At 45.8% G+C, this 134,812-nt stretch overlaps 5 protein-coding genes across 19 annotated transcripts; 2 read left to right on the forward strand and 3 right to left on the reverse strand.

Moving 5' to 3' along the window:
- Positions 1 to 4,914: 4,914 nt before the first annotated feature.
- AQP10 (aquaporin 10) lies at positions 4,915 to 21,180 on the reverse strand. The gene is made up of 6 exons (XM_066605891.1): positions 21,048 to 21,180; positions 17,131 to 17,257; positions 16,238 to 16,375; positions 7,313 to 7,431; positions 6,916 to 7,133; positions 4,915 to 6,778 (listed from the first exon to the last, which is right to left on the reverse strand). Exons 1-6 carry the CDS (start codon positions 21,150 to 21,152, stop codon positions 6,568 to 6,570), a joined length of 918 nt encoding a protein of 305 aa, XP_066461988.1. The 5' UTR covers positions 21,153 to 21,180; the 3' UTR covers positions 4,915 to 6,567.
- Positions 21,181 to 50,058: 28,878 nt separating this feature from the next.
- HAX1 (HCLS1 associated protein X-1) lies at positions 50,059 to 52,474 on the reverse strand. 2 transcript variants are annotated; one of them, XM_066608786.1, is made up of 7 exons: positions 52,248 to 52,474; positions 51,758 to 51,969; positions 51,352 to 51,506; positions 51,230 to 51,278; positions 50,973 to 51,091; positions 50,798 to 50,894; positions 50,059 to 50,681 (listed from the first exon to the last, which is right to left on the reverse strand). In XM_066608786.1, the coding sequence occupies exons 1-7, from the start codon at positions 52,295 to 52,297 to the stop codon at positions 50,587 to 50,589; spliced, it is 777 nt and encodes a 258-aa protein (XP_066464883.1). In that variant the 5' UTR covers positions 52,298 to 52,474; the 3' UTR covers positions 50,059 to 50,586. The 2 variants fall into 2 exon arrangements, with proteins under 2 accessions (XP_066464883.1, XP_066464882.1); XM_066608785.1 differs by having other exon boundaries at positions 51,230 to 51,281; positions 52,248 to 52,472.
- Positions 52,475 to 55,256: 2,782 nt separating this feature from the next.
- Positions 55,257 to 92,065, reverse strand: UBAP2L (ubiquitin associated protein 2 like). Of its 13 annotated transcripts, none has more exons than XM_066608795.1 (30): positions 92,013 to 92,065; positions 86,490 to 86,619; positions 86,324 to 86,401; positions 83,510 to 83,620; positions 82,815 to 82,983; positions 82,329 to 82,424; positions 82,198 to 82,243; positions 81,484 to 81,590; positions 81,103 to 81,120; positions 79,156 to 79,208; positions 78,719 to 78,804; positions 77,551 to 77,722; positions 74,913 to 75,102; positions 74,381 to 74,661; positions 71,269 to 71,441; positions 70,902 to 71,091; positions 69,721 to 69,775; positions 68,888 to 69,065; positions 68,743 to 68,809; positions 68,359 to 68,539; positions 68,152 to 68,240; positions 66,406 to 66,459; positions 66,245 to 66,326; positions 65,148 to 65,365; positions 62,676 to 62,781; positions 62,092 to 62,208; positions 60,374 to 60,441; positions 60,058 to 60,255; positions 57,738 to 57,770; positions 55,257 to 55,791 (listed from the first exon to the last, which is right to left on the reverse strand). In XM_066608795.1, exons 2-30 carry the CDS (start codon positions 86,577 to 86,579, stop codon positions 55,696 to 55,698), a joined length of 3,402 nt encoding a protein of 1,133 aa, XP_066464892.1. In that variant the 5' UTR covers positions 86,580 to 86,619; positions 92,013 to 92,065; the 3' UTR covers positions 55,257 to 55,695. The 13 variants fall into 13 exon arrangements, with proteins under 13 accessions (XP_066464892.1, XP_066464889.1, XP_066464887.1 ...); XM_066608792.1 differs by having other exon boundaries at positions 74,381 to 74,643; positions 81,061 to 81,120; XM_066608790.1 differs by having other exon boundaries at positions 81,061 to 81,120.
- A 64-nt stretch (positions 92,066 to 92,129) lies between these two features.
- Positions 92,130 to 99,465, forward strand: C6H1orf43 (chromosome 6 C1orf43 homolog). 2 transcript variants are annotated; one of them, XM_066608803.1, is made up of 7 exons: positions 92,132 to 92,303; positions 94,168 to 94,269; positions 94,346 to 94,454; positions 94,531 to 94,584; positions 96,887 to 97,053; positions 98,749 to 98,807; positions 98,888 to 99,229. In XM_066608803.1, the coding sequence occupies exons 1-7, from the start codon at positions 92,226 to 92,228 to the stop codon at positions 99,084 to 99,086; spliced, it is 768 nt and encodes a 255-aa protein (XP_066464900.1). In that variant the 5' UTR covers positions 92,132 to 92,225; the 3' UTR covers positions 99,087 to 99,229. The 2 variants fall into 2 exon arrangements, with proteins under 2 accessions (XP_066464899.1, XP_066464900.1); XM_066608802.1 differs by lacking the exon at positions 98,749 to 98,807 and having other exon boundaries at positions 92,130 to 92,303; positions 98,888 to 99,465.
- A 934-nt stretch (positions 99,466 to 100,399) lies between these two features.
- Positions 100,400 to 104,214, forward strand: CFAP141 (cilia and flagella associated protein 141). The gene is made up of 3 exons (XM_066605892.1): positions 100,400 to 100,648; positions 100,867 to 100,996; positions 104,029 to 104,214. Exons 1-3 carry the CDS (start codon positions 100,599 to 100,601, stop codon positions 104,128 to 104,130), a joined length of 282 nt encoding a protein of 93 aa, XP_066461989.1. The 5' UTR covers positions 100,400 to 100,598; the 3' UTR covers positions 104,131 to 104,214.
- The last annotated feature ends 30,598 nt before the right edge of the window (positions 104,215 to 134,812 follow it).

Here is a 134,812-nt window from a genome sequence, read left to right on the forward strand (position 1 = left end):
GTCAATAAAAGTGATTTTTTTAAAAATGGAGCATGAAAAAATCTGGACCATGCTCCATTTTCGTGCGGGTCTCCCGCGGGCTTCTATTGAAGCCTATGGAAGCCGTCCGGATCCGCGGGAGACCAAAATCGGTATTTACTCACCTGCTCCGGATCTTCCCTTCGCCGCGGCTTCATCTTCTCTCCGTGGCGGCCGGATCTTTTTTCTTCGGGCCGGCGCATGCGCGGGGCACGCAACTGACGTGCCCTGCGCATCCGCTGAGCAGAAGAAAGAAGATCCGGCCGCGACTGAAAGAAGATGAAGCCGCGGCGAAGGGAAGATCCGGAGTGGGCGAGAGGTAAGTTTATTCTTATTTTTATGCCTCATGTCCGCGGGGCAGGAGGGACCCGCTACGGATTCTCTATGGAGAATCCGTAGCGGGCCTGATTTTCCCCGTGGACATGAGGCCTAAGGCCTCATGTCCACTGGCAAAATCGAATTGCGGATTCCGCTGCGGATCTGCCGGGCACAGAGAAAGAAGATCTGGCCGTGACGGACAGGAACCCGCAGCGTCCGGACAGGTAAGAAAATTCTATTTTCAGGCCTCATGTTCCCAGGAAAGGAGGGTCCCGCTGCGGGATTCTGCATGGAGAATCCACACGGGCCCGAATTTCCTAGTGGACACGAGGCCTAAGGGCTCAGTCAGATGGGCGTTTTTTACATGCATTTATTCACGTGTGAAAAAAAAAAATCGCACTGTGCACGTAAAAGAAAAGCGTGACCACGTCCATTGCCACTCATATGTTCTATCTTTTGTAGGTGCAAATTTTATGCGCATGTAACAATTGGACATATGACCGCTACCATTGAAAAGCATTGGTTCTATATAGATGCGAATCGCAAAAAACATGCACAGCAAAAAAACGCCCGTCTGACTAAGCCCTAAAGGAGAGATCTATCTACTGGGAGGGTTATTGACTGCCAAGAAGAGCTGAGAGAGGGACGAAGACACACATATGTAAGAGAGGGATGAGTCTCTAAATGGGTCTGATTGCCAGGAAGAGCTGAAAGCGGCATGGAGATGCACATATGAAAGAGAAGGCTGAATCTTGAAATGGTCAGATTGCCAGGAAAAGCAGTGAGAGGGATAAAGATGCACATATGTGAGAGATGGTTGAATCTTGAAATGGACATTGCCAGGGAGAGCTGAAAAAGGGATCATTACACCTATAGATAACATAGTGAGGAGTCTAAAAATAGGAATGATTGCCAGGAAGAGTTGAATGAGATATGAAGATGCAGATATGCAAGAGAGGGATGATTCTTTAAATGGGACTGATTACCAGGACGAGCTGAGAGGGATGAGTCTCAAAATAGGACCGACTGCCAAGAAGAGCTGTAAGAGGGATAAAAATGCAAATATGTAGTAGAGATGGAAGAGTCTTGAAATGGAACTGTCTTGCCAGGAAGAGCAAAGCGATGGCTAATTATCTAAATGGGACAGATTGTCCGGAAAAGCTGAGAAAAGGATAAAGACACACATATGTTAGAGAAGATAAGTCTCTAAATGGGACAGACTGCCAGGAAGAGCTGAGAGAGGGACATAGACGCAGATGTGTAAGATAATATATAAGCCTCTAAATGGGACTGGCTGGCAGTAAAAGCTAAGAGAGGGATGAGGATGCATATATGTAAGAGAGGGATAAGTCTTTGAATGCGACTAATTGCCTAGAAGAGCTGAAAGAGGTATGAAGACATACATATGTAAGAAAGGGATGAGTCTCTAAATAGGAAAGATTGCCAGGAAGAAGGGAATGCAGCACAATGAGTAATGTAGATGCATAGGGACTGTGGGCAGAAAGGGGTTAAGGGTGGAGAGAGCCTGGAGTTAAGGTGGAGCTGAAACAGGAAGAGGAGGAGCTTAGAAGAAGACGAAGAAGAAGCGTGAAGACGTGGGAAGAAGAGGGAGGAAGAAAGAAGTGGTAAAGAAGAGAGAAAACCCGCCCGCCCAGCCCAGTTAGAAGGGAAGGGAGGAAAGGGCGTTCGTATCAAGGAAGGTTAGGAGTTAGGAAGTCGTCACAGCTGGAATGGCGTAAAGCTTCCATGCCTGAGGTGTTTTATCGAGGATGGTTGGCAAGCACGTAACGAGTACGGGGCTTTCAAACACCTCAGGATGGATTGTTTTTTTCCTACTAAAAGAAAGTGTTTTCAAGCATGGAAGAATTGGGGATATTAATCCTTTGCAATCCAATTTTTGATTCAGGGTTTCCTAGGGGGCTTTCTCTTTCTGCCATTATACAATGGCGCCATCTGCTGGCTAGAGCCAGTACTGCGGTGTGGGACATGATGGAGAGGCCCCCGACAATAGAGCAGCCAGTAATCTACAGTAAGAATACCCTGCCGGACGTTTTCTGACATTGGAGCTGTACAGCCTTAAATTAGAATGTCTTTAGACGTCAGACAGTGGATTGGAAAGGGTTAAATTTAATAAGTTGGAAGTTAAAGTTTATTATAGTTAATAAAGCTGTGGCCTACCCACAAAATTTAGCAAAAAGGAGTAAGAGTTTTTCTTGGAATAAGATAACGAGCTCATTAGGAGGTAAGATAGTGGGTGCACACAGTCCTGAGAGCGATGAGTTTCTAAATGAGACCGTCTGCCAAGAGAAGTGGAGAACAGGATGAAGACACACATATATAAAAGAGATGAGTCTCTAAATGAGACTGATTGCCAGGAAGAGCTGAGAGAGGGATGTATATATGTAAGAGAATTGTGAGTTCTGAAATGGACAGGAATAGCTGAGAGAGGAATGAAGACACACATATGTAAGACAGGAATGAGTCTTAACCCTATTGTATCCTATATGTAAGACAGGACAATATTTCCACATCTTTCTTAAGGGAATGGTTCAACCTCTCTACTGCATGGTGTAACAGATGTGAGACATTCCAAGGTATTACCTAGTGGTTCTCAGAGCAGCCACTAAATGGCATAGTTGGTCAGTTGCAGATTATATAGTATATGATTTTTGTCATGTTTTTGAAAGTTTATGCAGTGAAGGGTTAAAATGAGATTAATTGCCAGGAAGAGAAGAGAGAGGGGGGTGTAGACACACATATATAAAACAGGTATGATTCTCTAAATGGGACTGATTGTCAAGAACAGCTGAGAGAGGAATGAAAAGGCCTATCTGTATGAGATGGATGAGTTTTGAAATGAGACTAATTGCCAGGAAGAGCTGACAGAGGCATGAAGACACAAACACGTAGACATTACAGGTAAGTCATTTTATTGAACAGCGGTATAACCTTCTTGAGCAGTCCTCCAACCGGGGTCGGGGATCCCACGCTCCACTGAAGGTCCCAGCATGTTGGGTTTCACCAAAGTGACTGTTGTTGTTTCCCAGCCAGTCCCATTGTGTCGCTCCTACATGTGATTTGCGTGGGACCTCATTGAATCCCAATTACTCTCAGCTGTGAGTATGCACCTCACATAGCACTGTGCACAACACCGGAGTACAGCCCCGGGCACAGGGTGGCAAATACTGTCCGAGTCCAGGAAAGGAGCGCTCAATATAAACTGCAGGATGATGGTATCTGGCAGTGAAGGGTACAGGATTTCTACATGTTCTTGGCAACTGGCAGTGTGGCATCTAGGAGATCTGCAGAATAACAGTTACTGGAAGTATGGGATCCTGGATATCTGCACGGTAACTGGCAGCATAGGATACCTGATATCTGCAGGGTAATGGTAATTGGCAGCATGACATCCCTGATACCTACAGGAAGAGGGTAACTGGCAGCATGGGATACCGGATATCTGCAGGGTAAGAGTAACTGACAGTGTGGCATCCCGGATATCTGCAGAATAACAGTAACTAGCAACATGGGATACCGGATATCTGCAGGGTAACAGTACTTGGCAATGTGGCATCCCTGGTATCAGCAGGATGACGGTAACTGGCAGCATAGGATACCAGATATCCGTAGGGTAACAGTAACTGGCAACGTGGAATACCGGATATCTGCAAGGTAACAGTAACTGGCAATGTGGCATCCCTGGTATCTGCAGGGTGACGGTAACTGGCAATGAGGCATCCCTGGTATCTGCAGGATGACGGTAACTGGCAGCATGAGATACCGGGTATCCGCAGGGTAACAGTAACTGACAGTGTGGCATCCTGGATATCTGCAGGGTAACGCTAACTGGCAACGAGGAATCCCTGATATCTGCAAGATGATGGTAACTGGCAACGTGGCATCCCTGGTATCTGCAAGATGATGGTAACTGGCAACGTGGCATCCCTGGTATCTGCAAGATGATGGTAACTGGCAACGTGGCATCCCTGGTATCTGCAGAATGGCGTTAACCGGCAGCATGGGATACCAGATATCCGCAGGGTAACAGTAACTGGCAGCGTGATACCAGATATCCGCAGGGTAACAGTAACTGGCAGCGTGATATCCCGGATATCTGCAAAATAATGCTAACTGGCAACGAGGCATCCGTGATATCTGCAAGATGACGGCAACTGGCAGTGTGGCATCCTGGATATCTGCAGGGTAACGGTAACTGGAAATGTGGTAACCCTGGTATCTGCAGGATGACGAAAACTGGCAGCATGGGATACTGGATAGCTGCAGGATAATGGCAACTGGCACTCCAAGGGGCTACTCCCACTAATTGACTCCCTTCCTCCAACTGGTCCCTTTGTACAGAGCAATGCCACATTCTGTGCCATCAAACCGCCCCGACGTTGGCATCAAGCCCTACCTGGGAACTCGCTGATGCCAGACTCATCCTCCGGCAAGCTGGTAGGCAAGAATAATGGTAGGTGCCGCCACACGTGTCCGGCTGCCAGTCATTATCAACTAAAGGAGCAAAATGTGATAAAAATCACAAATTAATGGCACAAGCAGTGAAACAAGTCACCTGTTGTCTCGCTGCGCAGCGTTGGGTTGTGCTCATACGGCGCAGCTCTGCCGTGTTTTTTACCGAATAGTTGAGAACAGCAAAAAGCTGGTGGATTCACTGCGAGACGTCTCCTATACAAACGTATGGCTCATAGTAAAACCACATGTAGTCTAAGCTGTATGATAAAAGCGCTGTGTAGTCATGCAGCCACACTCCCATGTCATTCACTACCTTGAACGTATGTGAACCCTGCCATCATGGATTACAATTTTAGGCATTCCTATGTAACATGAGGCCCCAAAACCCGCACAGATATCCCCTGTGAAGTCCTCAGTGTGATCTTCACCATCAATCCTGCAGTAACGACCCTTTTACACAGAACCATTATCGATAAAAAGGTGTTTAAACAAGCAGAAGTGAACGATAACTGTTCAGTGCAAACGCAGCCAACGATGAATGATATTCATTCACCTATCATTCATTTCATGCAAGCATGAAAATTATTCTCGGCTCTTTCGCTAATTGCTCAGTCGTTCTCATTCGTCGGTGCAGACAACTGAACGATGCTGTAAAAATTTAAATATGTACATTAATGATTTACATTTGTCTCTGACTGCCAGAAACGAACAAGCAAATTGTAACATCATTTGCTCAGGTGAATGGTAGTCATTCCGTGTAAACGCACCCTAAGTAGCCTTATCACAGGAGTGATGTTAGGGGTGGCTGACTGGGCACTTTCACAGGGCACTCATCCCCACTATATAAGACACCGTGGAGCAACATAAATTCACCACTGACCTGTTCACTATCCCAGACCACCAGGGAATTTACAATGCTCCCTTTCAATACCCCAAGAACACCAGGGAATTTACAATTAATTCTTTCACTACTCTCAGACCATAAGGAATTTGAACTGTTATCTTTCACTACACAGAGCACCAGGAGATTTACAAAGCTTTCTTTCACTATCCCTAGACCACCATGGAATTTACTGTGAGTTCTTTGACTGCCCACAGACCCCAAGGGAATTTACAATGATCACTTTCAATACCCCAAGATCAGCAGGGAATTTACAATAAATTCTTTCACTACTCCCAGACCATAAGGAATTTGTACTGCTCCCTTTCACTATCAAGACCACCAGGAGATTTACAATGCTGTCTTTCAATACCCCCAGATCACCAGGGAATTTACAATAAATTTTTTCACTACTCCCAGACCATAAGGAATTTGCACTGCTCCCTTTCACTATCCAGACCACCAGGACATTTACAATGCTCCCTTTAACTACCCCTAGACAACCAGGGAATTTACAATGAATCCTTTCACTACCCCCAGACCACAGGAAATTTACATTGCTCCCTTTCACTACTCCCAGACTACCAGGAAATTTACAACTTTCCAATTCTTTGACTGCCCCAGGCTCCCAGGGAATTTAAAATGATCCCTTACACTACCCCCACACCAAGGAATTTACAATGAATCCTATCCCTATTCCTAGACCACTAGGGAATTTACAATGCTTCTTTTCACTACTGCCAGACCACTAGGGAATTTACTGTGAGTCCTTTGACTGCCCCCAGGTCCCCCGATAATTTACAATGATCCCTCTGACTGCTCCCAGACCAACATAGAATTTACAATGAACTCTTTGATTGTCCTAGACCACCACTGATTTATAAGCGGTGTGACAGGGAACTGTCCATATTGATGGTGAAAATTGGAATTTCTTTCCACTTTTCTGGTGGGACGTTCTTCACAACCTCCTCGCTCTTGATATCTTCCATGGGATGATGGAGCTCTACTAAAGCCTGGTAGATTAGAGATCCAAGAACTGCCCCAACACATGGCGCCACCACAGGGACCCACCACCAGTTGTTACCAGCTCTAAAGGAAAGCAGAGACATGACCCGATTACTGCTCTGAATGACAAAATTCTGAACCGGTGAGAGATGGAGGTGACAATCATCATGTTCTCCAGGACTTGAACATATACTACACCAGAACATCCATCAGTAACTCACCTGAATACATCCGCCCCCCATCCAGCCACATAAGTGAAGATCCGTGGCCCCAGGTCTCGGCTTGGGTTGATCGGGTATCCGCAGTTAGCACCCATTGACAGACCAATGGAAAACACCAACATGCCAACGGCAATTGGTTCTAGTCCTTTAGGGACAGGTTTGTTTTTAGAGTCACAGATGGCCAGGATCCCGATCATTAACATCGCCGTCCCCATCACCTGTAAAGAAGGCAATGTTCACTTTCCTAGAGATAAACGAAAGTCAAAGTGGGGAACACAGAGATCAAGTGGAGGGCGGCAAAGATCATGTGTAGTATCAGTGGTCAAAAAGCCATTGTGTGCAAGGGATTGACACAAGATGGTCAGATCCCACAAAGTATACCATAGTTGAGCAATACCTGATCCAAAAAGCCGTTCCGTATGCTTAGGTATGGCGCCGGGTAAGTAGAAAATATAGAAGCCGTCTCTCGGGGTCCATACACAGTGAGGTTACCGTTCGTGTAATGCTGAATGGCGTCTACATGAAAGAAACGGAAATGGAAAGTGTAGTAGATATCATGGGCTCAATAGTGTGGGGGGGGGGAGTGTTGCTTATCAGAAGTAGAGGGGGCCAGAAACTCTTTCTTTTCTCCTCAGGGAGAGCACCTAGACAGTGAGTGAGGAGACTCAAAAGGCCATTCATGCTCTTGTGTATAACATGCAAATAAGGGAGATGCAAATAATACCTCTACAGCGCCACCTATTGGAAGGCAGCATTCCTCCAAGCCAAAGTTAGACTCTTTATACGGGCCTTGTGATAATGACTGGGAATTAAAAGCAAAGCCAGACTCCATGCACAGACAGCTGTTTCGGGGTATTTGCCTCTCATCAGTATACAGCAGAAGTCTGGCCATGCTAGTGAGAGGCGCGGGATGGGGGACAGAAACGCTATCTTTTCTCCTTAGAGAGAGCACTTAGACGTTGAGTAAGGAGACTCATAAGGCCATTTATGCTCCTCTGGGTAACATGCAAATAAGGGAGATGGTTCGTCCCAGGCCTCTCACTAGCAAGGCCAGACTTCATGCACAGACAGCTGTTTCAGGGTATTTGCCCCTCATCAGTATGCAGCAGGAGTCTGGCTTTGCTTTTAATTCCCAGTCATTGTTACAAGGCTTGTATAAAGAGTCGAACATTGGCTTGGAGAAATGCTGCCTTCCAATTGCTTGCACTGTGGAAGTACTATACCATCTCCCTTATTATCAGAAGTAAAAATGCACTGGATCAATGGATTTGAGGAATCCGAAAAAGCTATGTGACATAAATCAAGTCTCATCTAAGGCATAAAGTCAGAGGAATCTAAAGAGGAAGAAATCCAGTGAATGGAGAAGTTTTAGATACCACTGAACAGCAAAACCACTTCCTGTTTTTACATCACTTCTTCAAAATCATCTTAATTCATAACGGTACAGACATCAAAAGAAACTGGACAGGACAACCAATTTATATAATACACAGATGGTCCCTCAACCAAAATAATTGTGCAGGAATTATAAAAAATACTGTAATACTGCCCTCTATGCACAAAAATATAACTGCAAAAATACTGCCCCCTATGTACAAGAATATAACTACTATAACACTGCTCCTATGTACAAGAATATAACTAGTATAATACTGCCCCCTGTGTACAAGAATATAACTACTATAATACTGCCCCCATGTGCAAGAATATAACTACTATAATACTGTTCCTATGTACAAGAATATAACTACTATAACACTGCTCCTATGTACAAGAATATAACTAGTATAATACTGCCCCCTGTGTACAAGAATATAACTACAATAATACTGCCCCAATGTACAAGAATATAACTACTATAATACTGTTCCTATGTACAAGAATATAACTACTATAATACTGTTCCTATGTACAAGAATATAACTACTATAATACTGTTCCTATGTACAATAATATAACTACTATAATACTGCCCCCTATGTAGAAAAATATAACTACTATAATACTGCTACCTATGTACAAGACTATAATACTGCCTCCTATGCACAAGAATATAACTAGTATAATACTGCTCCCTATGTACAAAAATATAACTACTATAATACTGCTCCCTATGTACAAAAATATAACTACTATAATACTGCCTCTGTGTACAAGAATATAACTACTATAATACTGCCCCCGAAGTACAAGAATATAATTACTATAATACTACCCCTATGTACAAGAATATAACTACTATAATATTGTCCCCTATGTACAAGAATATAACTACTATAATACTGCTCCTATGTACAAGAATATAAGCACTATAATACTGCTCCTATATACAAGAATATACCTACTATAATAATGCCCCCTATGTACAAGAATATAACTACTATAATATTGTCCCCTATGTACAAGAATATAACTACTATAATATTGTCCCCTATGTACAAGAATATAACTACTATAATACTGCCCCCTATGTACAAGAATATAACTACTATAATACTGCCTCCTATGGACACGAATATAACTACTATAATATTGTCCCCTATGTACAAGAATATAACTACTATAATACTGCCTCCTATGGACAAGAATATAACTACTATAATACTGCCTCCTATGTACAAGAATATAACTACTATAATACTGCCCCCTATGTACAAGAATATAACTACTATAATATTGTCCCCTATGTACAAGAATATACACTACCGTTCAAAAGTTTGGGGTCACCCAAACAATTTTGTGTTTTCCATGAAAAGTCACACTTATTCACCACCATGCGTTGTGAAATGAATAGAAAATAGAGCCAAGACATTGACAAGGTTAGAAATAATGATTTGTATTTGAAATAACATTGTTTTACATCAAACTTTGCTTTTGTCAAAGAATCCTCCTTTTGCAGAAATTACAGCATTGCACACCTTTGACATTCTAGCTGTTAATTTGTTGAGGTAAGCTTGTGAAATTGCACCCCACGCTTCTAGAAGCATCTCCCACAAGTTGGATTGGTTGGATGGGCACTTCTGGCGTACCATACGGTCAAGCTGCTCCCACAACAGCTCAATGGGGTCAGATCTGGTGACTGCGCTGGCCACTCCATTACCGATAGAATACCAGCTGCCTGCTTCTGCTGTAAATAGTTCTTGCACAATTTGGAGGTGTGTTTAGGGTCATTGTCCTGTTGTAGGATGAAATTGGTTCCAATCAAGCGCTGTCCACTGGGTATGGCATGGCGTTGCAAAATGGAGTGATAGCCTTCCTTATTCAGAATCCCTTTTACCCTGTACAAATCTCCCACCTTACCAGCACCAAAGCAACCCCAGACCATCACATTACCTCCACCATGCTTAACAGATGGCGTCAGGCATTCTTCCAGCATCTTTTCATTTGTTCTGCGTCTCACAAACGTTCTTCTTTGTGATCCAAACACCTCAAACGTGGATTCATCCGTCCACAACACTTTTTTCCAGTCTTCCTCTGTCCAATGTCTGTGTTCTTTTGCCCATCTTAATCTTTTTCTTTTATTGGCCAGTCTCAGATATGGCTTTTTCTTTGCCACTCTGCCCTGAAGCCCAAAATCCCGCAGCCGCCTCTTCACTGTAGATGTTGACACTGGTGTTTTGCGGGTACTATTTAATGAAGATGCCAGTTGGGTACCTGTGAGGCGTCTGTTTCTCAAACTAGAGACTCTAATGTGCTTATCTTCTTGCTTAGTTGTGCAACGCGGCCTCCCACTTCTTTTTCTACTCTGGTTAGAGCCTGTTTGTGCTGTCCTCTGAAGGGAGTAGTACACACCGTTGTAGGAAATCTTCAATTTCTTAGCAATTTCTCGCATGGAATAGCCTTCATTTCTAAGAACAAGAATAGACTGTCGAGTTTCAGATGAAAGTTCTCTTTTTCTGGCCATTTTGAGCGTTTAATTGACCCCACAAATGTGATGCTCCAGAAACTCAATCTGCTCACAGGAAGGTCAGTTTTGTAGCTTCTGTAACGAGCTAGACTGTTTTCAGATGTGTGAACATGATTGCACAAGGGTTTTCTAATCATCAATTAGCCTTCTGAGCCAATGAGCAAACACATTGTACCATTAGAACACTGGAGTGATAGTTGCTGGAAATGGGCCTCTATTCACCTTTGTAGATATTGCACAAAAAAACAGGCATTTGCAGCTAGAATAGTCATTTACCACATTAGCAATGTATAGAGTGCATTTGTTTAAAGTTAGGACTAGTTTAAAGTTATCTTCATTGAAAAGTACAGTGCTTTTCCTTCAAAAATAAGGACATTTTTAATGTGACCCCAAGCTTTTGAACGGTAGTGTAACTACTATAATACTGCTCCTATGTACAAGAATGTAACCACTATAATACTGCTCCTATATACAAGAATATACCTACTATAATACTGCCCCCTATGTACAAGAATATACCTACTATAATACTCCCTCCATATGTACAAGAATATAACTGCTAAAATACTGCCCCCTAGGTACAAGAATATAAGTACTACAATACTGCCTCCTATGTACAACAATTCTGAGAGTGCCTTGGACCGCATGAAGATCAAACCAGTCCATACTCTAGGAAATAAAGCCAGATGGCTCACTGGAGGGAGAGATATATTTAAGGCAAAACTAGAGTACTTTGGCCACATAATGAGAAGACAGGAGAACGTAGAGAAGATGCTGATGTTGGGGAAAGTGGAAGAAAAAAAGAAAAGGGGCCGGCCAAGGGCAAGATGGAAGATATCCTTCAGGTGACGGACTGGACCTTGGTGAAGATAGGGGTGTCGACAGCCGACAGGAAACTCCGGCGTGGGCCGGTCCACGAGCTCACGAGGAGTCGAAAACGACTGAACGAATAAATAACAACATGTACAAAAATATAACTACTATAATACTGCCCTCTATGTACAAGAATATAACTACTATAATACTGCCCTCTATGTACAAGAAAATAACTACAATAATACTGCTCCTCTGTACAAGAATATAACTACTATAATACTGCTCCTCTGTACAAAAGTATAACTACTATAATACAGCCTGTTATGTATAAGAATATAACTACCATAATACTGCCCCCTATGTACAAAAATGTAGCTACTATAATACTGCTTCTCTGTACAAGAATATAATTACTATAATACTGCTCCCAATGTACAAGAATATAGCTTCTATACTGCTTCCTATGTACAATAATATAACTACGCTAATACTTCCACCTATGTACAAGAATATAACTACTATAATATTGCCACCTGCATAAAAGAATACAACCACTATAATACTGCTCCTATGTACAAGAATATACCTACTATAATACTGTCCTCTATGTTCAAGGTTACTTCTACTATAATACTGCTTCTGTGTACAAGAATATAACTACTATAATACTGCTCCTATGTACAAGAATATAACTACTATAATACTGCTCCCTATGTACAAGAATATAACTACTATAATACTGTCCCTATGTACAAGAATATAACCACTATAATACTGCTCCTATATACAAGAATTTAACTACTATAATACTGCCCCTATGTACAAGAATATAACTGCTATAATAATGCTCCTAATATACACAAATATAGCTACTATAATACTGTCCCTATGCACAAGAACATAACTAATATAATACTGCCCCATAAGTACAAGAATATAACTAATATAATACTGCTTCCTATATACAAGACTATAACTACTATAATATTGCCCCCTATGTACAAGAATATAACTACTATAATACTGCTCCTATGTAAAAGAATATAACCACTATAATACTGCCCTATATGTACAAGAATATAACTACTATAATACTGCCTCCAATGTAGAAGAATATAACTACTATAATACTGCTCCTATGTAAAAGAATATAACCACTATAATACTGCCCTATATGTACAAGAATATAACTACTATAATAGTGCCTCCAATGTAGAAGAATATAACTACTATAATACTGCCTTTTATGTAGAAGAATATAACTACTACAATACTGCTCCTATGCACAAGAGAATAACTATTATATTACTGCCGCTATGTACAAGAATATAACTACTATAATACTGCCTACTATGTACAAGAATATAACTACTATAATACTGCCTCCTATGTACAAGAATATAACTACTATAATACTGCCTCCTATGTACAAGAATATAACTACTATAATACTGCTTCCTATGTACAAGAATATAACTACTATAACACTATAAAACTGCCCCATATGTACAAGAATATAACTACTATAATACTGCTTCCTATGTACAAGAATATAACTACTATAATACTGCCCTCTATGTACAAGAATATAACTACAATAATACTGCTCCGCTGTACAAGAATATAAGTACTATAATACTGTTCCTATGTACAAGAATATAACCACTATAATACTGCTCCTATATACAAGAATATAACTACTATAATACTGCCCCTATGTAAAAGAATATAATTACTATAATACTGCTCCCTATGTACAAGAATATAACTACTATAATACTGTCCCATAAGTACAAGAATTTAACTAATATAATACTGCTTCCTATATACAAGACTATAACTACTATAATATTGCCCCCTATGTACAAGAATATAACTACTATAATACTGCTCCTATGTAAAATATAACCACTATAATACTGCCCTATATGTACAAGAATATAACTACTATAATACTGCTCCTCTGTACAAAAGTATAACTACTATAATACAGCCTGTTATGTATAAGAATATAACTACTATAATACTGCTTCCTATGTACAAGAATATAACTACTATAATACTGCCCTCTATGTACAAGAATATAACTACTATAATACTGCTTTCTATGTACAAGAATATAACTACAATAATACTGCTCCGCTGTACAAGAATATAAGTACTATAATACTGTTCCTATGTACAAGAATATAACTACTATAATACTGCCCCCTATGTACAAGAATATAACTACTATAATACTGCTACTATGTACAAGAATATAACTACTATAATACTGCTCCTATGTACAAGAATATAACTACTATAATACTGCTCCTCTGTACAAAAGTATACCTACTATAATACTGCTCCTCTGTACAAAAGTATACCTACTATAATACTGCCTCCTATGTATAAGAATATAACTACCATAATACTGCCCCCTATGTACAAGAATATAGCTACTATAATACTGCTCATATGTAGAAGAATATAAGTACTATAATACTGTCTGCTATGTACAAGAATAAAACTACTTTAATACTGCTCCTATGTACAAGAATATACCTATTATAATACTGCCTCCTATGTACAAGAATATAGCTACTATAATTCTGCCCCATATGTTCAAGTTTATATCTACTATAATACTGCCTCCCATGTACAAGAATATAACTACTATAATACTGCTCATATGTACAAGAATATAACTACTATAATACTGCTTCATGTACGAGAATATAACTACTATAATACTGCCTTATATGTACAAGAATATAACTACTATAATACTGCCTCCTATGTACAAGAATATAACTACTATAATACTGCCTCCTATGTTCAAGAATATAACTACTATAATACTGTCCCTATGTACAAGAATATAACTACTATACTGCCTCTTATGTACAAGAATATAACTACTATACTACTGCCCCTATGTAAAAGAATATAACTACTAAAATACTGCTCCCTATGTACAAGAACATAACTACTATAATACTGCCCCATAAGTACAAGAATATAACTACTATAATACTGCTTCCTATATACAAGACTATAACTACTATAATACTTCTACCTATGTTCAAGAATATAACTACTATAATACTGCCTCCTATGTACAAGAATATAACTATTATAATACTGCCCTATGTACAAGAATATAACTACTATAATACTGCTCCTATATACAAGACTATAACTACTATAATACTGCCTGCTATGTACAAGAATATAACTAATATAATACTGCCCCTATGTACAAGAATATAATTACTATAATACTGCCTCCTATGTACAAGAATATAACTACTATAATACTGCTCCCCTATGTACAAGAATATAACTACTATAATACTGCCTCCTATGTACAAGAATATAACTACTATAATACTGCTTCCTATGTACAAGAATATAACTACTATAATACTGCCTCCTATGTACAAGAATATAACTACTATAATACTGCTTCCTATGTACAAGAATATAACTACTATAACACTATAATACTGCCCCGTATGTACAAGAATATAACTACTATAATACTGCTTCCTATGTACAAAAATATAATTACTATAATACTGCCCCCTATGTACAAGAATATAACTACTATAATACTGCCTCCTATGTACAAGAATATAACTACTATAATACTGCCCCTATGTAAAAGAATATAACTACTATAATACTGCTCTTATATACAAGAATATAACTACTATAATACTGCCCCCTATGTACAAGAATGTAACTACTATGATACTGCCCCCTATGTACAAGAATATAACTACTATAATACTGCTCCTATGTACAAGAATATAACTACTATAATACTGCCCCCTATGTACAAGAATATAACTACTATAATACTGCTCCTATGTACAAGAATATAACTACTATAATACTGCCCCTATGTAAAAGAATATAACTACTATAATACTGCTCTTATATACAAGAATATAACTACTATAATACTGCCCCCTATGTACAAGAATGTAACTACTATGATACTGCCCCCTATGTACAAGAATATAACTACTATAATACTGCTCCTATGTACAAGAATATAACTACTATAATACTGCCCCCTATGTACAAGAATATAACTACTATAATACTGCTCCTATGTACAAGAATATAACTACTATAATACTGCCCCCTATGTACAAGAATATAACTACTATAATACTGCCCCCCATGTACAAGAATATAACTACTATAATAGTGCCCCCTATGTACAGGAATATAATCACTATAATACTGCCCCCTATGTACAAGAATATAACTACTATAATACTGCCTCCCTATGTACAAGAATATAACTACTATAATACTGCCCCCTATGTACAAGAATATAACTACTATAATACTGCCCCCTATGTACAAGAATATAACTACTATAATACTGCCCCCTATGTACAAGAATACAACTACTATAATACTGCTCCTATGTACAAGAATATAACTACTATAATACTGTCCCCTATGTACAAGAATATAACTACTATAATACTGCCCCCTATGTACAAGAATATAACTACTATAATACTGTCCCCTATGTACAAGAATATAATAAAAAATTGAGACTTTAGAACAGAGAGGGGAAGAAGTACTTCTTACCATAATATAGAGCATAGGTCGCGGCTGCTCCAATGAATGACGCCAGCATCTGAATTAGAATATAAAGGGGTAATTTCCACCAGGGGAAGCGGCCCAGTACGCACATGCTGAGTGAATACGCCGGGTTCAGATGCCCACCTACAATATGCAAAATTATGGTTAGATGAACGGTGAGGTTGTAAGAAGCTCCTAGATGGCGGTAATGGGCCATCCAGTGGTCGATGAAACCTGACAATACCCAACATACCATACAAATAAACGAGACAGTCGCATCACAGGAAGTAGGATATGTGATATTTTATAATACTGTGTTCCCCCGTAAATAAGACACTGTCTTTTATTAATTTTTGTCTCAAAAGAGGCACAGTGTCTTATTTTCAGCACGGGGGGGCTTATACTCGGCTGGTCCGTGGCGTCCTGATACCTCACGATGGTCTCCAGCAGCGCTACCGCAAACTGCAGTGTCCTCCCCGTCTGCCATCTCAGCTTCTTCTGGTGACGGAACTTCGAATACCCCGCCTCCAGCAAAGCGAGCGCTGTGATTGGCTAATCGAGCGCCAGCAGCCAATTACACCCTGGACTCGATGAGCCAATCACAGCCATTCAGTGATATCAGTGCTGCCGGAGACCATCGGGACACCGTGGACCAGGTGAGTACTTTTTTTTTTTTTTTTTAATGGAGGTTAGCTAGGTCTTATTTTCGGGGAAGGCCTTATATTTCAAGCCTCCCCTGAAAACCAGGGTAGGTCTTATTATCAGGGTAGAAACTATTTTCAGGGAAACGTGGTAGAATCTAAACAGGAAGTCAGGTGTGCACTGGCAAAATATTCCCCACATAAGCCTGAAGGTTTAGAGTGATGGCCTCGCTGTATATATACCGCACGGTCACTCACCTGACACTCCTCCGGATACATATATGGCAATGACGACAGCGATGGCCCCAGCCAAGTACATGCAGAAGAAGTTTCCTTTGGTTTCGGAACTGGTGACACCTTGAGCCACAGCGGCGGTGGTGATGAACTAGGAGATGAGACAACAGGACCATAATCATGAAGCAGTCCAGGAAAAGATGGACAAGGCCAAAAATTGTGGAGACGTCAATTCCTTGGTCAATAGTCGCACTACAACCCCAGAACCTTATGTTTAGCATGCCGTGGGAATGTTTACACTTTCTGTGTTCTTAAGGTAGCATACCCAATTTCTGCTGAGTGCGCTGCTTTAAGAATGCCGGCTTGGCATGCGGTCAAGGCATTGGGCAATCTTTCGACAGATCGCTTGGTGTTATGCTATCTGGGACTTTTTTTAGGAATTGAAAATTGCAAAAGTGTTGAAAAAAGAGGATCTGAAAGCCATCAGCCGGGACCTCAAGAACAGAACCTGTGGGCAGGAGGGGTTGTGCAATCAACACACAACAGAGGAGAATCTGCAGCTAGAGGACTGTAGTAATATTATACTCCAGGTAGGAGCAGCCTCTTCTCTCATGGGCCCGAAAAATGCTCCCCACTCCCCTCAATCAACTACCCCCATCTCACCTGTAACATAGGAGGAGCGTGACTGCATGTAAATCTCCAATAGATATTGCACTGCTAGACACTAAACTAGTGGATCACCAAAGGAAGGGCACAGACTAGGGTATGACCCAGCCCACTGGACCACCAGGAATATGCCACAGACCACAAGACATGAGACTGCACCACCAAATGATAGTCTCTATATACTAATTAATTAAATCCCCAGGGCTAGTCGGCAGTAATACTGAATCCCCTGAAATAGAAGACAGCACCACTGGATAACCAGGGAAGGACACAAGACCACTAGATCACTAAGCATTAGGCAACGACACTGTACTACAACCCCACAAGGAAAAGAGGACTGCAACACAGGACCAAAAATAAAGTACATTAATTGGTCACCAGGGGGTAACAAAAAGACTACTAGATCACCAAGCAGATGAGATAGCACTACTGGATCACCAGGGAAAATGAGATAAAGGATATGAGACTATCAGGGAAGACACCTAAAGTGTACACCAAGGAACAGCAGAAAGATTACCACTGGGACACCATGGAAAAGCAGGGAGATTACACCGCTCGGTCATCAGGGAATAACAGGGAGATTGCACCACTGGGACACCAGGGAAAAAGATGGGAGATTATACTGCTGGGACATCAGGAAAAGGCAGGGAGATTACACCACTGGGGCACCAGGGAAAAAGATGGGAGATTATACTGCGGGGACATCAGGGAAGAGCAGAGAGATTACACCACTGGGATACCAGGGAAAAACTGGGAGATTACACCACTGGGACATCAGGTAAAAAAGTTAGGAGATTACACCACTGGGACATCAGGGAAGAGCAGGGAGATTACACCACTGGGACATCAGGGAAAAGCAGGGAGATTACACCACTGGGACATTAGGGAAAAGCAGGAATAATTACACCACTGGGACATTAGGGAAAAACTGGGAAATTACACCACTGGGACATCAAGGAAGAGCAGGGAGATTACACCACTGGGACACCAGGGAAAAACTGGGAGATTACACCACTGAGACATTAGGGAAGAGTAGGGAGATTACACCACTGGGACACCAGGGAAAAAACTGGGAGATTACACCGCTAGGACATCAGGAAAAAGCATTAGGCAAAAGACACTGTACTACAACCCCACAAGGAAAAGAGGACTGCAACACAGGAGCACCACGAAAAATAAAGTACATTAATTGGTCACCAGGGGGTAACAAAAAGACTGCTAGATCACCAAGCAGATGAGACAGCACTACTGGATCACCAGGAAAAAGGAGATAAAGGAGATGAGACTACCAGGGAAGACACCTAAAGTGTACACCAAGGAACAGCAGAAAGATTACCACTGCGACACCATGGAAAAGCAGGGAGATTACACTGCTCGGTCATCAGGGAATAACAGGGAGATTGCACCACTGGGACACCAGGTAAAAAGCTGGGAGATTACACCGCTCAGTCATCAGGAAAAAGCAGGGAGATTACACCACTGGGACACCAGGGAAAAATATGGGAGATTATACTGCTGGGACATCAGGGAAGATCAGGGAGATTACACCACTGGGATACCAGGGAAAAACTGGGAGATTACACCACTAGGACATCAGGTAAAAAAGTTAGGAGATTACACCACTGGGACATCAGGGAAGAGCAGGGGGATTACACCACTGGGACATCAGGGAAAAGCAGGGAGATTACACCGCTGAGACATTAGGGAAGAGTAGGGAGATTACACCACTGGGACACCAGGGAAAAAAACTGGGAGATTACACCGCTAGGACATCAGGAAAAAGCATTAGGCAAAGACACTGTACTACAACCCCACTGGGACACCAGGGAAAAAGATGGGAGATTATACTGCTGGGACATCAGGGAAGAGCAGGGAGATTACACCACTGGGATACCAGGGAAAAACTGGGAGATTACACCACTGGGACATCAGGTAAAAAAGTTAGGAGATTACACCACTGGGACATCAGGGAAGAGCAGGGAGATTATACCACTGGGACATCAGGGAAAAGCAGGGACATTACACCACTGGGACATAAGGGAAAAGCAGGGAGATTACACCACTGGGACACCAGTAAAAAAGCTGGGAGATTACACCGCTCAGTCATCAGGGAAAAGTAGAGAGATTACACCACTGGGACACCAGGGGAAAAGATGGGAGATTACACTGCTGGATCATCAGGAAAAAGCAGGGAGATTACACCACTGAGACATCAGGGAAAAACTGGGAAATTACACCACTGGGACATGAGGGAAGAGTAGGGAAATTACACCACTGGGACACCAGGGAAAAACTGGGAGATTACACCGCTGGGACATTAGGGAAGAGTAGGGAGATTACACCACTGGAACACCAGGGAAAAAAACTGGGAGATTACACTGCTAGGACATGAGGTAAAAAACTGGGAGATTACACCACTGGGACATGAGGGAAGAGTACACCACCACTGGGACATCAGGGAAAAACTGGGAGATTATACCGCTGGGACATCAGGGAACAGCAGGGAGATTACACCGCTAGGACATTAGGGAAAAAACTGGGAGATTACACTACTGGGACATCAGGGAAGAGCACAGAGATTACACCACTGGGAGACCTGGAAGCGCATGGGACCCATACCTAAAGCCAGTCATCAAGAGGACATAACCCATAGAAAGTAATGGCAGAGTGCCGCAGATAAATATATATTCATATTTGGTATTGTGGGTAATTCATCCTCTATAAGAATATAACAGTCTGCTGAGAAGATGACGTGTGGGCTGGACTCAAGGCCACCCTCACACATGGCGTCGGCAAAACGCTGCGATTTTACCACAGCTTTCGGATGCCAGCGGGTGACAGCAGGTTTTCGCGCAGCCCGTCATTGTGCTGGGTGATGAGGTGTGCTAAATGTAACAAAATAGTGTAGACAGCGCTAGAAGGTGCTGCGTTCAAGCCCATGTCTACGAGGCCCCCCATTAAAATCAATGAGAGCATTACACCACGATTACCATAGCGTTCAAAATGCCGCGGTGGCCTTAGTATCTGCTGTGTGAGTTATCAGGCCTTTACTAGACTCAGTGGTTATAAAGTGATAAGAATGATGTGATTATAACGACACCTTCACCAGCAGCATGAGTTCCATCCGTTATTACAGCTACTCCATATATATCACTCCAAACCGCTCCGGTATCTCTACTATTCCTGCACATATCTAGCACTACATATCTCTCTGCTATTCCTGTCCTGACCCCACACACACAGCTCTGCTCCATATTGTCATTTTAGTAACTTACAAGCAGCACAAAGACCCCCAGAAATTCGGCCAGACATTCCCGGAGGACGGTGCTTCTGAGTCTTAGGCGTTTCTGCGCCCATTCCCGGAGATGCCATGATGTCATTGGGAATAGATGAAAGGAGAAAGTGGCTGGAAAGGAAGACTTCTCCTTATAAAGGTTCCTATCACAGGGAGAGATAAGAGGGTCACCCAACAGCTAGTAGTTCCATTATCTGCTTCCCCTCCCCATCAGGTGCATGGACACTTCCCGAGAATGAGCTTGAACTTCTATAGACCTCATGTATCTGGAGATGTAGCAGAGCTGAGCTCATAATTCATACATAGTAACATAGTATTTTGGGGCTGAAAGAGTACTATGTCCATCTAGTTCAGCCTGTTTCCACCCACTTTTCTTGACCTAGAGGAATGATGTCACGATATGTTGCCTGTGCTGTCAGGTGACTTTAGCGTTGAAGTGACAAACCCAGCTCAACTACATTTATATTTGTGATGTGACCCCACTAAGATCATAAGCTTTAGAAAGGAAAGATTAGGATTTATCTATTAAAACTAGACTTATCCAATCAGAGGGCAGCGTACATCACTTAAACTGTTCTGGAAAACTGAGGGCTGCGTTGTGATTGGCCACTATGAAAATCAGGCTGCAACCCCAGTCTGAGGCCTTAAATACATTTTTTTAAATGTATTCAATTTTTAATTTATTTTCCTTTTTTCTTTGCGGGTAATAAAATCCGTTATATTTTTCTTTATGACAAAATTATTTCACGGCTTGGTCCTTATCAGTATTACATCTTCACATTTTCCTAAAATTTGTTTTTCAAAATTAGGCTTTTTATTTTCATACAATTTATTGTATTTTCTATCAATAATTTATTCACCTATTGATTTACATTTAGTGTTTTTAATTGGGTCAAGAAGAGAATTGGTTCTTCTTAGGGAGAGCACCATGCTCCTCTGGGAAATATGCAAATGAGAAGATGGAACACTACCTCTAAAGCGTCACCTATTGGAAGGCAACATTCTTGCATGCCTTGTAACAATGATTGGGAATTATGAGCCAAAGCCGGAGTCTTCTCCAGGAGGAAAAGATAAACCATACACAGACAGCTGTTCTAGATTGATTGTAAAAGGTCTGACACTGACTTGCAGGAATACTGCCTTCCAACAGGTGGCACTGTAGAGGCATTGTTCCATCTTCCATTTGCATATATTTCCCAGAGGACCAGCATGACTTTATAAGTCTTCTCACTCACCTTCTAGATGTCTCCTTAAGGAGTGATGATTCCCTTCCTGACCCACATCTATAGGCCTCTCACTAGCCAAGCCAGAACCTTACTGCACACTGATGAGGGGCAAACACCCCGGAATGGCTGTCTGTACATGGTCATCCTCTCCTGGAGAAGGCTCTGGCTTTGGCTCATATTCCCAGTCATTGTTACAAGGCTTGTTAAAAGGTCTGACACTGACTTGCAGGAAAGCTGCCTTCCAATAGGTGGCGCTGTAGAGGCATTGTTCCCCTTTGCATGTTATCTATTGGCTTAGAATCATGATTCCACGTCGGCCAATAAGGACACAGTAGCGTGTTTTGCTTTCTGTATGGCAGTTCGGTTGGGGAAGCAGCAAAATGGAAAGAAACTATTTGACTTTTCTTGGATACTGAAGTCACTTTCAGTCCGTTTCTCAGTTTTCCGTCACGACTTCGTCTTTTTACAGGACGAAGTGGCGGCCCCCTGTTGCTTCCAGCTCAAAATATGGAACAAACGCGAGTGTTTTTTTTTTAGATTGTAGTCAGTGGGAGGCTGAAAAACATGAAAGCAATCCGGTTTCATCCGTATTCCCTTTCCATTTTTATATCAGGTTTAATTTGCACAGAGCAGGTTTTATTTTGCGCAGAACAAAGGAGACAACAGGAGGAAAGGGAAGATAAACAGGCTAAGCGTCTGAAGAGCCCGCCCCAACCTAGGAGGGTATTATTGTATCTTGACGCCACCAGAAAGTCTTGGTGGAGGCAAAATTGACAGGAGGGTGACTCCCCCTGTACCTGATTCGCTGGACAGCTGCCTTGCCTGCAGGGCCTGGCAGGCCACTAACCTAATGCTGCAGCTGCAAGTTCTTGTAATGCACGCCGGCCTGCAGCTATGTTTCTTCAAGGCCCCGGCTGCAGCTGAGGATTGGGCCAGCTGAAAACACCTTACCAGCCGATGGACCACAAGGCAGCACCCCGCTGTGTTGAAGCGCAGGGCCCCCATGACTGAGGACACTGTGCCGTGAAATGGCTTTGCCGGCAGCGCCGTTCACCCCCCCCCCCCCCAGATATGTGTGCCATAGCGGTGGACAGCAGGAAAGACACAGCGCCAGGGCTCCAGGCGTCCACACGGCATTCACACATAGAGCACCACAGCAGCAGGAAGGTGGCAGCGGCGCGCTACACTCCCTTACATGCATCCACTGCACACTGCATGAGGAGAGCAGGGAGCCAACAGCACTTGGGGACTGTGAGTTAGAGGCTGCGGGCGCATAGAGCAGCAGGGGGAGGGCAGCTGGCAGGCCACAGCAGGGAGCCTACAGCACTGGGAGAATGTTAGTTACAGCCTGCGGATGCATTGAGCTGCAGGAGGAGGACAGCTGGGAGGCCACAGCGCTGGGGCCGGGGGACAGCCATTTACCTGTAGAGGGTGGTTCAGTCACATACCACATAGTACACCTCACATTTAAACACTTTAGCACCTTCCAGGACCTTAAACTATTGACTCTATCGGGAGCTAGGGATGTGAGAGCGGCGTTCCTCCTGTCAAACCCCTAGCTTCCGGTGGCGTCAAGGTACAATAATACCGCCTAGGAGACAGCAAGGCAGAGCTTGGGCCCTGTCATGGTGACTCCACCGTCTCCCACCCGGAGGGTAACCGGTGACACATACAAGGGGCCGAGGACAGGCTATCAAACAGGGGAACCCAATGATGGATTACCTTAGTCCTTTGTGTCACGAGTGATGCCACCGTTCCATCCTCTGCGGTTAATCCAGTTGTTGGTAATAAAGAGTCCACACACAGGGATTTAACTTTCTGAGCCAAACCGGGAACGGTCAGTGAAGCTCGTTTACTTGTAAGCAACTTGATTACAATCCAAGAATTCACGCCAGCAGTAAAACAGTGCAAAACTCAAGACGGTGTGACAGGGAGGATTCACGGGTGGACAGGAGAAACCACAGTCCTGTTATCTGTAGGTCCTGATCCCGGCAACACTCTTTCTTCTCTTCAACTCTCTACTGGTCATCACTCACATTTAAGGAAAGGTGCGCTGCATGGTGGCTCTTAATTCTCTTGCTCTCTCTCTCTCCATGTTCAAGGGCGACGCTGGCATCTCCTGGGTGAAGTCGGCCCAGGGCAGATTTTGGTTATCTCTTAGCATCTTCCATTCTGGGCCACACAGGGATGAAGGTGCCTGTGTGGCTCCCTTGCAGAACTCCCAAGGCGCCTCTAACTTGGATACAAGATGTGATACAGTGGGAAAAGAAGCTCTAGTACCCTGTTAAGCTGTCTGTAGCTTGGATACAAGATGTGATACAGGCAGGTATGAAGGCTCCAGTACCCTGTTGGACCGTCTCTAGCTTGAATACAAGATGTGATATGGGTGGGCATAGAGGCTTTAATACCCTGTTAGGCTTCCTTTAGCTTGGATACAAGATGTGATATGAGTGGGCATGGAGGTGTAGTGGCCCAGAGTTAACAGGGCCCTTCCATAATGTTAAATGTGTGTCTTGTGCAATGGTATTGTCAATGTCTTCTATGTTGTACGCATTTGATGTGTATTTCACCTCTGCAGCACTGAATGGATTAACGCCTGGGTTATGTCTGGGAAATGTATCTTGTTATATGTCACGTGACTGTGTTTTATATATATGTTGGTGAGGATGCTAGAGAGAGACACTTCAGTTTGGAGTCTGTTGGAAGCCGAGAGATGGTCTGAAGCTTGTCCTGGGCCCACACTACCCAGGATGTGCCACTGCCACTATCTGCACTGAGAGTGAGAGAGAGAGAAGCAGGACACCAGAAGAGTGACTGATGACCAGTAGAGAGTAAGATAGTATGCCGGAAGCGGGATAACACAGATAACTGAGACTGTGGATTATCTGGATTACTCCGAGAAATCCTCCCTGTCACACCATCTTCTGAGAGTGTAAAGTGTTTTCGAACTGTTACTGTACTCTGTTGGAACTTTGTTGGAATGAAGTAAATGGACATTACCGACTGTTCCAGGTTTGTCCAGAAAGTTATCCCTGTGTATGGATTACTTTATTTTCATTACAATATTCACCCCAGAGGAACGGTGGCGTCACAAGTGACCACGGACTGTAAGGTAACCGCTAGTTACCCTTTCCCCGTAAGCTCCCGCAGCAGTAACTTGGATGGGTCGCGAGCTACCCACTGGGGAGGAGATGGTAGAGCCACCGTAACAGAAATCCTTTCTCTAGCCTGCCATCTCCTCAGCTGTGGGCTCACTCCTCAGATTCTGCAGAGGCTCTAGTATCCTTTTATACCACCTCTAGTTTGGATACAAGATTTGATATGGGTGGCATGGAGGCTCTAGTACCCTGTTGTACCACCTCTAGCTTGAATACAAGTTGTGATACGGGCGGATGGAGGCATACAGGTTCCGTATGGTATTCTGCAGCATATCGCTCCACATTTGCTGTAACTGAGCCTCTAGATCATGTAAAATCGTAGCTGTGGAAGTTGGTGTCCCAGATGGTCCCATACATGTTCTATTGGTAATACATCTGGTGACCAGGCAGCCACAGAAGTGTGACAATGTTGTGGGGGCTCCTGTGACCCCTTTTTGTGTGCGTCCGAGCATTATCCTGCTGCCTCTTGGAAGTTGCCATGAGAGGAACACATGTGACTGCAGGACATCCTGAACATATCGCTGAGCTGTCATTGTCCCTCATACCACGACTAGGGGTGACCGACTGTCATATGTGATGGACCCCCAGAGCATCACACCAGCAGTGGGGGCAGTGTGCGGCTTCACAGCAAAGCCAGGATTTAGACGCTCACCCAGAGGTCTCCAGACACGAACACGGATGTCGTCAGGGCCCAAACTAAACCTGGATTCATCTCTGAAGACAACAGGTTCCATTCTGCAGCGCCCAGTTTCATCGGTCACAAAACCACTGCAAACGGAGGTGACGGTGGGGGTAAGAGGTTGTACATGTAATAGGGGCCATGAGACCAAATGCCCTCCAGCTAAGTCCCTTGAAATGCTTCCTACAGACACAGCGGTGTAATGATGGCACCGCCTCTCTCTGGATGGTAGAAAACGAAACAGTTGTAGCTGCTATTGCTTGTTGGACTATTAGACGCTCTCTACTGGTGGTCTGTAGGGGGCGTCCTGAGACCAGTCACCTTGTGTGCCCCCATCCACTGGTCCCAACACCACCTAACAGTCTGGTCAGACAGTCCTCTCTACTCGTAGTCTGTCGAGAGCGTCTTGAGTCTGGTCACCTTGTGTGCCCCCACCCACTGATCCCAACACTTTCTAACAGTCTGGTCAAATGTGTCTCTACTGGTGGACTGTAGGGGGCGTCCTGAGCCCGGTCACCTTGTGTGCCCCATCCACTGATCCCAACACCTCCTAACAGTCTGGTCAGGCGCTTCTCTCTACTGGTGGTCTGTAGTGGGCGACCTGAGCCTAGTCACCTTGTGTGCCCTCACACATCCACTGGTCCCAATACCTCCTAACAGTCTGGTCAGACGGTCCTCTCTACTGGTGGTCTGTGGAGGGCGCCCAGAGCCCGGTCACCTTGTGTGCCCCCACCCTCTGATCCCAACCCCTCTTAACAGTCTGGTCAGATGCTTCTCTCTACTGGTGGTCTGTAGGGAATGTTCTGAGCCGGTCACCTTGTGTGCCCCCACACACTGATCCCCACACCTCCTAACAGTCTGGTCAGGCGCTTCTCTCTACTAGTGGTCTGTAGTGGGCGACCTGAGCCTAGTCACCTTGTGTGCCCTCACACATCCACTGGTCCCAATACCTCCTAACAGTTTGGTCAGAAGGTCCTCTCTACTGGTGGTCTGTCGAGGGCACCCAGAGCCCGGTCACCTTGTGTGCCCCCACCCACTGATACCAACACCTCCTAACAGTCTGGTCAGGTCCTTCTCTCTACTAGTGGTCTGTAGTGGGCGACCTGAGCCTAGTCACCTTGTGTGCCCTCACACATCCACTGGTCCCAACACCTCCTAACAGTTTGGTGAGATGCTTCTCTCTACTGGTGGTCTGTCGGGGGCGTCCTGAGCCTGGTCACCTTGTGTGCCCCCACCCACTGATCCCAACACCTCCTAACAGTCAGAACAGTCAGATGGGGGACAATTCGTCGATACGACCTTCCAGTTTCTTACATCCCAATAATGCGCTTCCTCTCAAACTCTGGTCACTGAGTGAAATCTGTTCTCTGTGTCGTAGAAACGTCTAGTGGTCAACAAGCTCTACACAAGAGAGCCTTTTATAGCCCAAGGGGGGAACCACTTATTAGGGTCTCCGGTGACAAGACCGTTCATCTAATCCCACCACAACTTCCATCATTTACATATCTGCCTGAGATGCAACTGCATGCCGAGTTTTAATACAAAATGACAACTTCTTCTGGGGGCGGAGTGATTTTGTCAAAGACCGTATCTTATATCCAAATCTATGAACTATTTTGGTGGTATATAGTGGAATAGGTCACCACATCTTTCTCCACCCATCCCCATTTTTCTCAGCTTGGAACTGGCATATAGCTGTGTTACGAATGCCGTACTTAGTTAATAACACAACCATACAGCTAAAAAAAAGTGAAAAAGCAGGCCTAAACTATGATCATGACTACAACCGGTAATGCTACAGGAAAAAAATCAAAATCAACAATGAAGAACTCAAAGCAGTTCAAGACTTCATCTTCCTCTGATCCAAAATCAACCATAATGGTTGATTAAAGACATAAGCATTACAATGAAATGCTGGATAGTCAACGCAATCATCTTCCCAATCACAACTTACAGCTGCGAAAGTTGGACACTGAAGAAAATGGACTGGAGGAAGATCGATGCCTTGTGCTGCAGGAAACGCCTATGAATTTTTTTGGACCACCATAACATGATGAAAAGTTCATGTCCCCCTTCCCTGGGATAGACAGGAGAATCACAGGTGTTTCTCTGCTGCCCCCTCTACTCTGGATAAAGACATGACCGCTGTAATTCAATATTCAATTCCACTTCAAACTGCTGCAGCTCTGATTCTCTAAGGTTACAGACATGCTTTTGATGTTTTTTTTAAAGAATCCTGGCTTTAAAATGATACCAAAAACAGTTACTTTCATACAACCAGAGCTACAGCTGTTTGAATTAGAACAAGCTAAGGGCTTATTCAGACGACCGTATATCGGACGGGTATTCACGCCCTGACGATATACAGAGTCCCTCTCTGCAGGGGGAGGAGGCTGGAAGAGTCGGGAGCAGTGCATTGAGCACCCGCCCCTTCTCCGTCCCTCTGGACTTTTTGCAATGGGTTGGGGCGGGGCTAAGTCCCTGAACTTAGCTCCGCCCTCTCTCATTGCAAAAAGTTCAGAGGGGCGGAGAGGGGGTGGAGAGGAGACGGAGAGGGGGCAGGAGCTCAGTGCACTGCTGCCGACTCTTCCAGCCTCCTCCCCCTGCAGAGAGGGGAATACCCGGCCGATATACGGTCGTCTGAATAAGCCCTAAGTTTGTTCAAAACTGTAATATCATTTTCCAGCAGCGGCAGCTTTGTTCCAGCAAAACTGTACTTGTGGCATATGCCCCGCCTGCCCCCGAACTATATCCATAATTTACTTGTATTTTGTATAGTTCCATTTTTTGTAAAACGGAATCTGCCAAAAAAACACTAGCATGAACTCGGCCTAATTCACTAAAATAATTAGGATCAGGTTTTAGGTGCTTATTTAATCAATACATTTTTATTGAATTCACTTTCCATTATATATATATATATATATATATATATATATATATATATATATATATATATATATATATATATATACACCGGTATATATATAATAAAAAGTGAATTAAAAAAAGGTATTTATATTACTATATTTTTTTTTTACATTTTAGAACAATTTCTATTTCATTTTTTTAAACTTTCTGTTATTTTAATGAATAAGTCTTCAGAGGTTTGGTCCTCTTTATGTGCGATTGTTTTATATTGTCGCCCCCACTTTGGGGGTTGTTGAAAAAAAACTGGAAAACTCAATAAAAATTGTACATTCTAAAAACTTTCTTTTATTTTCATTACCTGTTCATTTTTATGTTTTTTTTGAACATTTTTTACTTTGTGGTATCTTTCATCTTTTTAACTTTTATTTTTTATTTTTTTTTATATTAAAAAAAATGTCAATATATTTTATTTCATGTTTTTGTATGGTGCTCATAATCTAAGCTGACTGCTAGCTAAATGAATGCATTATTGTAACAAAGTTTGTTTTTCAAATCCCATAAACTAATTAGCTTTTATTTTCTACATAGTGGGTTATTGAGCCAAATGCACAATGGCCCAATAGTCATCAATGATCAAAGAAAATGTATAAACAAGTCCGGCATTTCATGATGGGATCTGATTGTACTATCGCTGTGGACACAGGGGATATTGTATAGAACAATGGTGGAATTAGTCCTACAGCAGCGTCCGACTATAAAGTCCGTGTGTGATGTACGTAGCTCCGGCTCCCAGCTCATTATATGCGGCTGATGAAAAGAGAAATCAATAAAATATTGGGCAGAGATAAGCAGCAATCAGCGGTGTCACTCAGATCTACGAATCTTATCGCCCTCACATTAATAGTTACCTCCAGAATCTAATGAACTTACCGGGAAACTGATATCAGCAGAACACCATGAATTAATCCGGATCATTAGCCTCAGCATCGGTCTGATAAGAGAACTACAAACCTCAGCATTGTCTCCCATCACTCCCCACGGTGTATCCGCACCGCTCGCTCGTCACCCTCTCCTCTGTCCTACTGTGGCCTGGTTAATTTTCACACCTGCATGCACCTTGTCCCCCTTCCAGATCAATCATTCACCCCAATTCCTGGGCACAACTTCCAAGAACAACCTGGCCCAGATAGTTGTAATACTCCGTAGCTGCTCTTATTCTGTACATACTGCATGTATACCGTACGGTACCACTTCTCCAGTAGGTGCGTATATACACACATACTGCACTGTAGCACTTTGCACCTCCCATAATACATATACACACTACACAAAATCCATACGAGGGATCCGCAGCTCTCACCGCCCATAGGGATGCATTAGCATCTGCAAAACAAATTACAGCATGCTCCATTTTTCTGCAGATCCCGTGGGACGGTTTCCATTGAAGTCAATGGAAGCTATCCGATCCGCGGCACAGCCACAGCTGTCACAGTGGACGAGCCACAGATCCGCGGGAAAGCAGGAGATTTAAAAAAAAAAAATGGCACTGTGCATGCGTTCATTTTTCCCAAACCAAAACACAAGGCTTCATGGTGCACGAGTACTCTTTGCTTGGGATGATAAGCCAGCACAGATATGACAATGTTCTTTCCCTTTCTTTTAAAAAAGGGTCTCCCTATTCTTTCCCCTTAATCTAAAAGACAATTTAGACGCCAACAATTATCACTCAAAATTCGCTTAAAAGCCGTCTTTTGAGCGATAACCGTTGCGTCTAAACGCCTGCCCATCGTGCACTGTTCGTTCATCAACCACTTCTAGTTTTCTAGAAATGAGTGATGACTCCTATCAGCAGTGGAGGCTGATATCTCAGCCAGCAGCGCTGATAAGATTCTGTCAGCTGGTATTCCGCAGGCAGTTCACAGCGGGACACCAGCTGAAAGCGCGGAGAAGAAAGGAGCTATATACAGAAGACAGCTGTCTTCTGCTTATCCCGCTCGGCGCACTCAGCTGTATACCAGCTGAGCGCTCCGACAACACAGCAGCTGCATACAGAAGACAGCACTCCCGCTGTCTCCCGTATACAGCGGGAGCCTTCATTTACACACTAATAAGCTCTTAAGTAGCTAATTAGCTACTTAATAGCATATTCAAAGTGAACGCTCAAAACTGTCACTCAAACTGACGTTTGAGTGAATTTTGAGCAATCATCTTGCCGTGTAAATGCACACAGCGATTATCGCTCAAAAGCTGGCTTTTGATCGAATTTTGAGCGATAATCATTGTGTCTAAATGAGCCTTCTCTCAGAAAGTGGCCCTTTCCTATCCTCCCCCCTTCGCATCCTGTCCCTCTTGCCCAGCCTCTCATACTCCACAGAATGTACTCGCACCAGGTCACCCAAGATGTTCCTACACACCATATCCACAGGGAGGATTTTATGCTTCGTCTAGATTAACCCTTTAGTGACCAGGCCTGTTTGCGCCTAAATGACCAGGCCAAATTTTGGAAATCTGACATGTGTCACTTTAACATAGAATGATCCGTGAGGGGAGATGAAACTTAAACTTTTTAAACGTTTTTTTTTACACTTTTTTAAAAACTTTACATAGCTAATGGCAATCCTGCGACCAGAAACTGCACATGACATCTCCCTGCTCTCAGCTACTCATACTAGCTGGAAGCAAGGAGATTTGAAATCTCTTGGGCTCCCAGGCCTTCTGTGCACGCATCCGGTGTTTACGACTGGCGCGCATGCGCAGAAGACGACGTAAGGTCCTGGAAGGGCCAGAATGTCATGGTACATCGCGGAGGACGTAAGTTTGAGCTCCCGTCATGGATCCTATCATTGAGAGGAGCTGAAACTTTAACTTTATTTCACTTTTTGTCTATTTTCATGCAATCATCGTTATCCATTGAATAACGGCGATCATGTGACCGAGGGTCGCATTTCGGCCCCCCCCCCCCCCCCCCTCATGACAGCTCCAGGTTGTTGGCTACCTCTGGTAGCTTACAGCAGGGAGCTGTCACATCCACAGCCCCCGCAGCTTTAATCCACAGGGTGAGTATGTTTTTACGGCCCTGGGGATTAAAGCCCAGCAATCAGGGCATAAAAACACTATGGGGCGGTCACTAAGGGGTTAAGCACTGTGCACTCCAGATGTGGAACCTAACCACTAGGCTACCTAGAAATAAGGTGTAGTAGTCCCTGCCACCAAAGGCTCTGAAGGCTCCATAAGCCCACTCCGCATAGGAGAGGTTTTCCAGCCAAGGCCAGCCTACGGAGACCCCTACCCTTTGGCATACCTCTGCATTAAAGGGGCACTGAAGCAGGAAATGCTCAATGCTTTCCAGCACATTGCTGCACTCCTGACAAGGGCAATCCCTGTCAATGAGAGGTGTGCACTTTAGATTAAGCCCCATTTACATGCAAAGATTGTCACGAGCGATAGGGTAGTATGGGCAGGTGCTAAGGGCTATAGCATCTGTTTATATATGTTAATATCCTCAGTATATATCAATGTGGAATGGATGCAATAGAGACAATGGGTCTAACTCAGTTTACTCCTCCCCTCCAGACACTTAAACAGCATCACGCAGGGAGGGAGACTATGTGCTCCCCTGGTGCATTCCATCCACCGTAATTAGGCGCTGTGAAGCGTGATGACGTCATCGCGCTATGACAATATGCCGTTTAGTCAGGTGTGGCAGTAAGCAAGGAGAACTCTTTCTCCTGCGCGTTCCACCGGCCGTAACGTAGCGCCGCGAGCGTAATGACGTCATCGCGCTACGTCAGCACACGTGATACGTCACGTGAGCGACCCGGACCAGGACGCCGGCACAACAGCAGACTGACCCGCATGTTAGGAGGGAGGAGTAATAAGGTAAATGACATAAGGAGATATGATTATATGTGTGTATATATATGTTAAAGGAGTGTGCTTTTTAAAACTGTGCTTGAGAAAGTCGCTATCTTTGCGTTGGCAACTCCATTCCCTGGTGAAATTGGATTCAAAAAGGAGCGCAGGAACTTTTTTATTTTACTATATAGTGCTTGTAGGTCTTATAATACTCACATGTTAAGCCATTTGGACCTTGCGACTTTTTTTGAGCCGGAGCCTATCAATCGCTAGTCCAACTTTTTCTTCTCTGATCTCTTCTGTCAAAACATCAAGAGAATGTCTACCCCTGGCTAAGGAAGTTTTAGCTTAGAAAGCCGACCTTCAGAATCCCTGATCTGGATCGATTCAGGGACTTTGTACTATCAATCAGTCTAGAGACCACTTTACTATTCACTGACATCCTACAGTTTCTGTATTCCCGAAATCCCTTTTAAAAACCAAGGATGTGTGTCCATCGTACTGGCACTTCTTGAGCAAAGACTTCGCTCTGGAGATCTACTCGCAGCTACCTCCAGTCAAAACGAGATGTTCAAGTTTCCTCCTCAGGCCGTTACAGAGGCGGTACCTGTCCAGGCATCAGAGGTTGGAGAGCTCTTGGAAAAACCTCTCCGCCCTCCTCTTGAACATCTCCCACCACTCTGACATACTAATACAGAGATCCAGTAATGGACCATCTTATCTCTGCTTTCACCAGGAGCAATGAATTCACTCTGCATAGGCCTCTGTCCATCCAGGGGTCTCTGTAACATTCAGAGAAAACAATATTAGATAGTGGTCAGAGAATTCTACCTCAATGACGGACACTGTCAAAGAGATTGCTTCTTCCTTCAAATAAAACCTGTATATTCTAGACCATTCTGCTGCCTCTATGAAAGGTGAATCCCTCGTGGCCTGGGGTGTGGCGGATGTGGTCACCCACCAGGTGAGCTTTGCTAACTACTCTATTAAGTGAGGCACTGCCAAACGTCTGCCTCTGAAGCCTCCTCTATCGCAGGCTCTGGTGACTGTATTAAAGTCACCTCTAAAGACAACTTGACGACTGGTAAAAAGGTAGGGCTTGATCCTCATGAAGAGACTCTTCCTGTCCTTTTTTTGACTGGGAACTATAGATGTTGACGAGTCTTAATTCTTGTCCCTTCATGAGGACATCTAAGATCAGGCACCTTCTCATTTTTAATTCAATAACTCATCAGCATTCAACCGCTGTGGTAAAAAGGAGCGCCACTCTGCTATACGGTTCGACCGCAAGAGACCAGTAGGAAAGGCCTGACCTCCACTCCCTTTTTGCTTTAAAAATCAGACAGCCTGGTCTCCTGCAAAAACGAAATGTCATCATCAATATAGCTGATAAAATCAAAAGCTGCAAATCTAGCCGTATCTGACTTAATGCTGGCAACGTTAATTGATGCCAGCGTCAGCCGAGCTAGTGCTTCCATCACGAGTGATTAAATTAGATGGCTTTCTTCCTCACACCCCCTTCCTCAGGGTCAGAGGAAAGCCCCTTGTTTCTCTTTTTGGACATGGATGTGCCCATAGCAAGAGATCCCCTGACCCCATTGTCCTTGTCTCCAGGCCCCAGAGTAGTCACTTCCCGGAGATAACTATGCCTCCGTGAGGAGCTTAGTGCCCCCTGTTGACCCTTTCTTTGCCCTACAAACCTTGTCATCTGCGTCCCCCTCAGATGGGGAGGAGGAAATGTCTTGAAGGGCCTGGAGCCTATTGTTGAGTCCGACTAGAGGCGAGAAGACTTTTCCTTCCAGCACTAGTGTCTGTTTTGCTGGCTCTACCACCCCCCCTACTCCTCTTTCCCTGGCTGTTGGGGTCCCCCAGGGCTCAGTCCTCGGCCACCTCCTCTTCTCCATCTACACAGACCCCATTGGATGGACCATCAGGAGATTTGGTTTCCAGTACCATCTTTATGCAGATGATGCCCGCTGTCTTGGGGTCATATTCGACTCTGATCTCTCCTTCACCCCCTACATCCAATCTCTCGCCCAAACATGTCAGCTGCACTTCAAAAACATTGCTAGAATACGCCCTTTTTTCACCATGGACACGCTAAAAATGCTCACTGTTGCCCTCATCCACTCTCAGCTCGATTATTGCAACTCGCTGCTGATAGGCCTCCCCAGACTCTACCCTCTCCAATCCATCCTGAATGTGGCAGCTAGGCTCATCTTCCTGTTCAGACGCTACTCGGGCACCTCTGCCCTGTGCCAGTCACTGCACTGGCTGCCTGTCAAATACAGAATACAATTTAAACTCACTACCTTCATCCACAAAGCCCTCCATAGCACCACCCCACCCTACATTGCTTCTCTCATCTCAATTCACCACCCAGCCCGCGCCCTCCGCTCTGCTAATGAAATCAGACTGAGTGCCCTTTTAATTCAAACCTCTCATTCCCGACTCCAAGACTTCTCCAGAGCAGCACCAGTCCTCTGGAACGCACTACCAAAAAATATCCGGGCAATCACTGACGCACCTCTTCAGGGAGGCATACCATATCCCCTAAACCAAACCCCTCTGTACGCCGCCTGATAACATGCGCCCTGTCTCACAGATTGCAATCCCTGCTAGCCGTAATCAACCGGCACCTGCAGTCATCCCAATTCCGCCACTATATAGCCTGACCATTGTCTGTGTGTATAGCACCCCTCACTCCCCACCTCGCCATATCATGCACATCTCCAGCCCCTTTACCTTCTGTATCACCCCATTATCTGTAGTATGTAAGCTCGTTGGAGCAGGACCCTCACCCCTACTGTTTCCACCACTTGATTACTTCATGTAACTGTTGTCTTGTTTTATTTCACCTGTATTGCAATGGCTGCAGAATATGTTGGCGCTATATAAATAAAGATTATTATTATTATATTATTACTTGGCCCCGGGGTGGGAGAAGATCTTGAATCCCCCTTTCATTTCCTCCTTGCGGCACCTAGCTTACGCCATTTCTCTAACCATCCCTTGCTTTTCTCATCCACACTTTCATAGCGGGAGGAATATGCAGAGTTGGTCTCATCTTCCTCCCTCTGGACCCTCCTGTCTTCTTTATCTAACTTGCTGTTCCTCAAAGCCTCAACTGTGAGATTCGCTTTTGGAACAGGGGCCACCATTGACCCACCTGTTAGCTCCCTGCTCCATCTGTGGTTCTCCAGACGCCTCTGCTGAGCAGCTGTCTTTTGCTGCTTTTCCCTAGCTCCTGAGCTTCCCCACCTGTGCTGGTCCCCACCCCCTGAAGGCCACATCACGACCCCCATCTGTAGGGGCTGAGACCGCATTGGCAAAGGATCGTGAATAGCTGCTGAATGGGTGACCGAGATCACTGCACTGGTTACACCTAATCTCTGCACAGGAGGCAGCAAGATGACCGACACTCCCACACGGAGCGCACTTCAAGATCTTACAAACAGTGCTCAAGTGTGAGGGCTCGACTGCCCCTGTAAAAGGCCAGGATACGATCCCTGCCAAGGAAGGCTGCAGATGGTATATTTCACCGGCTTGTAATTCCCCTAAGAGAATTCCCCTACACCCTCCGGGCAAACAGGGCTGATGTCAAACTCAGATGCCCGGTAGGGATGGATCAGGGCAAAGATGTCAACCTCCCTAAAGCCCATCTTCAGCTCAAGCCCCACTACCCTCACCCTTGGGGGGCATGCATCATTGCTTCTCCACTGAAGACAGACCACGTTCCCACGAGCTATGTCTTGCCTGGGTGTGGGTAGGGAGCATATGGTCTCCCCCCTTTTGCTCTTTGAAGGCACCTAAGCCATGTCTTTCAGTCCAGAGAAATAGGTCCACCTCTCTTCCTCCAACTGTGATTGTACTTTCCCCCCCATAAAGACCCCAGGAGGCACTGTTGCAAAATACCCTCCCCAGAGTATGGAGACAAGGACGACCCCCTCCCTCCAACAATGACACTGGCATAACTCCTGTAATGGCCCAGAACACCATCCTGGTCCCCTCCATAAATGTCATACATGTTTTGTCCTATGTAGGTGCACTGTGCAAGGCTTGTTCTGTCATATCCAGTGTGTGTGTTGCACCCATGTCACCACAACCATGACCCAAGCCTGTGTCACCGCAACCATGACCTGAGCCCATGTCACCACAACCATGACCTGCACCTGTGTCACTGCAACCACGACCTGCACCCGTGTCACCACAACCATGGCTCCTTCCACATTTGAATGCAATCTTTACACTCTTGTATGGCCTTACAGTCTTTAGGTTGTCTTTTCTTCTAGCAGCTTCTCCCTCTGCAGGACGATCTGCTTTTCTGCAATTTCATAGTCATTATTTTTTTTTTTGCCAAACAGGTGGCCATCTTTACTTGTGATGCTCCCTACTACCTGCCACTCAACTTTTCCAATCTTCACAGTGTCTGCAGCTTACCATCTTGTTTGTGGGCTCGTGTCACCGCAACCATGACCTGAGCCCGTGTCACCGCAACCAGGACCTGCACCCGTGTCACCACAACCATGACCTGCAGCCATGTCACCACGACCATGACCTAGGCCTGTGTCACCGCGACCATAACCTGAGCCCGTATCACCGCGACTGTGACCTGCACCTGTGTCATCTCAGCCATGACCCAAGCCTAGGTCACTGCAAACATGACCTGAGCCCATGTCACCACAACCATGACCTGCACCTGTGTCACGGCAACCACGACCTGCACCAGTGTCACTGCAACCACGACCTGCACCCGTGTCACTGCAACCACGACCTGCACCCGTGTCACCGCAACCATGACTCCTTCCACATTTGAATGCAGTCTTTACACTTTTGTTTGGCCTTACAGACTTTAGGTTATCTGGTCTTCTAGCAGCTTCTCCCTCTGCAGGACAATCTGCTTTCCTGCAATCTTATAGTCATTAATGTTTTTTGCCAAACGGGTGGCCATCTTTACTTCTGGTGCTTGCTACTGCCTGCCACTCAACTTTTCCAATCTTCACAGTGTCTGTAGCTTACCATCTTTTTTGTGGGCTCGTGTCACCGCAACTATGACCTGCACCCGTCTCACCGTAACCATGACCTTCACCCATGTCACCGCAATCATGACCTGCACCCGTGTCACCTAAACCATGACCAAAGCCTGTGTCACCGCAACCATGACCTGAGCCCATGTCACCACAACCATGACCTGCACCTGAGTCACGGCAACCACGACCTGCACCAGTGTCACTGCAACCACGACCTGCACCCGTGTCCCCGCAACCATGACCCAAGCCAGTGTCACCATAACCATGACCTGAGCCAGTGTCATTACAACCGTGACCTGCATCCGTGTCACTGCAACCATGACCTGCACCTCTGTCAGCGCAACCATGACCTGAGCCTGTGTCACCGCAACCATGAACCGAGCCCGTGTCACCGCAACCATTACCTGCACCCATGTCACTGCAACCATGACCTGCACCCTTGTAAATGCAACCTTGACCCAAGCCAGTGTCACTGCAACCATGTCCTGCACCCGTGTCACCGCAACTATGGCCTGCACCCGTGTCACTGCAACCATTACCTGCATCCATGTCACTGCAACCATGACCTGCATCCATGTCACTGCAACCATGACCTGCACCCGTGTCACTGCAACTATGACCCGAGCCAGTGTCACTGCAACCATGACCTGCACCTGTGTCACTGCAACAATTACCTACACCTGTGTCACTGCAACCATGAAACCCATGGATTCTAAGGGAACTAAGTGACGTGATAGCTAGACCGCTATTTCTTATATTTATGGACACTATTGAGACTAGAATTGTACCGCTGGATTGGCGCATTGCCAATGTGGTTCCAATATATAAAAAGGGGTCCAAAAGAGAGCCTGGTAACTACAGGCCGGTAAGTCTCACTTCAATAACTGGAAAAATATTTGAGGGGTTTATGAGAGACGCCATCCTAGAATACCTCAAGGAGAACAACGGAATAACTCCTCACCAGCATGGGTTCATGAAGGGTCGATCATGTCAGACCAATCTGATCAGCTTCTACAATGAAATAAGTTCTAGGCTGGACCTGGGAGAGTCTATTGATCTCGTATATCTGGATTTCTCTAAAGCCTTTGACACTGTGGCGCACAATAGGCTAATATACAAAATGCGACAGCTCGGTCGGGGCGAAAACGTGTGTATCTGGGTAAAGAACTGGCTCAGAGATAGAAAGCAGAGGGTGGTAATAAATGGATCGTACTCTGATTGGGCCACCGTTGCTAGTGGGGGCCACAGGCTTCAGTATGAGGGCGCGGTCACACGAGCGTAGGCGTATTTACGTTCGCACGTGCGCAGCGTTTAATCGCCGGAAAGAACGTTTTTCGGCGATCATGACCAGAGCTAGAAAGCGTGTTATCATTTGTTCCTACTTTGCAAACTATCTTTTCGGCCATCGAATATGCGTTGGCGCGTATTTCGGTCGCATATGTTCCGGGTTTTTTTCGGGTTGCCGTTTTTACGCGCCGTAAAATCGCCCGTGCGAACGAATACATTGGAAACCAATGCCTCAGATGGTCACGTTTATACGACTGGGCGCAAAAACGCGCCGTTTATGCGCTCGTGTGAACGCACCCTTAGGCCCCACTCTGTTCAATATATTTATCAATGACCTGATAGAGGGGCTGCACAGCAAAATATCAATATTTGCAGATGATACAAAATTATACAAGACAATTAATACAACGGCGGACAAGGTACGGCTACAAAAGGACCTAGATAAGATGGGGGCTTGGGTAGAAGAATGGCAAATGAAGTTCAATGTTGATAAATGTAAGGTTATGCCCATGGGCAGGAGAAACGGATGTCACCGATATACACTTAATGGGGTACTGCTAGGGAAAAGTGATATGAAAAAAGACCTGGGGGTATTAGTGGATTGTAAATTAAACTGGAGTAAGGCCTCCCTCACACAGGGCGTTTGCAGAAACGCAGCGTTTTTCAATGCTGTGTTTACTGCAGATTCCGCCCCGTTTCAGCAGCGCTGGCATACTTTATGCCAGCGTTTTGGCTGCGTTTTCAGCTCGGCTGAAAACGCAGCCAAGAATGCTGAAAAGAAAAAAAAAGCAATACTCACCTAGCCGCTGCAGTCCGGGTCGCGGCCGCTGATCTCTGCCGCTGATCCGGGCTTCCTCGGCACTCCCAAGTCTATTGCCGGAGGCCAGGTTTGAGAACCCCGCCTCCGGCAATAGAGTGCTGTGATTGGTTGTCGGTGCATGCTTGATGCCCAATCACAGCCCTTCATTGACTGTCCCAGCCAATCAGAGCTTGCTGGCGCTGATTGGCTGAAACAGTCAATGAAGGGCTGTGATTGGGCATCGAGCGCACCGACAACCAATCACAGCACTCTATTGCCGGAGGCGGGGTTCTCAAACCTGGCCTACGCCAATAGACTTGTGAATGCAGGGGAAGCCCGAATCAGCGGCAGAGACCAGCAGCCGCGACCCGGACTGCAGCGGCTAGGTGAGTATTGGTTTCTTTTTTTCCTCTACCTAGCTGGGACTGATTTTCGGGGTAGGGCTTCTATTGCAAGCCCTTACCCCGAAAATCGGCGAGCGGTTAACGCTGCCAAAAACGCGGCACCAAGTGTTGCCGCGTTTTCAGCAGTGCTAAAACCGCTGCCCATTCATTTCAATGGGCGACGTAGGGCTGAAAGCGCCCCAAAATAGAACTTGCATCGCTGTCAAAGCGCAGCGTTGGAAGTCGCTGTGTGAGCAGCCCCATTGAAATGAATGGGAGTGTTGTACAGCGTTTGGCGCTGGGCTGAAAAGGCAGCACTAAACGCTGTATAAAACGCCCTGTGTGAGGGAGGCCTTACCAATGCCAGTCAGCTGCTGCAAATAGCAAATGAAGTCTTGGGGTGCATTAAAAGAGGTATAGGGGCGAGGGACGAGAACATTATTCTTCCACTATATAAGGCACTTGTCAGGCCTCACATGGAATACTGCGTACAGTTCTGGTCACCGGTGCTCAGGAAAGATGTTGTAGTGCTGGAGGGGGTTCAAAGAAGGGCAACTAAATTTATAAATGGAATGAGAGGACTGGAATACCCAGAGAGGGTATCAAAACTCGGATTATTTACCCTGGAAAAAAGACGGTTAAGGGGCGATCAAATAACTCTGTATAAATACATTAGGGGACGATACAAGGATCTCTCCCACGATCTGTTTATACCCAGGACTGCGACGGTAACAAGAGGGCATCCGCACACAGAAGGGGGTTCTTTATAGTAAGAGCTGTGAGATTGTGGAACTCTCTGCCTGAGGACGTGGTGATGGTAAAATCCATAGAGGAGTTTCAGAGGGGACTAGATATCTTTCTAGAACGCTATGATATTACAGGATATAGATATTAGGTGACCAGCGGGGTTAATGATCTCAAATGTTGATCCAGGGATTACTGCCATTATGGAGTCAGGAAGGAATTGTCTTCCTCTGGACCAACAAGGAAGGGGTTGAAACAGGCTGAACTAGATGGACATGGTCTTCATTCAGCCTAACATACTATGTTACTATGACCTGCACCCGTGTCACTGCAACCATGATCTGCACACACTCTATTCACTACTTCACCCACAGCTCCTGGTTTCTTGCATTTTGCTGCTTCTGAACCCCTTGAGACCACAGAAGCAGCTGACACCCCAACAGTGCGGGACTCCATTCCAAAGGAAACCCCAGAAACCGCTGATGGGAAGACTGATGTGGAGTCAGTTTTTCGGTTAATTCCGGTGCATCCTGATAGTGTTCATTTATTGAGGTGTTTCTGGGAATGTTATTTTATGTGGATCATGGCCTTCCGATGGGTTCTTCTATTTCTTGCACGTATTTTGAATTTTCAGTTAGTTCCTGGAGTGGGTAGTACGGGATGTGTCGGGATTAAGGTGAGATATACATTATTTGGATGACTTTTTACGTGTTGGCTCTGTGGAGTCCGGGGTGTGGGCCTCACTCTTAGCCACGGTCCGGTGGGTGGCAAGGCGTTTTGGAGTTCCATGGGCCCTGAAAAGATGTAGGGCCCAGTTACGTGCATTAGTTATCTGGGTATCACGATGGATATGGTGAAAATGGAATGTCGGCTGCGAATTACAAAATTGGATTTGTTGTGGCAGAACTTCCAAGGAGTACGGCGAGCCGGGAAGGTTATCCTTAAGAGCTTGCAGCCGTTGTTGGGGAAGCTGAATTCTGTGTGCCGGAGCAATGCCGATGGGTCAGGTTTTTTGTCACACAATGGCGGGGAACGGCAGGGGTCTAATCAGGACGTCATTTTGTTTGGGTGACAGCAGGAAGGAAGGCTGACCTACAGGAGTGGTCTAGTTTCGTAGAGGAATATAATGGTCAATCCTTGTTGGGGAAACCCCCTGGGCACTTTTGATTACGAGTTGTTCATGTAGACAGCTGGGGTGGTTGGTTTTGGAGCCCCTTTTAGGGGGCAGTGGTGTGCAGCCCATGGCCAGAGCAGTGGGTGCAAGCCGGGCTGGTAAAAAGTTTTTGGTTTGTTGGTGCGGTTTCCAATAGGGGTTGCGGAGTCTCTGTGGGGAAAATGATTTAGGAATAAAAAGGTCATTTTTTCGGTGTGAGAACTTGGGAATGGTACAAGTCATTGACACAGTGTCTCCGGGCTTGGCACCCGTGGTTGACTTGCTGCGACACTTGGTGCTATCCTGTTTTTTGTTGAAGGCATGGGTGGTGGCTGAACATGTCCGGGGGTTGAAAACTCTATAGCAAATTCTTTTTCTTGATTTCTGTGGTATCAGTTCCGTTCACTGTTACTGGACATGGAAGAAATAAAGGGTGGCCCATGTCCCCCGGAAATTTGGAAGTTGGCCGACATGCAGCGGAGGACCTGATTTGGGGGGGGTCGCTGGCACGGGGTACGTGGACGACTTCTGAGTTAGCTTGGCGTAAGTGGGAGGAATGGGAGGGGGACATGGATGGTGCGCAGTCAGAAGCTGATTCGGTCAGTGTTAATACAGTGGTTGGGAGAAGCTTCGGTGGATGGGTGGTCTGTGGCTAAGGTTAACTGATTGGTGTTTGGTTAGGGTTTGGTTTTCAGTTCCAGGGGGTTGCGTGATATTACAAAGAATTTTTCTAGTACGGCAAGCCTCGATGGGGGTTTTTTGGAGGAAAAAAAATGGTTATGGATGGTAGACGACTGGTTGTGGTTGCACTTTTGGATTGCAGAGGTGGTATTTTGGAGAAAATTTGTAGGGATAGTTTGAGAAATGTTTGTTTCGCTTTCGCTGTTTTTGGGGCGTTTAAGTTGGGTGAATTGGTTTCTTCCAGTAAGCGGGCTGGGGAGGCTTGGGGTTGCTGATGTTAGGGAGTGGAAATTTGGTTGCCGAGGTCGAAAATGGACCAGGTGGGTAGGGGGGAAAAAAAAGTGTCCTTGTCATGGGAGCAGGGGTGGTGATGTATCCGGTTAGTTGTTTTGTGGAAGAAAATTGGTAGATGGGAGTCTTGTCAGTATAGGTCGTATGTTCGGCCTGAGGGGTGCGGGAGTGGGTCAGTAGAGATATACTTTATATTTAATTTTTTTTAAAAAGTGGGTTGTTACGCATTTAACAGTTGGTAACTTGCTGATATGGGAGAAATTATGTAATGACAGTTGTGCATATTTTTGATTGTATGCCTGACTACATTCCCCAGCTTTGGTGTGGCTATTAGGCCAGTTGTACGTGTTTTGGGCAGCCGAAGGAGCAGGAGTGTGGTCGCAGTCAGTTGGGTTTTAAAAATAATAATTAAAAAAAAAAAAGATGGCAGTGATTAGGTGGTTGGGTCGAAGGGGTATGTTGTTGAGTCAGGTCTTTACAGGATGGTAGCTGTTTCGGAGGGATGTCGGGAATGATCTCAGGAGTCGCCCTGCCCTCGAGCTCCTGAGGGATATACAGTACGATTTTGCGCCTCCCCTGTTTTTTCCTAAGATGGTAGTGGTGGGGTCCGAGATCATTCCGCGGGGAATGTGGCAGATGGCGAGGATGGTAGAGGGGCTTAACAAGGCGAGAAGTCAACTGGATGGGCATATCTCGGCCTTTGTTGCAAAGAATTGGGGGGATAAGTGTAAAGCATTTGGATCTGGGAAAGGGGATGGTAATTTTGGTTAGCAGATGGAGTGTACCTTAAAGACGTAGAGATAGACACGTGGGTTTTGGCGATACAAGACGGAATCGAAAGGGTATTTTTGTTGGTGGGGGCTGCGCAGGCTTAGCTGGTAAGCCGTGGTGGGTGGGGGGCCCTTGGAGTCGGTTTTAACTTGATTGGGGGGAGGGGGGGAGTTTGGTGGGTACAGCCTCATGGGATAATACTCCCTCCCTTCTTTAATTTCAATGGTATCTGGTACTTTGGGATTGGCTAACAGCGGGGGGGGGGGGGTCAGTAAATCCCTCCTGGCCTCAGTTTACATATATTAGCCACTTAAGGGCGGCTAGTGGTGCCCACGAGCTGGTTGGCACGGCTTTGGGCAAGGTTCGTTTTGATTATTAAGTGTTTTAAGCCCCAGATTTTGTGGCTCCAGGGATCTTCCCCTCCTTTTTCTATATCATACTGTATGTTAATAAAATGGCTGCTGTGGCCAACTTATCCAAGTTTCATGTCGGTTGTTTATTTAGAGGGCTGTGGGGGTGTGATTACAGGAGCGGCTGCTCTAACCTACCCGAGTCCTGTATATATATGTACACTGCACAGTACCACTTCTCCAGGATTAAGGATCTAACAACTTCCAGGAATCATTAACCCCGTCAGTTTTGTGCCCTCACTTGGTAAAAGGTTTCTTTATAAATTTGGCAGAAGATGAGGAATTTGCAGCGAGTGGAAATAAACTGAAGGGAAGAACAGTTCACAGAATTGTGTCCAAGGGATCGGACTCAACCCCAGAAGTGTCAGCAGGATTGTATAGAACGCATCCTGGTAGTTGGAGCGGAGTCGGCGCCCTATAGAGCACATACACGAGTCATAGTGCCACCTGCTGACCGGCAGCAGGAACTGCACCAAACATTATATTCAGCACTATTACTCAGAGCTCATCCCCTTATCCTGTCCTCCAAGTATCAGTGTGTTATTATCCTCTCCCCCAAGTGTCAGCGTGTCATTATCCTGTCCCCCAAGTATCAGTGTGTCATTATCCTGTCCCCCAAGTGTCAGTGTGTCATTATCCCGTCCCCCAAGTATCAGCGTGTCATTATCCTGCCCCCCCCCCAAGTGTCAGCGTGTCATTATCCTGTCCCCCAAGTATCAGCGTCTCATTATCCCATCCCCCAAGTATCAGCGTGTTATTAACCTGTCCCCCAAGTGTCAGCGTGTCATTATCCCGTGCCCCAAGTATCAGCGTGTCATTATCCTGTCCCCCAAGTATCAGCGTGTCATTATCCTGTCCCCCAAGTATCAGCGTGTCATTATCCCATCCCCCAAGTATCAGCGTGTTATTAACCTGTCCCCCAAGTGTCAGCGTGTCATTATCCCGTGCCCCAAGTATCAGCGTGTCATTATCCTGTCCCCCAAGTGTCAGCGTGTCATTATCCCGTGCCCCAAGTGTCAGCGTGTCATTTTCGTGTCCCCCAAGTATCTGCGTGTCATTATCCCGCCCATCATGTATCAGCGTGTCATCAGCCCATCCCCCAAGTATCAGCGTGTCATTAGCCCACCCATCATGCATCAGCATGTCATTATCCCGTCCCTCAAGTATCAGCATGTCAGCTAATGATGGGCTGTATCCGCCCACTGTTCGTCCACCAGCTCCTGATTGGCTGCCTACAGCAAGGTCCTAGCAGCGTGTGTCCTGAGGTTTGGCTTGGAGGGAGGGTTAGCTAGCACTGAAAGTATCCCTAACTGTAGCCCTCCCTCCAAGGCAAACCTCAATGGGCTTGCTGCTAGCACAATGCTGCAGAGAGGCAAGCGGGGTCGCTGTTCGGCCACCAAGAAATACATTAATTGCCCCGTAGCGCCTGGCTGTCGCTGCTAGCTTCGCCGCTGTGACAGTGGTCGTGCTATGGATGGCTGCGCCCACTGTTCCCCAGCGTGCCATAGCTGCCTGCGTGCAGTGTCATCGGCGGTCTCTGTGCACTCCCCTCAGCGTCGGCCTCCATGCAAGGTACGGCGCTATCACTGCCACCCTGCTATGGACACTTGCGGCCACTGTCACCGCCGCTCGGCTTGGGCTCCCCTCCACGGCGCCCGGTAATCCCTCCAGCCGGGTACTCTCACACCAGGGATCACAGGTATGCAGTCCTGGGGGAGCCTAGCCCAGGGAAAGGCCACAACTAAAGGGGGAGGCAAGCGCTAGGAAAGGGGACAAGGCTGCACTGCGCAGTCAGGGGTACAGCATACACATACCTGGCCGGTGTCCGCTACACGCTCTGGAGGCTGGTTGCAGTGAGAAGGTCCTGCTGCCAATCACCAACTGGGGGCGTGACTGGGCTGTCAAACAGCTTCAGCCTTGTCTACACCCATCACGTTCGATGGCGCCAAGATAAAAAAAAATACCCAATGTGTCATTGTCCTGTCCCCCAAGTATCAGCGTGTCATTGTCCCGTACCCCCAAGTGTCAGTGCAGAGTCCGAGGAGCGGGCCCACAACTGAGGAGAAAGCGGGGTACAGAAAGGCCTTGTCACGGGGCTCTACCATTTCCTCCCATGGGGGCACCTCAGAACCCGACCATGTTACTGCAGGGGGAGGTCACAAGGGGTTACCTTGAGTCCATCTGTCACATGTGACGCCACCCTTCCGTCCTCTGCGGTGAAACTTGACAAAATAAAGTAGTCCACTCACAGGGAATCTTTCTGAACAAAACTGGGAACGGTCGGTAATGTCCGTTTACTGTAAGTTGAGAAAGTCCAAACCACATCAACAATTCTGGCACAGATACTAGAAATCAGAGTGGTGTAACAGGGAGGATTCTCGGGGTATCTCGGATGATCCACAGTCCCAGTTATCTGTGCGATCCCGCTCCCAGCCACTCTTTCTTTCTCACTACTAGGTCACACTCACGTTAATTGTGTCCTCCTCGCTCTGAAGCAGCTTGTCTCACTCTTAGAACCCAACAGCTGCACCGAGGTTCCCTGGGCAGGCTAGGCCCAGGCTGTGCATCAGACCATCACTCGGCCTCCTCCATGCTCCACACATGGACCGATCTCTGTAGTCTCAGACGCTCACTCGCTAACTAACTCAACTTCTCCCTCAGTCTGTCAGACTCCGGCTCCCCTGTACTGTGTTCACGCAAACACATATAACAAGCAACATCACATGACTCACAAAACGATACATTAGCCCACTCAGTAATGAAGAAGTGCAATACACATAAATCCAAGGCATACTACACATAAAACGCTGATATGAGATACACAAAACATTATGGAGGGGCCCCACTAACTCTGTGCCTCTACATCAGTGTGTTATTGTCCCGTCCTTCAAGTGGCGGTGTGTCATCATTCCGTCCCCCCCCCAGTGTCAGCGCGTCATTATCCTGTCCCCAAGTATCAGCGTGTCATTTTCCTGTCCCCCAAGTATCAGCCTGTCATTATCCTGTCCCCCAAGTGTCAGCGTGTCATTATCCCATCCCCCAAGTATCAGTGTGTCATTATCCTGTCCCCCAAGTATCAGTGTGTCATTATCCCGTCCCCCAAGTATCAGCGTGTCATTATCCCATCCCCCAAGTATCAGTGTGTCATTATCCTGTCCCCCAAGTATCAGTGTGTCATTATCCCATCCCCCAAGTATCAGCGTGTCATTATCCTGTCCCCCAAGTATCAGCGTGTCATTATCCCGTCCCCCAAGTATCAGTGTGTCATTATCCCATCCCCCAAGTATCAGCGTGTCATTATCCCATCCCCCAAGTATCAGTGTCTCATTATCATGTCCCCCAAGTATCATTGTGTTATTATCCTGTCCCCCAAGTATCAGTGTCTCATTATCCTGTCCCCCAAGTATCATTGTGTCATTATCCTGTCCCCCAAGTATCAGCGTGTCATTATCCTGTCCCCCAAGTGTCATTGTGTTATTATCCTGTCCCCCAAGTATCATTGTGTCATTATCCTGTCCCCCAAGTATCAGCGTGTCATTATCCTGTCCCCCAAGTATCATTGTGTTATTATCCTGTCCCCCAAGTATCATTGTGTCATTATCCTGTCCCCCAAGTATCAGCGTGTCATTATCCCGTCCCCCAAGTATCAGTGTGTCATTATCCTGTCCCCCAAGCATCAGTGTGTCATTATCCTGTCCCCCAAGTGTCAGCGTGTCATTATCCTGTTCCCCAAGTATCAGCGTGTCATTATCCTGTCCCCCAAGCATCAGTGTGTCATTTTCCTGTCCCCCAAGTATCAGTGTGTCATTATCCCATCCCCCAAGTATCAGCGTGTCATTATCCTGTCCCCCAAGTATCAGCGTGTCATTATCCTGTCCCCCAAGTGTCAGCGTGTCATTATTCTGTCCCCCAAGTATCAGCGTGTCATTATCCTGTCCCCCAAGTATCAGTGTGTCATTATCCCGTCCCCCAAGTATCAGCGTGTCATTATCCCATCCCCCAAGTATCAGTGTGTCATTATCCTGTCCCCCAAGTATCAGTGTGTCATTATCCCATCCCCCAAGTATCAGCGTGTCATTATCCTGTCCCCCAAGTGTCAGCGTGTCATTATCCTGTCCCCAAGTATTAGTGTGTCATTATCCCATCCCCCAAGTATCAGTGTGTCATTATCCTGTCCCCCAAGTATCAGCGTGTCATTATCCCGTCCCCCAAGTATCAGCGTGTCATTATCCCATCCCCCAAGTATCAGTGTGTCATTATCCCGTCCCCCAAGTATCAGTGTGTCATTATCCCATCCCCCAAGTATCAGCGTGTCATTATCCCGTCCCCCAAGTATCAGCGTGTCATTATCCTGTCCCCCAAGTATCAGCGTGTCATTATCCCGTCCCCCAAGTATCAGTGTGTCATTATCCCATCCCCCAAGTATCAGCGTGTCATTATCCCATCCCCCAAGTATCAGTGTCTCATTATCCTGTCCCCCAAGTATCAGTGTGTCATTATCCTGTCCCCCAAGTATCAGCCTGTCATTATCCTGTCCCCCAAGTATCATTGTGTTATTATCCTGTCCCCCAAGTATCAGTGTCTCATTATCCTGTCCCCCAAGTATCATTGTGTTATTATCCTGTCCCCCAAGTATCAGTGTCTCATTATCCTGTCCCCCAAGTATCATTGTGTCATTATCCTGTCCCCCAAGTATCAGCGTGTCATTATCCTGTCCCCCAAGTATCAGCGTGTCATTATCCTGTCCCCCAAGTATCAGTGTGTCATTATCCTGTCCCCCAAGTATCATTGTGTCATTATCCTGTCCCCCAAGTATCAGCGTGTCATTATCCCGTCCCCCAAGTATCATTGTGTCATTATCCTGTCCCCCAAGTATCAGCGTGTCATTATCCCGTCCCCCAAGTATCAGCGTGTCATTATCCTGTCCCCCAAGCATCAGTGTGTCATTATCCTGTCCCCCAAGTGTCAGCGTGTCATTATCCTGTTCCCCAAGTATCAGCGTGTCATTATCCTGTCCCCCAAGCATCAGTGTGTCATTTTCCTGTCCCCCAAGTATCAGTGTGTCATTATCCTGTCCCCCAAGTATCAGCGTGTCATTATCCTGTCCCCCAAGCATCAGTGTGTCATTATCCTGTCCCCCAAGTATCAGCGTGTCATTATCCTGTTCCCCAAGTATCAGCGTGTCATTATCCTGTCCCCCAAGCATCAGTGTGTCATTTTCCTGTCCCCCAAGTATCAGTGTGTCATTATCCTGTCCCCCAAGTATCAGCGTGTCATTATCCTGTCCCCCAAGTATCAGCGTGTCATTATCCTGTCCCCCAAGTGTCAGCGTGTCATTATTCTGTCCCCCAAGTATCAGCATGTCATTATCCTGTCCCCCAAGTATCAGTGTGTCATTATCCTGTCCCCCAAGTATCAGCGTGTCATTATCCTGTCCCCCAAGTATCAGTGTGTCATTATCCTGTCCCCCAACTATCAGCGTGTCATTATCCCGTCCCCCAAGTATTAGCGTGTCATTATCCTGTCCCCCAAGTGTCAGCGTGTCATTATCCCGTCCCCCAAGTATCAGCGTGTCATTATTCCGTCCCCCAAGTATCAGCGTATCATTATTCTGTCCCCCAAGTGCGGTGCTGATAAATGTAATAACTGCAAGTTCCATGACTTATGTTCTTTATTTACACACATTTCTCTTGCCCCAAAATTGCTTGTTATCACTAGATATTCTGCATGTGACAGTGGTAACTTCAGGATGTAACGGTGGCGAAGCCCCAGAAAATGGCATCCAGGTGGCAGTGAGAGCTGCAGCTTCTTCTCTTCATTCCTTGCTGCCATCTACTATTGGGCCTGAGGCTGCACTACGGAGGCTGCCGCCTGCTGCTTTGTGGCGGGTGCAGTCTAAGCGCCCCATCACCGCTAGCAGCAGGCCGGGTGTGGCGATTCCTGGTGATGGTCTTCGGAGGACGTGTCTCGCTGGTGCAGCCGCAGGGTTCGGGCCTGTAACCTCCAGCACTCAGCTGTCTGCACAGAAGGAAAAACTACACCGCATTCTTCATGTTATTAACACTAAAGGGTTAATCTTACACCCACTTGTATATGGCTGGCCCCCAACCCCACACCCTGAAGTAGCACAGGTCCCTCAGTACATGAAGAGCGACCCCTTCTGGTCACACCCCATATAACACTATCGTTCTGAGAACCACCGCTGCAGGAGTCGGCTGAGGATCGTCCGGGAATCAGAGAGATCTGGTGGGAAGCGGAGGGGGGCAGAGTCCTCATCTAGAGGAGAGAACAAGAGGAGTGTAAAGCAGTGGGGACAGAGAATGATCAGTTCTTTCCTGTCACTAGAGGGCGATGTCTGTATATACTGAACTAACATGAGGTGCTGGACTTACTGGTGGGCGCTCCGCCGGACTGATCACCGCTAGTCACCGTCACTGTGGTCGTTACGTTCCCTTCGCTGTCCTTTACTGTTCGTCTCTCCTCCACCGTCTACCGGATAATTACAGACAGTGTGACAATGGCGCCACCCATAATGGCGGCGAAGTCTTGTATGATTAGAGAACTCACCCCATCAGGTCTCGCCACTCTGGAGACGGAGACGCTCCGGAAATACGCTGATGGTGGCGCCGGATCTGCGGGTCTCAGGACAGAATCCAAACCGCGAGAAGAGACCTCGGAGTCCAAGACTGCGCAGACAGAACGTGCAGTGAGCGAGACCCTCCGAAATACCATCCCGCGCAGCACCACGGGCTGCCAGCAGGGGGCCTGCTGTAATGTCACTCAGTACTGGGCAGATATGGCACGCAGGATACGGAGGCACTTACTTTTATCTTCCCTGCCGCCCCCCGGAGGGACCGCGACACCATCGTCGTCCTGCTGTGAAGAAACATAAGCTGTGGTAAATAGCGCCACCTAGTGCTGAACCCATCATAGCCACAGTACACACCTGTCTCGGGAGCCATCTTGGCAGCTCGGGTCCTGCGCTGCGCTCCACCGACTCTCGGGGCAGGTGGGAATCTGGATACTTCAGCATGAAATCTCGCAATGACCCCGTCCTGGACCCTCCTGGACTGCGAGCGGGGGGCTCAACACCAGGAAGACCTACACAAGGGAATACACGAGATTACACCGCAGCTTTACTCCAGTCACAGCCAGAGCTGCAATCAGTCTTGCTGATAGAGTCCCCTGCAGCCGGGACGCTCCGGGGTGCGCTGCACATTGTGCCTGAGGATGCTTCACCTCCTGCAGGAAGAACTAAGGGCAGAACTAATAGGAGCAGAACTGAGCATGCAGCTTTGGGTGTGACTGGAGACCCTTCTCACCTACACCCGTTCCTGCCGCCTGTTACTTACGGGGGACGTCGCGAATCACCGACCCAAAATCTGCAAAGAGTTCATTGAAATCCCTGAAAACGTCTTCAAAGCCGAAAGGGTCGTGAAACGGAGGCCGAGGGCGCCAAGATGGCGGCTCCGGACCAAAGCCGGACTGATTGTGGAAGAAGGAATCGTCGTCCCCCTCCTCATCGTCGTCATCGTCCTCGGTCATCCCGCTGAAGAACGGATCCCTGGAAGATCACATGATGCGATTAAAAGGGAACTCCAGCCTGCTCTACTCCAGTCACTGCCAAAGCTGTATTCTATAAAAAGCCCTCCTGCGGGTCGCCGACTGCGCGGTCGCGTCGCTCCGCTGCGGAATAGAGTCGCCTTATTCCTGCGGCTGACACTACAATAGCCAGAGAGCAAAGGAGAAGGGGGACTGCAGAGCAAGAGCAGAGGGGACCCTGATGAGTGCAGCTCCTCTGCTAGCGGAGTAATATAGAATAACACTATTATCCCAGCTCACCTGCTCCCCGGGGGGTGGAAGAACCTCCGGAACAGCTCGAACATGCTCATGTCCACGAGTGGGACCTGGACAGTCGCACACCAACACTTCCGCCAGTCACACGTCCAAAACGGCCTCACAACATCCGCCAGTCTCTGACGTCACTTCCAGGTGATGGTCGATTCTGTCTGCCAGTAAGCATATTAGCAGTTTACGCTTAGGTTAAGCAGCGCTGCTGATTAGAGCCACCTGATTGGCTCTTCGGCACCACGTGACTACACAGCGTGCACGCGCATTGCCTTCAGCAGCCGTGTGCACTACACACTACACTTAAGCAGCACGGGGTTGGGGTTTAGGGTTAGGTATAGGTTTAGGGTTGGGGTTAGGTAACCCTAAACCCTAACCCCGTCTGCTTAACTGTAGTGTGTAGTGCACACGGCTGCTGAAGGCAATCCGCCTGCACGCTGTGTAGTCACTTGGTGCCGAAGAGCCAATCAGGTGGCTCTAATTAGCAGCGCTGCTTAAGTGCGGCTGAAATCTTACACAACGCCGCGGCTAGAGTGGAGCTGAGGAGAAGAGGTCTGGCGGCGGAAGTCACGTGCATGCTGCGGTCACATGACTCTCCAGCAGAAGCGCTTGAGCTGCGAGCAGCTGGCACGGATGGAGGCGGATGCAGGAAAAACCCGGTATCATCATCTCCGGCACTGGCGCGGCGCTGTAGACGCGGCCTAGAAGACAGTGCAGCTGTTGCTACGGCGAACCTGCAGCATTGCCGCCCCGTGTGACCGCGGCCCTGAGAGCCGGCACTGCTGCATCGTGTTCTTCTTACTGTAGCCGCCTTTACACCTGCGGTACAGCTGGTAGGCGGCGGCGGCGGCCTACGAGCAGCCGGGAGGGGTGAGAGGAGACCTCAGATGCCGGCAGTGTAACCCCTTACATGCCGCAACCACTAGTAGCTGCAGCAGGGGAAGGGGCTCCTATCATGCATCAGCACCAACAGTGAATTGCTATGGTTGCTGGCACAGGCTGAGTCTCTGTATTACTTAGGTAGTGCATTCTACTAAGAATGTATTTTTAAAAAAGTTCAATAAAGCTTAATTGAAAAAAAAAAAAAAACACTTAAAATTTTTTTTTTAAGTCTGAACTGTCATATTAACCCATCATTTACCTTGCAGTTGAACACCCTAAAAAAAATGGCAGCATTGCATCACCCCAATCACCACGAAAAAAAAAATGTACTCAAGAGTGGTGAAAAGGTGGTATGAACCCCGCTACGTGTGGTGCGGTAATAATCATACTGACTCACAGAATACAGTGGTCAGGCGATTTGTGTTGCCCCGTGCGGCCGCGTCCAGCAGTGTCTGCCTGTTCCCTCAGCACCCTGTGTCTTACTGTAAACACCCGGCCTGTAAGCCTCTTCACATTGTGACATCTGTGCATTGTTGTACGCCGGCCGGCGCTGTAATGTCGCGCCACTTCCTGCCGCACGCGTTTAGGATTGTAGAACAGACCCGTGTCCAATCACACCCAGGTACGGCCGTCTGCTCCTCCATGGAGGTTAACAGCGTTACTGCTGGGAATATACTTTAACCCCTTAGTGACACCCCATGTTGGTTTTAAGGACGTTACAATTTTTTTTTTTGGGGGGGGGATTTTCATCTCCAGTCTTCCAAAGCCATAAGTGCCCCTGACACAGCGGTATGAGGGCTTGTTGTTTGCGGGGTGAGCGGTAGTCTTTATTGGTCCCAGTTACCGCTACAGACAATGTATTGTAGAACGTAATTGCTTTCTTGGAGAGTCAGGAGGAAAAAAAAAATAATCTTTTTTTTCCCTCTCCTTTTTGACATTTTTTTCCCCCATCACTGAATGTAAAGTCCCATAACCTTTATTTTTCCATGGACAGAGCAATGAGGTCTTGTGGTTTACATGGCACTATTTTGGGGTACATAACGGCTTTTTGGATTACTTTTATTGCTTTGGGAGGTGAAGTAAACAAAAAAGCAATTGAATAAATAAATAAAAAAATAGCCATGGAGGATGAAGGGTTCAGTTTACTGTCCGGGTCTTTACTGATCTGACGATACCAAACATGGGGTTTTAAATTTGGAAAAGTTTTTTTTTAATCAAACAAAGAAGGGAAAAGGGTATCAAAGTTTTTTTTCTCCTTTATCTCTTAATTTCTTTTTCAGATTGTGTGTGTCCCCCTGTAGGAGACTTCAACCTGTGATCACTGATAATACACTGTAGCATACTACTGTTCTGCAGTGCCTTATCACATCTCACAGAGATGACAGACCTGAATGCCATGGTTTCATTTAGTTGCCATGGCAACTGATCAGTCCTCCGTGTTTACATGGCAGAGGGTGGATGTGACTGAGGGCACACACGTTTCCCCATTGAATCCTTTACATACCACGATTAACATTGATTGCTGCATGTAAGGGGTTAACAGCAGTGAGCAGTGTTTACAGACTCCTGCTGTTGCAGCGGGAGGCCGGCTGTCAATCACAGCCGGCAGCTGCAGCAGATGGCGCCGGCGCTGCTTCTGAGCCTGTGCAATGCATAGGCTGTACGTTTACGTGCATTCATGGGATCCCCTTTCTAGCCAGGGCATAAAACGTCTGCCCTGGGGCAAGAAGGGGTAAAAAGACCCTGCTACTTTGGTCACGGCCATGCTGCAACTGGTGACCCGAGGGCGCAAGTCACTGCGTCATACAAGTAGCACACACCAAAAACACTATTGAAAATTCACAGGAAATTGCAACTTCAGCCCTTACTATAATCAGAGCATCAGAGACGCTATGTCTGGCGTTGGCCTTCGGCTGTGCAGCAGCTACCTGACCTTAATGTTCTTGTGATGAACCAACAAAGTCACAGGCTTTAGAGAAAAAAAGCTGGCAGATCGGCGCATGCGCTAGAAGCATCCATGTGTTCCAGCGCTCCGAGGGCAGATAGGGGCTTGCGCTAGATACATCCACGTGTTCCAGCGCTCCGAGCCCACCATGTGCAATAAACGAGTGGAGGCGGCCGTGCAGCTGTGTTTTCCTTTTATATATACAAGACACATTATTCCATTAAATTTAGAACACAGTACAAAAAAACACATCAACTAATGATTCATACGATGCAGAATTCATAGCGATCCTTCCTAGGGTACAGAGGCGGCAGCGCTGGTTCCCCTCACTCACCTCTGCATGAAGAGGTTAAAAAGAAGAGAAAAAAAAAACAAACAGGAGGGGAGGGAAAAAAATAAGACCAGCCTCTCCCCGTAAAATAGCAAACGTTTTATAATCCGACTGCAGAAAAGTGGAAGGAAAATACAAATTCTATGTTACATACAAGGAGGGGAGGGGGAGGGGAGAGGCCAGGCGGAGGCTCAGCATGGAGGGGCTACGGAGGGCACGATGTTTTGTGCGCTGATCCTGTGGTTCGGTTGGGGGGGGGGGGGTGTTGTTGTAATAGCTGCAGCTCAGTTCGACCCCCAACTATAACTGCTGTATGCGGACTTGCTGGCCTGAGACTTCTGCGGCATGGAGGCGCCTTGGTTTCGCTGCCCGGAGCCAGTCTGTGGAGGAGAACAGAGAAGACGTGAGTCCAGTCGCTGACCGCCCTTGTTGGTGGATAGGATGACTGACCGTCTGCTGGAGGCCGTGAGGTGCAAGCAGCAAGGAGGGGACCCAGAAATAAAGCCTCTGACCAAAAGATCACTATAGATACTGAGAAGCTGTCTACGTACATTACTTATCCCGTATTATACTCCAGAGCTGCACTCACTATTCTGCCGGAGGAGTCAATGTGGACATACATTACTTATCCTGTACTGATCCTGAGTTACATCCAATATCATACTCCAGAGCTGCACTCCCTACTCTACTGGTAGAGTCACTGTGTACATAAATTACTTATCCTGTACTGATTCTGAGTAACAACCTGTATTATACTCCACAGCTGCACTCACTATTCTGCTGGTGGAGTCACTGTGTACGTACATTACTTATCCTGTACTGATCCTGAGTAACATCCTGTATTATACTCCAGAGCTGCACTCACTATTCTGCCGGAGGAGTCAATGTGGACATACATTACTTATCCTGTACTGATCCTGAGTTACATCCAATATACTCCAGAGCTGCACTCCCTACTCTGCTGGTAGAGTCACTGTGTACATAAATTACATTACTTATCCTGTACTGATCCCGAGTTACATCCTGTATTATACTCCACAGCTGCACTCACTATTCTGCTGGTGGAGTCACTGTGTACATACATTACTGATCCTGTACTGATCCTGAGTTACATCCAATATACTCCAGAGCTGCACTCCCTATTCTGCTGGTGGAGCCACTGTGTACATACATTACTTATCGTGTACTGATCCTGAGTTACATCCTGTATGATACACCAGAGCTGCACTCACTATTCTGCCGGAGGAGTCAATGTGGACATACATTACTTATCCTGTACTGATCCTGAGTTACATCCAATATCATACTCCAGAGCTGCACTCCCTACTCTGCTGGTAGAGTCACTGTGTACATAAATTACATTACTTATCCTGTACTGATCCTGAGTTACATCCTGTATTCTACTCCACAGCTGCACTCCCTATTCTGCTGGTGGAGTCACTGTGTACGTACATTACTTATCCTGTACTGATCCTGAGTTACATCCTGTATGATACACCAGAGCTGCACTCACTATTCTGCCGGAGGAGTCAATGTGGACATACATTACTTATCCTGTACTGATCCTGAGTTACATCCAATATACTCCAGAGCTGCACTCCCTACTCTGCTGGTAGAGTCACTGTGTACATAAATTACATTACTTATCCTGTACTGATCCCGAGTTACATCCTGTATTATACTCCACAGCTGCATTCACTATTCTGCTGGTGGAGTCACTGTGTACATACATTACTGATCCTGTACTGATCCTGAGTTACATCCAATATACTCCAGAGCTGCACTCCCTATTCTGCTGGTGGAGTCACTGTGTACATACATTACTTATTCTGTACTGATCCCGAGTTACATCCTGTATTATTCTCCAGAGCTGCACTCACTATTCTGCTGGTGGAGTCACTGTGTACATACATTACTGATCCTGTACTGACCCTGATCTGGTAGAATTGTGAGTGCAGCTCTTGAGGACAATACAGGACACATTATGCAAGGTCAGAAAATATCCAAGATTCCCTGTTCTGCTTGCACCCCTCAGCATGGATGACAAGACAGACACCATCAGCCAGCACGCCCAGATATGACCTAGAAGGGTGAATCAGTACAGTGGGAGGAGAGGTAAGTATCTGAATACAGAGCTATTTAGAGGCCTCATGCACCTTAATATCCTTCACCAGCCTGTGGCACACTAGAGGCAATGGGAGGGTGCACAGTGGAGGGGTTGTCTGTAGGGGACGTGCACGTTACATGCTCCCACCACATTGATGGAAGCAGAGCCTGTCTCCCCCCACCACCCATGTGCAGGGATACAGAGTCCAGGCACATTTACCTGTTCATCGTGCAGCAGCTGGTAACACAAAATCTGCAAATAGGACAGCAGGTGCATAGTGGCCGGATATGCAAAATAAAGGGACAGACTTTTAGAGCAAAGAAAGGGGTTAAATGGAAACAACCCCGCGATGGTGGACGGGATAGTGTGACATACGTGTCCTGCTGACTGCAGAGCTACAAAATAATATGTTGTTAACTGTACCACATGAATGCATGGTATTACCGATAGGCACAACCAGTGATGTATATACGGTGATATCTAGATTTCCTGGTGACCTGGGTTTACTACTGATCACTATAGTCTATTGCGTTCTCACCAGTGATGTACATACAGTGATATCACTGCTCTATGTCCTGGTGATCTGGTGTGTAGTACTGATCACTATAGTGACCCCTCACCAGTGATGTATATACAGTGATATCACTGATCTATGTCCTGGTGATCCAGTGTATAGTACTGATCACTATAGTGACCTCTCACCAGTGATGTACATACAGTGATATCACTGCTCTATTGTCCTGGTGATCCGGTGTGTAGTACTGATCACTATAGTGACCTCTAACCAGTGATGTATATACAGTAATATCACTGATCTATGTCCTGGTGATCCAGTGTATAGTACTGATCACTATAGTGACCTCTCACCAGTGATGTATATACAGTGATATCACTCTATGATCTGGTGTATAGTACTGATCACTATAGTGACCCCTCACCAGTGATGTATATACAGTGATATCACTGCTCTATGTCCTGGTGATCTGGTGTATAGTACTGATCACTATAGTGACCCCTCACCAGTGATGTATATACAGTGATATCACTGATCTATGTCCTGGTGATCCAGTGTATAGTACTGATCACTATAGTGACCTCTCACCAGTGATGTATATACAGTGATATCACTGCTCTATGTCCTGGTGATCTGGTGTGTAGTACTGATCACTATAGTAACCCCTCACCAGTGATGTATATACAGTGATATCACTGCTCTATGTCCTGGTGATCCGGTGTGTAGTACTGATCACTATAGTGACCCCTCACCAGTGATGTATATGCAGCGATATCACTGCTCTATGTCCTGGTGATCCGGTATGTAGTACTGATCACTATAGTGACCTCTAACCAGTGATGTATATACAGTGATATGACTGCTCTATGTCCTGGTGATCTGGTGTGTAGTACCAATCAGTATAGTGACCCCTCACCAGTGATGTATATACAGTGATATCACTGCTCTAGCTCCTGGTGATCCAGTGTGTAGTACTGATCACTATAGTGACCCCCTCACCAGTGATGTATATACAGTGATATCACTGCTCTAGCTCCTGGTGATCCGGTGTGTAGTATTGATCACTATAGTGACCGCTCACCAGTGATGTATATGCAGCAATATCACTGCTCTATGTCCTGGTGATCTGGTGTGTAGTACTGATCACTATAGTGACCCCTCACCAGTGATGTATATACAGTGAAATCACTGCTCTATGTCCTGGTGATCCGGTATGTAGTACTGATCACTATAGTGACCTCTAACCAGTGATGTATATACAGTAATATCACTGCTCTATGTCCTGGTGATCTGGTGTGTAGTACTAATCATTGTATTGTAGGTGGCCCCTCACCAGTGATGTATATATAGTAATATCTCTGTCCTGGTGTTCTAGTATGTAGCACTGATCACTAAACTGTGGTGACTGCTCACTATTGATCACTGTTCTCTCTGTCCTGGTGATCTGGGTGTAGTGCTGAACACTCTAGTCTTTGCTCTTCTAACCAGTGATGTACATACAGTGATATTACTGTGTCCTGGTGATCCAGTGTGAAGTACTGATCACTATAGTAACCCCTCACCAGTGATGTATACAGTGATGTCACTGCTCTATGTCCTGGTGATCTGGTGTGAAGTACTGATCACCATATTGACCTCTAACCAGTGATGTACATACAATGATATTACTATGTCCTGGTGATCCGGTGTGAAGTACTGATCACTACAACGACATCTCACCAGTGATGTACATACAGTGATATTACTATGTCCTGGTGATCCGCTGTGCAGTACTGATCACTATGGTGACCCCTCACCAGTAATGTATACAGTGATATCACTGATCTATGTCCTGGTGATCCGGTATGTAGTACTGATCACTATAGTGACCTCTAACCAGTGATGTACATACAGTGATATTACTATGTCCTGGTGATCCGGTGTGTACTACTGATCACTATACTCTTCTCACCAGTAAAGTACATTCGTGCAGGGGATGATTCATCGCAGCAGGGTATCATGAAGAACGGGGGTTTCACTTGTTACCTGAGCATCCTGCTGGAGGTGATGGTGCAGAATCTGGGAGTGCGGCTGCTGATGAGGAGCCAGGATGTGCATGAATGGAGCCGGTGGGTAAGCAGCTGCTGTGGCTGGGTTCATGGGGCCACCGCTGCCCAGCGCCGAGGGCAAACTAAAAGAGGTGGCCGGGGTCCCGGTGTGGAAACCCTGCTTCTCAAAAGATTGCTGAAATAAGACGACAAGCTGTGAGCATTCAAGCCCGGTGTAAGAACGCGCCCCCCCCCATTAGTGCTGACCTCTGGTGGAGGACAATCATATAGCTGACGCACATCTAAGGACCTACCTGCGTCTTAGAATAGACAGAGCCTGAAATATCCGGAACGCCGGTGTTACTGGAGGTGACGGACACACCTGTGGAAACAGGACGACGATTTACACCAGCACAAGACATCCTGAGCTCGGACATTCACACTGATCTATCGACGCTGACCCCCGAATTGTGTCATGCACGGCTGTTAAACCTTTCTAAAACCTGGCCCAAGATAAACAGACTCAGAGCTGCTCATGAAATCCAGGGGCCTAGATATTTGGGAAATGTAGTCATATCAAAAGAAAGACAAAACCAAGGGTGACTGTACGAGGAGAGATCGGAAAAGGTGTCCTGTTATACATTATATGGTTATATCGCATATGAACAAGGTGAAAATGGCACAAAAAAAAAAAAAAAAAAGGGGCAAAGCGCGAGTGAGGAAGGCGGGCCGCAAGAGGCAAAGCGCGAGTCGAGGAAGGCGGGCCGCAAGAGGCAAAGCGCGAGTCGAGGAAGGCGGGCCGCAAGAGGCAAAGCGCGAGTCAGGAAGGCGGGCCGCAAGAGGCAAAGCGCGAGTCGAGGAAGGCGGTCCGCAAGAGGCAAAGCGCGAGTCAGGAAGGCGGTCCGCAAGAGGCAAAGCGCGAGTCAGGAAGGCGGGCCGCAAGAGGCAAAGCGCGAGTCAGGAAGGCGGGCCGCAAGAGGCAAAGCGCGAGTCAGGAAGGCGGGCCGCAAGAGGCAAAGCGCGAGTCAGGAAGGCGGGCCGCAAGAGGCAAAGCGCGAGTCAGGAAGGCGGGCCGCAAGAGGCAAAGCGCGAGTCAGGAAGGCGGGCCGCAAGAGGCAAAGCGCGAGTCAGGAAGGCGGGCCGCAAGAGGCAAAGCGCGAGTCAGGAAGGCGGGCCGCAAGAGGCAAAGCGCGAGTCAGGAAGGCGGGCCGCAAGAGGCAAAGCGCGAGTCAGGAAGGCGGGCCGCAAGAGGCAAAGCGCGAGTCAGGAAGGCGGGCCGCAAGAGGCAAAGCGCGAGTCAGGAAGGCGGGCCGCAAGAGGCAAAGCGCGAGTCAGGAAGGCGGGCCGCAAGAGGCAAAGCGCGAGTCAGGAAGGCGGGCCGCAAGAGGCAAAGCGCGAGTCAGGAAGGCGGGCCGCAAGAGGCAAAGCGCGAGTCAGGAAGGCGGGCCGCAAGAGGCAAAGCGCGAGTCAGGAAGGCGGGCCGCAAGAGGCAAAGCGCGAGTCAGGAAGGCGGGCCGCAAGAGGCAAAGCTATCAGCACTCCCCATGGAGAATGACTGATAAGAGTGAACAACGATTTTTAGGTTGGACTGAATTTAACGATCAGCCAGCAGTGCCCGAAGGAAAAAAAAAAAAACGCACGATGGGCGCACATTTACACACACCGATTATCACTAAAACGATCGCCGATGAGCGATTTTTCAGCGATCATCGGCTGGTGTACATGGGCCTTAAGGAAGGTGGGCCGCAAGAGGCCAGAGGCAAAGCGCGAGTAAGGTAGGCCACTAACCAGGCAGAGGACAAAAGGGAGGGTAGTGGTGTCAGGAGCTCAAGCAAAAGGACAAGAAAGGACTGGGATGGGTGTCATAGCAAAAAAGAGGAAGAGATGAGGGGGCCAAAAGCAAGAGGATGTGAAATATGAAGGGGTGGGGGTTAGAGACAGGCAAGGCAGGGCAGGTGAGGATCAGCCAAAGGACGGGACTAGCAGAAGGGATGAACAGGGAGATGAAGCCAAAAGCAGAGAGAGCACTTACCAGCGCCTGGTCCATTGGTGCAAGCAGCAGCAGGTTTGCTTTGAGCAGCAGAAGCCCCACTAAATGCACCCTTACAGAAATCCCCCACGCTGGAAACCTGGCCCAAGTCCTCAAAGCCTGTGAACAGACACAGCCCTCAGCATCGGAATGGACCCGGAGTATCCACCGACATCACAACCCAAGCATAACCCACAACAAGACCTCCACAGTACAGTGCGCTCGCATGGGGAGGGGGGCCCCACGAGTCAGGGCCCAGGCCCCACAGACATTGTTCCTGCATCATACATTATCAGGGTTTGGTGTCCATACTTTGGTCTCCCGTCTTCTACCAGCTCCCCTCAATGAGACCACACACAGCTCGGCACCTGCTGCTGCTCGGACCACCAGCGGGGGCAGACGCTCTGCTGCAGGGATAAGTTAGGACAGAGGCACAAAAGAGCAGGAAGGGGGTGAGGAAGGGGTGGAAAGGGGGTAATAGGGGACACTATGGCATTCACGGCTACACCTGGATCCATCCCTGCCCCTATGACAACTCCTTTGGGTCAATCATTGCAATGAGAACCATCAGGAAAGCATTCCCTTACCGGTGTTGTAGGCGTGGGACCCGTAACTAGCCGCTTGCTGGAAGGCGCCCGCGGACGTGTTGACTCCGACATTGACTCCATGCTGTTTTGATGTGGTAGGCGCCACCTGAAGGGAAGACAAGAGGGGTACAGAGCCTGTAACGCACACACTGATAGGGATTTGTCTAACTGAAAGACAATGGCGACACCTAGGGACAGATCAGACACGCTGCAGGCAGGATATCCGATTAGGCATTTAGCAAGCAGGCAAATCAAACTTTCACTGTTCTGTACACTTCATTCCAGCCGCAAGTTGTCTACAGCAAAACCCCAACGGCCTCGGTAGCCTCTATATAAAAAAAAAAAGCTCACAGCTGGGGCCTCTCTCTAGAGATGGCTTCTCCACGTTACACATCACCCTGTCCAATGTGCCAAAGGTGCTATTTCCATGTTCACACTATGCATAGTAGAGGGGGTGAAGCGGTAATTCTTGCCCGCGTGTCATCATGCCCGCTGTACAAAAGGAAATTGTTAATTGGGAAGAGGGAAGGGGGGGTGAGGTGGAGACCCCTAAGGAGATGACATGACTGCAAGGAGAGCGCTCAGACAAACTAAAGCAGAGACACAACCTACACCAGGGTGGCCAGACAACCAGTGAGCGCCCCAGACCCGTGGCAGACACACAGAAGGCAGGCGGAGTATGCTAGGACGTACCTGGAGCGGCTCTCCATCATATAGGAGAAGGGTCTGCAGCGGTTACAGGTAAGTCACCACTAAGACATCCAAGAAGGGTTCAAAGACACAGCAGCCTCCTAGCGCTCTACATAAGATATACCGGATATGTCGATTGCAAGAATTTCCCACCACGTCTACTGGAACATGTAACCTCAGCCGAGCTGCAACCTTGTGGTCAACCCCCCCCACCCCATCCCCAAAAATGTAGGTGCATGCAAACCAGCAATAAGGGACGGCTCGGAAAGAGCAGATTTGGCACAGTTTATTGAAAATCCTTTTATTAAGAATCGAGATATTTACAGATCAGCAAAAAAGGAAAAATCATAAATTTATCAAAACATTTAACAAAAAACAGCGCAAATGTCAAGACGAAGAGACGAGGCGGCGGCTCAGGGTATATAATATATAACAGGCAGCAGCAGAGGTCTGAGAAGTAAATCATGTCCCTAACACAGCCTGGAAAGACTAAATTATATGGGGGAGCAGACACCCATTTCCCACACAGCTCTTTGGGGCGTCCCATGACTGCTATGCCAAACAAAAAACACAAAAAACTAAGGGGTTGGACATCAAACATAAAAAAAATTAAGAGGGAGATAACTTTGGCTGGCCCCTAATGATCCCAGAAGTCCCAGCATGAATGGAGCAGTAATTGAGTGTATGAGCCACCATTCCAGTCATCGAGGGACCTTTGGGACCCCCCTTGTCAAGATCCCATAGGTCTTATCACTAAAGTTATCCCTTGGGCAAGGACTACCCACGTCATACAACACAAAGAACGGAGAGGCAGTGTTTGCCTCACAGATTGCTAGTGGTGCCGTACTGCGATCTAACATTACAAGTCACAGAGGTTCCAACTCGCACGTGACTTCCACCATGGACATCAATGGAAGTCACACGCGATTTGTCTGCAATATGAATGTTAACACCCAAACTGCAGCTCGGAAACAGTTGCGTGACAGAACTGAGTTGGTTGGTGGCGCGACAATGTAGCCCTAACCTTATCCGGTGCATAGGGATATAACATGATGTTGGCACAACCCTTTAAAAGGGATGGATATCCAGTCATCTACACAGAAACTAGGAATTTCCCCCTAAAATCCTGGGTAAATATTAATCCTCGAGTCGTCCTCTTCTTATATTAGGCTCTTGGAGGTCACCACTAAAGCTCCCATCCACTTTTTATGGCAAGTTTTTGGAATTATTAAAAGGTTATCCCTAAATAGGCAGGTTTGCCATTCTGAAGTCTGGGAAAGTTGAGTGACAACTCCCGTGACCACCCATCTGTCTGTAATACCGATAAAGTGGCAGAATATATTTTTTTTGCTGGATGTTGTCGGCAAGGACTGGCAATATGACAAGAACTTTAAGGCTGTGTTTTAAGACTCCAACTTCCAAAGTTTCCAGACCCGCAGAAAAACAAACAAAATAGTCCTCGGTTATTGCGAAACTAAAAAATAGATGTCTTTAAATCTAGAGGTGCAGAACTCCAATTGTCAGGACCTGGGGGAGTCAGTATTTCCATCCATTCCAAATCCAAGGCTGAAAAATCGTGCGATGTCCGACAGTTCAACGACTGCCCTTACAGAGCGGCTTGTTGTCCAAAAGAGAGGGGCAGGGTGGGGGTGGACAGATGATATCTACTATGGGGCTGGTTGTGGAGGTGTCATGTGTTTAAGGTGCTATTTTCAGAGCTTCCCGTCTTCCCCCTCCCCAAAACCGTTTTGTGGGTGTTTACTAACGGAAATGCGCACTCACTGGGAATACGGCGGGTCCGTACTGGAACGTGCTTGGCAGACCCGGTACCCCGGTGTAGTAGGGAAGACTTGTGTAGCTGTATCCGGGCGGCAGGGCAGGGTTAAGGAATGTTTGCTGTGTCGTATGATGACCCTGCGTCTGGTTCTGCTGCGGCTGCGCCAAGGTAGTTGCTGGGGCTGGTGAAGAGGCATCGCCACGACCAAACTTGGAGAGGTCACCTAAGGTGAAGCAAAGAAGAGAGGTTTAACATCACTGCCTAAATGGAGCAACAGTAAGGCAATCAACATGACTTTGCAATGGCTCCCACATGGTGATGGGTACAGATATATTGGAGAACTGCTAATAGGACAATTCCTTAATCCCTTTGTGCCGTAAGGACCAAGCGATTTCCACCTCTACATTACAAGAACCATAACTTGTTGGCTTATTTTCTTTTTGGGGACAAGTTGTAGTATTTAATAGCCGCACTCTGGGGTTTATATGTGTTGTAGAAATTCCACCATTTTTGGGGGTTTTGTTTTTATGGAGTTTACCTTCCAGAAAAAAATAACATGGTCATTTTTTTTTTATCCGATCAGAAAGATTACTGCGATACAGAGTTTATAGATTTTTTTTTCTTCCCTTTTTAGTACTTTTGCACAATAAAAGCAAGTCTTAGTCAGGTCTTCAGATGCCATGGTAATCCATTGATACCTTGTGATAGCACTGCAGGGTGCTGATAGATGACAGAAAGAGCCCCCTCCCCCTGTCATCTGCTCACATACTGTTGTTGCCATTGATTGTGGCATGTAAGGGGTTAAGCTGCCAGGATCTGAGGTTTTTCACCTCCTGGCAGTTAGAGCAGGAGGCAGGCTGTCAGTCAGCAAGTCCACCACCTTACAAAGATATATGTACAGGTTTAATACCAGTTAGTGAGGTCAGTAATAAAAGGTGTAATGTGGTCATGAAGAGGTTAATATTGCATTTAAAAGAGCACCAATCCAGAATGCGCCATTTTTAACAGATCCATTATTTGCTTTCTTGTTCTCCAAATATCCATGTTTTATTGTACTGTAACTGAATGTAATGCGACTGCGGAGAACCTGCGTCAGACGTACCAGAATAAGGGTTACTTGTCAGACTGGCGTCTCTTCCAGTAAGTGGAGTGCTGGGCGTGGGAAACGGGATGCTGTAATAATCCTAGGAGACAGGAGACACAGATTAATCACAGGCGATTAATAGGATCTGAATTGTGCAAACTCACTGATGTCTCACTCACCAGAGGAAACCTCGTCTGTAACATCTGCAGATCGTCATACCCATAGACCTGTGGCTGGAAAACACAGCGAGGTGAAAATTACTGCCTAAGTCCATTGACTAGATTTTACGCCGATTTCACATCTGCGGCAAAACACCAGTCGGAGATTCCGTTGCAGATCCAGCTGAAAATACAGGAAGAAAAAGCGCTGCATGCAGTGCTCTTACTTCCGTCCAAAAGCCGGGCTGCTGGGAGTAAACCTCATTGACTGTAATGGGGTCTGCTCAAGGCTGTTCGGGTTTCATCCAGAGAAGGAACCGTTCGACCGTGGGGATTTCCCTTTCCTGCTCCCCGAAGGGATCACGAAAGAGGATCCCGAGCGCAGATGTGAAATCCCCCTTAGCGATTACTGTGCATGTGCTGGTCTAACATCCCATCCATTTATCACATGGCTTGAGTCCATCAACAATTTAGGTGCTCATTTGACCTTCATGCAGGCCGGTACAGGATGTATGAAGAACAAATGATTGTTTCATCGCTATTAGCAGCACATCCTCCCTGTTTACACAGGAAGATACGCTGCCGACAATGATGATTACGGGGGCGAATGATAGCTAGTATAATCGTCCGTACCCATAAGCAGGCTGTACAATTCCCTTTTAACATGGGGAGATCAATTGCCAAACTAGTGAATGCTTGTTGAAACCGCGTGATCAGTGATGAGCATTCACAAGTTCATTGGCCGATTGTTCGTCCCTTTAGAGGGCCTGATTGTTGGGAAATTAGCATTCGGAGAGAAGTTCAGACCCGATAATTAAGCCATATGCACCGCTACTTTCCCATCTTTACACTGGCTGCAGCGGCAAAGTTCTGTATAGACACATGCCTACTGCATCCCCCACTACCACCACATGCCTACTGCATCCCCCACTACCACCACATGCCTACTGCATCCCCCACTACCACCACTTTAAGTCCTCCTTCACATGGGCGACAAAGTCCCGTTACTACAATGCTACAAATCGCATGTATGTGAAGCCCATGCTTTCCTATGGGTTACTTCACATGGCTTCCTCCCTGTTGCATCACATGAAAACGCGATTTTTGTGCGGTGCAACTTTGACAGTAGGAACGCCTACTGTCAAAGCCATAGCCTAAGCCCTGGCTGTAGGAAGAAAAAAAAGATGCATCACCTTAGAAGCGCTCGCCACCACAGCTTCTCCCTGCGTCCCGGGACTGCTTCTCCTCTTCATCTTCTGGCCGGGGATTGAAAAATCCACGCCTCCTGGAAGCACTGCCTGTGATTGGCTGATGCTGAGCCAATCACAGCAAGTGCTCAATGAATGGCAGTGATTGAGCCAGAAAATGAAGGTGATCAGTGCCGGGACCTGGGGAGAAGCTGCGGCGGTGCCCCAATCAGCGCGGGAGAGGTGATGTATACTTTTTTTCCCCTTCAGGTTACAGCTTATTTTCAGGGTAGGACTTTAAGCCCCCTCTAAAAATCCACACGTGATGCTACAAAGTCATGCGACTTTGTAGCGCTACAAAATAGTGGTATTGCCACGAGAAGACACTGCGATATCGCACGTTGCTGCGATTTTCTTGCGGCAATGCCGTGTCGCCCGTGTGAAGGAGGCCTAATACTCAGGTAGAGCCCCCCACTTTAACTTTGTGTAGCACTCTTTCCTCTCACTGAATACCCCTAAAAATAATGATTAAAATGTTCCCCTTCACCCAGAAGAGGCCACAGATCAAAGAAGCACTTACGGGATAGGCATGTAACAGACCAGGGGCCATAATGTATGGGTTCGGTAACAGCGGTGCAACACCTGGGGGTAGGTTTGGAGGTGCTTTACCTGCAAAAATTGCAGAAAACAAAATTGTTTACATTGCAAAGCATGAAAAAAAACAAAAAAACAACCTGGCTGGAAAAAGAGCACCAAACATAGGATGAAACCAGGAGGGGCGCTCTACCTGAAGGATTAGCAATGGAGTTCCGTGTAGAGGGAGCAATGGTGGAGCTTGTACTGAGGCCCAAGCCGAGACTGCTGACACTGAGCGAGGAAGAGACTGGTGCAGCACTGGCGATTGTACTGGGCATCGTAGAGAAGGTGGTGACAGAATGTAAGCTGGCGTCACTCTCCACACTGGTGTGCTGTGTGAGAAGAATTACATTATGAAACCTATACTATACAGTATGTATAGAAGTGTATGGATGCTGCAAGCCGACAAACCATGACAGATAAGACGGCTGGCAAGTCCAGTTACTTTAGCATGTGCTGTCCCCCTTGATGGCCATTGTAAAGCAGCCAGAAGGGTCAACTGACATGCGGGACACTAGATAACACTACAACTTACCAGAGGGGTAGACGATGAGGTTCTCACTGCAGAGGCTACAGGCGTCTGGTGCTGAGAGGGTAAAGTACTGCAGAAAGAAACCAGGAAAAGTAATTGTCATATGGTCCCGAGGGGCTGCAAGGATACCTACTGTAATGCACATTACCTGCTGAGCTGAGCCGCAGCGACCGGATTCTGCAGTTCCTCCGTGTGACTCAGGCTGCTCAGCTGAGAGGAGTGGGGTCCAGCGGTGGTCAGTAAGGAGGACGCAGACACAGTGTCACTGAGGGGGATGATATTGGGGGCAGACGATGAATCTGCTTTAATTGTAGGGGCTGAGGGAACTGCAGAGGAAACCGAAATGGCAGAGAATAAGAAACTCCTCCGACTTCTCAGAGCGCAGGAAGCCATTGCGCAAAATGCATTTTCTCACTAATGACACTTATCCACAGCATAGGGATTATCTGATCACTGGGGGTCCAACCACTGGGCCCCCCCCAAGGATCCTGAAAAAGGACACAGGCTGAATGCCTTACGTGAATGGAATGGTGGGGTGCATGACCACCTATTTATTTCCATGGAATGTAAAATGATAACCGCGTGGATTTCCCTCCGTCCCATAAAAGTGACTAGAGTGGTGGTCACACATGCACAGTGCTGCTCCATACAAGGGCATTTATGATGCAGTGTTCTGGGATTGCTGGGAATCCCAGCAGTTGGCCCAAAGCGATCAGATATCATCATTAGTGGGGAAGCCCTTTAACTTCTACACTGTAGTTTAGTCAAGATGCAATTATGGCCCCTCACATATAACTGTACAGATCTGTCACCGGCGTCACACATCACAGATATTTGATGCCTTATATGACCAATCTGGTTATTATATGACACACTGTCCCCCCTTTAAGGCTATATAAAGCCGAAAAGGGTCTACTGGTGTCCAAGCACCCCCCCCCCCCCTTCAGATTTCATCTGGCATGTGGGATACAAGAGACTTACCTTCTCCTGATACAGGAGTCTGCATGGTGGGAGTCTGTGCGGCGTTATAGCCATTCTGTAGGAAGAGAAGAGACATAAAAACAAGGTGGCTTTAACACTAACAAAGGCGTCCAGATAACCAAAACGCAATTTCGTCCTCCCCCATGGATGCTGTGGCTACCACACACTGACGTACTAGCAGGGGCAGCAGACTAACAGGAGTTATGGGAACAGTTATTACATGCACTGTCCTCCCTTAATGGCCACATGTACAACCAGAAGGGGGTCAAGTGTCATGCTGCAAAGAACACCCTACGCAGGTACATAAGGAATGGTAGAGCGGGGAGTAGATAACTGTATACACATTCACCTGGCTGATGCACTTAACCCTTAAAGGGCCAAGCACTTTTGCTCCTCATTGCATTCCAAGAACCATAACTTTTCTTCTTCGCTTGCCGATTTGTGCGAGGGTTTGTTTTATGCAGGAGTCGTGTTTTTTCCATTACATCATTTTAGGCTACATAGAACTCTTTATCGTGAGCACTTTAACCCCCTAAGAGACGCGGCCTATTTTGGACCCAAGGATGCAACGATTTTTTTGAGGATTTTCATCGCCTTTCCAAAAGCAGGGCTTGTGTTTTGCGCAGTGAGCTGTAGTATTTATCGGTACCATTTTTGGTGTATATATACACTGTATCACAGAACTTTTTTTTTTGGAGAGCCGGGAGTAAAACACTTTAATTCTGCAATTGTTTTTGTCTTTGATTTAATCATACAGCATAAGCAACATGATTCAATTTTTCCGTGGGTCGATACAATCTTCCACTTTTTTGAAAAAGGGTTCTGTACTGCAATGAATTATCGCTAACCATAGCAATCACAGGCCATGGCTAACCATTGGCCCTCCACGATTACATGGTAAAGGGCTTATGACATCACAAAGGCAGAGCCCTCTGTGAACCCTTTACATGCCATGATCATGACAAAAGGGGTTAACAGCGGGGATCGCTGTTCACACCTATCCCTGTTGCAGCAGGATGCTAGCTGTCAAGTCAAAGCTGGCTCTAGCTGCGGAATTGTGTACACCCTAGGGAGAGACCTGCTTCGCACCCAGGTCGTACCATTTACGCCCTTGGGAAGGAAGGAGTTAATAAAGCCTAAAGTTGTCAGGTTGCTGGGTGGAGCTGAGGGTCAGAACGCACCTTGGACTGGCTGATATCCTTCTGCGGCGAGGAGGTGGAGGAGGAGATGGGGTAGCGCCTGGTCTGCGTGGACCTCTGTTCGTATAAGGGGCCCTGAGTGCTGCTCTGTGAGGTAAACGTTGTGGTCTGGAGGCTGCTTCCTTGATACGCAGACTCTGGGCTCTGACTGCTGACCACGCTGGACGATTCACTGCAAGAAGCAACAAGCCGTTAGATGCGAAACCTGTGGCCGTATTTAGCCACAGACAACTGCGTTGGGCAGTCAGCGGTGTCGTCTATAGGTGCTCCGTGCTGCTGTGGCACAGTTTGTGCCCCCTTTGTTGCTACGGGGGTCTATGGATGTGCCTCCCATCATTACAGGTCGTACCTGGCTGGGCTGGTGTACAGACTATTCTGTGGCTGGCTCACACTTGTGTTTGTCGTCGGAGAGGATTCATACTCCGGAAGAACAGGCTCAGACCCAAACTGCAAAGCCCCAAACTGCAGGTTCAGCCCAGTTATGTCAGCTGTTCCTGGCATTTCCACAGCCAAAGCTGGAATCTGAGGAGAAATGGAAAGAGAACGACAAATGTAAAACAGAGGAATCCATGTCAATGCAAATATCAGTATGTATGGCGTTACCCCTCTGGGCGCTTCTCTATACATGTGTGTGGGCCCAAGTACCTTACTCGAATCCCTGGGGCAGAGGAATCAAATGGTTTCAAGGGATTATTACTGGATAGATTCCAAAAATATAAATTATATTTAAGTTAGTTATTTAAAATAAACAAGGATCCAGCAGAGCCTCCAGTCTCATGTCTCCAGCCTACCATCGAGACTGGAGGCTCTGCTAGAACCTTAGTATTCTGACACTAATAACCCTTTCCAATCCACTCATCTCCAGACATTCTGATTGAAGGCTGTACAGCTCGGATGTCGGAAGGTATCCGGGCAGGGTATTCTTACTGTATATTACTGGCCGCTCTGTTGTTGGGGGCCTCTCCAGCATGTCCCATACCGTAGTACTGGCTCTAGCCAGCAGATGGCGCCATTGTATAATGGCAGAAAGAGAAACCCCCCCTAGGAAACCCTGAATCCAAAATTAAGTTGCAAAAGGTTAAGCTAGGGCTAGGCGCTCCACCTACTGTGATATTCAGAGATGTTTTATGTAGCTGGGCTCGACTATTTGTTTGGTTTTAGAGAAGGATCTAGGGTGAGGGATATTGATCTCCTTCGGAAAGTCTATTTAGGCCATTTCCTAGTACTTTTAAGAAACTAAGATCTAGGACAGATTAGTGTGGTTGAATACAGATACTGACCGACTGGTCTGATATTATCTTGATATTCCAGTTAGTACAAACAGTTACATCTAGGCATACACAGAAAAGGTTCAGTGATATTTGGGTTCCTGATGAGTCATCTGACATAAACGCGCCAAACCAGTTTATGAACCTACGATTATTATTAAAGAAAAGTTTTTAGAACCATATGCAGTATCACTAACTGTGATGCTAACACGCTAATCAAGAAACAAGGTGTCTTGGTCCACTACTGGATACCTGGGCATCTTAAGGTCCAACATTATAATAAAACGGTTTTATGCTGAACATTAGGAGCGACAAAAAAAAAAAAACAAAAAAAAAACGCTGTATCGGGACTGGGCTAAGTAGATAACAACCTTATGGCTAGACCAGCCTCCTGCATGCCTGAAAAAAAAAAACCTATATCCAGATCTAGCGTGACCCTTTAAGTGGTTTTATGTGAACCAGTGCCTATACCACCTACACAATACCCAAACTGTTTTAGATGGTTCTTACAGCAGCCCGGCTTAGTATGTATGACTGGGTCATGAAGAATAGACCGACATACTCTGGAGCTGTATCTATAAGGAACCAGGCAGTGCATCTCTATACATCCTCTACCACTAGAGGAAACCCCTGCTGTTGTAATGTTCTAAACATAGGCTGGGGTATATTCAGGTTTTAACTAGACACATTTAGGCAAGTGGTCCACATGACTGCCGTGACTAGACATTTAGGTGGTGGGGATTATCCACGTATCTATCCCTTCCTATGTTTGTTTGTTTATGTTTTGGAGCCAATTTTAAATAGTTAAATAAAAGTTATATTTTAGGAATCTATCCAGTGACACGTACCTTACTGGAGTTTGTAGTATGTGGCTGGGTAACTCCATATTGTGTGGCCGTCACTACATACACTATGTTGACAGTAGTAGTCAGACACACATAGGGGATGAAATTGGATTATATTCACATTTTTCCATCTGATGTGGTAGTGATGTGGGGGATGATGAGTGTGTTGGGCGTACAGATACGGCGTTCTAGTTCGTCCCAAAGACGCTCGATGGGATCGAGCTCTGGACTTTGGGCAGCCAATGAAGTTTGCAGATGTTCTGCTCCTCCACACTGCGTGCCGTATGACATGGTGTTCGGTCATGTTGGTGGGGACACGGAACTGTACCAGAGTATTACTGCAGGATAGGTGATGCCATATTATCCGGGATGTCTCTGTGTCCACTGGCGTTGAGGGTGGAATTTACTATAGTCAAGGGCCCTCGTCTTTCCCAGGAGAACCCCCTCCTCCCCCACACACCATAACAGAACCTCCTCCAAACTTCACTGTTGGGACAATGCAGTCACGTAGAAACCGCTCTCCAGGCAACCGCCACACCCAAGTGGGCCATCCAATCGGAAAATGGTGTACTGTGATTCAGCAGTCCACAACACTTGCTTCCACTCACTTACAGTCCGTCGCTCTAAGCCCCATCGCAGGCGCTGCTGTGCATTCACTGCTGTGATGTGTGCAGCCGCTCGTCCACGGTAACTCTTTAAATGCAGCTCCCTACGGAGAGTTCTGGTACTAATGGATGTTATAATGGCCCGTGAGACTCCCTGAGCGAGGGCAGACGATGTGTGTCAAGTCTTCACAGTTCGTACAAGGCTTCGTTGTCCACGTTCTGTCAGTTTACGAGGTCTCCCTGAATGTGGCTGCACCGTACACACCGGATGGTCTCCATCTCCCAATAACATGGCCAACAGTGGACTATGGAGGGTCCAGAAGCTGCGATGTCCATACTGATTTGTTGGTGACATCCCCTGCCAGACCCCGTTGTCGGCTCTACACCTAGTGTAGGTCAGTAAGCATGTATCTAAATATGTATATAGCTGTATATATGGGGCCGGGTATAAATCTCAGTATATAAGGGTGAGGCAGACCATATTCTGTTTTAGGCTATAGCTTTAGTTTAACACGCAAATCATGATGCTGTGATGCATTCAAAGTGACGGACACGACTAATGAGACTCGCAGGGGGCTCAGGGGTCTTTGCATGGCAAAAAGAAGGAATACAGACTGTGCCAAACTGGCCATCAGAAACATCCCAGCACACCGTACTCCTCCTAATAGGAACCTACGTAATGTGTATACAAGACGCAGAATGCTCTACGATCATCTTGGGCCGGTCTGAGGGGCTATCAGTACCTTTGACGTAAGGGAGGTCTTCTTCTTTTGCACCTTCATCTTCTGGTGGGCCGGCTGGGGACTTCCTGACTGATTTTCAGGTGACACGGGGGACATCTGTGGGGGATGGTTTGTTTTTCCTGTCAAAGGGGAGGATGGGCACACTGGCACAGCAGAAGGAGTGCTGGTCACAGGCGCCTTCTCCTGCAGGTACACATCCATCATGGTGGAAGCTGGAGAGAAACTCTGTCGCTTGTTGAAGGGGTCCGATGTGCTCTTCAGATCTGTGGATACAGATGTGCCTTAAAAGAGGATTGCGGGTTTAGAAAAACATGGCTGCTCTCTTGCAAAAACAGTGCCACACAAATCCACAGGTTGTATCTGGTATTGCAGCTCAGCTCTATGGAAGTGAACCAGCTGAGATGCAATACCACACACAACATGTGGACAAGCGTGGTGCAGTTTTTGAACAAAAAACAGGCATGTTTTTCTAATCGTTAACAAGAATTGTCCCATCTTATCCCAGGTGACTGAGCTTATATTTCTCCCTTACCAAACTGTCCCAAGGAGGGGTTCTGCGCCGTGGAGCCCAGGTCCCAGCTGGTGGCACTGGAGGAGTCTGAATGTTGGGCAGCCAGATGAGCCAGTGCCTGCGCGGTCTTAAACTGCTCCAAGAACTGAGATCCAGTGGTAGTGCCGCCCTTGGGTTCTCCATCACCAAAGCCCTTACTCAGCATGCTGACCTGGAAAACACGTGTCCGATTATCAGGATGGTTAGATGGCGGCATTAAACGTAAGGAATTGACACGACTGATGCTCTAGTGGCCACATACAATCTGTCGGCTGGGAGAACAGACTGACAGAGGTTGTGGGAACAGTTATTATTGCATGCGCTGTCCCCCCTTAATGGCGACACATACAGCCAAGAAGGGTCTACTTGGCATGCTGCAAAGCACAACAGACACCGCTACGTGGCCCAATATCACCAATAGCTAGTCAACGACATATGTAACCATGGAAACGATTAGAGCAGCTCCAGTTACCGTGGCTGCAGATCTCACATGTATCTTACAGCTCCGCTCTTCACAATAGTTTGCAGTAAAACCTATACAGTATTTACGTATCATTAACCTTAAAGCAACTCTCCGGTCACGGGGCAAAATCTGTCTGGGGATCGGAGAAAGAGAGGATGTTGGTGTAGGCATTATATTACTGGGTGCTGTTCTCTTGCCACCTGTTTTTGGGGTACCTGGTCGTACGCCCAACAAAGCCATGGAGCTTCTCAATGCTAACGGTACATCAGTAGTGAGACAATGCATGGAGCTTCCTGCTTGGCGGCTCACATGAGTAACACTGGCCAGTAAGTGCAGCGTGCAAGGTCTTAGACTGATACCCCACCAGCGCTCTGTGCACAACAGGCGGTCATATTGTCCAGTTTTCCATATCCCGGTTATTGGGTATGAATGTTTCTCTGAACGTTCACCAACGACTGAACACTTGTCCGTTAGAGGATCACCGATATAACCAACAAATGTTCGCTGGACGGTTGAGTATCCTCATGTAACCCGCCCATATTTAGCAGATTCTCAGCCCATAGAGAAGAAAATGAACCCCTTCAAGACCAGGCCTGTAATGACCAGGCTAAATTTTGGAAATCCGGTAACTGTCACTATAACAGAGAATAACTCCGAAAAGGTTTTACACATCCAAGTAATCCGGACATTGTATCTTCACTACATCGTACTTTAAGTGGTAAAACCAGACCAATACAATTCGCAAAGGTTAAAAACTCCAAAACTTAAGTAACATTTTTAAAAATGTGATATTTTCTCAACTCCTGTATGAAGAATCTGTACCCACATATTGTACCTCTTGTTCATCAGATATAGATTGCCCAATACTAACTGTATTTTGGAAGCACATTTAAAAAAAGTTTGCATTTGAGAATTCAATATAGAAAAAAAATAAAAAAAATAAAATTATAAGTAAAAATTAAAAATTTTTATATATATATATATATATATATATATATATATATATATATATATATATATATATATATATCTCGCGCAATATATATATATATATATATATATATATATATATATATATATATATATATATATATCACACATATACATACATACACACACCAAAATCCGCTGAGTGTGAACGTACAAGTATAAATGTATTTCTAGATAAATTCTCAAAGACTGTCAGCTACTTTTAGCCCTACAAGATAAGCCTATGGGCTTTAAAGTAATTGAGCTACTGAGTTTCATACCCCCCTTCCCTGCCGTTCCCTTAGCGTGAGCGCTGAAAGCATCCGCTGAATGCTTTGATTGGTGCGACTAACTTGTTGGCCTCTTCTAGCTTTATAATGGGAGGATTACTTAGAGCATCGCTCAATGCATTCAGTTGCAACTTTCAGCGCTCACACCAAGGGAACGATGGAAAAGGTGAACATAAAAAAAAAACCTTACATCCCCAGACTCAGCGGGTCACCTGCTTTTTAGCCCAGAAGCTCAGCTTACAGGGCTAAAAGTAGGTGACAGTCTCTTGAATGCTACAATATACAATCACCGAATTAAATAGTATAGGAGATTGTAATGGAAGGGGTTAATGTGTGTTTTACATAATTCAGTCTCCTTATCTTACCTCCATCTCACACTGACAGGAGAGCAGAGGAGAGACACAGCGCTGACATATTGGAAAGGCTTGTAGTATACTGACAGTATCCAGTGCTGTGATTGGCTGTCAGTGATGACATCATGGGGACCTGAACTAATCAGGTCCTGACGATGGCAGCTGAACAAGTTTTTGGTAACAGCTTGTTTTGAGTGTTGTACCTGCCGTGGACGCCGCAATTGCTGATGGAGTCCCCAACAAGTTTACAGAGCTGTTGCAGAGCTCAGGCAGAAACATAGATTTACCGTTTAGATCTCGCAAATGCGTTATAACAGCGCTGATCGATATACATGTTGCGCTTGATGCATTAGGCCGAAAATCTTGGCAGTCTGAGGACATACAGAATTGCTGTGCCCATCTTGGATGTAAGATAAGGGGCCCCAGGGCCAAGCGGACAAACTACCCCCACCCTCTGGAATATGAGACCTGATGTCCAACCAAACAAAGCAATGCAAATGATTACATACAGATGCAGCCTGTAAAGGAGCCCTTCTCCGATTTACCATGCTGTGGTGAGAGAAGGAGCTGCCAGGACTGGCCTGCGACAGGGAGCTCTGCTTGGAGTTGCTGAAGACGAGCGGCTGGGACAAGGGGGCGTTCTGTGTGGACTCCACATTGGAGGCTTCGTTCTCGAGGGATGAAGGACTTTTTCCCAGCAAAACCGCAAGGTCGATCCTATATAGAGCAAGAACAGATTAAAGGAAGATCCAGATGAAACAGTGCAGCGCAGGCTATTCTGTCCAAGAAAATGGTTCCATGCATCCAAACAAACCCCATTAGAGTCAGCGGGGGGCGTTTGGCACCACCTGGTATATCTAACCTTTTGTTCAGCTCTCGGGCCGAAAAAAAAAAAGGAAACCCCCCCAAAAAACTGTAGTGTGAATGAACCCAGCCTACTGGGGATCTTTCAGCAACTATGAGCCCCATAAGCTAAATGTATGGGTTCAGAAGAGCTCACATAACTGACTGGGGATGCAAGTCTTCTATACTTCTCTTCCCCGCTGTTTTACATGGTGTGCGCAGGGAATTTAACATTGCACAGAAAGGAAGAGGTTTGCAAGGGGTGTAGACATTATGTGGACAAAAGTATTCCCCCACCACCACCACCACCACCACCACCACCACCACCACCAGCCCTGTGCTGCCTCACCCTTATATACTGAGATGTGACCTTCTCATGTGGACATTTATATCTGGACCCGACCCATACATACATATTTAGATACATGCTCACTGATATACACTATGTAGACTAAAGTATTGCTCTTCTCTATGTCCCCCGACGAACAGATGAGGAAGATTTTACAGCGAGTAACGAAGAAAAATCTTTTCCGTCACCTTCTATGCATATCCAATCCTTCTGTCCAACAGTGTATTATACTCACATCCCTGGACTGGCGTCTATAAACCCATGTTTAGGTTATAGCATTCAAAGGGTTCATTTAAGGCTTCATCTTGCAAAAAGGGAAAGTTGATGTACCAAGATTGACTTTTATCACCCATCTAGAGGATAGGATGAAGTGAGCCCGCAGTGGGAAGCAGGGGAACCCCCTTTATTGGGATCTGAAGAGAGACTGCCACTCAGACTTTTATCATCCATTGTATTGATAAGTGATAAAAGTCAATCTTTGTAGTCCCCCTTTGGACAACACCCCCCCAATGTGTACTTACCTCTGGCCCGCAGTGATTGTCACACTCTCAGAGGCAAGGGGCACTGAAGAAACGCTGGACGCTGTAAAGATCTTGGTTTCAGAAAGCTAAGAAAAAACACACAAAAAATCTGCATTACTTATCCTGTAGCGATGTGGAGTATATGCCTGCCCTGTAGTGCGACATCTGCAGGTCGTCATCAGCTTGTGGACAGACACTTCTCTAACAACGCAAGTGCAATCTTATAATGCGGGACTTTATAAGGGTGGCGCAGTTTTTCCTTTCCCAGATGACTGTACAGTGACTGGGGTGAAAGCGATACTTCCCAGAATGCAAATCATGACAGCACACAGGGAATGCTGGGAGATTTCAGACCTGAAGCTACAGAATTATGAGTGCAAAGGAATTACTAATGATATGGCGGATGGATAAATCAAAAATCAACCAAATATACGTACATCCTCGTTCCAGTCCTCCGTGCCCCACTCTTCTGTGGCCGTCCTCCAGGCACCTGGTAAACAAACATACAGAACAGAGGATTACAGGGGGCCCCAGCACACGGCGGGAAGATGCCCCCGTTACTGAAGCGTCCACCCCAAGATCAGCAGAACGTGATGCATCAGGCCGCCATACTGTGACCACAGTATTAACACCGCAGAAGCCTTCACCGTATATTCACACAGAGTACCTGGATTTCCAAAATATTAACACCGTGCTAAGAGAAGACGATGGCAACGACTGTGGTTTCTGCTGAAGGGAAGAAACCTCCATTTACAGCAAAAGAGTAATGCTACTCCAAGGGAAATGATCTCTTATACTCTAGTCACAGCCAGAGCTGCATTCACAGTTCTGCTGCTTTACTACTTCTCCCTCACAACTCTACTGCCTCCAATCTGCTGGATCAGGGTTGTACAGTTTGCAGATCATCATACAAGCCTGTATTCCCTGCTGGATCAGCATCTGCTGCACGACAGCACAGAGCTCATAAACGTCAAGGGATGTCCAGCAGAATTGTAAATGCAGCTCTGGATGTGCCTGTTGGACAGATAAAAATGCAGAACCCATGAAAAGGGCTGTGCCAAGACTGAAAGCTATCCCCTTATCAATAGAACAGGACAACCATCATCGGTGCGGGGGCCCCACAATCCAGGGTCCTCACATGAAGGCAGCGGCAGTTGCACAGGTGTTGCGTCACCACTGACTTCAATGGGAGGGCCAGAGATTGCGGAGTTCACGAAGTGGAGCTGCTAATGAAATTAATAGAGCGGCAGTGCACGTGTGGCCACCACATTCATGCAGGGACCTCCGGGATTATCTCCTATCCTATGGACTGGGGACAAATTTCCATCTTGGCATAACCCCTTTAACCCCTAAGTGACTCCAATACGTCTTTACTGACCTCACTAATGGGCTTTAAACCTGTACATCTTTTAGGCTGTGGACTGGCTGACAGCCAGGCTCCTGCTCTGCCAGGAACGCCAGGATCCTGGCAGTTTATCACCTTACATGCCGCGATCAATAGCAACTGCAGCATGTATGTTTAGTAGAACGTACTACATAAGTAATGCAGTGTACTATCCCAGTGATTGAACAATCACATCTTAAAGCGGCACATAAAAATATTTCCCATGTGGAATCAGTGCGTGCCCATGGACATGAGGCCTAAAACAAGTCCTCATACGGCTGTCAGTGAGTGATGGCTCTTGTAATGAGCCTATGAAAATGGCTTGGTCCTTAAAGCACGAAATAGGCCGGTCACTAAAGGGTTAAAATAGTTAATCAATGATGTCACACACCGAGCACAGCGCCATTCACCGTCAAAAATCGCTCAGGACAAAATCCACATGGAGCAATAAGATCATTAGTTGTGACTATTTACAGATCTACACACAGCGAGGAGCAAGGAAGGAAGAGCGGTCACGGCACAGTAAGGGGGTCTGGGCGCCAGTGGACAGAGGACGTGCTGAGGTGTGGGGAAAACCTGAGCAAGTGACTAAATGCTAGATAATTATGTGGCGGTTCATGTATACGGGGCAGATGCTGAAGAGCCACCCGCTGTGCACTATTAAATAAACCAGCAGAGCGGTCGTTTGTCCAGTGCAGCCCAGTCATCTGATATGATATAAAGCCCCCTCCCCCTTATGAACTACTAGTCCCAGAATCAGCATGTTGCTAGGAGGTAAAGAACAGGACACAGAGCCGGGCAGTTCTGATATTGCCAGCAGCGTGGCTCCCGTAGCCTTCTATTCCACCCCCGGCCCGGACCCGTGCAGGGAGGGACAGGTTAGGAGAGAGATAAAACACACAACAATCAGCAAGTAAGAGGTTATCAGGGGCAGTGAGTGCACCTGGATGTGTCATACCAGGAGCAGTGGAAAATTTTCGGGGATAATCTGAGCCCTCACCCCCAATGTAATCAAGTCCTGAAACAAAAAGGGAAAAAACAAACAAAAAGAGACAAATCAGATTGAGTTGAAGTGAAGGTTGTACCCCGAAATGCGTCAATCACCCCCAGGATAGATGTTCCCACCCAAAACGTTATTGTACCCGGAGACCCTGCTCCCTCCACCATCACAAAATTTGTGGGCACCCCTTGTGTCCAGGTCCCCCCGCCCCAACCCGTACTGTGGTGGTGTCTCTAAATGCCCCCCGGGGCAGAAGCTGAGGATCAGGGCATGGAGCAGGCACCACAGGACCAGGGAGTTTTTTTTTTTTGGCATTGCTCTTCAGAGGGTAAAAGGCGAGACCCAAGGGGGAGAGGGGAGAGAGGGAGCGAAGCGACCTACTTGTTCCATCATCAGGTTCAAAGTTGGCGGTGTTATTCCAAGTGCTGCTGTTTCCGTAGTTGTCTTCAGTGTTGGAAGGCTCAGCATAGTCCGCGGGGTTAAAGGTTCTGGAAAAGGGAGCAAATCCGTTACCAATCAGGGGAGGAGTCAAAGTCATATACAACATAAAATGCAGCTGAGAAGACTTCTGCCCCTCTTACATGTTGTGGCCTTGTGTTCCCCATCATTCTGCACTCAAAGTGACAATAGAATGGGAGAAATCTTTATATATTTATTAAAAATGAAAAACTACCATTTTGCGTTGACTTAAGTATTCACAACCTTTGTTCTGAGGCCGCCCATTTCCCTTGATCATCTCTGAGATGTTTCTACACCTTGATTGCAGTCACCTGTGGTAAATTCAGCTGACTGGACATAAAAGACCCTGCAGTCTATATGAGGTCTCACCGCTCACAATGCATATCAGAGCAAAAACTAAGGAGAAGGAAAGAACTGCCAGTAGAGCTCAGAGACAGGATTGTGTGGAGGCGTAGATCTGGAGAAGTTACTAAAACATTTCTGCTGCCCTGACAGTTCCCAAGAGCCCAGCGGCCTCCATAATTCTGTTGTCACTTTTTTAATGAGGTATTGAGTGCAGAATGATGGCGAATAAACAAGACCATGACATATGTAAAGAAAATGCTTTGTATACCGTGTGTAAGCGGAGACACCTACCCCATGCCCTGTGCCGAGAAACGACCGCCTCTTCTTCCTGATCCGCCTAAAGGGTAAAGAGACAAAGACTGTCATTAAAGTCAAGCTGAGCCGCCCATTAAAGTACAGGCCGCATGGAGCACAGCACGCACCTCTGCCTCTCCCACGTCCTCGGCGCCCTCTCTCTGTGCCTCTGCCAGAAGAGCCACCTGATTTACCACCTTCCAAACCATTTTCTTGTGCCCGGACTGCAAAAGAAAGCAAGTCTATGGTGAGGAAGAACCCAGAAATGGACATTCACATCTGTGCTGGCAGCTCCTTTGGGGGCCTCCCTTGCAGATTCCATTCAAAGTCAAAACATGTTAAAGAAAAATCCAACTGCTCCTTTTGCAGGAAAGTGCTAGAGAGAATAAAAGGAGCCAAGCGGGCTCCACTACCGTCAACAGGGTGCGCGTGGCACAGTTCGGGTCTGTGCAGGGATTCTGTTTTCCTGATCCCAGGATAGAGCAAGAAAACAAAACCCATTAAAGGCAACGTGAACGAGCCAGAAAGGGTTTTCCCCCCAGGTCGGTAGATATGTCATTTTGTATTTAACTTATAATAGTGGGCGCCTGCTGAGGAAGATAGAAATCACTTACACTCTCTGCCGCGGCTCCCGCCTCGTCCCCTCCGGGGAGCCCCTCCGCGCCGACGACTAAAGTCTCTTTCTCTGTCTCTGTTCTCTCGAGTCTCCTCGGTCTGCTCTGCTTGTCCGGTCTCCTTTTGTCCGGATACTCCTTTCTTCTTACCCACCATCTCCCAGGAGTGCTGTAGAAAGAATACAATTCCAGACATCAAGAACCATCTAACAAAGTGATACAGCTCCAACGGGCACATGCTATTTTGGACCAAATGTATACTGGGCCTGACCGCCATTTTCTGTATATTTACCATCTAGTTGGCTTATTTTTAACCCCTCGGGGGTTGCAGGTCAGAGAACTAGGACCCATATGCAGCAGCACGCCAGAAGAATGCAGCACCGTACGCTGTCCGCCTGTGATGCCCAAGGCTGTTGCTAAAACCCTTGGGCAATAGGACTTCGCTCAGCCAATGATAAAGCCCACTGTCTGCGATTGCAAGGTGCTGATGTTTTACTATAGCAGCTGTGAGCCTGACAAACAGAGCACCTGCCTATCAGGAAGCACAAAAGGTATGTGCTACAGAGGGCTGAAGTGTCTGCAGCAATGTGTCAGAATGTTCTGTAGGACAGAGGAAATGGGATGACTGGGAGGGGAGTGACAGCCACTATAGACGCAGAACATGTCTAAGCAGGAGGGGAGAATGATGCACTTACAGTGTCTGGGTTCCCCTCCAGCAGGACGTTGATGGCTCTATTGAGGTCGCCATTACAGTCGTGAAGCGCGATGACACACTCGTCCTGGTTCTTCCCTGTGATGTCAATCAACTGATGAAAGAGAAAGAGGGAGATGGATGTTACGGGGAGAAAGACAGCGGCCGTCACACTGCAACAAACGTCACGAGTTACATGAAGTGGCACATTAGTGTAAGCAGCTGTCTATGCCAGGCCTGGAAGACAGGGGAGGCTGCGGAGCTACATGCAGCAAAAGAGACATGGAGAGCGACGTTCCTTTATGCCACATTTTGTAGCAGGTGCTCACAAGTAAAGTGTCATCTTCTAGACCATGAGTCAACAGTGTACCATATGACAAAGTATACCGCCATACGGCTCCATAATAAGGACTTTGACATGCACAAACAGCCTAATAGTGAAAGCGATATGTGACTTAAGTCATACAACTTATCATTAAAGGGATTTTCTAAAACATAAACAAAATAAATAAAAATATAAAAAAGTTAAAATTGCTTAAAATTAAGAAAAATTGAATACTTCCCTATCCTGGCAGCTCCCCATCCAGAGCTGCAGCCTCGCTGCCCATCGCACGGTACCCTAAAGTAGTTGCGGTTGGTCACGTGCCGTTCATTATGCACATGACCATTCAGCTATTACTGTGTGGCTAAGCGGTCATGTGACCACCAACCGCTTCTTCCATGTTCTGTACGGCGGGCATCGGGGGCTGCAGTGCTGACTAGAGAGCCACCAGGATATGAGAGTATTCAATTTTAATTTACTATAAGCCTAACTTATGTTGTTATATCCTACAAACCCCTCTTAAAGGATTATCTCATCTTATAAAGCGATCAGTTTATGATCTGTAGGGGTGGTTTTATCCTTCTTCTGGGCCACATGACTCTGCAGCATAGCTATTCACCAAAATGGGGCCGGCTGCAGTCCCTTGGAAGTTGGGGGTCACCAAGCAGGGGAGACTGTGGCGAATCCCCTTTATATTATAGGTCAGAACCTCTCCGATGATAAAACAATGGCATACCCTAGTGATATCCCTTGTGTAGTAGGTCTAGAAGGGTGACAGGAGCAGCTAGTTGGGAATCCCTAGACTGTCGCCTAGAATTAGCACCTAAGCAACCTAGTATGTCACCCAAAGACGTAGGATCCGTGGACAGCGATAACTAACTGGCCCGACGGGCGTTTCATCTGCAGGACTGGCCCAGGCTCTCCCCCCCCCTCAAGCTGGAGGCGTCATGTGTTCCACTCGCTGCGCATGCACATTGTGACCCTTGCAGCAGCCATGTTGCTCGCCAACATGTGTACGTGACTCCCTTTAAGCGAGTACGGCCTCCTTCCCACGAACGGATTTCCGCCGCGCAAGTCGCGGCGGAAATCCGCTGCATTGCCCGCAGCTATTAGGTTCTATTGAACCTAATAGCTCAGTGCTCACCCGTGAATTCACCCGTCCTCACCCACGGCATGCTCTATTTGCCGCAGGTGTGCGCAATGGAAGCCGTCCGTTCACGCTATCTTCCGCTGTAGCACAGCGGAAGATAGCGTGAAAACGCTTCCCCGCCCACCACCGCCGCGTCATGTGACGCGGTGGGCGTGTCACATGACGCGGTGGAGGTGGGCGGGGAAGCGTCATGCGGGAGCGAGGACGCCGAATCCGCAGGTAAGTATGGGGTCTCCTGGGGGGCGCCGTGACGGGCTCCGCCGCGGAATTTCGCGGAGGAGCCCGTCACGGCCGTGTGCAGCCGGCCTAAGGCTTAACTGCAACATCCCCCAGCAGGGAACGTCATATGTGCCAATTCTGCAATGTCTGAGACCAGAAGTGTGATGAAGGAGGAAGAGAGACCAGACCTGTAAAATAAACATTCATCACACCCCTTCCAGTTAATAACAGTCACTTTGAAGGAAAAAAAAAAACTATTACGCTTTCACACGGCCGAGAAACTCTTGCATCATCTGTCCATTGCGAGACGCACGAATATGAACCCTTCTTTTGAATCGAGTCATATGCATGAGGAATGTAGGGGGGGGGAGGGGGGGGGGGGGGGAACAAAAAACGCTGCATATCCTATCTTTTCGTGTTCCTTGGAACACATGGCATGGCACGGATGTGCTCGCGAGGTTTCCCATTGAAAACAATGGGAAAAACTTGCTGATCCTCTAACGCGTCTGAAAGCAGAGTCAGACGATTGCTACTTCACAGAAGTGACGGTAGGCATTTTTGCAAAAAAAAACAACAAAAAAAACAAAAAAAAAAACGCCTTGCGTCACCATAAAATTGCGCGTTGGTGAGCGCGATATCAGGCCAAATATTCTCACCTGTGTGTAGGTAGCCTTAGTCTTATAATCTGATGATTAGTGGGGGGGGACCAACCACTGGGATATCCACCAATCATGAGAGCTCAGCCCCGAAAAAGCATGGGCAGTGAAGGTCACTCAAGCGTCTCCGTACTTCAATGGAAGCACTGGCAGTAGTATAGCACCCGAATGCCAACTGGAGCAAAACCGCATGCAAGGCCACTGCTACAGGGGGCACTGGGGCCGAAATCTTGGGATCAGTGGGGTCCAGGTGGTCAGACCCACATCAATAAGTTATCACCTGTCTTGTGGGTATAAATCTCCAGAAACATTGTAGCAAATTATTAAAGCAGACAGATTTGTGCAGCTGCGTTTAACTCAGAAGATTGTCTACACAGAATACATTGTTGCAAACCTTCAGACATGGAAGTAACGCGAACTTATAACAAAGTCCTTTAGGAAACAGTAGATAATACAACGAGGACTTCTCACCTGTTTCACTTCTTCCTCAAAGTCTGCATCGTTCTGGTCGGAGATCATCTGTGCCAGCCGGATCTGTTCGGCAGTGGCCTAAAGAGGAAGAGGAGACATAAAACAGCGAGTGAGTGAGGTCACCTGTCGGGGCGCACTGCGCTGGATGTACGGGAAGCGCCAATACCTGAGGCCTTTGCTTGTGCTGCGTCTGGTTCTGCGTCTGTGTCTGTTCCCAGTTACCCCGGGTGCGGTTTGTGGCCACCGAGGTCATCATTTACAGTATATACAAATAACAGTATTTACAAGTTACAGCTCTGCACAGAAGAGAGAACAGGAGAGGGTTAATGACAGGAACCGCAAGTTGTCAGCAGGTATAATAAGTGCAAGACAGAAGTTATCAGGACTATGAGCTGCAGCCAAAACGCTAAGACCCCCAATAATGTGACCTCCAACCTGCATCATGGTACTGCGTTTACCCCTTTATCTATAATCACCTATATATCATAATCATCATAAACGTGCAGCCAGTGTATATGTATTCGGTATTATACTCCAGAGCTGCACTCACTAGTCTGCTTTGGGAGTCACTGTGTGCATACATTACTTATCCTGTACTGATCCTGAGTTACATCCTATATTATACTCCAGAGCTGCACTCATTCTGCTGGTGGAGTCACTGTGTACATATATTACTTATCCTGTGATGCTCGTGAGTTATATCCTATATTATACTCCAGAGCTGCACTCACTATTCTGCTGGTGGAGTTACAGTGTACATACATTACTTATCCTGTACTGATCCTGAGTTATATCCTATATTATACTCCAGAGCTGCACTCACTACTCTGCTGGTGGAGTCACTGTGTACGTACATTACTTATCCTGTACTGATCCTGAGTTACATCCTGTATTATACCCCAGAGCTGCACTCACTATTCTGCTGGTGGAGTCACTGTGTACATACATTACTTATCCTGTACTGATCCTGAGTTACATCCAGTATTATACTCCAGAGCTGCACTCATTCTGCTGGTGGAGTCACTGTGTACATATATTACTTATCCTGTGATGCTCGTGAGTTATATCCTATATTATACTCCAGAGCTGCACTCACTATTCTGCTGGTGGAGTTACAGTGTACATACATTACTTATCCTGTACTGATCCTGAGTTACATCCTATATTATACTCCAGAGCTGCACTCACTATTCTGCTGGTGGAGTCACTGTGTACATACATTACTTATCCTGTATTGACCCTGAGTTACATCCTGTATTATACTCCAGAGCTGCACTCACTATTCTGCTGGTGGAGTCACTGTGGACATACAATACTTATCCTGTACTGACCCTGAGTTACATCCTGTATTATACTCCAGAGCTGCACTCACTATTCTGCTGGTGGAGTCACTGTGTACATACATTACTTATACTGTACTGACCCTGAGTTACATCCTGTATTATACCCCGGAGCTTCACTCACTATTCTGCTGATGGAGTCGCTGTGTGGGTTACTGCTCCTATACATTGGAGGCATGTGTGGGAGTTAGGGGAACCCTGGCAGGTGATGCCGCACTCCCACCCACATAAAAGCATGGCCGCCGCTGTACAGTAATGACACGCTCCGCACGGAATGCCATGTGACACGAAGAATAACCCGCAACAATGGTGTCATGTGACCCTCCAGCCTTAGACCGGCTTCACCCGGGTGCGAAAGTCGTGTGAGATTTGTGAAGCCCATTCTTTAGCATGTGGTCGCGCACACGAGCGTTTTGTTCCTGCATCGTCCTGTTTTTGTGTATGCCCTTGCATCGCAACACCCATGGCCATCAATCAGGCCGCGGCAGCATTGCGGCACATGCGGTGCGATATTTCCCTATTGAAAACAATGGGTGGGGGGGCACCCTGCAATTTCCCCCGTGGCAGTCAGCCGCGCCAAAGGAGCGCTGCTTCACAAAAACGCCTCAGATCTGCGGGGAAATCTCATGCTGGCACCGAGATTCATGCCCCGATATGGCAGTGGCCCATGTGAAGTTAGCCTTACTGGAGGAAGGCTGCTCGCTGGCATGTGACCCGCGGAGACCACCACGGAGCGTCTGGCCTGACGGCTGACGACAGCTGCAGCAGCACGACTGCCGAGCCTTATGTGGCGGCTATTTAAGGAGATAAATGTGCGGCTGCTCCTCTAGTCCCTGCGTCCTATGGAGATGGCGGGGGGCCGGGCGCTGCTGGAATAGGGGGGCTTCTGGAAAGAGACATCCTGAGGGCCGAAGTCCCCGGTGTGCATTACAGTGCAGGCCCAGAGGCGCCTCTGGTGGAGTGATCGCGCCGCTACACTCTGCAATCCCCAGCGGAATTGGCTGCAAGTGACTCCTAGACACCGGCTCAGTAAAATGAAGACATCTGGCGCCTCTCATGGAGGTCTCTGCTTGCTGTCACTGAACAGAAGCACTGTCATCTACATGCAAGGCTTGAGAACCTGCACAGGACCACGTTCATACGTGTGAATGAGCCACGCGGGTGTGAGGGCGGTGAAGTGCCGTGCGTTCCAAGATGCACGAATATAGAAGGCGTAAACGGGATCTCTGTGTCGTGGCGATGCTACAGATAGGAGATCGCGCCATTATTGCTCACCCATGGAAATCCAGCCTTAGCTGGGCTCCACCATGTGCGGACTTGCAAGGTCTTACGCGATTTTGCTGCGAGCGCATGCGCGGTTTTTATGGTTTTTTTAACATACAAGCGTCTTCAGATTTTCATGCACGTAAAAACGAAGGAAGTCGTTTAACGGATTTAATTAAAAACACTCATGGAAGCCAACAGGCACATGAAGAGCGCCCGCGCCTGGCGACACATTCCGGTTTTTCACACTCATTGACTTGGATGGGGATTCTGATGCACAGAAACACCAAAATAGAACACAAAGAGGGACGAAAACCCCGCAGCGCGTGCGAATGACTGCTTCACTTTAAGAATAGGTCCGAGTTCTGTCTGCCGCAAACTCGGCCATTAAAGGGGTCTCCCACTACCAGACCGCCTGTCGTCCTTGGATGCTGCTGAGCGGGACATGTGACTGCTGCAGCCAATCACGGAGCACGGCAGTGATCCTTCTATAGGCAGTGATTGGCTGCAGCAGTCACATGTCCCGCTCAGCAGCAACCAGGAAGGACAAAGGGGGCAGTTTTAGGTAGTGGGAGACCCCTTTAAGGTGGGGTTACACCTAGAGGAAATGCTGTGGAGTTGGCCTCAAAAGCGCAACCGATTTCAGAAGGTCCTGCGCTCCCTCTCACCTCTGAAGTCTTCGCACTCTTGGCGCTGTCTTCACCGGGCGGCATCTAGTGAGCGAGGCGCCACTGGTCAGATGATGCAGAAGTGACGGGCAGCGCTGCCCTCATTAGAGGCCGGACAGAATTTCCCCACCCATTTCCGCTTAGCGCTGACCTAGGCGCTCTGTCATGGAGGCGGTTTCACGGTCGTGTTGAACCCCACTGATTTGCGCTGGATATTCAGACCGGCGTTATTTACACGTGTAAAGAATTGTCGCATCTCGCATTACGGACTCAGCGGACGGCGTGAACACGCGTCATACCTGTCTGTATGCACGACACCAACGGCGCCTTCTTGTGGGGTTTTGCGTGCACACAAGAGCCAACACGCACCGAACATGCAGTGTCAGCATATTCCACGGACCAACATTGAATGCGTCCTCCGGTTGCGTTCACAGCGGCCATTATTGCGCACAAGTTCAGTCCGAGATGGGCAGAGCTCACAAATAATTAACCACTTGTTGGAAGGGGTTAATAGTCGCCATTTGATAAATCGCTGCAAGTCCTACTTTTTTAGGCGCCATCGCCGGTTATTTTATGCGGAACGAATAAAATGGCATTGCGCTCACGCGGGCGCGGTTTTTTTTTTTTTCCTATTGAAACACGTAAACAAAATCCATTGTAGCGCTTTTTTTTTTGCAAAACGTAGCGAAAAATCACAAGTTTACAAGCGTGACGCCGGACGCACAGAACCCGAACCGATTCATTCACATTAGCGATTTCTCTCGCGACTGAAAAATGTGCGATATTAATCATTTTTTATGGGAGTGAAAAAATACCTATCACACGCTCGCGCCGGCGCGATATTCACGCCAGCGCGGTTCTTCGTTTTTTTCTACTGAAACACGAGATTTTCACAAGCAAGTGCAACAATTGCGGTTTTCCACCGGCACTCACTGTAATTGCACGTTTACAAGCGCGACAAGGGAGCTTCTCAGATCGCCATGGCGCGCTCAGCCGTCAGAATACGCTCGGATGCTCTGGCGCCAGTTCCGCCCGTCTGTCATCAGAAGGGGTTAAATCACCCGAGCGATTTGTCACTCAAACAGATAACGTGAGTTTGAAAAGTCGCCGCGTGTCCGATTCTCAAGACCAAAACGCGGCGCCCCAACATCAATGCACGAATCGATAGCTGTGTGACACTTCTCCCTGCTGAGGGTTTGTTACATTGTACCCAGTGCAGACAATACCCGACATCAGCCTTAAAGGGGAAACGCACCAGTCCGCTCGCTGGTTTTGCCCACTGACCAGGCTGTACACGCATTTTGCCGCAGTTTTTAAGAGGTGGAATTCACGCAGAAAAGTCCACTCCTTGAACACCCCCTCTGACCGCCGCCACACGGGGGCTATGGCGGACCAACACCGCATGTACGAACCCGCGATTTTTATGTGAGTGCGAAAATCATGTGTCCGCGCGTCGCAATACTTTCTGCTTCATTGCAAAAAATGGGTTATTCTAGAACAGGGTGCGCCGCAGCGAGAGAATCACATGGAATCGCACCACTAGAACAATGGGTTAATCTCCCATGTGGCTTCTGCGCCCGTAAACCGTACCGGGAACCGCCGTGTGACGTCGCCTTCAGTTGTTTCCGCCTAAGGGAAAAAAAAAAAAAGGAAGACGCTCCAATTTTGTTCTCCTTCATGATGCAGATTTTCACTGACGCCGTTCCTGGGAGCGCGGTGGGAGGTCAAAAATGGCGCAGTTGGCAGGGTGGATTTTGTCAGAGTGCGATGGATAGAGCAGATGGCGCCGGGCTCTATACTCAATGATCGGACGGAATCAGGAATGGTGAGAGTCACTGACAGCAAGCAGGGGCCGGCCGGCCAGATCTGTCAGAAGCGCAGCGAGGCACCGCGACCTCACGGAGAGCGGCGGCCAGAGACGCCGAATTACACCTACTCTACGCCATTTTTAAACTGTAGCTTATGGAGTCAGAAACCCCCTAAAACAGACGTCTGCGCTGAAGATTGGAGATCAGCGGTGCCGGGCGCTCATCACAAGTGTCACCTGGCTGGCAGGAGGACTACAAGTCCCAGCAGTCTAGGCTCACATGGGACTCAGCCAGGCGGGAAGTAGCCGCCCCATCTGATCACAAACCATCCCGGAGATCCTCAGTGACGGCGGAGAACTGACCGGAGAACCCGTCAAAAGGGAAGCCGACCAGCGGTCGAGCGGAGCGGCATCACGCGCTACTCCAGCCCGAGGCTTCAGCCGGCCTAACAGGCCGCAGGGCGGAAGAGGCCGCGCGGGCTCAGTGGTTTCCCGGGCCGCCGTCCATACCGCGTGCCCGGCCGTCAGAGACGCTTCCCGCCGCGGCCCGTCCCCTGGCGCCCGTTCGTTACCCCCCTCCCACCGTGCGACGAGAAGAACTCCGTCCTTACCTGCGGCTCCTCCGCTCTGACACCACGTGACCTCCCTTCCGCTCCGCCCCCTCACACGTACGCTTAGTCGGCCGCCTGATGTCAAGACGTCGCTGTGCGTTCCACGGGTTGTGCGTCCCACGTCTCGCTTGGGCTGCACGGCGAAGGAGGGGCGTGGTTTCGGGAACAGAGGAAATCGCATGATAGAGGGAGAACGGAGAAAAACGGGCAAAGATGGCCAAGTCGTCGAGCACCAGAAGTAACTGGCTATCCGGAGTCAATGTGGTGCTGGTCATGGCTTACGGCAGCCTGGTGAGAGCGGGGGTCGCAGAGGGGAGGGGTGCTAAACCCAGGAGCTGACAATCTAATGCTAGGAGGGGCTAATAGAGATGCTCGACCCTGGAGCTGACAATCTAATGCTAGGAGGGGCTAATAGAGATGCTCGACCCTGGAGCTGACAATCTAATGCTAGGAGGGGCTAATAGAGATGCTCGACCCTGGAGCTGACAATCTAATGCTAGGAGGGGCTAATAGAGATGCTCGACCCTGGAGCTGACAATCTAATGACAGGAGGGGCCCATAGAGACGCTGGACCCTAGAGCTGACAATCTAATGACAGGAGGGGCCCATAGAGATGCTCGACCCTGGAGCTGACAATCTAATGCTAGGAGGGGCCCATAGAGACGCTGGACCCGGGAGCTGACAATCTAATGCTAGGAGGGGCTAATAGAGATGCTCGACCCTGGAGCTGACAATCTAATGCTAGGAGGGACCTATAGAGATGCTCGACCCTGGAGCTGACAATCTAATGCTAGGAGGGACCTATAGAGATGCTCGACCCGGGAGCTGACAATCTAATGACAGGAGGGGCTAATAGAGACGCTGGACCCGGGAGCTGACAATCTAATGACAGGAGCGGCTAATAGAGACGCTGGACCCGGGAGCTGACAATCTAATGACAGGAGGGGCTAATAGAGACGCTGGACCCGGGAGCTGACAATCTAATGACAGGAGGGGCTAATAGAGACACTGGACCCGGGAGCTGACAATCTAATGACAGGAGGGGCTAATAGAGACGCTGGACCCGGGAGCTGACAATCTAATGACAGGAGGGGCTAATAGAGACGCTGGACGCGGGAGCTGACAATCTAATGACGGGAGCGGCCCATAGAGATGCTGGACCCTAGAGCTGACAATCTAATGACAGGAGGGGCCCGTAGAGGTGCTGGACCTGGGAGCTGACAATCTAATGCTAGGAGGGGCCAATAGAGGTGCTGGACCTGGGAGCTGACAATCTAATGCTAGGAGGGGCCAATAGAGGTGCTGGACCTGGGAGCTTACAATCTAATGACAGGAGGGGCCCATAGAGATGCTGGACCCTGGAGCTGACAATCTAATGACAGGAGGGGCCCATAGAGATGCTCGGTCCTGGAGCTAACAATCTAATGCTAGGAGGGGCCCATAGAGATGCTCGACCCTGGAGCTGACAATCTAATGCTAGGAGGGGCCAATAGTGACGCTGAACTCGGGAGCTGCCAACCTAATGCTAGAAGGGGCTAATAGAGATGCTCGACCCTGGAGCTGACAATCTAATGCTAGGAGGGGCCAATAGTGACGCTGAACTCGGGAGCTGCCAACCTAATGCTAGAAGGGGCTAATAGAGATGCTCGACCCTGGAGCTGACAAGCTAATGCTAGGAGGGGCCAATAGAGACGCTGAACTCGAGAGCTGACAATCTAATGCTAGGAGGGGCCCATAGAGATGCTCGACCCTGGAGCTGACAATCTAATGCTAGGAGGGGCCAATAGTGACATTGAACTCGGGAGCTGACAATCTAATGCTAGGAGGGGCCCATAGAGATGCTCGACCCTGGAGCTGACAATCTAATGCTAGGAGGGGCCAATAGTGACATTGAACTCGGGAGCTGACAATCTAATGCTAGGAGGGGCCCATAGAGATGCTCGACCCTGGGGCTGACAACCTAATGCTAGAACGGGCCAGTAGAGATGCTGGGGTGTGCAGACACTGAACATCCGGGGGCAGCAGGGTTGTGGTGAAGGTGTGTAGACACTGATGAAGCCGGAGATGCCGGGAGATTTTAGCTCTGGCTTCCGCAGTGTCTTCAGGTGTGGATACAGCTGGGTCCCTGCGTCGTTTAACCCTTTGTCTTCGGCAGGTGTTTGTCCTCCTGTTCATCTTCGTGAAGAGACAGATAATGCGATTTGCCATGAAGTCTCGTAGAGGCCCCCACGTCCCTGTAGGACACAATGCACCCAAGGTACAACGCCTAAACCTGCAGCTCGGGGGCGCTCTGTTCACTACTATCCGCCATCCTCATTCTCTCTCTCTTGCAGGATTTGAGGGAGGAAATCGACAACCGACTCTCCAAGGTGCAGGACATCAGGTTTGAGCCGCGACTTCTGGCGGAGGGAGACGAGCGGATGCTGCAGCTAAACACTCCAGGTCAGGGCGGTCACCTCCAACATGCTGGCTTTCTCTGCCGGTGACCTGTCTAACGTCCCGTGTCTGTCTCTTCCAGGCTGCTACAACTATCTGTACAGGATGAAGACGCTGGACGCCGTAAAAGATTCTGGTAAATGTCTGCACAGGACGGGCGCGCTCTCTCACTGCTCGCTTTGTTGTTTTGCACGTTCTTGCACCCTCGTTTGGGCTCTCTCTTGGCATCCCAGATGAGAATCCCTGCCCTACTTGCTGCCTTCTGTGGTAAATATATGACAGATGGTATCAAGGACCTTTAACCCTTTCCAATCCAATTTATATCCTAGTTTTCCTAGGGGGCTCACTCTTTTTCTGCCATTATAAAACGGCGCTATCTGCTGGCTAAAGCCAGTACTGCATGAGGTGACACGTTGGATAGGCTCCGACAGCAGTGAGGCTGGCAATGTACAGTAAGAGAACCCCGACAGACGTATTCCAACATCAGAGCTGTGCAGCCTTAAATCATAATGTCTTTAGACGTCAGACAGTGGATTTGAAAGGGTTAATGTACTGCATTTGGGTGGCGCCATTCTTGCATTGCCCCCTTATCGCAGATACTATTTGCACTGTATGACTCAGCCTCTTAGTGGAGCTGTTCCTTAATCATCTCCCTTTCTCCTTGCAGACACCCTTTGCACTGTATGACTTGGTCACTTGGTGGCGCTGTTTCTTCATCCTTTCAGTATGACAGGTCTGAAGGAGGTCAAGAGGGATGTCAGCCTCCGAATCATAATATTAAAATTTTTTTTAAACTTTTGCTTCTGTTCACAGGCGATATATATTTTTTTGACTGTGTTTCCCGCGGCAATAATCCGGCTGCGGGGAACGCAGTGAACGCTTTCCACGAGCAGAGAATCATAGCGATTCTCCGCTCGCAAGATTTACCCTTTAAGGACATGGCCTATTTTGGGCTTAAGGACACAACGATTTTTGGCGGATTTTCTTTTCCATTTATCAAGTCATAACATTTTTATTTTTCCGTCGACGCGGCAGTATAAGGGCTTGTTTTTTGCGTGGCGAACTGTAGTTTGTATCGGTGCCACATTTGGGTACGCAGACCATATTGTAAAACTTTTCCTTTTTTTTTTTTATGAGAGCAGGGAGAGAAAATGCATCAATTCTGCCATAGATTTTTTTTTACAGCGTTAATCATGCAGCATAAATGACACAATCCATTTTTTTCTGCGGGTCGGCACGGTTACGATACCAAAATTCTTACTTTTTTTTTTACAAATTTTTTTTTTTTCTTTCATTTTTTTTAAATCCTTTTTTTTATTTATTTATTTATTTTTTTTTACACAACTTGTGTCCCTCTGGGGGACATACAGCACTGCCCTGATGATCGCTGTGATAAGGCATGGCAGAGCTACTGCCCTGCTATGCCTTATCGCTTATACAGCGATCTCAGGCACTGGCAACACAGGACGCCAGTGTCTGGCGTCCTGTTGCCATGGCAACAGGCCGGGCTCTCTGCGATTATATCGCGAGAGCCCAGCAACTTCACAGAGGGAGCGCACTCCCTCTGTGAACCCTTACCATGCAGGGAAGGGGTTAACAGTGGGGGTCGCATCTCCAATGCACCCCCGCTGTTGCAGTGGGACGCCGGCTGTGACTGACATCCGGCTCCCGCTGCGGGATAGCGCGAGATCATATGTGATCTCGCTCTATCCCTATGACGTAAGGGTACGTCATTTTGCGGTAAGTACCCCGCTCCCATGACGTACCCTTACATCATGGGGAGGGAAGGGGTTAAATTGCAGTATGCCATGATTCTCCGCGGTGAGCAGAGAGCCGCCGGCTCTTCCCGGCAGCATCTCCCGCGGCGGAGATCTACCACGGGATATCGCTACGCCCATGGACAGGAGCCCTTAGAACTTCAGAACTTGACTTGTAATAATGTTGACATCCACTAGGTGGTGCTGCATCTCCTTCAATGTGCAGGTTGAAGGAAAGATAAGACACATCATAAAACTGTCCTGTGCCCAGTGGACTGATTTACAATATATGTCTCCACTCTGTCTGTTTTTGAGTGCAAAAGAGTCTCAAATGCCTGTGTGTGTGAACATTTATTTAGATCAACAGGAATGTGTTCTCCTCCCCTCTGTATGTTATAATTATGTGCCATCCAAACTAGTTTCATTCATTAGCCTGACAAAGGGGGTGAGATATCCCTGAAAGCTCGCTGTAACATCATGTATTTTTGTTAGCCATTAAAAGGTATATCTACAAGATCACTTGGTTTCTCTCACTGAGAAAAATCACACATTGCTCTACTGGCTAACACGGTACCAGACCTTTTTTTTCGTTCATCCTCTCTCCTTGCAGACACTCTTTGCACTGTATGACTTGGTCACCTGGTGGCGCTGTTCCTTCATCGTCTCTATCTCTCCTTGCAGACATCCCCTTCCAAGAAAACAACAAATTCCCTAAATCTTCAGTGGGAAAGAATTTCCAAGCCTACATGCTGGAGATGAAGAACGCCAGCTCGCCCTACAAGGGGGTGCGGAAGACCTTACTGGACACCCTGACGGAGGGGTATGACGCTGCACGTTGTGGGACTGGGGTAAGAGCCCGCCCTCCCGTCCGCCCCAGGCGCTCTGATGGAAACGTCATGGTTCTGCGGGGGCGTGACAGAACCTGACTGAGAGGAGTACCACCGTAACTGGCTTTTTAACTCCTTAGTGACCTGCCTATTTTCATTCTAAGGACGCAACAATTTTGGGGGGATTTTCATCTGCACTTTTCAAAAGCCAAAATGTTATTTTTCCATCAACACAACCGTATAATCGCTGTTTATTGCGTGGCAATCTGTAATTTTATTGGTACTGAGCTTTTGGGAACATAAAATGTATTGTAGAAATTTTATTATTTATTTTTTTTTTTTAGAGGGCAGAGAGAAAACGTAAATTCATTGCGATATTTATTTTTTTTTTGCGTGATGAGCTGTAGCTTATGCTTGGTACCATTGGGTTGTACATACAACTTTTTTGATCACTTTTAGTGTGTGTGTTGTTGTTTTTGTTTTTTTTTATTGACCATAAGGCCGGCTGCACACGGCTGTGACGGGCTCCACCGCGAAATTCCGCGGCGGAGCCCGTCACGGCGCCCCCCAGAAGACCCCATACTTACGTGCGGATCCGGCGTCCTCGCTCCTGCATGACGCTTCCCCGCCCACCTCCGCCGCGTCATATGAAGCGGCGGCGGTGGGCGGGGAAGCGTTTTCACGCTATCTTCCGCTGTGCTACAGCGGAACATAGCGTGAACGGACGGCTTCCATTGACTGCAATGGAAGCCGTCCGTGCGTACACCTACGGCAAATAGAGCATGCTGCGGGTGAGGACGGGAGATTTCACGGTGCGGAATTCCGCACCGTGAGCACTGAGCTATTAGGTTCAATAGAACCTAATAGCTGCGGGCAACGCAGCGGATTTCCGCAGCGAATTATGCGGCGGAAATCCGTTCGTGGGAAGGAGGCCTAAAGCCTCATGTCCATGGGAAAAATTGGATTTAAAAAATCAGTGTGGATCATCCGCGCCCATAGGTGATCATTGGGCACCTGCAGGTAATGAAATCCCTCGACTGTCCTCTTTTCCCAGTGTACAGATCGCAGCGCATGGGAAAATAACCGCAGCATGCTCCATTTTCACCCGGTTTCCCGCACGGACGGCTGCGGTTCCATGGGAAAGCAGGAGTTTAAAAAAAAGGAGGGGGGGGGGGCGGGAAATGCTGCCGAGCGCATCCGCCATGCAGAAGAAAGAAGATGCGACTGAGGAGAGCCTTGCAGCATCCGGACAGGTGATTAAAATGCCATTTTTGGCCTCATGGCTGCGGGCACGGCTATAAACCGCTGCGGGATTCTTCCCTAGGAATCCATACGTGTCCGTGGACATAAGGCCTAAAAGTATTTTGGCGCAGTTTTTTTTTTTTTTGCCATGTAGGATAAAGAGAGTGTTTAAATCTATTGTATGGGTCATTATCGTCCCTCCGCAGTTATATAATGGAACAGCAGTGATGTCCCCCCCGCCCCCTCTCCTTTCCCCCCCTCATCCTGTGAGCCCTTTACATGTAACTGCAAGGCTTGGTGCTCGCTGTCCATCACGGCCAGTTCCAGCTGCCAATGGCTGAGCTCAGCTGATGGTCTATGATGGAAGTGTACACCCATTCATGGGAACCCCTTCGCAGCAGGGACTAATCTTATGTCCTTGGGTAGGAAGGGGTTACCATTTGGACATCGCTTGTTTTCTATTGTGTTTTCCAGATTTACGGTAAGACGGACCACGAGAAGTTCGTGGAGGCGCTGGCGGAGCTGTCGGCATTGTAAGGGGCTTGTTGTAGTAGTCATTGCTGTTGTGCGGGATGCTGGATTCCTCATCTCTCCCTTCTGCTTTTTCCATCAGCGTACAGTCCAGGGAGGCAGGAAATCAACGGCACCGCCAGTCTGCCGCCAAAGACCTGACCGCGTCTCCGGAGAGCTCCGGTACCCCAACCATCCAGGTGACCTACCTGCCGTCCAGCCAGAAGAGCAAGAGAGCCAAACACTTCCTGGAACTGAAGAGCTTCAAGGACAACTACAACACTCTGGAGAGCACCCTGTGAGCGCCCCCGTGTGGTTAGCTCCAACAGCACAAGAGTGGCAGTCATGGGAGGAGCTGCGCATCTTCTGGCACGGATCGGAAGATGATGGCGCCCATGCTGGAGTTCTCCCTGCTCTCACCTGTGCTTCTAGGACGGCAGACAGATGGCGGTCAGCCACTTGTGTAGAGAGCAGCAGTATGGCGGATGTCACTGTGACGGACCTGAGGGGCAACGTACTGCCATCTGCAACACACCTGTACATACTGTATTATACTGTGTATATATGTACATGGGACTCCGCAAGGTTCTTCGTTCTGTAGATGTAAACCTTGTCTCTTCTTTTACTTTACACCTGAGGGGGGTGGTATTCTTCATGTAACGCAATAAATGACTGAATCCATATCTGTCTGTAATCCTTATGCAGGTACTCTATCCACATCACAGCAGCACTAGGGGGCAGTGTTCTAGTACTTTTATATACACAGCAGAATAGTGAGTGCAGCTCTGGAGTATAATACAAGATGTAACTCCGGATCAGTACAGGATAAGTAATGTATGTACACAGTGACTCCACCAGCAGAATAGTGAGTGCAGCTCTGGAGTATAATACAGGATGTAACTCCGGATCAGTACAGGATAAGTAATGTATGTACACAGTGACTCCACCAGCAGAATAGTGAGTGCAGCTCTGCAGTATAATACAGGATGTAATTCCGGATCAGTACAGGATAAGTAATGTATGTACACAGTGACTCCATCAGCAGAATAGTGAGTGCAGCTCTGGAGTATAATACAGGATGGAACTCAGGATCAGTACAGGATAAGTAATGTATGTACACAGTGATGCCACCAGCAGAATAGTGAGTGCAGCTCTGGAGTATAATACAAGATGTAACTCCGGATCACTACAGGATAAGTAATGTATGTACACAGTGACTCCACCAGCAGAATAGTGAGTGCAGCTCTGGAGTATAATACAGGATGTAACTCCGGATCAGTAGTGGATAAGTAATATATGTACACAGTGACTCCACCAGCAGAATAGTGAGTGCAGCTGTGGAGTATAATACAGGATGGAACTCGCACAGACTCTTGTGTGCGTGACATCTCCGTCTCTGCCCTTGTATCCTCCACACTTAGCAATCTGTCTCATCATGACAACCTTTTATAGATTCTAAGCTCTGGATGGAAATGAGAAGGTTTCTGTTCACTGACAGCAGTGAATTACACAGGAAGCATATCAGGAGTGTGGATAGTGCTCTTCTCTGTCCGTGTCAATAAAGTTTGCTTAAACAATCAGGAAGTGATGTCCTGTTTAGAAGTTTGCTTGTTTCCATGACAGCAGAGTCCTGAAGGGGAAGAGTCCAGTGGAGTTGTAAGATGAGGGCACACATGTAAATCATCTCCTGAAATACTCTGCTGTGGTGTTCTGCCCTCTAGAGGCTGGCAGCCTGTACTCTACATACTGCCATTAGCCGGAGGATAGCTGCAGATTATAACCAACCGCCTCCGAACACTCCGTGATTATCCCTAATGTTCCACAAGGAAGATCTCCTAAACTGTGCAGAGATGGCACTGAAGCGGTAATATATCACTTATATGTGGAGAGCGATGATGTCACTGCTGTCATATATCACTTATGTTGTGGAGAGCGATGATGTCACTGCTGTCATATATCACATGTTGTGGAAAGGGATGATGTCACTGCTGTCATATATTAGTCTTATAGATATTTTTACACTTTTCATATATATTAAGAAACCTCTATTTATAATGTGGTTCATTCCCTTCGGGTCTGCAGTCAGCAGGATCTCCAGTTGCTGCATGAATGGAAGGAGGACTCCAGGGGGGTTACTGCCGCTCGCAACAGGAATCACCACAACGCCCAGAAAAAAGAGGAGGTCCAGATGGCAAATAAGGAACTTGTAATGGTAAGCATTAGTGCCTCATTATACTGAAAATGACCCTCCAGCCCGGACCTCTAAATTATCATGTAAGACAAAACTTTCAGGGAATAATTATTTTTTCTTTGAACTAGCTCTTCTGCCCTTTCTGCTTTATTCCTTTCCCTTTTACCTTTTTTTTTACTATAATACTGCCCCCTATGTACAAGAATATAACTGCTATAATACTGTTCCCTATATATAAGAATATATCTACTATAATACTGCCCCCTATGTACAAGAATATAACTACTATAATACTGCCCCCTATGTACAAGAATATAACTACGATAATACTGCCCCCTATGCACAAGAATATAACTACTATAGTACTGCCCCCTATGTACATGAATATAACTACTATAATACTGCCCCTATGTACAAGAATATAACTACTATAGTACTGCCCCCTATGTACAAGAATATAACTACTATAATACTGTCCCTATGTACAAGAATATAACTACTATAATACTGCTCCCTATGTACAAGAATATAACTACTATAATACTGCCCCCTATGTACAAGAATATAACTACTATAATACTGCCCCCTATGTACAAGAATATAACTACTATAATACTGCCCCCTATGTACAAGAATATAACGACTATAATAATACCGCTTATGAACAAGAATATAACTACTATAATACTGCCTCCCTATGTACATGAATATAACTACTATAGTACTGCCCCCTATGTACAAGAATAACTACTATAATACTGCCCCCTATGTACAAGAATATAACTACTATAATACTGCCTCCTATGTACAAGAATATAACTAGTATAATACTGCTCCTATGTACAAGAATATAACTATAATACTGCTCCCTATGTACACGAATATAACTACTATAATACTGCCCCCCTGTGTACAAGAATATAACTGCTATAATACTGTTCCCTATATATAAGAATATATCTACTATAATACTGCCCCCTATGCACAAGAATATAACTACTATAATACTGCCCCCTATGCACAAGAATATAACTACTATAATACTGCCCTCTATGCACAAGAATATAACTAGTATAATACCGGCCCCTATGTACATGAATATAACTACTATAGTACTGCCCCTATGTACAAGAATATAACTACTATAGTACTGCCCCCTATGTACAAGAATATAACTACTATAATACTGCCCCTATGTACAAGAATATAACTACTATAGTACTGCCCCCTATGTACAAGAATATAACTACTATAGTACTGCCCCCTATGTACAAGAATATAACTACTATAATACTGCCTCCTATGTACAAGAATATAACTACTATAATACTGCCCCCTATGCACAAGAATATAACTACTATAATACTGCCCCCTATGTACAAGAATATAACTACTATAATACTGCCCTCTATGCACAAGAATATAACTAGTATAATACCGGCCCCTATGTACATGAATATAACTACTATAGTACTGCCCCTATGTACATGAATATAACTACTATAGTACTGCCCCTATGTACAAGAATATAACTACTATAGTACTGCCCCCTATGTACAAGAATATAACTACTATAATACTGCCCCTATGTACAAGAATATAACTACTATAGTACTGCCCCCTATGTACAAGAATATAACTACTATAGTACTGCCCCCTATGTACAAGAATATAACTACTATAATACTGCCCCCTATGTACAAGAATATAACTACTATAATACTGCCCCCTATGTACAAGAATATAACTACTATAATACTGCCCCCTATGTACAAGAATATAACTACTATAATACTGCCCCCTATGTACAAGAATATAACTACTATAATACTGCCCCCTATGTACAAGAATATAACTACTATAATACTGCCCCCTATGTACAAGAATATAACGACTATAATAATACCGCTTATGAACAAGAATATAACTACTATAATACTGCCTCCCTATGTACATGAATATAACTACTATAGTACTGCCCCCTATGTACAAGAATAACTACTATAATACTGCCCCCTATGTACAAGAATATAACTACTATAATACTGCTCCCTATGTACACGAATATAACTACTATAATACTGCTCCTATGTACAAGAATATAACTATCATAATACTGCCCCCCTGTGTACAAGAATATAACGACTATAATAATACCGCTTATGAACAAGAATATAACTACTATAATACTCCTCCTATGTACAAGAATATACCTACTATAATACTGTCCCTATGTACAAGAATATAACTACTATAATACTGTCCCCTATGTACAAGAATATAACTACTATAATACTGCTCCTGTGTACAAGAATATAACTACTATAATACTGCTCCCTATGTACAAGAATATAACTACAATAATACTCCTCCTATGTACAAGAATATACCTACTATAATACTGTCCCTATGTACAAGAATATAACTACTATAATACTGCTCCCTATGTACAAGAATATAACTACTATAATACTGTCCCCTATGTACAAGAATATAACTACTATAATACTGCTCCTGTGTACAAGAATATAACTACTATAATACGCACCCCTATGTACAAGAATATAACTACTATAATACTGCCTCCTATGTACAAGAATATAACTACTATAATACTGCCCCCGATGTACAAGAATATACCTACTATAATACTGTCCCTATGTACAAGAATATAACTACTATAATACTGCTCCCTATGTACAAGAATATAACTACTATAATACTGTCCCCTATGTACAAGAATATACCTACTATAATACTGTCCCTATGTACAAGAATATAACTACTATAATACTGCTCCCTATGTACAAGAATATAACTACTATAATACTGCCCCCTATGTACAAGAATATAACTACTATAATACTGCCTCCTATGTACAAGAATATAACTACTATAATACTGCTCCCTATGCACAAGAATATAACTACTATAATACTTCCCCCAATGTACAAGAATATAACTGCTATAATACTGCTCCTATGTACAAGACTATAACTACTATAATACTTCCCTCTTGTGGTCCGGTATAATCCAGTGTCTCTGTTTCTCAGATCCGCAGGGTGTCGTTGCGATGCCTCCTGGAGGAAGAGTACCTGCAGTACCAGGAGGAGTTGAATCGGATGGGGAAGACATTCTATGTGCAGAGACTGTGAGATCGGCATTCCTTTTCCACCTCCTGGTGGATGTATATCCCCCCCTTCCTTTTGGCCAGTAAACACTGATAGTGAGAAGATTTATATGATTGTGTTTATCTCCCAGCAGCCCCCACGAGTCTACATTGTACATAAAACAGACAGTCTGCAGCTTCTCCATATATTGTATGCTGATGGCTCTATATGTATTAGTACTGAAAAGTACCTAATCCTATCCTGTGTGATACTGACTGCTGTGCTGTGTATCTAATCCTATCCTGTGTGATACTGTCTGCTGAGCTGTGTATCTAATCCTATGCTGTGTGATACCCCCTGCTGCGCTGTGTATCTGATCCTATCCTGGGTGATACTCCCTGTTGAGCCACGTATCTGATCCGAGCCTGTGTGATACGGTCCGCTGAGCCGCGTATCTGATCCGAGCCTGTGTGATAAGGTCCGCTGAGCCTTGTATCTGATCCGAGCCTGTGTGATACGGTCCGCTGAGCCTTGTATCTGATCCGAGCCTGTGTGATACGGTCCGCTGAGCCGCGTCTCTGATCCGAGCCCGTGTGATACGGTCCGCTGAGCCGCGTCTCTGATCCGAGCCCGTGTGATACGGTCCGCTGAGCCGCGTCTCTGATCCGAGCCCGTGTGATACGGTCCCCTGAGCCGCGTCTCTGATCCGAGCCCGTGTGATACGGTCCGCTGAGCCGCGTCTCTGATCCGAGCCTGTGTGATACGGTCCGCTGAGCCGCGTCTCTGATCCGAGCCTGTGTGATACGGTCCGCTGAGCCGCGTCTCTGATCCGAGCCTGTGTGATACGGTCCGCTGAGCCGCGTCTCTGATCCGAGCCTGTGTGATACCGCCTTCTGGTGTCTTCTCTCTCATGTGGTTGTGATAATTTGCAGTATTGTGTGCTCGATACATTATGGCCTCCGCTGCTGTCATGAACTGCATGGAGGTGAGCAGGCTAGGGGTCTACGTATGATGCTACAGTGGTGGCTGTTCGGTAAGGAAGGAGTTAACCTCGAGGATGGAGAGATCCGACTTGATAAATGTCTTCTTTATTCCTGGGAACAAAGCTCCAGTGTCTGGGAGGAATTCCAAGGAGGCCATGCCAGCAGTGACCAGCAGGGGGCGGCCATATCCACACTGCGTGTTCCTGGGTGGAGGTCCTGATCCCTTATCTGATGCCCCTCTCAAACATTAGGAAAAGTTATTCTTCTCTTTACTTTTTTTATAACAAGGTCCCTCCACCCCATCAATATTTTGCCCCTTCAAGAGGGAGGAGTTGAGCGGGTGCCGCCCATATAGAGTGTATTAAGCCCCATATAATAAGCCCCCTTAGTCCTTATTAACAATGAATGGAGTTTTACACCAGTGTGTGGCTAATCAGCTATCAGAGCTGCAATCACAGTTCTGCAGACTTCAGAACTGAAATCTCCTAGTCTTCCCTGCTTGTTCTGCTGATTTGCATTCTGGGGTTTGTAGTCTTTGCATCAGAGTGTGTACAGCCGGCTCAAGTACTGTGTTTCCCTGAAAATAAGACCTTGTCTTATATTAATTTTTGCCCCAAAAGAGGCGCTAGATCTTCTTTTCGGGGGATATCTTATTATACTTACCTAACAGGCTCAGTCCAGGTCCTTTCCGTTGCTCTCCGGAGCTCCGACGTGCTGCGCCGTGGCATTTATTGGCTAATTCGTAAATCCTGCCTCCACAACACGATGGCTGTGATTGGTTCTCGAGCGCTGCACTGATTAGGTGAGCAGCGGTCAAAGAACCAATCACAGCCATTGCATTGGTTCATCGAGCGCTTCATTAATTGGCTGAGCAGCGCTCTAGAACCAATCAGAGCTATCGCTTCCTGGAGGTTGGATTTATGAGTTCTGTATCCAGGAAGCAATCTTCTGTGGGTGGCAGAGTACTGCAAGAAGCGCGTCGGATCTCCGGGGAACAGCCTTTTATTTTCATGTAATGCAGCTAGGGCTTATATTTTGAGCCTCAAAAAAAAAAATAAAAAAAATCAGCGTATGGCTTATTTTCAGGGGAAACAAGGTAGTTATAGACAAGATCCTCCGCGAGGATATAAGCTGCTGGGGGAGGATTATCTGTCCACAAGCTTGCTGACAGTTTCCAATAACAACCAATAGAATTGTGAACTTCCAATGCATAGGTGCTAAATGTGTGATCAGGGGGAGACCCCCAGGGAGCACGAGAACAGCATCCTCCGGCACCCCCCTGTGAGGTGTCCACTGCATGATACACAGCAGCGCAGCAGACAGTATCACACCGGATTGGATTAGATACACGGCTCAGCAGACAGTATCACACAGGATAGGATTAGATACACGGCTCAGTAGACAGTATCACACAGGATTGGATTAGATACACGGCTCAGCAGACAGTATCACACCGGATAGGATTAGATACACGGCTCAGCAGACAGTATCACACCGGATTGGATTAGATACACGGCTCAGCAGACAGTATCACACCGGATAGGATTAGATACACAGCCCAGCAGACAGTATCACACCGGATAGGATTAGATACACAGCTCAGCAGACAGTATCACACAGGATGGGATTAGATACACGGCTCAGCAGACATTATCACACCGGGAAGGATTAGATAAACCACTCAGTAGACAGTATCACACAGAATGGATTAGATACACGGCTCAGCAGGCAGTATCACACAGGGTAGGATTAGATACACAGTTTAATAGACAGCATCACACAGGATAGGATTAGATACACAGCCCAGCAGACAGTATCACACAAGATAGGATTAGATTCATGGCTCAGCAGACGGTATCACACAGGATTAGGTTAGATACAGCAGCCATTATCACACCGGGTAGGATTAGATAAACCACTCAGGAGACAGTATCATGCAGGATGGATTAGATACACGGCTCAGCAGACGGAGTACACTCTTCTCCTGAACCCATGGGAGCCCAGTGGGTGGACCTCCTATTGTCATTCTGTGGATGTGCTTTTGAGTGGGAAACCCCCTTTAAGAACACCATATTGTTCTAGCGGAGGGGAGTCTGAACCTGGAGGACCACCGCTCCACCCCCCGGCGGGTGGAGGTCAGGAGGAAGCAGGCAATTCTCCTTTGTCAAGACTGATGGCTGGTTTGTATTATGGTTCGTAGTTTTGGGTTCCTTTAGGATGGCCCCTTGAAGAATCATCAGGCTCCGGATAAGATGATGGTGGTTGTAGGTTCGCAGCGACATCACCGCCTCAGCGGAGCTGTCAGCGGCTGATGCCTCCTAGATCAGCCTAGAGAAAATTTGGCCAGTAAGTCCTGGATTGCTGGCGCTCCATCCCTGATCCTGTTATACGCTCAGCAAATGACATTACTGCGGGGATATGTGGACATCTGCGTCCAGGGTCACTGCCCGCCCCATAGACACCCGCTCTGCCCTGCCATTGTCTGTATGGGAGAGCGGTGACATTACTAGTAGTCAGTTGGGTGCAAAGATTTCTCTACACCTTCTGCCTCTGATCCCATAGAAGAACTCTACAGTCTCTTCACAACTTTTCACGGCTGATAACAGAGAGCAGTAGATTGTATTGGCCTGATTTTCAGCATCTCCAAACTGTAGAGGCTGATAACCAAGAGCACTATGCTGCATTCCCTGTACTACACTGTAGCTCTCCCCACTCTATGGCTGGGTTCACACGGGACAAAATTGCCGCAGAATTTCCGTGCGGAATGTACGCACAGCAATTCCGCCCGCGGCGCCTAATCCCAGGATTACCCAGCAAAGTGGACGAGATTCTGGAAAAATCTCGTCCACACGCTGCGGCCAAGCCTCATGGAAACGGACATGCGGCGCAGAAGACAAAGACGCAGCATGTTGATTCTTTTTTCATTTTCGCAGCGGCCTCTCTATGGGGAGAGATGGCCATAGTGGAAATGCAGGCGGCGAAGCCACTTCAAAGGCAAAGGCCGTGGGATTTGAAGCTGCGCTAATCACGTGGTTTTTCGGTGCGGTCATTCCGCGAGATTTCCACCCTGTGTGAACCCGGCCTTAAATGGCTAAAAACACCAAACAATAGTTTGTAATTACCTGCTGTCTAGTTAAGGCCCATTTAGACACAACGATTATCGCTCAAAAGCCGTCTTTTGAGTGATAATCGTTGTGTATAACCGCACTGACATCCTGCAGTTTTCGTTAAGCCGTCGCTCATCATCGTCTTTCAGCGTGCTGAAAGATCAGTTATCAGGAATTCACAGCGGGATACAGCTGATACTATTGTTTCAGCTGTATCCTGCTCCCTGAACACAGTCTGGGTATGAAGAACACAGCATTCTGCATACCACGTTCGGAGCGCTCGGCTGTATAACAGCCAGGCGCTCCGAGTGGGAAACAGCTGGATGGAAAAGACAGGCGGCCCTGCTTGTCTTCTGCATCCCCCGCTCAGAGCGCTCAGCATCCCCCACTCAGAGCGCTCAGCTGTATATCAGCCGGGTGCTCCGAGCAGGGAACAGCTGGATGCAGAAGACAAGCGGCACCACTTGTCTTCTGCAGCATGTCAATTCTTTTTTTTTTTCCTGTTGCGGCCTCACTCCTCTCTATGGGGAGGGAAAGCAGCAACGGAATGCCGGCGGCCGAACCACTCCAAAACCTGCGGCAAAATGCAGCGGGTTTTGAAGGTGCGGCTCTCCCACGGCTTTTCGGTGCGGCCAAGCCGCGAGATTTCTGCAGGATTTCCTCCCCGTGCAAATCCAGCCATAGACTGCACTCACCTATCCTTCAGTCACCTTCTCCAGCCTGACATGGCTGATAACAGGGAGTGAGTGATAGGCTGGGATCACACGAAACGGATTTTCAGCGGAATTCTCGCGGAACGTTTGCCTGAAATTCCGCAAGAATTCCAATGGAAAAGCGCAGCTTCAAAACCATTTTCCCGCTGATTTTTGGAGTGGTTTCGCTGGCGCTATTCCACTGCAGCTGTCTCTTCCCATAGAGAGGAGCGAGGCCGCTGCGGAAACGAATTGACATGCTGCATTTTTGTTTTCGGCGCCGCATGTCCGCTTCAACGTGGTTTTGCCTCAACGGATTGGCCGCAGCGTGTGGATGAGATTTTTGCAAAATCTTGTCCACTTTGCTGGCTTATCCCAGGGATAGGAGCCGCGTGCGGAGTTGCCGTGCGGACAATCCGCACAGAAATTCAGCTGCAATTCTGTCCCGTGTGAACCCAGCCATAGACTGGACTCACCCCTCCTACAGTCACCTCCCTGAGCTTCATTAGCCTGAAGAAGGGGCTAGATATCCCCGAAATCTCGCTGTATCATCATGTATTTTTGTTACCCATTAAAAGGTCTCATATGTACAAGATTACTTGGTTTCTCTCACTGAGAACAACCACACATCCCTCTCCCAGCCTGACATGGCTGATAACAGGGAGTAATAGACTGCACTCACCTCTCCTACAGTCACCTCCCCCAGCCTGACATGGCTGATAACAGGGAGTAGCTCCATTTACTCGGGACATACACTACCGTTCAAAAGTTTGGGGTCACCCAAACAATTTTGTGTTTTCCATGAAAAGTCACACTTATTCACCACCATGCGTTGTGAAATGAATAGAAAATAGAGTCAAGACATTGACAAGGTTAGAAATAATGATTTGTATTTGAAATAACATTGTTTTTACATCAAACTTTGCTTTCGTCAAAGAATCCTCCTTTTGCAGCAATTACAGCATTGCACACCTTTGACATTCTAGCTGTTAATTTGTTGAGGTAAGCTTGTGAAAGTGCACCCCACGCTTCTAGAAGCATCTCCCACAAGTTGGATTGGTTGGATGGGCACTTCTGGCGTACCATACGGTCAAGCTGCTCCCACAACAGCTCAATGGGGTTCAGATCTGGTGACTGCGCTGGCCACTCCATTACCGATAGAATACCAGCTGCCTGCTTCTGCTGTAAATAGTTCTTGCACAATTTGGAGGTGTGTTTAGGGTCATTGTCCTGTTGTAGGATGAAATTGGTTCCAATCAAGCGCTGTCCACTGGGTATGGCATGGCGTTGCAAAATGGAGTGATAGCCTTCCTTATTCAGAATCCCTTTTACCCTGTACAAATCTCCCACCTTACCAGCACCAAAGCAACCCCAGACCATCACATTATCTCCACCATGCTTAACAGATGGCGTCAGGCATTCTTCTAGCATCTTTTCATTTGTTCTGCGTCTCACAAACGTTCTTCTTTGTGATCCAAACACCTCAAACTTGGATTCATCCGTCCACAACACTTTTTTCCAGTCTTCCTCTGTCCAATGTCTGTGTTCTTTTGCCCATCTTAATCTTTTTCTTTTATTGGCCAGTCTCAGATATGGCTTTTTCTTTGCCACTCTGCCCTGAAGCCCAAAATCCCGCAGCCGCCTCTTCACTGTAGATGTTGACACTGGTGTTTTGCGGGTACTATTTAATGAAGATGCCAGTTGGGTACCTGTGAGGCGTCTGTTTCTCAAACTAGAGACTCTAATGTGCTTATCTTCTTGCTTAGTTGTGCAACGCAGCCTCCCACTTCTTTTTCTACTCTGGTTAGAGCCTGTTTGTGCTGTCCTCTGAAGGGAGTAGTACACACCATTGTAGGAAATCTTCAATTTCTTAGCAATTTCTCGCATGGAATAGCCTTCATTTCTAAGAACAAGAATAGACTGTCGAGTTTCAGATGAAAGTTCTCTTTTTCTGGCTGGCCATTTTGAGCGTTTAATTGACCCCACAAATGTGATGCTCCAGAAACTCAATCTGCTCACAGGAAGGTCAGTTTTGTAGCTTCTGTAACAAGCTAGACTGTTTTCAGATGTGTGAACATGATTGCACAAGGGTTTTCTAATCATCAATTAGCCTTCTGAGCCAATGAGCAAACACATTGTACCATTAGAACACTGGAGTGATAGTTGCTGGAAATGGGCCTCTATTCACCTTTGTAGATATTGCACAAAAAACCAGACATTTGCAGCTAGAATAGTCATTTACCACATTAGCAATGTATAGAGTGCATTTGTTTAAAGTTAGGACTAGTTTAAAGTTATCTTCATTGAAAAGTACAGTGCTTTTCCTTCAAAAATAAGGACATTTCAATGTGACCCCAAACTTTTGAACGGTAGTGTAGGTCAGGCAAACGATGCCAGAAACTTGTCCCTGTGTTTCCTCGCTCCCGTGCTCCTGCACGGGATCTAGCAGAGCTGGCTGGTTCACGGAGCGAGAGGCCATGAGGGGGGCGGGGCAGTGCAGGAGATTTCTCTCCTCTCCGCCCCCGTCCCCCTCCATTCACATAACACAGCGGCCGTTTGCTACTGAACGGCCGCTGTGTTATGTGAATGGAGGGGGGTGGGGGAGGGAGAGGATAGAAATCTCCTGCACTGCCCCACCCCCCTGCTGGCCGCTATGGGAGCGAGGAAACACAGGGACGAGTGTCGGGCATCGTTTGCCTGACATTCGTCCTGTGTAAATGGAGTCTAATGGACCTCCCCAGCCTGACATGACTGATAACAGAGAGTAACAGACTGCACTCGCCTCTCCTACAGTAACCTACCCCAGCCTGACATGACTGATAACAAAGAGTAATAGACCGCACTCACCTGTCCTACAGTCACTTCCCCCAGCCTGACATGGCTGATAATAGGGAATAATAGACTGTATTCATACCCCCTACAGTCACCTCCCTTAGCCTGATATACCTGATGACAGAGAGTAATAGACTGTACTCACCTGTCCTACAGTCACCTCCCCCAACCTGACATGGCTGATAACAGGGAGTAATAGACTGTACTTATCTCCCCTACAGTCACCTCCCTTAGCCTGACATGCCTGATGACAGAGAGTAATAGACTGTACTCACCTGTCCCACAGTTACCTCCCCCAACCTGATATAGCTGATAACAGGGAGTGATAGACTGTACTCACCTGTCCTACAGTCACCTCCTCCAGCCTGACATGGCTGATAACAGAGAAATAGAATGCACTCACCTCTCCCAGTCACCTCCCGCAGCCTGACATGGCTGATAACAGGGAGTAGTGGGGACTCATGTAGCGTGCGCTCCCATGACGTGGATTCCAAATCATTGGGATACGTGAGAGGGATGTGATGTGTTATCCGCCATGTCAGCAGTGCCTACGGGTGTTATTATGCCAGTGTTAGTGGACGCTGGTACACCGCCCATTAGCAGGCTGCGCCGGTTGTCTATGAATTACTGTCGGCCACTAAAGCTGGTGTAACAGCAGCCGTGTCCTAAGGTGTCCTAGTGGCTCACAGCAACCAATCACAGCTCAGCTTTCATTTCTAACAGTACTCCAGGAAAATGAAAGCTGCTCAGGGTTAGTGCCACAGCTGTCATAAATGACCCATCAGTCCAGGGAGGCGGCTGTCCCTCTGCTCAGGTCTTGGGGCAAAGTCAAGGCTGCTGCTGGTAAATGCTTGTACAGGGAGGTCCTGGCCGCACCTCACAGGCGACACACCCCTCATTCCAGCACCTCGCCCGCTTTGTTCATTGTTCAGTTCCACAGAGTCCTCAAGTAACCCTTTCTGTGCTGGAGGCCTAACGCACAGCTCCAACCTGCAGTTTACTCCTTTGATTTAGGAGTTGACAGAGAATGTAAACTCCACTGTGCAGCGCACGCGCTGTCCCCATCTCTGAACATCGCTGTCCCCATCCCTGAACACCGCTGTCCCCATCTCTGAACACCACTGTTTCCGTGCCTGAACGCCGTTGTCCCCATCTCTGAACACCACTAAGCGTCCCTGTACACAACTGTCCCCATTCCTGACTACCGCTGTCCCAATCCCTGAACATCGCTGTCCCCGTGCCTGAACATCGCTGTCCCCTTGCCTGAACATCGCTGTCCCAATCCCTGAACATCGCTGTCCCCGTGCCTGAACATCGCTGTCCCCATTCCTGACTACCGCTGTCCCAATCCCTGAACATCGCTGTCCCCATCCCTGAACACCGCAGTCCCCGTCCCTGAACACCGCTGTCCCTGAACACAGCTGTCCCCGTCCCTGAACACCGCTGCTCCCCATCCCTGAACATTCCTGTCCCCGTCCCAAACCGTCGCTGTCCCTATCCCTGACCGCCACTGTTCCCGTCCCTGACCGCCACTGTCCCCATCCCTGAACACCGTTGTCCTCATCCCTGAACGCTGCTGCTCCCCGTTCCTGAACATCGCTGTCCCAATACCTAAACACTGATGCTACCAGTCCCTGAACACTGCTGTCCCCGTCCCTGGCTGCTGCTCCCCATCCTTGAACACCACTGCTCTCGACCCCTGAACCTAAACTGCACCAGATGCACCCATTAACTGTAATGCCATCTAGCTGTCATCCAAAAAACTCGGCGACATTTCCCAAACTGAACAGCACAGTGCGCTGCGCTATTTTGAATGGCATGTTATGCCGGATCTGTGCTGAGGGATGATAATCTTCTATCACTCATTCCAATGCAGCAGACTGCAGTCAGACCTCCTCCAGCTTCAAATTGTTGAATACAGGGAGCAACAGTTCGCATTCAACTGTACAGCAAAAAGAGAGAAGGCAAGCTCCACTGCCGACAGTATATGAAATACAGCAACTAATGAAGGCAGATGCTGACATGTCACACAAGATGTGGCAGAACAATGCACCAAAATCTCATAAATTTATATGATCACTATGAGGTCATGGTGCCTTCTGCCTCAAATCCTTAATTGTCCTTCATGCCAATTGAGCCGCCTGCTCAGCCTTGTATAGCCTACGGGAACAACCAGACCTGTCTATACTAATCAGATCACAGGAGGTAATTACTGTAGTCACACAGGGTACTCCACATAATAGCATTCTGATAATAACAGGTAGTGGTGCCTTCTAGTGGACCCTATAGTGTTCATATCATAGTATATAAATGGGATTATCCAGAAATACAAAACTATATAACCTGCCATAAACATACCAGTAATGTGTACTGTCACTTTACCAATATGTCAGGGTTATACAGAGCTGTGCTCACATGAAGCAGAGATGTGTGAGAATTATATAGAGCTGTGCTCACATGAAGCAGAGATGTGTGAAAATTATATAGAGCTGTGCTCACATGAAGCAGAGATGTGTGAAAATTATATAGACCTGTGCTCACATGAAGAAGAAGAGATGTGTGAGGATTATATAGAGCTTTGGACACATGAAGAGATGTGTGAGGATTATATAGAGCCGTGGACACATGAAGGAGAAGAAATGTGTGAGGATTATATAGAGCCGTGGACACATGAAGGAGAAGAGATATGTAAGGATTATATAGAGCTGTGGACACATGAAGAAGAAGAGATATGTAAGGATTATATAGAGCTGTGGACACATGAAGAAGAAGAGATATGTAAGGATTATATAGAGCCGTGGACACATGAAGAAGAAGAGATGTGTGAGGATTATATAGAGCTGTGGAAACATGAAGAAGAACAGAAATGTAAGGATTATATAGAGCCGTGGACACATGAAGAAGAAGAGATGTGTGAGGATTATATAGAGCTGTGGACACATGAAGAAGAAGAAGAAGAGATATGTAAGGATTATATAGAGCTGTGGACACATGAAGAAGAAGAGATGTGTAAGGATTATATAGAGCTGTGGACACATGAAGAAGAAGAGATGTGTGAGGATTATATAGAGCTGTGGACACATGAAGAAGAAGAGAAATGTAAGGATTATATAGAGCCGTGGACACATGAAGAAGAAGAGATGTGTGAGGATTATATAGAGCTGTGGACACATGAAGAAGAAGAAGAGATATGTAAGGATTATATAGAGCTGTGGACACATGAAGAAGAAGAGATGTGTAAGGATTATATAGAGCTGTGGACACATGAAGAAGAAGAGATGTGTGAGGATTATATAGAGCTGTGGACACATGAAGAAGAAGAAGAGATATGTAAGGATTATATAGAGCTGTGGACACATGAAGAAGAAGAGATGTGTAAGGATTATATAGAGCTGTGGACACATGAAGAAGAAGAGATGTGTGAGCATAATATAGAGCTGTGGACACATGAGGAAGAATAGAAATGTGTGAGGATTATATAGAGCTGTGCTCACATGACGAAGAAGAGATGTGTGAGGATTACATAGAGCTGTGGACACTTGAAGAGATGTGTGAGGATTATATAGAGCCGTGGACACATGAAGAAGAAGAAATGTCTAAGCATTATATAGAGCTGTGGACACATGAAGAAGAACAGATGTGTGAGGATTATATAGAGCTGTGGACACATGAAGAAGAGGAGATGTGTGAGGATTATATAGAGCTGTGGACACATGAAGAAGAGGAGATGTGTGAGGTTTATATAGAGCTGTGGACACATGAAGAAGAAGAGATGTGTGAGGATTATATAGAGCTGTGGACACATGAAGAAGAAGAGATATGTAAGGATTATATAGAGCTGTGGACACATAAAGAAGAAGAGATGTGTGAGGATTATATAGAGCTGTGGACACATGAAGAAGAAGAGATATGTAAGGATTATATAGAGCTGTGGACACATGAAGAAGAAGAGATGTGTGAGCATAATATAGAGCTGTGGACACATGAGGAAGAATAGAAATGTGTGAGGATTATATAGAGCTGTGGTCACATGACGAAGAAGAGATGTGTGAGGATTACATAGAGCTGTGGACACTTGAAGAGATGTGTGAGGATTACATAGAGCCGTGGACACATGAAGAAGAAGAAATGTGTAAGGATTATATAGAGCTGTGGACACATGAAAAAGAAGAGATAAGTAAGGATTATATAGAGCTGTGGACACATGAAGAAGAAGAGATGTGTGAGGATTCTATAGAGCTGTGGTCACATGAAGAACAAAGAGATGTGCAAGGAATTAGAGATGAGTGAGCATACTCATTAAGGGCAGATACTCGAGTGAGTATCGTCCTTTTCGAGTACCTGCCTGCTCGTCAGAAAAGATTCGGGTGCGGGCGGGGGAGAATGTGGGGGAGGTCCCCCCCCCTGCTCCCCCCTGCCAACTCCCGCAACCCATCGCTCACTCCCACCAGCACCCGAATCTTTTCTGACAAGCAGGCAGGTACTTAAAAAGGACGATACTCGCTCAAGTATCTGCCCTTAATGAGTATGCTTGCTCATCTCTAGTAATAATTATATAGAGCTGTGGTCTCATGAAGAAGAAAAGATGTATGAGGATAATAAAAAAATGTGGACACATGAAGAAGAGATGTGTAAGGATTACATAGAGCTGTGGTCACATGAAGACGAAGAGATGTGTAAGGATTATATAGAGCTGTGGACACATGAAGAAGAGGAGATGTGTGAGGATTATATAGAGCCGTGAACACATGAAGAAGAAGAGATGTGTGAGAATTATATAGAGCTGTGGACACATGAAGAAGAGGAGATGTGTGAGGATTATAAAAAAAACTGCGGACACATGAAGAAGAGATGTGTGAGGATTATAAAGAGCTGCGGACACATGAAGAAGAAATGTGTGAGGATTATGTAGAGCTGTGGACACATGAAGAAGAAATGTGTGAGGATTATGTAGAGCTGTGGTCACATTACGAAGAAGACGTGTAAGGGTTATATAGAGCTGTGGTCCGGAGGATTATATATAGCTGTGAAAATATGACGAAGAAGAGATGTTTGAGGATCATATAGAGCTGTGGACACATGAAGAAGAAGAGATGTGTGAGGATTATAAAGAAGAGATGTGTAAGGATTATATCGAGCTGTGGACACATGAAGAAGAAGAAGAGATGTGCAAGGATTATAAAAAACTGCGGACACATGAGGAAAAGATGTGTGAGGATTATATAGAGCTGTGGTCACATGACAAAGAAGAGATGTGTGAGGATTATATAGCACTGTAGACACATGAAAAGGAGGAAATATGTGAGGATTATATAGAGCTGCAAATGCTTGAAGAAGAAGAGATGTGTAAGGATTATATAGAGCTGTGGACACATGAAGAAGAGATATGTGGGGATTATAAAAAACTGCGGACACATGAAGAAGTGTGTGAGGATTATAAAGAGCTGTGGACACATGCAGAAGAAATGTCTGAGGATTATACAGAGCTGTGGACACATGAAGAAGAAATGTGTGAGGATTATGTAGCGCTGTGGTCACATAACGAAGAAGAGATCTGTGAGGATTACATAGAGCTGTGGATATGTAAAGAAGAAGAGATGTGTGAGGAATATATAGAGCGGTGGACACATGAAAATGAGGAAATGTGTGAGGATTGTATAGAGGTGTGGACACTTGACGAAGAAGAGATGTGTGAGGATTATATAGCACTGTGGACACATGAAGAAGAGGATATGTGTGAGAATTATAAAGAGCTGTGGACACATGAAGAAGAAGAGATGTGTGAGGATTATAAAAAACTGCGGACACATGAAGAAGAGATGTGTGAGGATTATATATAGCTGTGGAAATATGACAAGGAAGAGATGTTTGAGGATTATATAGAGCTGTGGTCACATGAAGAAGAAGAGATGTGTGAGGATTATATAGAGCTGTGGACACATGAAGAAGAAGAGATGTGTGAGGATTATAAAGAAGAAATGTGTAATGATTATATAGAGATGTGGACACATGAAAAGGAGTAAATGTGTGAGGATTGTATTGCGCTGTGGACACATGAAGAAAAAGAGATGTGTGAGGATTATATAGAGCTGTGGACACATGAAGAAGAGATGTGTGAGGATTATATAGAGCTGTGGACACATGAAGAAGAGATGTGTGAGGATTATATAGAGCCGAGGACACATAAATAAGAAGATATGTGTGAGGATTATATAGAGCTGTAAATGCATGAAGAAGATGAGATGTATGAGGACTATATAGAGCTGTGGATACATGAAGAAAAGAGGTGAGGATTCTAGAGAGCTGTGGGCACATGAACAAAAAGAGATGTATGAGGATTATAGAAAGCTGTGGACACATGAGGAAGAGATGTGTGAAGATTATATATAGCTGTGGACACATGAAGAAGAGATGTGTGAGGTTTATAAAGAGTTGTGGAAATATAAAGAAGAAGAGAAGTGAGAGGATTATATGAAGCTGTGGAAAAATAAATAAAAAGAGCTTTGTGAGGATTATATATAGTTGAGGACTCATGAAGAAGAAGAGATTTGTGAGGGTTATATAGAACCGAAGACACATAAAGAAGAAGAGATCTGTGTAAGGATTTTATAGAGCTGTGGCCTCATGGAGAAGCAGAGATGAGTGAAGATTCTCTAGAGCTGTGGATACATGAATAAGAAGAGATGTGTGAGGATTGTAGAGAGCTGTGGACACATGAAGAAGAAGAGATGTGTGAGGATTGTAGAGAGCCGTGGAAACATGAAGAAGAAGAGAAGTGTGAGGATTATATAGAGCCGAGGACTCAGTAGGAGAAGAGATGTGTGAGGATTAAAAATAGCTGTGGATATACGAAGGAGAAGAGATGTGTGAGGATTATATATAGCTGTGGATACATGAAGACGAAATGTATGAGGGTTATATAGAGCTGTGAACACATGAAGGGATGTGTAAGGATTATAGAGTGCTGTGGACACATGAAGAAGATGTGTGAGGATTATATATAGATGTGGACACATGAAGAGATGTGTATGGAATATATAGAACTTTGGACACATAAAGAAGAGGAGACGTATGAGGATTAAAAATAGCTGTAGACACATGAAGACGAGATGTGTGAGGAATACACAGAGCTGTGGACACATGGAGAAGAAGAGATGTGTGAGGATTATATAGAGCTGTGGAAACATTAAGAAGAAGAGATATGTAAGGATTATATAAAGCTCTGGACACATGAAGAAGTGGAGATTATGAGGATTCTATAGAGCTGTAGACATACGAAGAAGAAAAGATTTGTCAGCATTATGTAGAGCTGTGGACCCATCAAGAAGTCTAGATGTTCGAAGATTAAATACAGCGTGGACACATGAAGAAGAGATGTGTGAGGATTATATGTAGCTCTGGACACAAGAACAAGAGTAGATGTATGAGGATTTTATATAGCTATGGAAACATGAAGAAGAAATGTGTGAGGATTATGGAGAGCTATGGACACATGAAGAAGACATGTGTGAAGATTCTATAGAGCTATGGACACATGACGAAGATGAGATGTGGGAGGATTATGTAGAGCTGTCTACACATGAAGAAGAAATCTGTGAGGATTATATAGAGCTCGGGACACAGGGAGAATAAGAGATGTGTGAGGATTATATAGAGCTGTGGACACATGAAGAAGAGATATCTGAGGGGGTATATAGAGCTGTAGACGCATGAAGAATAAGAGATGTGTGAGGATTATACAGAGCTGTGTACACACTAAGAGATGTGTGGGGATTATATGGAGCTGTGGACACATGAGGAAGAGATGTGTGAAGATTATACAGAGCTGTGGACACATGAAGATGAGATGTATGGGAACTATATAGAGTTGTGGACACATGAAAAAGGGGAGATGTGTGAGGATTCTATAGAGCTGTGTACACATAAAGAAGAGATGTGTGAGGATTATATAGAGCTGTGGACATGTGAAGAGATGTGTGAGTGAGGATTATATAGAGCTGTGGACACATGAGCAAGAGAAGTGCAAGGATTATGTAAAGCTGTGGAAACATCAATAAAAAGAGCTGTGTGAGGATTATATCGAGCTGTGGACACATGAAGTGAAAGAAATGTGTGAGGATTAAATAGAGCTGCGGTCAGATGAAGAAGAAGAGATGCGTGAGGATTATATAGAGCTGTGGACATTTGAAGAAGAAGAAATGGGTGAGGATTATAAAGAGCTGTGAACACATGAAGAAGAGATGTGTGAGGATTATATAGATCTGTGGACAAATGAAGAAGAGAAGATGCATAAGGATTTTAGAGAGCTGTGGACACATGAAGACAAGATGCGTGAGGTTTATATAGAGCTGTGGACACATGAGGAAGATATATGTGACTTTTAAATAGATCTGTGGACACATGAAGAAGAAGAGAAATGTGAGGATTATATGGAGTTTTGGATACATAAAGAAGAGGAGATGTGTGAGGATTAAAAAGATCTGTGAAAACATGAAAAGGAAGACATGTGTAAGGATTATATAGAGCTGTGGACACATGAAGAAGACTAAATGTGTGAGGATTTTATAGAGCTGTGGACACATGTAGAAGAGATGTGTGAGGATTATGTAGAGCTGTGAACATATGAACAAGACTAAATGTATGGGGATTATTTAGCGGTGTGGACACATGAAGAAGAGAGGTGTGAGGATTAAATAAAGCTGTGTACACAAGTAGAAGAGGAGATGCGTGAGGATGGACACATGAAAATGGGATGTTTGAGGATTATATAGAGCTGTGGACCGATGAAGAACAGATGCATGAGTTTTACATAGGGCTCTGGACTCATAAAGAAGAAGAAGAGATCTGTGAGAATTATATAGAGCTATGAATACATGATGAAAAAATGTTTGAGGATTCTATAGAACTATAGACACAGGAAGAAGAAGAGATGTGTGAGAAGTACATAGAGCTGTGATCAGATGAAGAAGAAGAGATATATGAGGATTATATAGTGCTGTGGAAATATGAAAAAGAGATGTGAGAATTATAGAGAGCTATGGACACATGAAGAAGAAGAGATGTGAGGATTATAGAGAGCTGTGGACATATGAAGAAGAAGAGATGTGAGGATTATATACAGCTATGGACACATGAAGAAGAGATGTGTGAGGATTAAATATAGATGTAGACACATGAAGAGATTTGTAAGGACCATAGAGATCTGTGAACAAATGAAGAAGAAGACGTGTGAGGATTATATAGTGCTGTAGATGCATGAAGAAGATGAGATTATGAGGACTATATAGAGCTGTGGACACATGAAGAAGAGATGTTAGGATTATAGAGAGCTGTGGACACATGAAAAAGAAGAGATGTGACGATTATATAGAGCTGTGGGCACATGAAGAAGAAGAGATGTGTGGGGATTATATAGAACTGTGGACACATGAAGATGAGATGTGGGGATTATAGAGAGCTGTGGACACATGAACAAAAAGAGATGTATGAGGATTATAGAGAGCTGTGGACGCATGAAGAAGAGAAGTGTGAGGATTATATGAAGCTGTGGAAACATGAATAAAAAGAGCTGTGTGAGGATTATATAGAGCTGTGGAAACATGAATAAAAAGAGCTGGGTGAGGATTATATAGAATTGATGACTCATGAAAAAGAAGAGATTTGTGAGGGTTATATAGAGCAGAGTACACATAAAGAAAAGAGATCTGTGAGGATTATACAGAGCTGTGGACACATATAGAAGAATAGATGTGTGAGGATGTTATAGAGCTGTGGACTCATGAAGAAGCAGAGATAAGTGAGGATTCTATAGAGCTGTGGATACATGAAGAAGAAGAGATGTGTGAGGATTATCTAGAGATGTGGACACATGAATATGAGATGTGGGGATTATAGAGAGCTGTGGACACATAAAGAAGAAGAGATCTGTGAGGATTATATAGAGCTGTGGACAAATGAAGTGGAAGAGATGTGTGAGGATTATACATAGCTGTGGACACATGAAGAAGTAGAGATGTGTGAGGATTATATAGAGCTGTGGATACATGAAGAAGAAGAGATGTATGAGGATTATATAGAGCTGTGGACACATGAAGAAGAGATGTTTGAGGATTAAAAATAGATGTGGACACATGAGGAGATTTGTAAGGATTACAGAGAGCTGTGGACACATGAAGAAGAAGAGATGTGTGAGGATTATATAGAGCCGAGGACATATAAATAAGAAGAGATGTGTGAGGATTATATAGAGCTGTAGACGCATGAAGAAGATAAGATGTATAAGGACCATATAGAGTTGTGGACACATGAAGAAGAGATAGACGGATTATAGAGAGCCGTGGGTACATGAACAAGAAGAGATGTATGAAGATTATAGAGAGCTGTGGACACATGAAGAAGGAGAGATGTGTGAGGGTTATATAGAGCTGTGGACGCATGAAGAAGAGATGTGTAAGGATTATAAAGAGCTGTGAAAACATAAATAAAAAGAGCTGTGTTAGAATTATATAGAGCTGTAGACTCATGAAGAAGAAGAGATTTGTGAGGGTTATATAGAACCGAGGACACATAAAGAAGAAGAGATCTGTGAGGATTATATAGAGCTGTGGACACATAAAGAAGAAGAGATGTGTAAGGATTTTGTAGAGCTGTAGTCACATGAAAAAGAAAAGATGTGTGAGGATTTTATAGAGCTGTGCACACATGACGAAGATATGTGTGAAGATTATGTAGAGCTGTGGACACGTTAAGAAAAAGAGATGTGTGAGGATTCTATAGAGCTATGGACACATGAAAAAGAAGAGCTGTGTGAGGAATCTATAGAACTGTGAACACATGATGAAGTAGAGATGTGTGAGGATTATGTAGAGCTATGGACACAAGAAGAAGACCAGATGTTTTAGGATTTAATAGAGCTGTGGACACCTGAAGAAGAAGAGATGTGGGAGGATTATATAGGGCTATGGGCATATGACGAAAAGATGTGTGAACATTATGTAGAGCTGAGAATACATGAAGCGGAGATGTGTGAGGATTATATCGAGCTGTGGACACATGAAGAATAGATGTTTGAAGATTATGTGGAGCTGTGGACACATAAAGAAGAGATCTGTGAGGATCATATAGAGCTGTGAACACATGACCAAGAAGAGCTGTGTTAGGATTTTATATAACTGTGCATACATGACGAATAAGAAATGTGTGAGGATCATATAGAGCTGTGGTCACATGAATAAGAAGAAATGTGTGAGGATTACATAGAGCTGTGCGCATATGACGAAGAGATCTGTTTGGATTATGTAGAGCTGTGTACACATGAAGAAGAGTTGTTTGAGGATTATATAGAGCTGTGGACACATGAAGAATTAGATATGTGTTAGGATCACACAGAAACATGAAAAAGAAGAGATGTGTGAGGATAATATACAGCTGTGGTCAAATGATGAAGAAGAGATGTGTGAGGATAATATAGAGCTGTGGAGATATATGACAAAGAGAAGTGTGAGGATTATATAGAGGTTGGTTTACATGTAGAATAAATGTTTGAAGTTTATATGGAGCTGTGAAAACATGAATAGATATGTGAGGATTATATAGAGCTGCGGACACATGAAGAAGAAGAGATGTGTGAGGATTATATAGAGCTAGGGACACATAAAGAAGAAGAGATATGTGAGGATTATATATAGCTGTGGACACATGAAGAAGAGATGTTTGAGGATTATATAGAGCTGGGGACACATAAAAAAGAAGAGATGTGTGAGGATATTATATAGCTGTGGATACATGAAGAAGAAGAAATGTGTGAAGATAGTATAGAGCTGTAGTCACATGAAGAAGAAAAGATGTGTGAGGATTATATAGAGCTGTGCGCACACGACACAGATATGTGTGAGGATTATGTAGAGCTGTGGACACATGAAGAGGAGAAGTGTAAGGATTATATAGAGCTGTGGACACATGAAGAAGAAATGTGTCAATATTATGTAGAGCTGTGGACACATCAAGAAGACTACATATTCGAGGGTTATATAGAGCTGTGTAACATTAGTTCAAGATGTGTGAGGATTTTATATAGATGTGGACACATGAAGAAGAGATGTGTGTGGAATATTTAGAACTGTGGACACATGAAGAAGATGAGATGAATGAGGATTATATAGTGCTGTGGACGCATGAAGAGGAGATGTGTGAGAATTATATAGAGCTGTGTAACAATATTTCGAGATGTGTGAGGATGTGTGAGGATTTTATATAGATGTGGACACATGAAGAACAGATGTGTGGGGAATATTCAGAACTGTGGACACATGAAGAGGAGATGTGTGAGGATTATATAGAGCTGTGGACACATGAAAAAGAGATGTTACACCTGTTATAGAGCTGTGGTCACATGACGAAGAAGAGATGTGTGAGGATAATATAAAGTTGTGGAGATATATGACATGTAGAATAAATGTTTGAAGATTATTTGGAGCTGTGGAAACATTAGGAGATGTGTGAGGATTATATATAGCTATGGACACATGAAGAAGAGATGTTTGAGGATTATATAGAGCAGTGGACACATAAAGAAGAAGAGATGTGTGAGGATTTTATATAACTGTGGATAGATGAAGAAGAAGAAATGTGTGAAGATCATATAGAGCTGTAGACACATGAAGTAGAAAAGATGTGTGAGGATTATAAAGAGCTGTGCACACATGACGAAGATATGTGTGAAGATTATATAGAGCTGTGGAAACATGAAGAAAAGATGTTTGAGGATTATATAGAGCTCTGTACACATGAAGAAGAATAGATGTGTGAGGATTATACAAAAACTGTGGACACCCGAATAATAAGAGATATGTGAGGATTACATAGACCTGCGATCAGATGAAGAAGAAGAGATGTTTGAGGAATATATAGAGCTGTGAACACATGTACAAGAAGAGATGTATGAGGATTATACAGAGGTGTGGATACATGAAAAAGAAATCTGTGAGGATTATAGAGAGCTGTGGACGCATGAAGAAAAAGAGATATGTGAGGATTCAATAGAACTGTGGACACATAAAGAAGAGATGTGTAAGGAATCTATAGAACAGTTGACACATGATGAAGTAGAGATGTGTGAGGATTATGTAGAGCTATGGATACAAGAAGAAGACTAGATGTTTGAGGATTTTATTGAGCTGTGCACACCTGAGGAAGAAGAGATGCAGGAGGATTATATATAGCTGTGAATACTTGAAGAAGAAGAGATGTGGGAGGATTTCCTAGAGCTGTGGACACATGAAGAAGAAGAGATGTGTGAGGGCTATATAGAGCTATGGACATATGACGAAAAGATGTGTGAGCATTATGTAGAGCTGTGGATACATGAAGCAGAGTTGTGTGAAGACTATATTGAGCTGTGGACACATGAACAAGAGATGTGTGAGGATTATATGTAGCTTTGGACACATGAAGAATAGATGTTTGAAGAATATATAGACCTGTGGACACATAAAGAAGAGATTTGTAAGGATTTTATACAGCTGTGGATACATGAAAAAGAAGAAATGTGTGAGGATCATATAGAGCTGTGGTCACATGAAGAATAAGAACGTGTGAGGATCATATAGAGCTATGGACACATGAAGAAGAGATGTTTGAGGATTATATAGAGCTGTGGACACATAAAGAAGAAGAGATGTTTGAGGATTATATAGAGCTGCGGACATATAAAGAAGAAGAGATGTGTGAGGATTATCTAGAGCAGTGGACAGATAAAGAAGATTAGATGTGTGAGGATTATATATAGCTGTTGACAGATGAAGAGATGCTTGACTATAATATAGAGCCGTGTACACATGAAGAAGAGTTGTTTGAGGATTATATAGAGCTGTAGACACATGAAGAATTAGATATGTGTGAGGATTATATAGAAACATGAAAAAGAAGAGATGTGTGGGGATAATATACAGCTATGGAGATATATGGCAAAGAGATGTGTGAGGATTATATAGAGGTTTCTTCACATGTAGAATAAATGTTTGAAGATTATATGTAGCTGTGGAAACATTAGGAGATGTGTGAGGATTATATATAGCTGTGAACACATGAAAAAGAGATGTTACACCTGTTATAGAGCTGTAGTCACATGACGAAGAAGAGATGTGTGAGGATAATATAAAGTTGTGGAGATATATGACAAAGAGATGTGTGAGGATTATATAGAGGTTTGCTCACATGTAGAATAAATGTTTGAAGATTATTTGGAGCTGTGGAAACATTAGGAGATGTGTGAGGATTATATATAGATCTGGACACATGAAGAAGAGATGTTTGAGGATTATATAGAGATGTGGATACATGAAGAGATGTTTGAGGATTATATAGAGCAGTGGACGCATAAAGAAGAAGAGATGTGTGAGGATTTTATATAACTGTGGATAGATGAAGAAGAAGAAATGTGTGAAGATCATATAGAGCTGTAGTCACATGAAGTAGAAAAGATGTGTGAGGATTATAAAGAGCTGTGCACACATGACGAAGATATGTGTGAAGATTATATAGAGCTGTGGAAACATGAAGAAAAGATGTTTAAGGATTATATAGAGCTCTTTACACATGAAGAAGAATAGATGTGTGAGGATTATACAAAAGCTGTGGACACCCGAAGAATAAGAGATATGTGAGGATTACATAGACCTGCGATCAGATGAAGAAGAAGAGATGTTTGAGGAATATATAGAGCTGTGAACACATGTACAAGAAGAGATGTATGAGGATTATACAGAGGTGTGGACACATGAAAAAGAAATCTGTGAGGATTATAGAGAGCTGTGGACGCATGAAGAAAAAGAGATATGTGAGGATTCAATAGAACTGTGGACACATAAAGAAGAGATGTGTAAGGAATCTATAGAACAGTTGACACATGATGAAGTAGAGATGTGTGAGGATTATGTAGAGCTATGGATACAAGAAGAAGAGTAGATGTTTGAGGATTTTATTGAGCTGTGGACACCTGAGGAAGAAGAGATGCAGGAGGATTATATATAGCTGTGAATACATGAAGAAGAAGAGATGTGGGAGGATTTCATAGAGCTGTGGACACATGAAGAAGAATAGATGTGTGAGGGCTATATAGAGCCGTCGACATATGACGAAAAGATGTGTGAGCATTATGTAGAGCTGTGGATACATGAAGCAGTGTTGTGTGAAGACTATATCGAGCTGTGGACACATGAACAAGAGATGTGTGAGGATTATATGTAGCTTTGGACACATGAAGAATAGTTGTTTGAAGAATATATGGACCTGTGGACACATAAAGAAGAGATCTGCGAGGATTATATAGAGCTGTGGACACATGAACAAAAAGAGCTGTGTTAGGATTTTATAGAGCTGTGGACACATGAAGAATAAGAACGTGTGAGGATCATATAGAGCTGTGGACACATGAAGAAGAGATGTTTGAGGATTATATAGAGCTGTGGACAAATAAAGAAGAAGAGATGTTTGAGGATTATATAGAGCAGTGGACAGATAAAGAAGATTAGATGTTTGAGGATTATATATAGCTGTTGACAGATGAAGAGATGCTTGAGTATAATATAGAGCCGTGTACACATGAAGAAGAGTTGTTTGAGGATTATATAGAGCTGTAGACACATGAAGAATTAGATATGTGTGAGGATTATATAGAGGTTTGTTCACATGTAGAATAAATGTTTGAAGATTATATGGAGCTGTGGAAACATTAAGAGATGTGTGAGGATTTTATATAGCTGTGGAAGCATGAAGAAGAGATGTTTGAGGATTATATAGAGCTGTGGACACATAAAAAAGAAGAGATGTGTGAGGATTTTATATAGCTATGGATACATGAAGTAGAAGACGTGTGAAGATCGTATAGAGCTGTAGTCACATGAAGAAAAAAATATGTGTGAGGATTATGTAGAGCTGTGGACACATGAAGAGGAGATGTGTGAGGATTATATAGAGCTGTGGACACATTAAGAAGAGATGTTTGAGGATTATATAGAGCTCTGGACACATGAAGAAGAATAGATGTGTGAGGATTATATAGAGCTGTCGACACATGAAGAATAAGAGATATTTGAGGATTACATAGACCTGCGGTCAGATAAAGAAGATGAGATTTGTGAGGATTACATAGAGCTGTGGGCACATAAGGAAGAAGAGATGTGTGAGGATTATCTAGAGCTGTGGACACATGAAGAGGAGATGTGTGAGGATTATCTAGAGCTGTGGACACATGAAGAGGAGATGTGTGAGGATTAAATAGAGCTGTGGACACATGAAGAAAAGATGCGTGAGGATTAGATAAAGCTCTGTACACATAAAGAGATGTGTGAGGATTAAAAATAGCTGTGGACATACGAAGGAGAAGAGATGTGTGAGGATTATATATAGTTGTGGACACATGAAGAAGATGAGATGTGTAAGGGTTATATAGAGCTGTGGACACATGAAGAAGAAGAGATGTGAGGATTATATAGAGCTGTGAAACATGAAGAAGAAGGGATGTGTGAGGATTCTATAGAGCTGTGGATACACAAAGAAGAAGAAATGTGTGAGGATCATATAGAGCTGTGGACACATGTATAAGAGATGTGTGAGGATTACATATATCTGTGGACAGATGAGATGTATGAGGATTATACAGAGCTATGGATACATGAAGAAGAAGAGATGTGTGAGGGTTCTATAGAGCTGTGGGCACATGAAGAAGAAGAGATGTGTGAGGATAATATAGAGCTGTGGTCACATGACGAAGAAGAGATGTGTGAGGACAATATAGAGCTGTGGACAAATGATGAAAAGATGTGTGAGGAATATTTAGAACTGTGGATACTTAAAGAAGAAGAGATGTGTGAGGATTGTATAGATTTGTGTTCACATGTAGAATAAATGGTTGAAGATTATATGGAGCTGTGGACACATGAAGAGATGTGTGAGGATTCTATAGAGCTATGGACACATAAAGAAGAAGGGATGTGTGAGGATTCTATAGAACTGTGGATACACAAAGAAGAGATGTGTGAGGATGATATAGAGCTGTGGACACATGTAGAAGAGATGTGTGAGGATTACATATAGCTGTGGACACATTTGATGTGTGAGGATTATACAGAGTTGCGGACACATGAAGAAGAAGAGATGTGTAAGGATAATATAGAGCTGTGGACACATGACGAAGCAGAGATGTGTGAGGATAATATAGAGCTGTGGACATATGATGAAGAGATGTGTGAGGAATATTTAGAGCTCTGGATACATAAAGAATAAGATGTGTGAGGATTATATAGAGGTGTGTACACATGTAGAATAAATGATTGAAGATTATATGGAGCTGTGGACACATGAAGAGATGTGTGAGGATTATATAGAGCTGTGGACACATAAAGAAGAAGGGATGTGTGAGGATTCTATAGAACTGTGGATACACAAAGAAGAAGAGATGTGTGAGGATCATATAGAGCTGTGGACACATGTAGAAGAGATGTGTGAGGATTACATATAGCTGTGGACACATTTGATGTGTGACGATTATACAGAGTTGCGGACACATGAAGAAGAAGAGATGTGTAAGGATAATATAGAGCTGTGGACACATGACGAAGCAGAGATGTGTGAGGATAATATAGAGCTGTGGACATACGATGAGATGTGTGAGGAATATTTAGAGCTCTGGATACATAAAGAAGAAGAGGTGTGAGGATTATATAGAGGTGTGTACACATGTAGAATAAATGATTGAAGATTATATGGAGCTGTGGACACATGAAGAGATGTGTGCGGATTATATAGAGCTGTGGACACATGAAGAAGAAGAGATGTGTGGGGATTATAAAAAACTGCGGAAACATGAAGTAGAGATGTGTGAGGATTATATATAGCTGTGGAAATATGACAAAGAAGAGATATTTGAGGATTATATAGAGCTGTGTTCACATGAAGAAGCAGAGATGTGTGAGGATTATATAGAGCTGTGGACACATGACAAAGAGTTGTGTGAGGATTATGTAAAGCTGTGGACACATGAAGAGGAGATGTGTGAGGATTATATAGAGTTGTGGACACATGAAGAAGGGATGTGTGAGGATTCTATAGAGCTGTGGACACATAAAGAAGAAGAAATGTGTGAGGATCACATAGAGCTGTGAACACATGTAGACTAGATGTGTGATGATTACATATAGCTGTGGACACATAAGATGTGTGAGGATCATAGAGAGCTGTGGACACATGAAGAAGAATATATGTGTGAGGATAATATAGAGCTGTGGACATATGACGAAGAGATGTGGAAGGATTATTTAGAGCTGTGGATACATAAAGAAGAAGAGATGTGTGAGGATTATATAGAGGTTTCTTCACATGTAAAATAAATGTTTGAGGATTATAGAGAGCTGTGGACACATGAATCAGAAGAAGTTTGTGAGGATTTTATACACCTGTGGATACATGAAGAAGAAGAAGTGTGTGATGATCGTATAGAGCTGTGATCACTTGAAGAAGAAGAGATGTGTGGGGATTATATAGAGCTGTGCACACATGAAGAAGAGATGTGTGAGGGCTATATAGACATGCGGTCAGATGAAAAAGAAGAGATGTGTGAGGATTGTATAGAGCTGTGGATACATGAACAAGAAGAGATATATAAGGATTGTAAAGAAGTGTGGACACATGAAGAAGAAATGGGCGAGGATTACATAAAGCTGTGAATACATAAAGCAAAAGAGATGTGTTAGAATTATATATAGCTGTGGACACATGAAAAAGTAGAGATTTGTGTGGATTATCTAGACCTGTGGACACCTGAAGAAGGAGAGATGTGAGAGGATTATATAGAGCTGTGGACACATGAAGAAGAAGAGATGTGTGAGGGCTATATAGAGCTATGGACATATGACAAAAAGATGTGTGAGGAGTATGTAGAGCTGTGGACACATGAAGCAGAGATGTTTTAGGATTATATGTAGCTTTGGACACATGAAGAAGAGATGTTTGAGGATTATATAGAGCTTTGGGCACATGAAGAATGGATGTTTGAAAATTATATACAGCTGTGGACACATGAAGAAGAAGAGATGTGTGAGGATTATATAGAGTTTTGGACACATGAATAAGAGATGTGTGAGGATTATATAGAGCAGTGGACACATGAAGAAGAGATGTGTGAGGATTATATAGAGCTGTGGAAACATGAAAAAAAAGAGATGTGTGAGGATAATATAGAGCTTTGGACATATGAAAAAGAGATGTGTGAGGAATATATAGAGCTGTCGATACATGAGGAAGAAATGTGTGAGAATTATATAGAGCTGTGGACACATGAAGAATAACAGATATGTTAGGATTACATAGACCTGCGGTCAGATGAAGAAGAAGAAATGTGTGAGGATTATATAGAGCTGTGTACACATGAAGAAGAAGAGATTTGTGAGGATTATATAGAGCTGTAGACACATGAAGAGAGGTGTGTGAGGATCATATAGAACTGTGAACACATGTAGAAGAGATGTGTGAGGATTATATAGAGCTGTGGACACATAAAGTAGAAGAGATGTGTGAGGATTATATAGAGCTGTGGACACATGAAGAAGAGATGTGTGAAGATTATTTAGAGCTGTGGATACATGAGGAAGAGATTTGTGAGCATTCTATAGAGCTGTGGACACATGAAGAGTTAGAGATGTGTGAGGATTATGTAGAGCAGTGGACACATGAAGATGACTAGATGTGTGAGGATTACTGTATATAGAGCTGTGGTCATATGACGAAGAAGAGATTTGTGAGGAATATATAGAGCTGTGGAAACATGAAGAGAGGTGTGTGAGGATCATATAGAGCTGTGGAAACATGAAAAAAAAGAGATGTGTGAGGATTATATAGAGCTGTGGTCACATGACGAAAAAGAGATGTGAAGAGAGGTGTGTGAGGATCATATAGAACTGTGAACACATGTGTGAGGATTATATAGAGCTGTGGACCCATGAGGAAGAAGAGATGTCTGAGGAATATATAGAGCTGTCAATACATGAGGAAGAAATGTGTGAGAATTATATAGAGCTGTGGACACATGAAGAATAACAGATATGTTAGGATTACATAGACCTGCGGTCAGATGAAGAAGAAGAAATTTGTGAGGATTATATAGAGCTGTGGACACATGAAGAAGAAGAGATTTGTGAGGATTATATAGAGCTGTAGACACATGAAGAGAGGTGTGTGAGGATCATATAGAACTGTGAACACATGTGTGAGGATTATATAGAGCTGTGGACCCATGAGGAAGAAGAGATGTGTGAGGATTATAAAGAGCTGTGGACACATGAAGAGTTCGAGATGTTTGAGGATTATGTAGAGCAGTGGACACATGAAGAAGACTAGATGTGTGAGTATTATATAGAGCTATGGACATATGACGAAGAAGAGATTTGTCAGGAATATATAGAGCTGTGGACACATGAAGAAGAGATGTGTGAGGATTTTATAGAGCTGTGGAAACATGAAAAAATAAGAGATGTGTGAGGAATATATAGAGCTGTGGACACATAAGGAAGAAATGTGTGAGGAATATATAGAGCTGTGGACAAATGAAGAATAAGAGATATGTGAGGATTACATAGACCTGCAGTCAGATGAGGAAAAAAAGATGTGTGAGGATTATATAGAGCTATGGACACATGAGGAAGAAGAGATGTGTGAGAATTATATAGAGCTGTGGACATATGAAGAGATGTGTGAGGATTATATAGAGCTGTGGATACATAAAGAGATGTGTGAGGATTATATAGAGTTGTGAATATACTAAGGAGAAGAGATGTGTAAGGATTACATAAAGCTGGGAATACATAAAGCAGAAGAGATGTGTGAGGATTATATAGAGCTGTGGATACATGAAGGAGAAGAGATGTGTGAGGATTACATAGAGCTGGGAATACATAAATCAGAAGAGATGTGTGAGGATTATGTAGAGCTGTGGACACATGAAGAAGTAGAGATTTGTGAGGATTATTTAGAGCTGTGGACACCTGAAGAAGAAGAGATGTGAGAGGATTATATAGAGCTGTGGAAACATGAAGAAAAAGAGATGTGTGAGGGCTGTATAGAGCTATGGACATATGACAAAAAGATGTGTGAGGATTATATGTAGTTCTGGACACATGAAGAAGAGATCTTTGAGGATTATATAGAGCTTTGGACACATGAAGAATAGATGTTTGAAAATTATATAGAGCAGTGGACACATGAAGAAGAAGAGATGTGTTAGCATTTTATGGAGCTGTGTACATATGAACAAGAAGAGATGTCTGAGGATTATATACAGTTTTGGATACATGAAGAAGAAGAGATGTGTAAAGATCGTATAGCGCTGTAGTCACATTAAGTAGAAAAGATGTGTGAGGATTATATAGAGCTGTGGACACATCAAGAAGAAGGGATGTGTGAGGATTCTATAGAACTGTGGATACAGAAAGAAGAAGAGATGTGTGAGGATCATATTGAGTTGTGGACACATGTAGAAGAGATGTGTGAGGATTACATATAGCTGTGGACACAATAGATGTGTGAGGATTATACAGAGTTGTGGACACATGAAGAAGAAGAGATGTGTAAGGATAATATAGAGCTGTGGTCACATGATGAAGAAGAGATGTGTGTGGGTTCTATGGAGCTGTGGACACATGACGAAGAAGAGATGTATGAGGATAATATAGAGCTGTGGACATATGATGAAAAGATGTGTGAGGAATATTTAGAGCTCTGGATACATGAAGAAGAAGAGATGTGTGAGGATTATATAGAGGTGTGTTCACATGCAGAATAAATGACTGAAGATTATATGGAGCTGTGGACACATGAAGAGATGCGTGCGGATTATATAGAGCTGTGGACGCATGAAGAAGAAGAGATGTGTGGGGATTATAAAAAACTGCTTAAACATGAAGTAGAGATGTGTGTGGATTATATATAGCTGTGGAAATATGACAATGAAGAGATGTTTAAGGATTATATAGAGTGCTGTGGACACATGAAGAAGAAGAGATGTGTGAGGATTATAAAAAAGAAATGTGTAAGGATGATATAGAGATGTGGAAACATGAAGAAAAAGAGATGTGAGAGGATTATATAGAGGTGTGTTCACATGTAGAATAAATGATTGAAGATTATATGGAGCTGTGGACACATGAAGAGATGTGTCAGGATCAAATAGAGCTATGGTCACATGAAGAAGAAGAGATGTGTGAGAATTATATAGAGCTGTGCACACATGACAAAGAGATTTGTGAGGATTATGTAGAGCTGTGGACACATGAAGAGGAGATGTGTGAGGATTATCTAGAGCTGTGGACACATGAAGAAGAGATGTGTGAGGATTAAATAGAGCTGTGGATACATGAGGAAGAGATGTGTGAGGATTCTAAAGATGTGTAGACACACGAAGAAGAAATTTGTCAGTATTATGTAGAGCTGTGGACACATCAAGAAGACAACAGGTTCGAGGATTATAACGCTTATTGTCGCCCTCATCCACTCCCGGCTCGATTATTGCAACTCGTTGCTGATCGGCCTCCCCTGCACCAGACTCTACCCTCTCCAGTCCATCCTGAATGCGGCAGCCAGGCTCATCTTCCTGTCCAGCCGCTACTCGGACGCCTCTGCCCTGTGCCGCTCACTGCACTGGCTGCCCGTTAAATACAGAATTCAATTCAAACTCGCTACCTTCATCCACAAAGCCCTCCACAGTACAGCGCCACGCTATATCGCCTCCCTCATCTCAATCCATCAACCAGCCCGGGCTCTCCGCTCTGCTAATGAAACCAGACTGAGCGCCCCTTTAATTCGAACTTCTCATTCCCGCCTCCAAGACTTCTCCAGAGCAGCACCGGTCCTCTGGAACGCACTACCAAAGGCTACCCGAGCAATCCAGGACTCGCAGAACTTCAGGCGTGCTCTAAAAACGCACCTCTTCAGGGAGGCATACCGCATTCCCTAAACAAACCTCTCTGTACCCCCCCCTGATAACATGCTCCCTGACCTACTGACTGCAATCCCTGCTAGCCATCATAAACCGCTCCTGCAGTCACACCGTTTCTGCCGTCACACG

The sequence above is a fragment of the Eleutherodactylus coqui genome, chromosome 6, assembly GCF_035609145.1.
Source record: "Eleutherodactylus coqui strain aEleCoq1 chromosome 6, aEleCoq1.hap1, whole genome shotgun sequence".
Lineage (NCBI taxonomy): Eukaryota > Metazoa > Chordata > Amphibia > Anura > Eleutherodactylidae > Eleutherodactylus > Eleutherodactylus coqui.

Bases quoted from the DNA above. Each gene is read 5' to 3' on its own strand.
- AQP10 (XM_066605891.1), bottom strand. From the start codon at position 21,152: ATGACATCATGGCATCTCCGGGAATGGGCGCAGAAACGCCTAAGACTC. The intron at 7,134-7,312 runs GTATTGCTCAAC...CCTTCTTTACAG, and splicing joins GGAACGGCTTTTTGGATCAG to GTGATGGGGACGGCGATGTT. The intron at 6,779-6,915 runs GTGAGTTACTGA...GCTTTCCTTTAG, and splicing joins TGGGGGGCGGATGTATTCAG to AGCTGGTAACAACTGGTGGT.
- UBAP2L (XM_066608787.1), bottom strand. From the start codon at position 86,579: ATGATGACCTCGGTGGCCACAAACCGCACCCGGGGTAACTGGGAACAG. The intron at 81,591-82,197 runs GTAGGTGTCTCC...TCCCTTTTCCAG, and splicing joins TTCTCGGCACAGGGCATGGG to AACCTTTAACCCCGCGGACT. The intron at 81,121-81,483 runs GTAGGTCGCTTC...TTTTTGTTTCAG, and splicing joins TGAACCTGATGATGGAACAA to GACTTGATTACATTGGGGGT.
- CFAP141 (XM_066605892.1), top strand. From the start codon at position 100,599: ATGTTCCACAAGGAAGATCTCCTAAACTGTGCAGAGATGGCACTGAAG. The intron at 100,649-100,866 runs GTAATATATCAC...TCGGGTCTGCAG, and splicing joins GCAGAGATGGCACTGAAGCG to TCAGCAGGATCTCCAGTTGC. The intron at 100,997-104,028 runs GTAAGCATTAGT...TCTGTTTCTCAG, and splicing joins CAAATAAGGAACTTGTAATG to ATCCGCAGGGTGTCGTTGCG.
- HAX1 (XM_066608785.1), bottom strand. From the start codon at position 52,297: ATGAGCATGTTCGAGCTGTTCCGGAGGTTCTTCCACCCCCCGGGGAGC. The intron at 51,970-52,247 runs GTGAGCTGGGAT...GTGATCTTCCAG, and splicing joins TTCCACCCCCCGGGGAGCAG to GGATCCGTTCTTCAGCGGGA. The intron at 51,092-51,229 runs GTAAGTGCCTCC...CTGTCTGCGCAG, and splicing joins GGGCGGCAGGGAAGATAAAA to TCTTGGACTCCGAGGTCTCT.
- C6H1orf43 (XM_066608802.1), top strand. From the start codon at position 92,226: ATGGCCAAGTCGTCGAGCACCAGAAGTAACTGGCTATCCGGAGTCAAT. The intron at 94,270-94,345 runs GTACAACGCCTA...TCTCTCTTGCAG, and splicing joins TAGGACACAATGCACCCAAG to GATTTGAGGGAGGAAATCGA. The intron at 94,455-94,530 runs GTCAGGGCGGTC...TGTCTCTTCCAG, and splicing joins GCTGCAGCTAAACACTCCAG to GCTGCTACAACTATCTGTAC.